General features: G+C 40.0%; 1 protein-coding gene across 2 annotated transcripts; it reads left to right on the plus strand.

The window, feature by feature from the left end:
* The first annotated feature begins 22,677 nt into the window (after positions 1-22,677).
* On the plus strand, positions 22,678-73,376 carry PPM1A (protein phosphatase, Mg2+/Mn2+ dependent 1A). Of its 2 annotated transcripts, none has more exons than XM_061429048.1 (6): positions 22,678-23,205; positions 56,205-57,058; positions 59,434-59,551; positions 63,703-63,811; positions 65,238-65,295; positions 66,517-73,376. In XM_061429048.1, exons 1-6 carry the CDS (start codon positions 23,010-23,012, stop codon positions 66,544-66,546), a joined length of 1,365 nt encoding a protein of 454 aa, XP_061285032.1. In that variant the 5' UTR covers positions 22,678-23,009; the 3' UTR covers positions 66,547-73,376. The 2 variants fall into 2 exon arrangements, with proteins under 2 accessions (XP_061285032.1, XP_061285033.1); XM_061429049.1 differs by lacking the exon at positions 22,678-23,205 and adding an exon at positions 27,019-27,378.
* Positions 73,377-144,179: the final 70,803 nt, after the last annotated feature.

The raw sequence follows: 144,179 nt of genomic DNA on the forward strand, positions 1-144,179 counted from the left end.
TAAAGAGACCTAAACTCTATTCTCTGTACACTATAGACAGAATGTTTGCGTCCCCTTAAAATTCATCTGTGAAAATTCTAAGCCTGAAAGTAGTGGTATTTGGAAGTGGGGTCCTTAGGAGGTGACTCGGTCATGAGAGTGAAACTTTTATGAATGGGATTAGTGCCTTTATTTAAAAACAAAAACAAAAACACACGGAGCTCTCTTAATCTTTCTGCCATGTAGAACACAGTGGAAAGACTGTCAACCAGGAAGTAGGCCTTCACCGGACACCTAATCTGCTGATGCCTTGATCTTAGACTTCCCAGGCGACAGAGTGTTGAGAAATAAATGTTTGTTGTTTATAAGCCACCTTTCTTGGTGGCTCATATGGTAAAGAATCCGCCTGCAATTCAGGAGACCTGGGTTCGATCCCTGGGTTGGGAAGATCCCCTGGAGAAGGGAACTACTACCCACTCCAGTATTCTGGCCTGGAGAATTCCATGGACTGTATAGTTCAAGGGGTCACAAAGAGTTGGACATGACTGAATGACATTCACTTAAGGTACTTATAGCAGCTTGAACTAAGATACTATATTTTTTTCACAATTGCCAAAAGAACTATCTCAATAAAACACTAGTTTTAACTTAGGAAACTTTTTTGTTTTAAGTATTCAGTTAAATACTGAATGAATTCAGTTGCCTACTCAAGGCAGAAGTTCGATTCCTGGGTCATGAAAATCCCCTGGAGAAGGGAATGGCAACCCACTCCAGTATTCTTGCCCAAGAATTCCATGGACAGAGGAGACTGGTGGGTTATAGTCCACAGGGTCACAAAGAGTCGGACATGAGTGAGCAACTAACCATCATCATCATCATCACTAAAGGCAGGAGGTCTGAACTGGTGGGGAGATCAGAAGATAGATGTACATGGACTGTTGGAGGGCCCATGTAGGGAGGGAGGGTGGATGGTCATAAAATAAACATAAACACTAAAAACCTAGGGAACATAAATATATCATCATTCTCCACTGAGAACATGTTAATTGTCTTTCTCTTATGCTGATGCTGCTGTTGATAACATTTATTACCATGGCAGAATGCTTTACAGTTTATGAAGTACTTGTACTTGCCCAGATATTATTATTAGGCTCATTTTACTGGAGAGAAAACTAAGCCCTAGGGAAATTAAGTGATTTATTGCCTGTCTCATGCTTATTATACGGCAGTGAATAAAGTGAAAGTCGCTCAGTTGTGTCCGACTCTTTGTGACCTCATGGACTGTAATCTATGGAGTTCTCCAGGCCAGAATACTGGAGTAGGTAACATTTTCCCTTCTCCAGGGGATCTGGAACCCAGGTCTCCCACATTGCAGGCGGATTCTTTACCAGCTGAGCCACAAGGGAAGACCAAGAATACTGGAGTGGGTACCCTATCCCTTCACCGGGGGATCTTCCTGACCTAGGAATTGAACTGGGGTCTCCTGGATAACAGGAGAATTCCTTACCAGCTGAGCTAACAGGGAAGCCACTGAGCCTAGAAACCGGGTCTTCTGCTCTTTCAACTATTCTTGGAGATGGCAGAGCAAAGTGATGAAAAGCTTGGGTTTTGGAGCCCGACAAACCTGGGTACACACCCAGCTCTGGCCCTATCAACTGTGTGAACTCAGAGAAACTGCCTAGCCCCTCTCGGCCTGTTTCCTCATCTCTGAAGCTGAACCAAAGACACCGACCTCGGGGAGTACCTGTGAGAATGGAAAGTGTTAGTAACTTGGTTGTGTTCAACTCTTCGTGACCCCATGGACTGTAGCCTGTCAGGCTCCTCTGTCCATGTGGATTCTCCAGGCAGGAATATGGAGTGGGTGGCCTCTGCTTCTCCAGGGGATCTTCCTAACCCAGGGATCAAACCCGGGTCTCCTGCATTGCAGGTAGTTTCTTAACCATCTGAGCCACCTGAGAAGCTAGCTGTTATCACTGCTCTGCACACCTTCTTGATAAACCTTGTTTCTAGTCTCCCGGGACTAACATCCCTATTGTGGGTTGAATTTCGTCCTCCAGAAATTCGAAATCATATGCTGAAGTCCTAACCTCCAACAGCTCAGTGTGTGTGTCAAGCTCAGTCACTTCACTCATGTCCAGCCCTGTGCAACCCTATGGACTGCAGCCTGCCAGGCTCCATGTCCATGGGATTCTCCAGGCAAAAATGCCAGGGTGCGTTGCGGTGCCCCCCTTCAGGGGATCTTCCCGTCCCAGGGATCAAACCAGAGTCTCTTACGTCTAACTTGCGCTGGCAGGCAGATTCTTTACCACTAGCGCTACCTGGGAAGCCCTCCAGTAGCTCGGAATGAAGCCTTATTAGGAAATATGCCAAATGTCATGAGTTAAGGTGAGGTCACGCTGAAGTAGAAAGGGCCCCTCAGCCAAAATGACTGGTATCTTCCTAAAGAGAGGAAATTTGGAGACAGACACACACAGGGAGAACACCCTGTAAAGACTGGAGTGATGCTGCCATAACAAGGAATTAGCAGATGCTAGAAGAGAGGCCTGGAAGAGATCCTTCCCTCCAGACTTCAGAGGGAGCATGGTCCTTGATTTTGGACTTGAGGCCCCCAAGCTGTGAAACAATACATTTTGGTTGTTTCAGCTAGCCAGTTTGCAGTACTTTGTCATGGTAGCCCTGGGATCCCCTCTCCACTGTGGCTCTGGTACCACTGTATCTATTCACTGTCCCCCTGAAGTATGTTTTACCATCACTGGGTTGTAATCAGCTTCCCCTTGTGATGCTTTCTTGCATCTAAGTTCACTCACCAGAGAAAGATGATGATAAGGAAAGTGTGTGAATGTTGGAGAAGTTCAGATCCTAGGTTTAAAAAATGTCTCACTAATTATAAAAGTCTCATGATTGTAAAAGTTGCATTAGAAATATACCCTGACCACTAATGAGCTTAAAGTTGCCATTCACACTTTTACTATGTAAAGTTCCTTTTACTATTTGCAATTTCCAAGGATTAGATATGACCATTTTGGCAGGGCCATGACCCTGTTTACCTGAGTTTAAGAATGTTTTCTCCCCCCCCCAAAATTTGCATATTTATAAATATGTATTTTCTGAATTAAAGAATTATCCTGGTAAAATACTAAGGACCTACATTCTCCTTACTTACAATTCTGAACTCTTTAGGTCTATGGTAACTTGTAGGAATGTCCTTACTACATTTTGATTTTCAATTAAGAACTAGCAATTTGTAAGTGTCAATTTTGGACTCAACATTCTAGTTAGTTAGACATCTTTGGAAAAGAAGAGACAGTCTATTTAGTCCATTTTAGTTTTCAAAATTATAGACCCTGGGTTTAGGACACTACAGAATTTCTCTAACTACTTCAAAAGACGTGGTTAAATTTTCAACACTGCATCAAGATGAATTTATTTTTATTTACCTTAACTTAAAAAAAAAATATGTATGTTGTATACATTTGGGAAGGTAGAAAGATCTTTGTTGCAAAAAAAAAAAGGTTTCAAGCATCAATACATTATAATACTGCTAGGAGAAGGGGTAGAAATTATGGGCTTAGATGCTATATGAGTTATCTATTGCTGTTTTAAATTTAGCCACAAATTTTGGGGACTTAAGCCAATATTTGGGTCTTATCTCACAGTTTCTGGTCAGTTATCTGGTGAGGTTTAGCTGGGTGCTCTGGCTCTAGCGTTCTCAGTCTTCAGTCAAGGTGCTAGCTTATCTCAAGGCTCGTCTGGGGATAGATCTTGTAAACTCATTCATGTGGTTGTTGGCTGGATTTAGTTTCTCGCAGCTGTTAGACAGGCTTCGTTCCTTGCTTGCTATTGGCTGAAGGCTGTCCTTAGTTCCCTGCCAAATGGACCTCTTTATTTGGAGGATGGCTCACACCATGATGATTTCCTTCTTCAGTGCTAACACACTAGAGGGCAAGAGAGAAGTCCAGCAAGACAGAAACCACAGTCTTTTGTAACTTAATCTTAGAAGGGATATCTCATCACTTTTGTCACATGCTGTTTGTTAGAAAGCAGTCATTAGGTCCAGCCCACTCTCAAGGGGAGGAGATTACACAACGATGTGAATACCAGGATATGAGGATTGCTGTGGCATTTTAGAAGGCTGACTGCTGCAGATGTTAAGCATAAAGATAGTGGTCTACTTCCAATGGCTTCTTGAGCTCCTCCTGTTCATTTCTTTATGACTTTTTCCTTAATTGTGGTTGACAGTCACTGGGTTTGTCATTATCGCTACAGGAATGAATGCAACTTGCTTTTTGGCTCTGTCATTTCCAGTATGTATTTAGATGTTTATAGACTCCTCAGTGACTTCCAACTATGTGCATAATGTTAAACCTCCAGGATTGCTGCCTTAAAGTGAAAATTCCATATTTCCATCAGTGTAATCTTTCCAAAATGCTTACTAAACACTTGCATGGCTCATCAATGCCCTTCAGAAAAACCTGAACATAGAATGCAAGGACCCCAGTTAGCACCAAGCCCCACCTTTCCCCCACAATTTTTTACTGCTGTGACCACCCTCCCACACAAAATTACCAGGCACTACTGAATTACTTAAAGTTGCTTGAGAACACAATTTCTTACCCAAGACTTAGAACAAATGCTATTTCTGCTCAAAATCATTTCCTGCTCCCTGCCAGCCTCACACCACCACTAACTTCTTTCTCCCTGTTAACATGATTCAGTCCACAGTTTATGTGAATATTTCTGTCAAGGGACTTCATATACTAATTGTATGCTTAAGTGTCTGACTTATTCTGATCTCAGAAGAGTCTGCATATTCATTTTACAATGTTCCTGTGGTACTCAGTTTTTCCCCATTTTATCACAGTGCACGTATTTTAGTTGCTCATTTATTCATCAGTTACTCCTCTACAGCAAGGTTTTTCAACCCATTAGTGGGTTGTGAAACCAAATTAGTAAATTATACCAAAAGTGTTTAAAATAATTTCTTATTGTTGTTAAGTCACTAAGAGATGTCTGACTCTTTTGCAACCCCATGGGCTGTAGCCTGCCCAGCTCCTCTGTTCGTGGGATTTCCCAGGTGAGAACACTGGAGGGAGTTGCCATTTCCTTCCCCAGGGGAATCTTCCTGACCCAAGGATTGAACTCACATCTCTTGCATTATAGTCGGATTCTTTACCACTGAGCAGCAGGGAAGCCCTGCTTAAAAGAAAAAGATACTACCAAAAAAAAAAAAAAAAATCAGAGTTCTACTGTGTATCAAATATACTTCAATTAAAAAAAAGAAAAAAAATGAAGTTCATTTCCTATAGGAAGGGTTTCTGTATGTTTCATTTTTCTTCAGTTTATTTATATAATATACAAATTGATAAACTTAAAATGTCATATATTATGTGTAAAGTGAAGCAATTGTCTCTCTCTCTTTCTGTCTCTCTTGCTCTTTCCATACTTATATACACATATACACACGTATTTGTGCTGCTGCTAAGTCACTTCAGTTGTGTCCGACTCTGTGCGACCCCATAGACAGCAGCCCACCAGGCTCCCCCGTCCCTGGGATTCTCAAGGCAAGAATACTGGAGTGGGTTGCCATTTCCTTCTCCAATGCATGAGAGTGAAAAATGAAAGTGAAGTCAGTCAGTCGTGCCCGACTCCTAGTGACCCCATGGACTGCAGCCCACCAGGCTCCTCCATCCATGGGATTTTCCAGCAAGAGTACTGGAGTGGGGTGCCATTGCCTTCTCCGATATTTGTGCTAGGTCACTGTCAAAAATGGTTTGAAAAACATTGCTTTTAAGTAAAAGCTCCATTAGACTGGGAACATGTCTTATTATTTATAACATGTCATTATTTATAACATGTCTTATTACTTATAACATGTCTTGATTATTTCCTGGCCCTAATAAAAATTTATGACCAACTCTATGGACAAACAAATGAATCAAAATTATATACATAAAAGTTAGCCATGGAATTCTGCATTTCCGTGTGATTCTTAAAATTACGTCTATGTCTAATATCCTGGACCAGCTACATAATTTGCTGGGCCCAAGACAAAATGAAAATGTGGGGCCCTTGTTAAAAAGTTATTAAGAATTCCAAGATGATGATAGCAGAGCATTAACTCAAGCACAGGGCCTTTTAAAAAACTTTTTATTTGTTTTTAATTGAGGGATAATTGTTTTACAGTATGGTACTGGTTTCTTCCATACATCAACATGAATCAGCCATATGTATGCATATGTCCCCTCCCTCTTGAACCTCCCTCCCACCTCCCATTCCATCCCACCCCTCTAAGTTGTCACCAAGCACCAGTTTGAGCTCCCTGAGTCATACAGCAAATCCCCCCAGGCTATCTAGTTTACATATGGTGCTGTGTGTGTTTCAATGCTGCTCTCTCCATTGGTCCCATCCTCTTCTTCCTTGCTCTGTGTCCCCAAGTCTAGTCTCTATTTCATCTCCATTGCTGCTGAAAATAGGTTCATCAGTAATATCTTTGCAGACTCTGTGTATATGATATTTGTTTTTCTCTTTCTGACTTACTTCACTCTGTATAGTGAAGATTCACTATAGATTCATCCATCTCTTTAGAACTGACTCAAATGCATTCCTTTTTTGGGCTGAGTAATATTGCATTGTATAAATGCACCACAGCTTCTTTATCCATTCATCTGTTGATGGGCATCTAGGTTGCTTCCATGTCCTAGCTATTGTAAATAGTGCTGCAATGAACACTGGGGTACATGTGTCTTTTTCAATTATGGATTTCTCAGGGTATATGCCCAGTAGTGGGATTATTGGGTTATATGGTAGTTTTATTCCTAGTTTTTTACTGTCCTCCATAGTGGATGTATCAATTTACATTCCCACCAACAGTGCAAGACAGTTCCCTTTTCTCCACACCCTCTCCAGCATTTATTGTTTGTAGGTCTTTTGATGGTGGCTATTCTGACCAGTGTGAGGTGATATCTCATTGTAGTTTTGATTTGTATTTCTCTAATAATGAGTGAGGATCATAGAAAAAGCAAGGGAGTTCCAGAAAAACATCTATTTCTGCTTCATTGAATACGTTAAAGCCTTTGACTGTGTGAATCACAACAAACTGTGGAAAATTCTTAAAGAGATGGGAATACCAGACCACCTTACCTGCCTTCTGAGAAATCTGTATGCAGGTCAAGAAGCAACAGAAGCAGACATGAAACAACAGACTGGTTCCAAATTGGGAAAGGAGTACGTCAAGGCTTGTATATTGTCACCCTGCTTGTTGAACTTATATGCAGAGTACATTATGTGAAACGCTGGGCTGGATGAAGCTCAAGCTGGAATCAGCATTGCTGGGAGAAATATCAACAACCTCAGATATGCAGATGACACCACCCTTATGGCAGAGAGCAAAGAGGAACTAAAGAACCTGATGATGAAGGTGAAAGAGGAGAGGGAAAAAGCTGGCTTAAAACTCCACATTCAGAAAACTAAAATCATGGCATCTGGTCCCATCACTTCATGACAAATAGAATGGGGATAAAATGGAAACACTGACAGACTTTGTTTTCTTGGGTTCCAGAATCACTGGATGGTGACTGCAGCCACAAAATTGAAAGCCACTTGTCCTTTAGAAGAAAAGCTAAGACAAATTTAGACAGCATATTAAAAAGCAAAAACAGCACTTTGCTGACAAAGGTCCATATAGTCAAAGCTATGGTTTTTCCAGTAGTCATGTACAGGTGTGAGAATTGGACCAAAGAGAAGGCTGAATGCGGAAGAATTGATACTTTGGAACTGTGGTGCTGGAAAAGACTTTTGAGAGTCCCTTGGACAGCAAGAAGATCAAACTAGTCAGTCCTTCCAATGAATATTCAGGAAATCAACCCTGAATATTCACTGGGAGGACTGATGCTGAAGCTGAAGCTCCAATACTTTGGCCACTTGAGAAGAGCCGACTCATTGAAAAAGAGCCTGATGCTGGGAAAGAGTAAAGAAGAGCCGACTCATTGAAAAAGAGCCTGATGCTGGGAAAGAGAAGGGGATGACAGAGGATGAGATAGCTGGATGGCATCACTGACTCAATGGTCATGAGTTTGTGCACCCTCTGGGAGATAGTGAAGGACAGGGAAGCCTGGCATGCTGTAGTCTATGGGGCTGCAAAGAGTCGGACATGACTGAGCCACTGGAGAACAAAAGCAATATGGCAACTAGAAATCAGATTTGTCCCTCTTCCCAGGTTGTTTTTACAGCTGATTGTTGTTTGCTTGTTTAACAACTTTCTGAACTAGTTCTGTAAAGTCTAAATATATTATTTGTCATGTGTACTGAAGTCTCTGCTCAGCTAGCTTAGTAGTCAACTAATCATTGGACAGAAATTTCCTTAAATGCCCGGGACTGCTAAGTCTTCCAGTGTTTGCTAAGGGTCTGTACGCATACTGGGGCCCACTCAGTCAGGCAGTAAACAGCCCTGCCATTGGTTTCCTGCCTGCTTTTGAGGAGATTCAAAGTTAGCATGAGGTGACAGTTTAGGGCTTTCTTGGATCTTTCCTGAGCATGCAGTTACCCCTGAGAAGATGCATAATATGCAGTTATATACCTGGTTGGACGTCTAGAGTCTCAGGAGTATGCTGGCAATTTTCGAAGCCCCCTTATGCACATTTCACTCCCAAACTGTTCCTTTTAATCTTTTTTGATTGGCCTAATGTTCGTTCCAGCTCTTACCAACTGTTTCAGATTACCATGGTGTTAAAAATGTTGTTGAGGGGAGGGTGGTGGGAGAGGGGGTTCAGGATGGTGGGACACATGTACACCCATGACTGATGCATGTTGCTGTATGGCAAAAACCATCACAATATTGTAAGGTAATTAGCCTCCAATTAAAAGATATATATTAATTTTAAAAATTGTTGATTATTTTTTACAAAATTCCCCAGAGAAAAAGCTGTTTGTGCTGAGCAAACTTTGAGTCAGGTCAAATAAAGGCAACGGTGAGAATGAGGTCTTCTAGGGAAGCAACATGCAGGTCATTGATGACAATTCTCTGGGAATTGGGCTTTGAAGGAAGTCAAATTCTGACCAGTCTGCTCCATTCTGACCCCCGTCAGTGGTTGTGAGGCTGCTAATTTTTACCATAATTGCATGGTTGTTGGTATTCAAGCCACCATGGAGCTAGAGAGGAGAATATGGAAATACAGTGAGTTGAAACACCAGAAAGCTCATGATTCTTACCAAGATTCAATAATTTTTCTTGAGTAAATATTCCTAAGATCATTGGCAAGCCTTTAGTTTACTTTCAAAGTCGTGAGAAAATCAGAGTCCTGATTCTGACAATTTTCCCTAGTGTTCTCATTGCTTTTATAGAGGAGATTTTCAGAGGTCCTTACTCCATTTTCAGTGGCATCTTGTAGCACTTTCTAAAACCTAAGGTCATCATTTTAATCAATAGACTTAGTATCACTACTGCTGTATTCTCTTGTTAAGACTGTTACAAAATCATTACCTATTTCAAGGAAAAACTCTTTATGGGGGGATGGTGGGGTTTAAGGGAACATGGGACTGGAAATACTGTTTTGGTCATTTCAGGAAAATGCAATTTGCCACAGTCCATCCTCTAACCACAATAGTTCACAGCTCTTCCCACATGCAAAATTCCCTAACCCCTTCCCCAAGAATCCCTAAAATATTATACCATTAAGGCAGCAGCACCAGGTTCAAAGTTCAGAATTTCATGATCTAAATCAGCTCTGGGAATGAATGATGTTTCTTGTGTATTGTTCCTTGGGCATAGGTTCATGAGTAGCTTTGATCCTTTGATCTAAAGACCTGCAAACAGTCAAATTATCTACCCTGAACATATCTCAAATACAATGTTAAGATAATTGCCATAGATACTCCATTCAAAAAAGGAGAAATAAGAACAAAGTTGTCACTGGCCCATATCAATACTAAAATCCATTTGGGCACATGTTGCCAGTTCTTTAATTATGGCTTAGTCATTGTACCTAGAAATGATGCTCCACAGCTCTTTGCTTTATTCCTTAAGCTCTCAATTCCACTCTCTGTATTACTCTTGCTTTTTCATAACTAACTTGAATTTGCAGATAAGTAATTTTCTCAGCTTGCTTCTGGCCCATAGTAGTTTGGGCATGCAGAGTTCTCTCTTAATTTTTTGCTTCCTTTTTTAACAAGCTCATAAAATTCCATTAAAACTTTGTGGATTTCTATGTATCAGTTTGTACTGGAATCCATTCCACTGAGCTAAGTCTCCCTACATTGGGCTCCATGTATGCCTGCTGTGGAAAACACCCTTAAGCTTCTTGGACACTATTTTTTAATGGAGAGGATCTATGGGGCAGGCCATTAAGATTCTTAGAAGGACTCGTGATTATTGTAAATGGTCTATGAGGCACCACATTAGATCTTTCTGAATTCTTAAAAAAAGGCTTAAAGATACACTTTTGACTTCTTTTGTAGACAATCTCTTCCTAAAAGAACGCTTGATTAGATTTCTTCCAAGACACTATTTCTTACTTTGGCATCATTTGCTGTCTGGAGAGACTAGGAATGAAAAATAGTTTTGTCTTTTTTTAATCCAGCAATCCTGGCTCTTCCTTTATGTTACAGATCTTTCTTTAGTTTATCTCTCTCCTCTCACATTTTACTAAGGCACCTAGAAAAAGCCATGGGTCATATCTATCATTCTGCCTGGAAATTTTCTTAGCTAGATAATCCAGTCAGTTAGCTAAATTCCCTCTGTTCTACTTTACTCCAATCAACAGTGTTGCTAAATTTTTTGGCTTCACATGAAAAGAGTCTGTTTTCCTCTAACTTCCAATAACATTTTCATCACTTTCTTTTAATCTTTATCAATAAGCTCCTTGAGGATCGCAAACTTCCATTAACAGTGTCTTCAAGACTAGACTTCAGTGCTCTTCATTGTCCTTTCACCTTCTGCCTGCCACGTGGTCTGAAAGCTGTCACCTTGTGTTCTGAGTTTTGTTACAATCACACTCCACTCACAGGTACAAAAATATGTTCCAGTTATCTTTTGCTCTGTAAGAAATTTCCCTAATATGTAGTGACATAAAACAATAATTTGTTATGCTGATGGGTTCTATGGGGCAGGAATCTGGGCAGGATACAGTTGAGATGTATCTGGTCTCTGTTGTCTAGGACATCAGCTGGAAGGCCTGAGGTCCTACTTTACCTGGAAGGCCTGATGTCCTACATCTGGACTATGTTTTCTGGTCTATATTGTCTAAAACATCAGCTGGAAGGCCCAAAGGTTAGCAGTAACTTGATGACTAGGAAATTAACTGAAGGCTTATTGACTCACACATCTGATGACTGATTCTCTTGATGTCAGCCTGCACTTAAGCCACAACTTATAATGACTTCAGATACCAACCACTCAAAGTTGAACAAACCTTAGAGGTTAAGGGCATAGTTTTCCATAAGACTATACTCACTTCAGATACCAGTCATAAGCTTGGGGATCTCCAGATCATCTTCACTTCTGACCAGCTGGCTACAAATTCATAAGTTCCCATTAACACCCCCAGAATGGATAATTCATTTGTATGACTCACAGAGCTCAGGAAAGTGCTATACTTATGATTAAATTAAAGGATACAAATCAGAACCAGCCAAAGTGAGAGACACATAGGTGAGGCTTAGGAGAGTTCCAGATGTGAACTTTCCCTACGAAGTTAGGACATGTCACTCTGCCAGCACGTCCATATGTGAAAATATGCAGAGTATTGCCAACTGTAGAAGTTTACCCAAACTTCAGTGTCCAGAATTTTTATTAAGATACCATTACAGAGGCATAAGTAATTAAATCATTGGCCATGTGACTCAAGCTCCAGCTCCCATCCACTCCCCTTAGGTCGACGTTGCGTGTGTGTGTGTGCTTAATTGTTCAGTCGTGTCTGACTCTTTGTGACCCCATGGACTGTAGCCCACCAGGCTCCTCTAACAGGCAAGAATCTTGGAGTTAGGCTGCCATGCCCTCATCCAGGGGATCTTCCCAACCCAGGGATAGAACCGAGGTCTCCCACATTGCAGGCAGATTCTTTACCATCTGAGCCACCAGGGAAGCCCATAGGTTGGTGTAATATCATCCAATTCAAAACTCCAACCCCCTTATCACATGGTTGGTTTTTCTGAATGGGCAGCTTCCATCCTGAGTCATCTAATTTATTTAAACTATCTAAGAGCCGACCATTAGTCACTTCATTAGCATAAGATATCAAGGAACATGATGAATAATAAAAACTGTCCTATCACTTGGGAAATTCCAAGGTTTTAGAGACTGCTTCCTAGGAATGGGGAACAAAGGCCAAATTCTTTTTTACATAGGCCGTCAACTAGAACACCTACACATGGCCTCTCCAGGTTACCTGGGCTCCTTTACAACGTGGCCGTGTGGTTCTAAGGGTAAACACGCTGAAAAAGAGAGAACTAAGTAGAAACTGTATTGCCTTTTATGACCTAGCCTTGGAAGCAATGCAGTGTCACTTCGGTCACATCCTATTTGTTGGGGCAGGTGTAAAGACTCACCCAAGATCTCGATGGGAGAACAGCAAGACTTGGAAGAGGAGAAATAGAACTTTTTTCAAACAAATAAATATAAGGGCCTTTTATGAAAAACAAGTCTGACATAACCATCAAGTCTAGAGTCCCCCTGAAAAGCAAAAGTGTTAGTTGTTCAGTTGTGTCTGACTCTTTGCAACCCCATGGACTGTAGCCCACCAGGCTCCTCTGTCCATGGAATTCTCTAGGCAAGAACCCTGGAGGGAGCAGCCATTCCCTTTTCCAGGGTATCTTCCTGACCCAAGGACTGAACCTGGATCTCCTGCATTGCAGGCAAATTCTTTGCTGTCTGAGCCACCAGGGAAGCCCATTAAATCCTCCTAGAGGTTTTCAAAATCTTTGACAAATTGGCCTCCTACTACTTTTCCTTTGAGAAATCTAATTGCTTTTTCACCCTTTGCTTCCAGTTCAGGTAAGAGAGTCATTCCCATCTCAAGGATTCTGGACATAGCTTTCTCCTCACTGAAAAGTATCCTCCCAATGAAAATCTAACCCATCCTTCAAGGATTACCTTTATCATGACATTTGTGAACCAACTAACAGAAACCTCCATTTAAACTAGCTTAACAGAACAGAGAATTTATTGCCTCAAGAAACTGAATGCTCCAAGAAAAGGAGCTGGCTTTGGGCATGCCCCAAGTCACTCCAAACTCTCCTCATCATTACTTCTAGCAATCACAGAGAAATAGTGTCTTTCCTCTGTCTCCCAAACAATTCCTGAGATTTGCTCTAACTGTTCCACCTCGGTCATATACACAAACTGGCACTAGATTCTGAGGTCAGAGGAAGGAGTTATACTGAGAAAGGAGGAGATTTTGTTGTTGTTGTTCAGTGGCTAAGCAGTTTCTGACTCTTTGTGACCCCATGGACTGCAGCACACCAGGCTTCCTTGTCCTTCATTATCTCCGGGAGTTTGCCCAAATTCACATCCATTGAGTCAGTAATGCCATCCAACCATCTCATCCTCTGCCACTCTGAGATTCTGAGGTCAGAGGAAGGAATTATACTGAGAGGGGAGGAGATGGTCTTTCCTAAAGAAATGTGGATTACTGTTATCAGTCTGCGGAAATGGATGTCCATTTGTAGAGTCACGGTTGTTTTCTTGCCGGAGTGGTGGAATGCTGAAGCTGGAAGGGACTGCAAAGATTATTTTGTTCCCCACCTTTATTTTACACATGTGGAAACTTGAAATTCAAAAAGATGGGATGACTTTCTTGAGTTGTACACAGTGAAATAGCATCAAAGTCAAGACTAAAACCTGTGTTCTGTCTTCCCAAGCCAGAGGTTCTTTGTATAACTTGATGTCTGAATAGACACCAACATTATATGCTAACTTTCAGTTTTGTATTATTAAAAAAAAATAGCAAAAAAAAAAAAAAAAAAGCAGTCACATAGGGTTCAAATTGGAGAAGGCAATGGCATCCCACTCCAGTACTCTTGCCTGGAAAATCCCATGGACGGAGGAGCCTGGTAGGCCGCAGTCCATGCGATCACGAAGAGTCGGACACAACTGAGCGACTTCACTTTCACTTTTCACTTTCATGCTTTGGAGAAGGAAATGGCAAGCCACTCCAGTGTTCTTGCCTGGAGAATCCCAGGGACGGTGGAGCCTGGTGGGCTGCCGTCTATGGGGTCCCACAGAGTCGGACAAGTCGGAAGCTAAGTCAGAAGCTAAGTCTGAAGCGACTTAGCAGCAGCAGCAGGGTTCAAATTTGAGAATTTGGACAAGTGACTTAATTCCTCTAAAGCCTCCATTTCTCATTTGTAAAATATAGTAAAAACAGCTATCTTGAGGAGATATTGTCAGGATTATAGACATAAAGATTCTAGAAAACAAAGTGCTCAATAAATGGTAAATATTATTTGTATCTCTTGCCATATGTAATAGTGTTTATCACATACTATGTTTTTATTCTGTACTTGGTGTTTGACTAATTTAATTCTTTTCATAGGTGGTGGGTTATGATTTACACAATAAATTTATTTTATTGAGAAGGTCAGTGAAAGTTCTAGCCCTTAATGGGCTTCAAGCAAATATTAAATAACCAAGATGGATCTAACTAATCCAAATTAGATAGAATTACAACCTTGGGCTTTTAAATACCCTTTTGCAACATTGCCTTTGGGAATCTAAGTGTAGACAGAAGAAAATTTATACGTTGTCAATTCCATGCGTTTCTGTATTTTAGCTTTTGCTTTTGAATTCAGGCAGGACTGACATGTGATGAGTTTAGTGATGACAGTCTAAATAGTTTGACTGCCTTTAAGCCAATGTTTATGGGTACATAACCCAGATATGATACACATGACTCACCAGGCCATATAAGTCACTGGTATTTTATATCAAGCCAAGATTTTTCTCTAGGCATCCCATGTTTCAAGTACTCACATTGTTCCCTTTAACCTTTCCATCATTTTGTTGTGATTAACAACACAAAAGAGTTTTGTATGTCTTGCCTACTTGGATAAAGGTCAGTAATTTTACTGACCCCCAAGAGATGTATACCCAGTGCTTTAAAAGTACAGGGTCATGTATCTTATTAATTATTTCTTTCAAGAGCTTATAATTGTCATAAAATGTAACTTGAACAACAAATTATTTCTAACAGATATTTTTAATGGAACTGATACATTGTATTTAAAAGGCTGGTGAATAGGAGGTTTGTAATATATTACAACAGTGATTGTCTGCATCCCTTTCCATGTTCAATGGAGTTTGATACATAGTAGGTTTTTAACCAGCACTTGGTTTGGAATGATGGATTATTCTTTCCAGTGGTGGGTGCTTATACCATTCAGTATCTAGGCTCAATTTGGCACTGTAGGCAGAAATTATCTGGCACATCAATGTGGCAACTACAGATTCTACAAATGCAATATATAATATATGTAATGTACAATATGTAATAACTATATATAATATGTAATAACAATAATAATTTTTATTATGAAGTTAGTTTTGGATATCTATTTGTTGTTGTTCTTGTTTAGTTGCTACATTGTACGACCCCATGGACGGTATGTAGCCTGCCAGGCCTCTGTTCATGGGATTTCCCAGGCAAGCATACTGGAGCGGGTTGGCATTTCCTTCTCCAGGGAATCTTGACCAAGGGATTGAACACGTGTCTCCTGCATTGGCAGGTGGATTCTTTACTGCTAAGCCACGAGGGAAGCCCTGGATAAATATAATGCACTAGTCATAATATTAACCATAAAATTAGTCATGGTCCTTTCCCAAAGGCCTATTCTAGGTTTACTTGGAAAACTACTAAATACATGGCCATTAAGTTAAATGAAGAAAACCTGGTAGCCAATAAGAAGACTAAACGTGTATTTCTTTCACAGCTCCCTGAGCAAGAAGATCAAACCTGGGTATGGTTGTAGAAGGAGAATTCATCTTTGGTGTTATTGAGGAAAATCCCTTCTTAAATTTCTTTTACATTATCTCACCAATATGTGTCAAGGCAACTTTCCTCTAGAGTATTAAGACTTTACTTTTACGAAAGATGTAAAAACTTTCACATTAAGATGTAAATATCTGCCTTAAGTTACGGGACACCTAAACTATCATCCCCACTGGATAGCACAAGGTATAAATTAACTAGCAGAATTTTATTCTTCAGCTTTCAGGTGTGTGTTGGGAGAATGGTGAGTGGAGAGGGGGAGAGTACTGAGGTTCTTAGAGAATATTTTTGAGGACAGTAATTATTCACCTGAAGCTGAATCACTTAAAAGAGGGTCTATTTTACCTACTCTTAATGTGGCTTTTCCTACAAGGTACTCTTTGCTACATTTCACTGAACTTACCAAGTAAGGTTACTTGATGAGTCATTTGCAAAAATATCTAAGTATAGTTCCCAGGGAACGAAAACATGAGCCCCAGTGACAAGAACTCTCTAAAAGACATTCCTACCACCAAAATGTAATCACTCTGAGCCACTTAAAGCTGAAAGCTAATTTCACTTCCTCTTTAAGGATTTATGAAACTGAGATGAAAGGATTTTTCTACTTCCACTTTTGCTTTTCTGAATCTCTTTTCCATACTGTGGCAAGAGCAAAACAAATTAGATCACATCACTCCCCTGCATAAAAACCACCAGTGGTTTTTCCATCACACTTAAAATCAAAATCCTTACTGTGGCCTAAAGGCACCCTCTTACATAGCATTCCCTCCATGACCATGCCCCAGCCATCCCAGAGTTTTGTCTGGTCCTTGACATGCCTTCCACCCCCAGAGCCTTTGCTTTTGTCTAGGACACTCTTCCCTTAGATTTTCACATGGTGGCTTCCTCCTGTCATTCAGGCCTGGCCAACTGCCACTTCCACTAAGAGGCTCTCTCTGATCGACTAGTCTACCATACTGCTTGCCCACATCATACTCTTCTTTCCCTCCTTCATAGTATTTATCCCTCTGCAATGACCTTGTTTGTTTTTTATTGACCCCATGTAAGCTCCATGAAAATTGCCTTTCTTTTTCACCCCAATGTCCCTAGGATGGAGAGTAGTGTCTAGCATGTTCCAAGTGTTTTATTGATCAAATAAAATATATGACCTAAGTATATAATATAAAAATTAGAAATACTATAACACATAAAATACATAGGGCTTGGAGTCCTTTTGAAGCACTATAAGAAGAACAATCTAGGGCTTCTCTGGTGATCCAGTGTTAAGAATCCACCTTGCAATGCAGGAGAGATGAGTTAGATCCCTGTTTCGGAAAGAGCTCACATGCTGCAGACCAACTAAGCCCATGCACCACAACTACTGAGCCCATGCAAAACTTTAGGGTAAGTGATCATTTTTCATGGAACTTGGAAATATTTTGCCATGTAACACGCAATATAACTCCTCTCCCATCTCACCAAGACATCTTCAATTAGAACATCATTGTTGAAATTGTTCTGTTTTCCTGGATAAGAAAATGCAATGGAAAGGACCTCAAGGAGAAGGCCCAGTCTGCTTCTGTAACAAAAAAAAGCAGCCCTGTGGAATTAGAGGGTCCTAGGTCTGTAAACAATCACTTTTCTTAGCCATAGTTTCCTCTTTTATAAAATGGACAAAAGGTATCTCCTTTGCAAAGTTATTCTGAGAATTAAATAACACTCATAAGGAGGCCTTGTATGGAGTTTGGCACATTCTAGGCCAAGATCTGTATGCAGGTCAAGAAGCAACAGTTAGAACTGGAAAACTGACTGGTTTGAATTTGGGAAAGGAGCACATCAAGGCTATATATTGTCACTCTGTTTACTTAACTTATATGCAGAATACATCACGTAAAATGCCAGGCTGGATGAATCACAAGCTGGAATCAAGATTGACAGGAGAAATATCAACAACCTTATATATGCAGATGATACCACTCTAATGGCAGAAAGTGAAGAGGAATTAAAGATCCTCTTGATGAGGGCAAAAGAGAGTGAAAAAGCTGGCTTGAAACTCAACATTCAAAAAACTAAGATCATGGCATCCAGTCCCTTCATGGCAAATAGAAGCCACTTTTTTTCCCCAAAAAAGTAGAAGCAGTGCAGAGTTTATTTTCTTGGGTTCCAAAATCACTGATGAAGGTGACTGAAGCCATGAAATTAAAAGACACTTGCTCCTTGGAAGGAAAGCTATGGAAAACCTAGACAGTGTATTAAAAATCAGAGACATCACTTTGCCAACAAAGGTTGGCAAAGCTATGGTTTTTCCAGTAGTCATGTACAGATGTGAGAGTTGTAGCATAATGAAGGTTGAGCACCGAAGAATTAACGCTTTTGAACTGTGGTGTTGGAGAACACTCTTCCTGAGAGTCCCATGGACTGCAAGGAGATCAAATCAGTCAATCCTAAAGGAAATCAATCCTGAATATTCATTGAAAGGACTGATGCTGAAGCTGAAGCTCCAATACTTTGGCTACCTGATGTGAAAAGCTGACTCTTTGGAAAAGACCCTGATGCTGGTAAAAATTGAAGGCAGAAGGAGAAGGGGATGACAGAGGATAAGATGGTTGGATGGCATCACCGACTCAATGTACATGAATTTGAGCAAATTCTGAGAGATAATAGAGGACTGAGGAGCCTGGGCACTGCAGTCCATGGGGTCCCAAAGAGTCGGACACGACTGAGTGACTGAACTGTTCAACAAAGCCAAATTTATTCCCCTGATACTGAGCTAAAATTGTCTTCTCTGTAATTCCCAAGCACTGGTTCTAGGACTGCTCTGCAGAACATGAAAGGATTATGTCATCTTTCAGGCAACTGAGCTCTAGTTTCCAAGATCCTTCAAGAAAAGAAAATTCATATCAACATCTCTGTGTCCAGTTGCCCTCAAGCTTTAAATGACTTCATTTTTCTATTACTGCTTTTAGTACCCAATTTAATGCATGTTTAAGCAAGAATCAAGATAAACTTTAAAGGTGAACCGTAAGTAGTGAACAAATCCCTCAAATGTTTAGAGAATAAGTTTACAGCTGACCATGCTTTTTCTATAGGCTAAGGATTCAGTCTGGTTATTAGACAACCTTACTGAACACTCACTGTGTGTTGGGGATGTACCACCTCTTCTAGAGTATTTGGGTGCTTGTGCTTTTAGCTCTGATGCATGCATGCTAAGTTGCCTCAGTCTTGTCTGACTCTTTGCAACCCCATGGACTGTAGCCTGCCAGGTTCCTCTGTCCATGGGATTCTCCAGGCAAGAATACTGGAGTGGGTTGCCATGCCCTCCTCCAAGGGATCTTCCCAACCCAGTGATCGAACCCGCGTCTCTTGCATCTCCTGTATTGACAGGCAGGTTCTTTACCACTAGCACCATGTGGGAAGCCCTTTAGCTACAAGCTGCCGAAGAAACCCCAAATACAAAAGAAAAGTGGCTTAAACAAGGAGGAAAATTAATATTCCCCTTAAGTGTAAGTTTATAGTATGCAACTGCTGTGATGGCTCAACGGCTCAACAGGGTGTAGCATTCAGACTTTTGCCATCATTCCCCTTCTCATCAGTTGGTCCTTTACAAGACAGCCCAGAGGTTCCAGGCTCACCTATAGAGATAACAACACACCTAAGGGTACTTTCTCTTGTGTGACTCTTTTTATTAGGGAGGAAAATCAGTCTGAGATCCATCCCCCCAAGACTTTTCCTCAGGTTCCATTGGTCAGAATCCCTGCCTTAAGGCAGCGCTACCCAACTCTTTTTACAGTGACAGAAATAAATAAAGCAATGTTTTTATGACATAGAGAGTGCCTGAGTAGAATTGCTTTTAGCCAGATGGGACCATCTCAGGTTTCAGCAGCTGAGCCTCACTCAAATGTTCTGAAGGCTTAAGGGATCAATACCTTGTCATATCTGTAACCTATTTGAAATATAGCAGTGTGCGCTGACATACAGGCTGGGGTGCTGCCCTAGGCTGCAAGGGAGACTGAGAACGAATGTATCTATATACAAACTCTAGTGAGAGAAGGATCTGCCAAGGAGGAGGAAGAAGGGTGTGGTGGTCAAGAGCACCTCATCTGTTTTAAATATCACAATACATCCTGAGAGGAAGTATTCTGTGAAGAATGAAACCAAGGCTAATAGTGTAAGTGACAAGCTTAAGGTCACCAAATCTGTAAGTGGCCCAGCTGGCATAGTGCAGCAGACCCAGTGGTATGCTGGTAAATGTTTAACAACCAGCTCTCCCTTGTATCCTATAGACCACCCAAATGTAGTTCTGACATCAGTCAGTTCAGTTCAGTTGCTCAGTTGTGTCTGACTCTGCAACTCCATGGACTGCAGCATGCCAGGCTTCCCTGTCCATTACCAACTCCTGGAGCTTGCTCAGACACAAGTCCATCAAGTAGGTGATGCCATCCAACCATCTCATCCTCTGTCGTCCCCTTAATATTTTCATCTAAGATAAAAGTGACACAATAAAGATGTATATGGGAACTTATTCACCAACAATATGACTTCTTTGCTGAGTTGAATGTTCTTGTGCCATTCACCACCTAACAGCTTTAGCAACATGCTTTTTACATTTAATTTGCATTATTAACAGTTCCTCTGTCACTTTCTTCTATCTAGACCATCAACAAAGCAATGTCAGTTCTTGATTTGTGGCATTTGCCGATTGCCATCATGTAAATGCTCCCTCCACGGCCAGTTTCAAGCTCCCAAAGTGAAGTCACTGAATGTGGCATTGGGAAGAGATGTGCAGTAACACATCATAGAGTATTTCTACCATTCAGGCACAATACACGTAAGTACCTCAAGAGCAGAGATAATAGCAGCATGTATTTAGATATTTTAAAATATATGTTTCTAATATATATTATCTTTTTCTTATTTTAGATAAGAAGTATAGTTGATTTACAATGTGTTCGTTTCATGTGTACAGCAAAGTAATTCAGTTATAGATATGTATAAACACATACATATGCATATTTTTTCAGATATTTTTCCCTTATAGATTATAAGATACTGAATATAGTTTCCTGTTCTGTACAATAGGTCCTTGTTGGTTATCTATTTTTATACATAGTAGTGTGTGTATGTTTATCCCAAACTCCTAATTTATCCCTCTATCCCCTTCCCCCCTTGGTAACCATAAGTTTGTTTTTTATACCTGTGAGTTTGTTTCAATACCATATATCATCTTTGTTTAAAATATAATTGGAGGTTTATATAATTTAATTTTTAACAGTGGCTGTGTTTAACAAACTGGCAAAATTCCTAGAAATTTAACACTCTGCTCTCAGGAGATAGTATAAACCAGTTTTGAACACCATCGTTGACTCTAAGTCCATGCTCTTTCTACCCCTGACTCTCCTGACTACTTTTATTACTACATATAAAAGCTAGGGTTGGTCTATAGGATACAAGGGAAAACCTGGGTACCAGTCACTACTTTTGATGACCTTGGGCAATTGCTAGCTAGCTCTCTGATCCTCAGTTTTCTCTTCTGTAAAGGATGAGAGCAGTTCTTGCCTTGCCCAAGGGTTATTTTGATGATAAAATTGGCTGGTCTAAGTGACAGGGCTTTGTAAACTGTAGAGTCAGATACAGAAAAAAAAATCTTTATTATGACGGTCATTCCATCACTAGTTTTCAACTAGGCATTCATTGTTCAGTTCAGTTCAGTTGCTCAGTCGTGTCCAGCTCTTTGCGACCTCATGGACTGCAGCATGCCAGGCTTCCCTTTCCATCACCAACTCCTGGAGCTTGCTCAAACTCATTTCCATCGAGTCAGTGATGCCATCCAACTATCTCATCCTCTGTCATCCCCTTCTCTTCCAAAATATGTGCAGCTTTCAAAAGTATGCTTTAGTGTGAGATCTTCTGCAATGCCCACAACAGACAGTAAACTCCTGGAAAAATTGTTCTCAAGAAGTCCAAATTTTTGTTAAGTCTTATTAAGAATAGCTATCTAAACTGGGAGAAAAACATTTTTTTCTAAACTTTAGTTTACTCATTTCTAGCTCCCGTTGGACAGTTTGAAGGGACCTCTTTATGGTATTGCAGAATGCTTCTTAATTTCAATAGCTGAATAAAAGTCCTTTGATTTTTAATTTTGATTTCTCAAAGCTGCTTTGCCTTTTGGGACTAGATCAATTCAGCAAGTTATTTTGTATGAATTGTGCCCCTCTACTCAATGTGGTTTCCTAGCTGTAAACTGGATTAAGTATCTCAAATATTTTAAGTTATAATTCTAAACTTGAGCAACTTTATAAAATATTTGCCTGAGCATTCTGAACTTCTCTTTGGTCTGCAGACAACTATTCTCTCAAGCCCTTTCCCACATCAGGCCCTTGGTTTCTGGCGATCTTTCAGCCTGGAAAGCTCTTCCCTGGTTGATTACAAAGCTGACTCCTCATCCTTCAGCTTGAATCCTGCCTTCTTAGAAAGGTCTTCCCTGTATACTTGTTTCAAGTCCTCTCGCCAGTCTATTTCCTTACTTATTTCCTTCACAGCACTGATCACAACCTGTAATTTCCTTGTTCATTTGTTTACTTCTTTGTCTATATCTTTCATTATAACATCAGCTGCTTGGGGCTGAGAGTTTTGCTCACTGATGTCATAAACTACCCCTAGTATCCAGCACAGTGCCTAGCACATAATAGGCAGCTACTGAACAGATGAACTTGTCTAATAAGGTCCACATCGATGGTGTGGGGCTGGGGCCACCTACAGTCTCTTAAGGCAACATCCTACCCTAAAGACTAGCCAGGGCTTGACCTGTGACACTCCCAGTGGCCACATTTCTCTAGGGTCCAGGAGTAGCCACAATGGCAGCTCCAACCTGAAGCTCCTGTCTGCCCCACCCCAGTGGGGCCACCTCAGTGATGTCATACAGGACAAGATTCTCTAATCCTGTTCATTCTGTGACTGTCCTTTAAACAGCTGATTTTCATGACCTGCTATGGTCAGAGAGGATGGAGCAAGGAGGGTCAGGTAAGGGGGGTTCATCCCTCCCAACAAAATTAGTATAGGGGCCTAGCAGCTCATATGTATTTCTTCAGCAGAAAGTGGGTAGCAGAAACTGTAATTTCTACTAGGCTCAGGAAAAGTGAGAAAAGAAAAATGAAAAAAAGAAGAGCAAAGGAGACAAGAAGAGAACAGAAGAAAGAGAGAATAAGAAGGAGAAAAGAGAGAAGAGGAGGACATAAGAAGAGGATATCTGTGAGAAAAATACGTGCAACAGGTAGTGAAGGAGGAGGAGGAAGCATGTTGAGTGTATGTTCTGCTTGGCTTTGCGGCTCTTGGGTAGTGACTGGCCTCAGTGTGAACGGATGGATGATTCGGCTGAGGGGTTCACAGGTCCTCACCTGAGGGACTACTTACATCACTGAGATCATTTCGAGAAGCCCAAGCCAGGCTGTCTTAGGTGACTATCTTGGATGGATTCACAATAGTAATTTGGCTTTACAAAAAATGTAGACCTTAAGAAAAAATCCTGATTATGGAGGAAAAGACAGGAGTACTGCTGACCAGAGTAAGCTTCCAATTCATCACTGCCTGTCCTCATCCCCAAGCCTCTCAGTTACTAGTCTAATGGCAGACAGTTAAATCCAGGACTTGAAAACTAACCTTTCAGAAAATCACCTTCCTCTTTGGTAACTGAAATACAAACAGATTTCTGAAGCAGAGTAGAACAGTTTTACAATATACCTGTAAAAATTACCAAAGTACGATTAGGGCAATATATTCTTACTGATGTTTTGCCAAAACTGACTATGAACATCCCAAATGTGTGTAGGAGGCCCAAGCAAAGCCTTATAGTTGAAAAGAGAAGAAAATTTTAACCTTCTTTTTTCAATGTCACTTTCCCCTCTTCTAATAGTTTAATTTTGTTTACCCTTAGCATAATATTTAGGGAATATTTAGTACAATATTTAGGGAATATAAAATGTAGTATAACATTAATAATAAGGAAGAGGCTATTATATCAAGCACATTTAACATTTAACATCAAGCACATCTAAACATTTATTTAGATCATATTAAGATATCTTTCTTCCAAATTCTAAACTGTTAATCTTACAACCTATGAGTTTCCTCATGAATACCTTCAATACCTGAATGTTCCTGCAAACTGTATTCAGAAATAAGAAATAGTGGGAAGGTGCAGCTTGACTGGCAGTCTATGGTACACTACAGACTCCTTAAAAAATTATTTATGCTCATATTTCCTATTTTTCTACCTCTTCCGTTATAATTGACTCAGATTCTTCTATAAGTGTAGAACAGAGAGAAGAAAGATGTGGAAGCCTAAAGGAAGGAAGCAGAATGACAGGCAAGACCTTCGAGCTCTTTATAGTTCAACAGTGCCGCTGGTGACCCAGGTTCTGTCTTGTGAATAAGAAAATGTGTTTTATAAGGGTGCTCCAAATAGGGGTAGGCACATGGGCTTTCCATTTTAGAATGGTAATGAGTCCACTAGCATGCTACTCATGCTGTGAGCATGTGGATGTTAGCATGGATGTTAGCAATCCATGCCTGAAGCATTATGGATTCCAATTAGGTACAATTTCAAAGATATTTGATCTAATTTCCTTCTATTTTCTTTTAGCAAATGTGGGGAGAATTAATTAGGAAATATATCCTCAGATAATACTGGGACCAAATATATAAGTGAACTTTATTTTTACTTTGTATACCTGGAAATGATCCTATCTTCATCTTACTCTGAGAAATCCTAACCCCAAAGATACTTGGTAGAATAACACTGAAGTTCCTTGAAGAAGTGGCCTGCCAGTGATCTTTGGGTGATATTGTTTGATACTGTTATTAGGTCCCACACCTGAAAGTGAAAGGAACAGAATCTTCCCAAAAATGTTGAAAAAACTCCAGACAGCTTTTACAGCAGCTATGTGAAAGTCACTCAGTCATGTCTGACTCTTTGCAACCCCATGGACTATACAGCCCATGGAATTCTCCAGGGCAGGTACTGGAGTGGGTAGCCTTTCCCTTCTCCAGGGGATCTTCCCAACCCAGGTCTCCCATATTGCAGGCGGATTCTTTACCAGCTGAGCCACAACGGCAACCCAGTCCAGTACTCTTGCCTAGAAAATCCCTTGGACAGAGGAGCTTGGTGCAGGCTACTGTCCATGGGGTCGCTAAGAGTCAGGCACGACTGAGCGACTTCACTTTACTTCATGTTAAAGTCTCTCAGTCGTGTCTGACTCTTTGCGACTGTTAAGTCCATGGAATTCTTCAGGCCAGAATACTGGAGTGGGTATCGGTTCCTTTCTCCAGGGGATCTTCCCAACTCAGGGATAGAACCCAAGTCTCTGGCATTGTAGGAGGATTCTTTACCAGCTGAGCCACCAGGGAAGCCTAAGCTAAATGACAGGGACAGAATAAATGGGTTGCTTTTGATCTAAGAATTGGAGCAACAAAGTGGTTTTAGGAGATACAAACTAAACACTTGTATTTTAGGAGATACAAAGTAGGGTACAAGCTCCTGGGATAAAATAGAGAGGCCCCATCACAAATTTACCTTATCCGCCAGAACACTATTTGGATAATATTTTCAGTTGTTCTTTTTAAAGTACCTGCCTCTAATAATGAAGTGTTTAGTTTTTCTTTGTATTTACCAGAGCATCTTTTTAAATCTCAGATCTCAAATCTATCTTTTTTAAAATCTCAAATCTTTAAAAAATTTTAAATCTCATATCTTTAAACTTCTGTTCCTGCAAATGTGGTGTAGGTCGAATCTCCGAACAGGTTAAGTCTCTGACAAGAGAAAGGAAGGACACCCCAGCCAATAGGAGACCCTGCTGGTGATGTACTGCTCCTCAGTTCTGATTCATTGGCCGCCTAGGGTTTGTCATTCTATCCCCAGCGTCTGCAAACAGCGTGGGTCCGGTTTTCCGTGGTCTAGCTAGCTGAGCTGGATTTTGGTCACCTGAACTTTCAGTTTCAACTAGGTTTAGCAGATCTCCAACTCTTAATATAAGCAGCTGTTACTTTTTTATTGTCTTCCGGAATTTGAAATATCTTTCCTTTCTTTAACCTCACTGGAGGTCGTTGGAAGTCCTCAGTGACAGAATCACGTGACTGTCTAACAAGTGCAAATAAATACAATGTGGAACCTCACGAGCTACAGACTGGAAACCGGGCAGAAACTCAGAGCATGTGCCTCGTGTGTGTATCAGTTGCACTCGCATGTGGGTGGATGGCAGTACGGTGTAGGGGTAGTTGCCCTTCGAGATGTGAGGTGTGCCTGGGGTACCTGCGAGTGTCTCCAAGGGTCCCTTGGGGGTAGGGTGGCTCTGGAGGCGTGGAGCCTTGGAGGAGGGGGTCTGGCGGCGGCCTGACACCGAGTTAACTTTTGAGCCGCAGCAGCCAGGCCTCGACCAGGCCGCGATCGTGCCCGAGAGAAGTCGAAAGCACGGGGTTGTCCTCCGGCTTCTGTGGACTGCGCCTAAGCAGGGAGCGGTTTGTGTATTTGCAGACAGATGGTAGCGCCGCGCCGGGAGGCCGGGATGCCCCTGGGGAGCGTCTGAGTTCCCGTCGGCAGGCTGCCAGGCTTGGAGGGCATCTCGATTCCTGGGGCTCCTAACAATCGCACACTCCGTCCAACCCAGCGCCGGGGGATTAAGGCCCCGGTTCCGGTTCCGATCCGGGATTCGCGATGCTCCCTTAAGCCTCGGTCTGAGGCCGGGGTAGCAAGCCGACTGCGGCGAAAGATACCGGGTAGGGCAGTGACGTCATCTGCGCCCGCCCCCTCCCCCCGCCCCCCGCCCCCCTCCCCCCTCCCCCCCGCCCGCTTGCCGCCCGGCGCTGCGGTTCCTGCCCAACGACATCCGGGTCTCTCCAGCTGCTCCACCGCGCCGCATCTGTAGCGAGGGCTGAGCCGACGGGGAGGGGTGGGGCGGGGCGGGGCAGTCGGAGGCGTGGGGGAAGGGCAGCACGGCGCCGTCGAGAGCGCGCCTGCGCGGGGACGCGCTCGAGGCGGCGGCGGTGGCGGCGCTAGGGGCGGGAGCGCGCGCGGGAGGGAGGGAGCTGTGGTCTCGGCGCCCGCCCGGCTTGCAGCTTCGGGTGCTCCGGCGGCTGCAGCTCGGGAACCGGTGGTTGGGGAGGGGGGGGTGGGGGGCGCCAGGCAGGTGGGGCGCGAAAGCTATGACTCTTCGGCTCTTCCTCCTCCCGGACCCGCTCTCCGCCTCCCGCTCCAACGCCCGGATGATCTGAGCCGCGAGGGCGCCGAGAGCCGGGGGCCCGGACGCAGCCCGGCTCCTCCCCTCCTCCGCCCCCTCCCCGGCCTGATCTGGCCGGCCGCCGCCGCGGTGACCCCCCTCCCGCCCCCTCCCCGGCCGCCGTCGCCGCCGCCGCCTCGGCGGACCAGGGACTTGCCCGTCCGCGGCTGCTCCGGGTAAGCGCGACGCTCGGGCCGACGGCGGGCGGGAGGGAGGGCGGCGTGGGCCTGCGCGGCGGTGGCCAGGCCTGGGGCCTGGGGCCTGTAAACAAGCCGGGCGTCTGCCCGGGCGCTCCCGGGAGGAGACGCGACAACTCCACCCCCTGGCCCGGCCTCCTCCCCGGAGCCCGGCGGCGGGCGGCGAGGGGTTAACGCTCCGCGAGGGCGGTGGCGGGGAGGCGGGGGCGGGGCGTTTGTGGCGGCGGCCGGGGGAGGGGTCGCGACCCTCCGGCCGCACAGGCCCGGCTCGATGTTAGTAGCGGCGACGCGGACGAGGCCCGCGGCCCGGCCTGTCCCGAGAGCAGCCGGCGGAACTTTTCCCGAGCGGGGAGGGGGCGTCCGGCCCCTCCACCCGCCTGGGCTCCAACCCTTGGAGCGAGGCCGAGAGATAGAAGCGGGGAGAGGCTTCCTTCGGACCGGACTTGGCTTCGAAACACTAAATTTGGGGGAATTTGCTTCAGGTTTTTATGGAGACCGTGCTGAGAGTGAGGTTCTTTCAGAACTCAAGTCAGTGATGCCTCCAGTTCATTCATTATTTAGGCATCGAACAAATCCATTGAAGTAAATCGAACTGATTTATCTTTTTAACCGTATAAAAGTTCCTAATGCTAGAGTTTAGTTGAGGTGTGGTTCTGCTCTGCTTGTACATGTTAAGTATTTTCTTGAAGGACAGCTGGCTGTGGAGAGCCTTTGCCAACCGCAGTTTTAGATATGTTTTGAAAATCTCATCACCTGAGGTTTGTTTCCCGCACCCCCCCCCCCCCCACCCCACCCCCGTACCGCGGTGCTTAAAAATCCACAAAGGTCATACTTAAGTTGTGCAAGCCAGGAAGTCTATTCGCCCACCACCCCACTCCCAACTCTAAATTTTCTTCTGATTGGAGTAATAAGCCGAATGCATCTTAAGAAGTGACTGGAAGAGTATGGGAGATGTAAAAACCCATGGGAGGTGGTTTTTGTTTTCCCGGAGTAGATGATTTTGACATTACTAAAGGAAATTAGAAATTTTAAAAAAGTTTTTCCGAGGAAAAGGTTTAATCTTTTCAAGCTTGCACGTTGGGGTTTTAAACGCAACCACTTTTTAGGTGCAAAGAACTCTGAACAGAATCAGATTTTTAACAGTGCTCTTCTGAGCCTTAGGAGTTCCAGAACTCTCAAGAGTTCAGCAGGGAGTGCTCCCCACCTGCTCTTTAACTCGGACAATTTCACTTTAATGTTTTTATCTTTTTACATATTGGGCCTTTTCCAAAGTCTGTGGTTCTGTAACTCTTTAGAGATTAGGGAACTGACTAGGGCAATAGTGACCCACCCCACTCCGTGTTTTGTTAAGTGTATTTTGTTTCTTTTGATTTTATTGATTGATTTTGTTTCTTTTGACAATTTGAAGCACAAAGTAACATTTCTTGTTTGATGTTTTAGGTCTGTTCTTACGTGTAACTCAAAAGTATCTGTTAAACATTCAATCATAAAGTGATGATTACTTTTAACCTGCAAGGTACAGCTATACTACATTTTGGAAACTATAATGAACTGCACATAGAAGTTAAGACATTTTTGATTAGATATCACTAGATATTTTTCACATCAGTGAAGTAATTATTTTATGGGAGAGGTATATTAAGACTGGTAAACTTCAGTATATATTTGAGAAATAGGATGGTCGAATACTTGAGTCATCAGAATTTCTATTTATGTGATGTGTGTGTGTTAACATATAAAAGTGGTTTATATTTTAGTTTGAAGAACAAAATTGATGTCTATAAGTACAGTATAAACTGTTGAAAGAAACACTGCTCTAGGAGACAAGAATTGTTTGGTCGTGGTTGTGTTCCAAACATCAGCAAAGCCAAAGGGGTAGATTATCGAATGTTTCTTATTCTCAACATTGTGTATTTAATAGGCTTTGACCCAATGCCTGTTATGTGCCAGGCACTTAGATGTTTCAGCATTCTGACACTGATTTTCTTTCAGGGTTGTGTCTTTCTTGAAAGAATTTTAAGTCAGTGATTATTATTTAGGAAAGATATTCCTATGGGTGGCCTTTGCTGATTTTTCTGTTGGGAGTGAGAAGTCTAGAAAAGCTCTTGGGAGGAAGGCGGATGGAGATTCCACAAGAGACAAAGGATGGTTGAGCCTACAGGTTTGAACAAGCACAGGACCCTTGGTAATTTGATGTGAAGGGCATTTTAAGAACACATTGTGCAGGTTTTCCTGTCAGTTCAAGCTGGGTCTTGCTTATCTTGACTCGTTAATAAACCTTCATTTGAAAATTTGTTCTCTAATATGCAGTTTTTTCAAAGAAATCTATAGTACAGTGTATTTTCACATGGTAAATATTGCTAAGCAGTTAGTAAAAAACCTATACAGTCTTTGAATTTGTTCACATAGCACTTAGACTTTATTAGAATGGCTAATAGCATGTGTAGCTGATTCTGGTTTAACTGCAAATGCTTATTTGTTTGAAAATTTAAAACTAAAGACTGACATATGTCCATAGGGAGCTTGTTATCCCTGAAATGTTCATGCCTGAGTGCTGGATTAATCTCTTAAGATGTGAGTTGGTGATCATGTAGATACAATTAAATAACTAATTGTAAGGTGATATTTTGATGATCCCCTGAATGACACTTGGGCACCTGACTCTGAGTGGTCCTCTTGACTACTTTCCATCCTTACCCAATCAGAGGAAGGAGGCATCCCTTTCAGAATATTTGTGCAAGTGGAGTCCTGTAAGAGTCAAATAGAAGATAAAACAAGGTGTGGCCCTGTGAAATATATGGACCTTAGGGGAAGGAAAAGGTATTGTGAAGCAACTAGGTAAAAGTTTGTGCCTTCCTGTACCTTGGTTAGTAACTTTATTCCAGAATATGTTCTGTCTTCCATCTCATATGTTGGTGACAAACTTTTAAAGATTGAATTGCTTCATTTTCTATTTCACTGTTAGCCAGGAAATTTTCTGACTTGGGATTATTAACTAGTGTTATATGAAAGTAATTTGGGTTAAACTGTATCAGAAGGAGAAGGGGATGACAGAGGATTAGATGGTTGGATGGCATCACTGACTCAATGGACGTGAGTTTGAGCAAGCTCCAGGAGTTGGTGATAGACAGGGAAGCCAGGTATGCTGCAGTCCATGGGGTTGCGAACAGATGGACAAGACTTAGCAACTGAACTGAACTGAATATCAAAATCACAAGTTTGATTACCTATATTCTTTCTTTTGTTCTTTCCAATGCCTAATTTGCTCTTATGCACAAGTAATAATTTTATATTTTATTATGAATCTCTAGAATATATTTCTTGATGATTTTGACTTTTGGATGTCCTAGCTATCTGTGTATCTTTACCTAACTTTTCTTTTGCTGAGGTAGGTAGAAGGAGCTAGAGAAAGTAATTAAGAGCTTCTGTATACCTTTATCTAAAATGTGATAAGAGTTTTTAGAATTTTTGTAGAAAACTGAGGGAAAGATAATGAATGTTAATGTGTGTTCACGGATTGTTGATACTGTGTTTATAAATTAAGAGATGTTTTAAACATTTGTTGAGTAAATGATAAAGAAGGGAGTTTCAGTTTTTATATTTCTTAATATGTTTATCTGGACTCCATTTTCTTAGTTTATGTAGTATTCATATTTAGGCTATGGATTGAAAGTCACTAGGCTTTTTTCATGTCTGATATGATTTGAATTAAAATCCTATGAAACCAAACTACGTCTAGATACATAGGAAAGTGAATAATAAAATCTGTAATTTATTGACCATTTATTTGCATGAGGCTTTAATTTTCACCACAACCATCTAAAGCATATGATGTTATCTCTGTGTTGCAGATGAAGAAATGTAGGATTAGAGAGTGTAAGTAATGTGCCAGAATCAGATCTGTAAATACAAAACTCCTGAGCAGACTTTTCCCAGTTAGATTATCCTTGTTGTTCCTAGGAATCAAAATTTGAAAAGCTGAATGTTATGCTTCTGATACACATTCCTAGAATTAAAAGGAACCTTACAAATTTATGTAGTATAAGTCTTCCAGTGCAAGAGTCCCTTTTAAAACATTCCATAGAAATTTAAGAAGTTAAGATCATTTTCTCATTCCCAAAGTTTCAAAGTCAACAGAGATAAACAGTTTTATGTGTTCAACTATCATTGTTCAGACTAAGAAATGGAATCAATATTAATTGTCAAATAGTTGATCACCTGTAATGAAGGACTTCGGGAAATGTTTCTGAGTGCATACAGTCAGTGGAGCTATATTGAAGGCTCTAGAGAACATGGTGAAACTTACTAGTGGGGTGATCTTCAGCAAGCTACTTGATTTTTCTAAGCCTCAGTTTTCTTCATCTGTCAAAGTCAAATGGAAAAACCTTTTTCATTAGGTAATCTTTGTTTCACTGCGCTGAGTCTTCACTGTTGTCCACTGGCATTCTGTAGTTGCGGTGAGCGGGGGCTACTCTCGTTTCTGTGCTCCAGCTTCTCTTTGTGGTGGCTTCGGTGTTGCTGAGCATGGGCTTTAGGCACATGGGCTTCAGTAATTGCAGTACATGGTGACTCAGTAGTTGTGGCGCACGACTTAGTAGTGTGTCTGCAGCATGTGTGATCTTCCCAGACCAGGAACTGAATCCATGTCGCCTGCATTGTCAGGAAGATTCTTAACCACTGGACTACCAGGGAAGCTCTGTCATTAGGTAATCTCGAAGATTAAATGAGATGATCGTGTAAAGCACATGACATGTTTTCTACTGTGAAGAAATAAGTGGTAGCTGCTATTATTGAGTATATGAAATCTAGAGATTCTTAGGGGAATAGAAACTTAGTATGAGTGGGTGTATGTATGAGGGAATGGGAGTATGAGAGGGTGGTCTTTGAGCATAGCTTTAGCAGTGAGCCTGAAAGACAAACTAGGAGATTGAGTGGAGGCTTTAGAAGAGGTTGTAAATGTTCTGGGCATATAGACTTCGTATATGAGTACACTAAAAATTAAGAGATAATAGAAAAGAAAGTTGCGTATGAGTAGATTTATTTGACTATATGAAGCTGGAGATAAATTAGGTTAATGATTAGGTGGGAGTTGATGGTTAAATAGAGAATAAAGAGTAAGTAATAAAGCAAAGGTGAATGTTCAGACAAGAATGATCAGTAAATGACGGAGGACATGGGTTAGAGTTTTAAAAAGGAAACGGTTCATGATTAGAAATGGGCAAGAGGAGTATTACTACAGAAAAGATGCAAAAGAGAGTGAGAGACATAAGTAACTCAGTTCTTATGAAACAAAAAAAATAGTCTTCAAAAAAGGCATTTAGGCTTTGTATGTGGGTCCTGGGTTATTTAAGATTGAAAAATTGTATTGGAACAGTTCAGGTCTTATTAATTCATACCCAAACCATGTTTAATACTTCAAAACTTGTCTTTCCTGTTAACATCTTGTACTGCATCTCTCTCCTCCATTCATTAAAGCATCACGAAATTTTTCCTAAAATACTATTTTCATCACATTATTTCTCTGCTCTATATTTAGTAACTTCCTTTTGCCTCTAGAATTAAGTTTAGAATTCTTGGTTTGGCTTTGACACTCTCCATAGTTGGACCTCAGGACTGATCTATTTCAACCAAACTGGCACCCCTGCCATCTCTGGGCCACACCCTGTACTTTCTCCCTCTCAGCGGAGCTTTGCTCATGCTAATTGATAGTTCAGAATTCTTATCCCTCCTTCACCAGCTTTTGTTTTCGTCTTTATCAAAGCTCATTTCTAGTATTTTCTCCCCCACAAAACCTTTCCTGGTCTCCAGAATGTTTCATTTCTCTTCTCTTTGTACTTCCATAGTATCATCTATTATTTGTACAGCTTTAATCATATACTTTACTGTGAAGTATTTGTGTTTTAATTACAATTGTGTGCTCAATTTACTTATAAAATTCAGAAGGGAAAAATACAATATCTTTACTGTATCCAAAGCCTGGCACAGGGCCTGTGGATAGTGGACATTCAGGTATTTTTTATTAGGCAAAATCTACCTGGAGGTAGGTGTGATTGCTGTAGCAGAGGTAGAAGAAGTTACAGGCTTTCTGGTGGCAGATATTTCTGACTCTGTTCTCACTCTCTTTTTAAATATTATTTTGGTTGAGCTTATATATATATATTTTTCCTGCCACATTACTTGGCTTGCAGGATCTTAGTTCCCCAGCCAGGGATTAAACCTGGGCCCTGGCAGTGAAAAAGACAAGTCCTAACCACTGGACCACCAGGGAACTCCCGAAACCTACATTTTTAACTGCATGAAGATTGTGCAGATCTGAACGGTGTCAGAGTTGTTATGTTAGTGTAGAAAATTATGTTGACTTTGAATCTAAGGATTTCATCTTACCTTCCTGTGTTTTGGCTTTGAGGTTTAAATAGGACTCATAGCCATCCCATTCATCCCTTTCCAGAGTTATATTTGCAATTATTATAATCAGGCATTCTTTTAAACAGAAAGGAATTGTGGAATCACAGCAACTAGACAATGTTATCAGTTTAAAAAGGGAGATAGGAACTTCCCTGGTGGTCCAGTAGTTAAGAATCCTCCTACCAATGCAGGAGACATGGGTTCAGGAAGATCCCACATGCTGCTGGGCAACTAAGCCCATGTGCCACGGTTACTGAGCCCAAGCTGTAGAGCCCATGGGCTGCAGCTGCTGAGTTCACATGCCACAGCTACCGAGCCTGAATGCCCAGAGCTCGTGCTCCGTGACAAGAGAAGCCCCTGCAGTGAATGAAGCCTGCACAGTGCAAAAAGTAACTAGAAAAAGCCCGAAGCAATGAAGACCCAGTGCAGCAAAAAAAATTTTTAATTAAATAAAATATTTTTTAAATAAGTAAAAATGGAAATAACTATCAACTTTTGACTTTTAAACAAATGGCTAATATATGAATAGTCTGTATTCATATAAATCTCTAAGCTAAACTTAAGCTTTATCAAATTGTTAACTGTTTCTAGAATTTAGAAAATAGACAGTACAGTTTTCTTTATTGAATTTTTTGAGTGGATAATTGTATATAAGGAGTCTGTGATTGCTTAGATCCATTAATTGGAGCATGATACTAACGAGACCAGAATCACGAATTTGATTCTTTGTGTGCCTCTTTTTCTGGCTTTGACATTAGCTTGTAACAATGAGAGCTAATGTTACTGACCACTTATATGCCAGTTATTATCATAGACATTTTGAAGTACTAGCTCATTAAATCTTTTATAACTGTCTATATGAGATAGATATTGTACTATTACTACTTGTATCAACAGGTGAGGAAGTTAAGACAAAGGTTAATTTTCACAGCTAATAACAGAAGCCAAATACATGTCCTTGGACTTTTCAAGTAATTATATATGTGTGTCACTGCAGTTTCATTGCTTCCTGGTGAAAATAACTTTAGACAATTGTGAATTCACAAGAGTGAATCTTGTGAGTTACAGTCTGAGGTGTAAGTGTAAACTAGAGTTGAAAACGACAGTATCACATGTCATGTCAGCTTCCTTTAGAACTTTTCATCAAAAACAACTATTTAATTTTTTATATAAAAAGCACTTGTAAGTTAAAGCTATAATACAACTAGTACTACACGTCATACATAATTTTGTCTTATGGCTTATTTAATTCATGCTCACTTCTGTGACACCCACTGACATAAATGATTTCATCAGCCCTTTATTCAAATTAAATTCTTAGTTTAAGAAGATAGTCTTAAACACAAGGGCTCATAATAGATATTATACTATAAATAGAATATTTTGTAATAAGGTTTATTAAAGGTAAATTCCTTGAAAACAGGGATCAGGTTTCATTTGTTTTAAATATGCGCTCAATATATGGTTATTTATTCTTTGTAGTCTCCCTGCTCATTTTCTGATGAACATGTGTGTGTGTGCTCAGTCGCTGCAGTCGTGTCTTTGCGACCCTGTGAACTATAGCCTGCCAGGCTGCTCTGTCCATGGGATTCTCCAGGCAAGAATACTGGAGTAGGTTGCCATGCCTACCCACAGGACAAAGAAAATTGAATATGAGCCAGAAATATAGCAGACTATGAGACAGTATAGGTCACAGATAATCCAGTTTAAATTTAGCCTGGTGCTTTGTGTTCATCTGTGATAATACTCTTGTCAGGCAGGGATGTAGATAAATAGGTTTTTTATTTGTTTTGTTTTGAGTCATGCTGTATGTGGCTTAATTATTTTATATTAAAATATGCTATATAGGAACTGTTGTACTCCCTCAGAGAATAAGACCATAGTTCATTACCAACTTTGAATGTCTTGGCTTTTTAGCATTGCTCCTTGTCTTTGATTATGAGTGGTAGAAAATTGTGTCATATTTGGCATGTCTATTTGAGATGCAGGTTTCCCGGGTTGCTCAGTGGTGATGAATCCACCTGCCAAGCAGGAGATGTGGGTTCAATCCCTGGGTCAGGAAGATCCCCTAGAGAAGGAAATGGCAACCCACTCCAGTATTATTGCCAGGGAAGTTGCAGGGACAGAGGAGCCTGGCAGGTTACAGTCCATGGGGTCACAAAAGAGTCAGACATGACTTAGCGACTCAACAACAACAGCTGTTTGAGATGCAGCTTGCTTATTTTGTTAACAAAATTTAGTAATGAAAATATTAACAATGAGGCTAAGCATGGAGTGGCAATGTATATATGTTTTTGTGTGTTTAGTTTTACAAACAGAATTGCAAAACTTAACCAGACTGTTGGAAAACATTTTTGCAGTATTCTGTCATGCTTCAGAATATAAATAGATAGTAACAGAATTTTCACTTTTCATAAAGCTACTGCTTTGCTACTGCTTTTTACTTTTTACTTTTCTACTGCTTTTCATAAAGCAGTAGAGTATTATCTTTGCCAGGAGTCTTTAAGGCTGTTTTGGACATCAAGAGGCAGATCTTAGAAGTGGCAGCTTGTGTTTTGTGGTCAACCCATAATTTAATTCTGTTACTCCATATATGTCATCTTCATTTTCTCTGTCTGTATAAATACTTCCTGATACTGTTAGCAAGTACTTTAACAGCCAGTCAGCCATCTAGAGTGATCTTGTACTGGTGTACTACAGTCAGTAGAATAAGGATCTCTTTAAATGCAAATGGGATTATTCATTTTATACTGTAAAACTCCCAGACTAAGTTCAAGATATTTTTGTCTGAAATCACACTTGGCTCCCGGAAATTAATCCTTTGAGTTTAAATTTCCTTACACTTTGCTTCTCACATAGAAAAATCTTTTTTAAAAAGTCTTTTAAAAAAAAAAAAAAAAACCCATACATGAATGTTGAATGAGCAAATGAATAACAACCCAGGGAAAGAGAATGTATAGGCTGTAGCTTCTAGTCAAAACTACATCTTTTCTCTTATCTCCTTCAGCATATCTCATGTGGCATTTTAGTAATGAATGTGTATCTAATGATGTTGAGAAACTTTTAAAAGTCATTAGTGAACAGTAATCTGAAAATCAAGTTTTTGACTGGTAAATTAGAACTATGCATTCTGTGGAATAACAACGGAAATGGTAGGATACAATTTGTTTATAGGTCAACTTCTATGAGAATACCTTTTCCTTGACAGAAAACAGTTTCTAGTGCTGTTGACAAGGGAGAAGTCATGATAATGATGTCATATATTAATCAGATGTCACTATGTAATGCTAAATATTGATACCTATGAACAAAAGAGACATGTTTCCTTTGAAAAAGTACTGAACTGGCTGAGGAAGTCAGCTATTGTTTTCTGGGCCAGTGTGTGAATCTTCAAACATGCAAGGATTAAAAAACAGCAAACTGGGAATTGAATCCACTTCTGAATATCTAGACAAGTTAACCAAAACTGAGAAATTTAAAATGGTTAACAGATGAGGCAAATTGAGATTGTGAATACCAGAACAGTCTTAGGAAACTTTAAAAACTAAATAGCTCTATGCCATCTAAATCATTTAATATTTTGCTTATACTATAATGTTTAGTAGAAATAGCTCAGTATCTAATTTTATAGTCACTAAATCCTCTAAGTCACTGATTAATTAAGCTTAGGTATTCTTCAGGCAATTGTGTACTTCCAAAGTTTACTTTAAAAAATTGTATAGTAATTTCTACATAGCTTTGTAGAAGTGTAAGAAGAGTATCTTATGGAGAGTGTGATTCACATCATAGCATGTCTGGAAGGTGGTGATAAATTAAAAAATCATGAAACATGAAGGAAACATCAGAAGTGGCAAGCTCTGTCTCACACTTTGTGAAATTGAAACTGCTGCTAATATCTGTGTAAACTGACTGTAATTTGGGTACTAAATGACTTGTGTCATGAGCTTTATGGAAATACTATTTAGCATAAGAGCTTTATCTGACTTGTTTTCATTGGTTTGATTAGTCAACTTTGATTTGCTTTTTGAAATTTAATTTTTAAGATTTTAATTTGGACTTTTAAATTAGTGTATATTTAACTCAGTTAACAATATTTTGTATTAGAATTCATTTGGGTGAAATTTAGTTTATTGACAGGTTAAGTAATTATTTAGTTGAAAGAGTGAAGTAAATATTGAAGCTGTAAGATGAAGAGATACTGAACAGCTGAGAAACTTTCAGATAACTTTTTTAATCTGAAAAAAATTTAATATAGTCTTTTTCATGTTGCTGCAAATAATGTCATCTTTTTAAACCTTTTTATACAAAATAAAATAAATAGAAAGCCATATAAAATCATAGTAATTCTTTTAAATTTTTTTTATAATTATATTTTTCTCTTTAATTTTTTAAAATTTATTTATTTTAATTGGAGGCTAATTACTTTACAATAGTATAAGTTGCTTTACAATGCTATGTTTAGCTTCTGCTGTACAGCAAAGTGAAGCAGCTATATGTATGCATATATCCCCTCTTTTTTGGATTTCCTTTCCATTTAGGTCACCACAGCGCACTGTGCTATACAGTAGGTTCTCATGAGTTATCTGTCTTATACATAGCAGTGTGTGTATGTCAGGTCCAGTCTCCCACCCGCCTATGTCTTTATCCATTCCTCTGTTGAGAGATTTTTAGGTTGCTTCTATGTCCTGGCTATTGTAAATAGTGCTGCAGTGAACATCGGTGTGCACGTAACTTTCTGAATTGTGGTTTTCTTTAGGTATATGCCCAGGAGTGGGATTGTGAGGTCATATGGTAGTTCTGTTTTTAGTTTTTAGAGAAACCTCCATACTGTTCTCCATAGTAGTTGTACCAATTTACATTCCTACCAGCTGTGTAGGAGTTTCCCTTCTCTCCACACCCTCTCCAGTGTTTGTTTGTAGACTCTTTAATGATGGCCATTCTGACCAATGTGAAGTGGTACCTCATTTGTTGTTTTGATTTGTTTTGCTCTGATACTTAGTGAAGAGGAGGAGGAGAAGGGGGCATCAGAGGATGAGATGACCGGATGGCATCACTGATGAAAATGGACATGAACTTGGGAAGACTTCAGGAGATGGTGAGGGACAGGGAGGCCTGATGCGCTGCAGTCCTTGGGGTCACAAAGAGTTGGACATGACGCGGCAACTAAACAACAACAATAGTTAGTGATATTGAGCATCTTTTCATGTGTTTGTTGGCCATCTGTATGTCATCTTTGGAGAAATGTCTATATAGATCTTCCACCCAGCTTTTTGGACTGAGTTTGTTTTTCGGTATTGAGCTACATGAGCTGTTTGTATATTTTGGAGATTAATCTTTTGTCCATTGCTTCATTTGCAAATATTTTCTCCCATTCTGAGGGTTGTCTTTTCATCTTGCTTATGATCCTTTTTGCTGTGCAAAAGCATTTGTTTAATTAGGTCCCATTTATTTTTGTATTTTCATTACTCTAGGAGGTGAGTCCAAAAAGATCTTGCTTTGATTTATGTCAAAGTGTTCTATGTTTTCCTCTAAGAGTTTTATAGTTTATAGCCTTACATTTGGTCTTTCATTCATTTTGAATTTATTTTTGTTTATGGTGATAAGGGGGAGAAGGCAGTGGCACCCCACTCCAGTACTCTTGCCTGGAAAATCCCGTGGATGGAGGAGCCTAGTAGGCTGCCTGGTGGGCTGCCGTCCATTGGGTCGCACAGAGTCGGACACGACTGAAGCGACTTAACAGCAGCAGCAGCAGCAGCACTGAATCTGTAGTTTGCTTTGGGTAGTATAGTCATTTTCACAGTATTGAGTCTTTTAGTCCAAGAACATGGTATATTTCTTCATCTGTTTGTGTTTTTTATTTCATTCATCCGTATCTTATAGTTTCCTAGGACTTTTGCCTCCTTGTAGGTTTATTCCTTGGTATTTTATTCTTTTTGTTATAGTGATAAATGGGATTGTTTCCTTAATTTTTCTTTTTTAAAATCTTTTCTTTAAATTTATTTATTCTGTTTTTGGTTGAGCTGGGTCTTTGTTGCTGCTCACAGCCTTTCTCTAGTTGCAGTGTGCGGGTTTCTCATTGTGAAGGCTTTTGTTGTGGGACAAGGGCTCTAGGCACACGGGCTTCAGTAGTTGCGGCACACAGGCTCAGTAGTTATGGTTTGCGGTTCAGGAGTGGCGACTTACGGGTTCTAGAGTGCAAGCTCAGTACTTGTGGCACACAGGCTTAGTTGATCCACGTCATGTGGAATCTTCCTGGACCAGGGTCGAACCCATGTCCTCTGCTTTGGCAGGCAGATTCTTACCCAGTATACCACCAGGGAAGTCACGAGATTTCTCTTCCTAATCTTTCATTGTTAGTATATATAGGAATGTAGAAGATTTCTGTGGGTTAATTTTGTGTGCTACAACTTTACCAAATTCACTAATGAGCTCTAGTGGTTTTCTGGTGGCATCTTTAGGATTTTCTGTGTATTGTATCATACCATGTGCAAACAGTGACAGTTTTACTACTACTTTTGCGATTTGGATTCCTTTCATTTCTTTTCTCTGATTGCCATGGCTAGGACTTCCAAAACTATGTTGAATACTAATGGCGAGAGTGGATATCCTTGTGTTGTTCCTGATCTTAGAGGAAATGCTTTCAGTTTTTCACAATTTAGAATGGTGTTTATTGTGGGTTTGTCATATATGGCCTTTATTATGTTGAAGTATGTCCCCTCTATGCCTACTTTCTGGAGAGTTTTTATCATAAATGGGTGTTGAATTTTGTCAAAAGTTTTTTTCTGCATCTCTTGATGATCATATGGTAAAAAATCATAGTAGTCTTTTTAAATGGCTTTATTAAGATGTAACTAAAATAACATAAAACTCACCCATATGAAGTTTACCACTCTGTAGTTTTCAGTGTATTGACAGAATTGTGCAACCATTACCACAGTTTAATTTTAGAACATTTTCATCACACCCAAAAGAAACCTTGGTTTTCGTTAAGAGTCACTCCCCATCCTCTTCTCCCCCAGCCTTTATCAACCACTCATCCCCTTTCTGTCCCTGTAGGTTTAGATATTTCATATAAATGGGATCCAGATAACTTTTTGATCAGTGATTTCTAGCCTTGATAAACATCTTGTATATCTCATGAGATAGCCAGCTAGAAATAATTTAACCTCCTTTTATAGCTTAAATAATGACTGTTTCCTCCTTCTATGACCAGGACAAATTATTCAATAATTGTAAACACTATCCAAATGTAAACCAAAAATCAGACTCTTCACTAGTAACTTCAGGGAATACATGGTCCTCACCTCCAGAAGTGCTTTTCACTGTGGGTTGCTCAGTAGCCCCTTAGCTTCCCTAATATGTTGATCTAATAGCCATTTCTCTCTTACCTCATAAACTCAGACTTGCATGAATTCATTGAAATATTTTCCTTTGCAGCTGGCTTGCCTGTACCCTGCCTTCTTACTCTGTCATAAACACAAGAATGAGGAAGAATTAAAAGCAAGAAAGGGAAAACAGATAGATGCTCAGGCTTGGGAGGGACAAAGAGCAAGAATAGAAATGGTATAAAATTTTCAAGGAGATTGAATTTGTGGGCAGAAGAATAAAAAAATTGGAGGTTGCTTAGAAGAGAGTAAGATCTAGAGGGAAGAAACAGAAGGTAAAAATGTTATATTAAAAGATAAGAAAAGTGAAAAGTATAGGAAATTTTCAGTTCTAAATTTTGAATTTTAGTCATATGTCTGTGAAACACAAATGATGAATCCATTTTTTGATGAAGTATGATGCCCTTATTTTCTTTCCACAACTTTGTAGAAATGTTGAACTTGAACCATAGTCATAGGTTTTTTTTGGATTGTTCAAAGATCCTCAAGTTTGAACCTGTGCAGACTGGGAAATTCCTATCACCTTGGAATTATTCTTTAGAGAAATCCCACAGAGAATAAAAATCTCACTGTGCCCCTGGGCTTTCTGGATTGAAGGAGCAGAATTCTATTGTGAGTGCTCCCTTATTGGGCTGCTTCAGAGTTCTAGAATTAGCCAGAGAATGGCACTAATTGAGAAATTGCTGCTGCCAAGGAAAATCTTACTTGATTTGATAGAGCAGACCTTCTGGTTGAATTAGAATTGTTAATGAGATTTTAGGGGTACTCAGTCCTCCCAAAGATCTGGACTCCCACATAATAGCTTTAAAGTCAGTAAAATCCTGTAATGAAGCAGGAAATTTTGGGGGGAAGGGAACACAAACTAATAGGAACTGTTAGTACCTGTGTTTGACCACTTGGCTGATATGTTTAAAATCCTATATCAGAAACATGCTTATAATAAAGCATAAAATCCTTATCAGAAATATGCTTATAATGTTTTATATGTACATTTTTTTAAGAAACAGCTGATGAAGATAAGTTCAGTAAGTTCAGTTCAGTTCAGTCGCTCAGTCGTGTCCGACTCTTTGCGACCCATGAATCGCAGCACACCAGGCCTCCCTGGCCATCACCAATTCCCAGAGTTTACCCAAACTCATGTCCATCAAGTCAGTGATGCCATCCAACCATCTCATCCTCTGTCATTCACTTCTCCTCCTACCCTCAATCTTTCCCAGCATCAGGGTCTTTTCAAGTGAGTCCGCTCTTCGCATCATGTGGCCAAAGTATTGGAGTTTCAGCTTCAACATCAGTCCTTCCAATGAACACACCCAGGACTGATCTCCTTTAGAATGGACTGGTTGGATCTCCTTGCAGTCCAAGGGACTCGCAAGAGTCTTCTCCAACACCACAGTTCAAAAGCATCATCTTCGGCGCTCAGCTTTCTTCACAGTCCAACTCTCACATCCATATATGATCACTGGAAAAACCATAGCCTTGACTAGACGGACCTTTGTTGGCAAAGTAATGTCTCTGCTTTTCAATATGCTGTTTAGGTTGGTTATAACTTTCCTTCCAAGGAGTAAGCGTCTTTTGATTTCATGGCTGCAATCACCATCTGCAATGATTTTGGAACCCCAAAAAATAAAGTCTGACACTGTTTACACTGTTTCCCCATCTATTTGCCATGAAGTGGTGGGACCAGATGCCATGATCTTAGTTTTCTGAATGTTGAGTTTTAAGCCAACTTTTTCATTCTCCTCTTTCACTTTCATCAAGAGGCTTTTTAAAGTTCCTCTTCACTTTCCGCCATAACAGTGGTGTCATCTGCATATCTGAGGTCATTGATATTTCTCCTGTCAATCTTGATTCCAGCTTGTACTTCTTCCAGCCCAGCATTTCTCATGATGTACTCTGCATATAAGTTAAATATGTTTTCTTTATAACAGTTGAGATTTCTTATTTAACAGATAAAATGTGTTATCTGATTTATGTGAATGATTTTAATATTGGAAACCAAGTTTACAAAATGACTGCATATAATTTGCTTTAATAGCAAGTATTCTTTTATTTACAAAGAATTACTGTATATGTAATATATGACTGTTTTATAGATTATTTATACTGTAGAAGGAGAAACTTAAGAGTACTTGTTGATTTAACTACTAGTCTATAAATTGAGCTTTATTACAAGAATATTTAACCAGAGATACCTGTGAAAATATTTTTAGTCTTGAGCAAGATTGGAGTAATATTCTAAAGACCTTGACCTGTGAACTGCAAACTGATGTACCATGTACGAAACTTCTATCTTTAAAGGAAGATGTGAAAATTTAGATTGCTATTGTTTAAGTATATTTAGAAAATATGAGATACCAGAAGAGCATTTGTTGAATGAGATTAAGCCTTACTGTATAGTATAAGGTACCATTATTTTACTGATGTCTTCTGATCCTCTCAGTGGAATAAATGTTGATAATAGGGTCTAGGGAACTCTACAACTCCTATGTTACAGGTAGTTGACATGAACAGAGAGATTAGTTAATAGTTCCAGAGTTTCCAGGAGCACTGCAATGTCCAAGTCTTAAATTTCTTAGAGGACTATTTATATTTATACTACTGATTATCGTTGGAGAGTTTAGTTTTCTTTTTCACTTTTCTCTCATCCATTGGTTGTAGGTTTTTTGAAGTGAATGTAATTTTCACATTTCCTCAACTTAATGAGCTAATTTACTGCATTTCTTTATAATCGGTTTTTTAAATCATTCTTTGAGTTTTTAATGTCAACAGTTCTTTTACTTTGATTTATTTTTAATTCTATTGAAGTTGATTTATAATCTCCCAGTCCTTCCCTCCCCTACCCTGTCTCCCCCTTGGCGCCACAACTCTGTTCTGTGTCTGTGAGTCAGCTTCTGTTTTGTAGATGCGCTTGTGTCATTTTTTAGATTCCATATATAAGTGAGATCATATGGTATTTGTGTTTCTTGAGTTATTTCACTTAGTGTGATAATCTCTGGGTCAATCCATGTTGCTGCAAATGACATTATTTCACTCTTTTTAATGGCTGAGTAATATACCATTTCATATATTCATGTATGTATATTCCACATCTTCTTTATCCATTCATCTGTTGATGGGCTCTTAGGTTGTTTCCCTGACTTTGCTATTGTAAATAGTGCTCCCTGGTGGCTCAGATGGTAAAGAGTCTGCCTGCAATGCAGGAGACCCAGGTTCGTTGCCTGTATCGGGAAGAACCTCCCCCACCCCCAACCTTCCCCAGAGAAGGAAATGGCAACCCACTCCAATATCCTTGCCTGGAGAGTTCCATGGACAGAGGAGCTTGGCAGGCTATAGTCCATGGGGTTGCAAAGAGCTGGACACGACTGAGCGGCTAACACTTCCACTGTCGTGAACATAGGGGTGCATGTATCTTTTCAGATTATAGTTTTGTCTGAGTATATGCCCAAGACTGAGATTGCTGGATCATATGGCAACTCTTATTTTTCGTTTTTTGAGGAACCATCATACTGTTTTCCATAGTGGTTGCACCAAATTTACATACCCAACCAATTAAAAAACAATCTTTATAACTTCTAAAAGTAGCATTTAATTCTTTACCAATTTGGTAATTTTTAAATTTCTTATTTTTCATTTTCTGTTTTTTTTAATCTTATTAAACACTTCATATATAGTTATTTTGTATCTTAAATTCACTAATTCTATTATTAATATGTGAAGTCCTTATGAGACAGGAAGGAAACGGGCAGGGCACAACCATTAAAAGAATGACAGAACCCTGAAGAGCAGGATACCACAAACACTGGTTGGAACCTAGAAGGCCCAAGAGGGTAGGCAGAAGACTCAGCTCCGAGAGACCTAGTGCCTCCTTACACACTCATTGAAATACATTAGCATGTGCTAAGTGGCATACCTACAGGCACGGTGATAGTTCTGAGGGTGCCCTTAAAGGCCAAACAGTGGATGGTACCCCAGTTCCTAGAAATATCTGCCACTTCTCAAAGATAGTTAGAATATTCCTTCCACTTCTTAGCCTATGAAATTACTCAGCCCATAAAAACTGGCCACCCCCATACCCCGAGGCAGGAAGTTCTCACCTTTTCAAACCGACCACCTTCTGTCTGTGGAATGTGTATCTCCCAGAGCCGCTCTCACTTTCCTAGAGGACCCCATGCCTTGGGGCTGCCTCTCTGACCCTCAGGGACAGCCTGTACTCTGTGTGTGGAGTGTGTGTCTTTCTAAATAAACCCTAATTTCAGGCTCATTCTTGAATTCTTTACAGTGAGAAGCCAAGAACCCTTCACTTGGTGGCCTGTCCCACAGACTCACTCGAGACCTGGAATATGACCATCCTCTCACACCCCATTTTTCCTACAACACTAAGGGAGTTATATATGCTATGTTAATTCCTACTCATGACAACTTGTTTCATTGTATGTTTGACTTTTTTATGAGCTTATATTTGATTAAACACCAAACATTCACTCCATCATGTGTATAATTCCCTACAATTCTATTTCCCTTTTTGTAGCATAAATTTCATTTCCTTATTTATAGGGCTTCCTTGGTGGCTCAGACTGTAAAGAATTCACCTGCAATGCGGGAGACCTGGATTCGATCCCTGAGTTAGGAAGATCCCCTGGAGAAGGGAACATCTACCCACTCCAGAATTCTGGCCTGGAGAATTCCAGGAACAGAGAAGCCTGGCAAGCTACAATCTATGGGGTGTATTTTACTAGATTTTGTACTTACTGTTCCTTGTATTTAAAGGATTTACCTTTCTTCTTGAAGTGTATCCTCTGGTAATTTTTTTAGCAACAGAGTATGGCTTGTAAATGTCCTTAGGTTTTGTCTGAGAGTATATTTTACACATTTTTTTTTTCAAATAAAAATTCTTGATTAATAGTTTCCCCCCTTCCTATCAGCACCCTCAAGATATTATTTCATTGTATTACGAAATTTGGCAAACTTGGAACTCTGAAAGTCTGGTCTCTACCTAATTGTTACGCCTTTGTATGTAATGTTTTCCTCTGGTAATTTAAAAAAATATTCCTTTTCCATATCCTGTCACCATTATTTACTCGGTGACCTTGGGCAAGTTCTCAACAGAGGTAATGAAGTAGTATCTATCACAGGGACTGTCATGATGATTATGTTCATAGAAAGCATTTGGAGCCCTGCATATTTCAAGTATGATGTAGATGTTAGTATTTGTTGTTTGTTTTACCATACTTGATATTCTGAACACATTCCCATGATATTCCTAGGTGTGTGTATGTTGTGTTATCTGTAGGTATTCTTTTAAATAAATTATTGATCTGAAGACTCATCTTTCTTCAGTTCTAGAAAATTTATTAGCTTTTATATCTTTACATACTGCTTTTTCCTAATTCTCCTTAATTTCTGTGTTATTTTCTAGGTAATTCCTAGGTACATTTTCCAATTTACTAATTACGCTTTGACTTTGCTCAGCTGATTTATGTGACCTTGGTTGTTTTTATTTCTCAGTGAACACTTTCTCATGTTCAGGTTCTTGCTTGCTCTCACTCACTGCCACCTATTCTGGTTTGGTTTCTGGCTGTTTTTTATCTTTTTTCCCCCTTCATGTCTATTGTTTTTGTTTGTATTTTAGCTTTGGAAGGATACTAAATGTGCACATTTTATTTTCTGATTGCTACTTTTTCTTCTAGGCTGAACTCCTACAATTGTTGGTGTTTGTGGGCTGTCTGTCTTAGTTTAGTTGTCCTGGTGTGTTTTGGTTTCATATTAAGTGGGATTTGTTTGTTTGTTTGTTTTCTTTCTTTTCACCCTTACCTAGTGTGTTTTGCATGTTCCAACCTGAAACCATGTCTTATATTAGAGGGTTGGTTCCCTTGATTCTTGATAACATCAGAATCAGGCTTATGTCTCCAAGAAACACAAAGCAAAAGAAGGTCTATTCTTCTGTTGAAGGAACATGTAACTACATGTAAACTAAATTTCCATGCAATGGTTAGTAAGTAGCTTTCCCCTGCTCCTTTTACAGGCAAGGAGCCCCTCCACCTGGGGCCTTTGTTTCCGTGAGCCTGGTTTCTGCCCCAGCCTTGCACGGGGGCATTTATAGTTTCTGTTATTGTCCTTATGGGATGTAGCCTTCTATGCATCTCTGTTACTTGAGCCTGGGAGACTCACAGTTTCAGCTTCCTCGGGTGCTTTGTATTGCAAAAATTTATCTTTAGCAGGTGGCTTGGTCCTCTTAATTTTCTGTTTTATAGTAATGTATTTAAAAACACAACTGGAACAGAGGAGCACTTCAAAGGATGAATATACAAGATGATTTTAATGGAAGTCATCGTTTAAAATTAATGTATATGGTGCATATCTTTCAAAAAAGTACCACTTTGCTCTCCTACCTATGAGAAGTATATATTTTTACTCCTTTGCCAATAGTTATGAATTTTTGATCTTAAAGTAATGTGTGAAAAGCAAATTTATTTTTAATGGCTAGTTAGATTTATCATTGCTCCATATATTTATTGGCCACTTGGATTATTTCATGAATTTCATTGTCCATGTTCTTTGTTCCTTTTCCCTTTAAAAAAATTTGTGTCTATTTTTATTGAAGTACTTACATTTGGTTGTGCTGGGCTTTCGTTGCTGCATGCCGCCTTTTCTCTAGTTGCAGAGAGCAGAAGCGTGGGCTTCTCATTGCAGTGGCTTTTCGCTGCAGGGCATAGGCTCTAGGCACTTAAGTAGATTCAGTGCACACACGCTGCTATATGTAAGATAGATAACCAACAAGGGCCTATTATATAACCTAGGGATCGCTACTCAATATTCTGTGATAACCCATAAGACAAAAGAGTCTGAAAAAGAATGAATATGTGTATGTATATTATGTTTAACTGAATCACTTTGCTGTACACCTGAAGCTAATACAACATTGTAAAATCAATTCTGTGTGTGTGTGTGTGTGTTAGTCACTCAGTCATGTCTGACTGTTTATGACCCCGTGAACTATAGCCCACCAGGCTACTCTCTCCATGGAATTCTCCAGGCAAGAGTATTGGAGTGGGTGGCTATTCCCTTCTCCAGTGATCTTCCTGACCCAGGAATCAAATGCAGGCCTTTCACATTGCAGGTGGATTCTTTACTGTCTGAGCCACCAGGGAAGCCGTAAATCAACTATACTCCAGTAAAGTTAAAATATTTTTTAAAACGAAAATGAAAATTTAGACAAAACATGCCAAAAATAAAAAATAAATGCGGCTGGCCTCAAACTTCTTTTCAATGTCAGATGATAGGCAATAATGAAGTAATACCTGTAAATGCTGAGAATAAAGAAATCTAGATCCTGCAAAGTTGGCATTTATTATGAAGATAATTGAAAGATATTATCAAATATACCAGCACTGAAAAGGGGTATTATACATGTACTATTCCTATAAAATCTGTTTAAAGGCAGGTTAATGCTCTCAGGAGATTAATCAAAACAAGAAACTCATTGGATAATATGTCCCAGTATATAGAACTTTGTGGTAAGCAAAATATACTAAGTAAATAAAAAAGTCAAAGGTTGAAATTTTAATATCAGACAAAGGCAAGCATAAGGAATAAAATAAGATGAGCATCTTATTTTAATTCGTGAAGGTGTTGTCTAAAATGATAATTTACACATATTTATGTGCTGTAAATATTTTTATGCCAGATAATGACAGAAAACTTATCAAAAATACTATATGCTTAAACCAAAACTATATATTATATTCAACCACACTTGAAACATTAAAACTCAAGCATTTATTGGATTATATATTGAAAAACAAAATTTTACTAACACCCTCCTACACACCTCACCCTGGGGACTAAAAACAAAAAGAAACAAATGATACCATATTATTTGACTTTAATACAGCAAAACAGTAGGTAGCCTATTTTTTCCATCAGAAAGCCTTACTTTTTATGTTTATATTTATTCCCTGGGTGTACTCTTTCTATTAGCAAACTTATTATTTGCATCTGCTTTTTTCTTTGGAGTTCTTTTATTGTGTTTGTTGAAGGTCTGCTGTGTGCTCCATGCTGAAGGAGCTGATCCAGGGTATTTGAAGGAGTCTCTCCTGAAGACCTAATACTTGAGTTAAGATCTAAGAATGAGTAAGAGGGAAGGATTGGCTTTTTAAGTAGAGGGGGTGGCATTTATTTGTTATTTTGGAGGAAGGAACCGGTGAAAAGTGCCAGATACTTTAAGAAAGCCATATGGTTGGAGTAGAGAATGTTGTTGGGGTGGAGTGGTTATGGAGTGGGGAGGATTATGAAGCAAGGTAAGTCTGGAAAAGGTTGATGAGCTCCTGACCACTCAGGGATTTCATGCGAGCCATAGTAAGCAGTTCATTATCGCCCCTAAAGAGAGGATAGTCATTGAATAACTTTTAATACAGAATGATATGGTGAAACTTGTATTATCTTTTTCTTCCACTCTTATTCATATATAATTGACATACAGTACTATGTAAGTTTAAGGTGTGCACCATAATTTGACCTACATACATCATGAAATGATAATCACAGTGGTAATGTTTAGTTCAACATCTGTCATCTCAGTTCAGTTCAGTTTCTCAGTCATAGCTGACTCTCTGCGACCCCATGAACTGTAGCACACCAGGCCTCCCTGTCCATCACCAACTCCCAGAGTTTACTCAAACTCATGTCCATTGAGTCAGTGATGCCATCCAACCATCTCACCCTCTGTCGTCCCCCTTCTTCTCCTGCCTTCAATCTTTCCCAGCATTAGGGTCTTTTCAAATGAGTCAGTTCTTTGCATCAGGTGGCCAAAGTATTGGAGTTGCAGCTTCAGCATCAGTCCTTCCAATGAAGATTCAGGACTAATTTCCTTTAGGATGGACTGGTTGGATCTCCTTGCTAGATTTAAAAAAAGAAAAAATTTTTTGTGATAAGGACTTTTAGGATTTACTATCTTAACAACATATATATATATATGCATAAAACACAGCAGCATTCATTATATTAATCATATTGTACCTTACATCCCTAGTACTTATTTATCTTGTAACTGTTAAACAGATTGTATCGTTCAACTGCCTTCATCCAATTCCCTTTCTTACCACTCCTAGTGACCACAAATATGATATTTTTTTATGAGCTTGTTTTTTTGTTTTGGGGTATTTTGTCTTATTTTGCGTTGTTTTGTTTAAAATACAATTGACCTAAAACACTATGTTGGACTTTTGTGGTGGCTCAGATGGTAAAGAACCTGCCTGCAGGGGAGGAGACCCAGGTTCAATCCCTGGATTGGGAAGATCCCTCGGAGAAGGAAATGGCAACCCACTACAGTATTCTTGCCTGGAAAATTCCATGGACAGTGGAGCCTGGTGGGTTACAATCCATGGGGGTCACAAAGAGTCAGACACAACGGAGCACACACTACCTCGAAGAATAACGCATTGAGAGAGAATGATAGCTTGAAGACTAGTGTTAGAGAAGAAACTGGGCAGATTTGAAAATCTATGTAAATAATATATCTAAAATATATTTTAAATAATATAAGTAGTACAATCCATGGACCTTGATGATGGACTGATGGGAGATGAAGTAGAAAGAGATATCAAAGATATGTCCTTGGTTTCTATTCATTTTGATGAATGATGGTAACATGCATTGGCAAAAGCTGTGAAAGAAAAAAAAAAGATGCATAAAGGTACCTCAGGAGCCAGCATTGAGTGAGAAGAGAACCTAGATCTAAGCCTTGAATGCTTATATTTAATGGCTTGAGAGGTACAGGAGACATGGATGGAAGAGCTAGGAGTAGGAGGAAAGCTTGGAGTGTGTAGCATCTTGAAAAGCCAGTGGGAACAGTGTTTAAAGAGAGTATTGTGTTGATCACTGCTGTGAGCAGCCAGCCAGATGTCCATTGGATTAAGTTTGGAGGAACTTCTTTTGATGGAATGGCCAGACAACAGTTTGGAGCGTCAACACTTTTAAAATGAGTCTCAACTGTAGAGAAAGAAGCAGGAGGTAGCTAAAGGGAGTGAGTCATCTAAATACTTACTTTTAATGGGTAACGTTTGAATATCTTTAAAAGTTGTACTGCAGTAGGAAGGGAGAGGAATAAAAGGAGTCAAAGAGAATAGTAGTGTTGGGTTCCTGGGAAGACATATAAGTCATATAAGATTCCTTTGAAGCCTAGTCTCCAAAACTATAATGGAAGGATTTAACTTAAGTGAGAGGATGGAGTACTCTAATGTAAGAAAGGTCTGAGGGTAGGATGGGTACATACGGGGGTGGGTTTGTATGTTTGGAATCAAGATGAGGAAAGAACTTCTGAGTTCTAAAAGAATTCCTTGAAGTGATCTCATTTATTGGTTTTCTGTTTATTGTTTTAACTGTGGTATCTAGCTATTCATTGTCTCTATTGAAAATTTTAGTTCACTAATTGTTTTTCATTTCCATGAACCTACTTTCAGAGTGGTTTGTTTCTTTTTGCTTTGGTTGACAGCCTGCAATTGTTTTACTCATTCAGTGTCATCTCATAAATTGATGGGTGTTTTCTAGTTTGGAGCTAATGGATACTGAGTTCACCACCCTCCTCTCCTGCCCATTCCCACCTTTAACTTCTGAATCTTTAAAAATATATCTTCTTATTGTTCTTTGCTTATTAATATATTTTATTTAGCTTGAGTATTTGAGATTGGCATTGCCAGAAACTGCGATTAGTGCCCTATTGTTTGCTGTTAGTCCCAAAAATAAAAGTTAAAAGTTGAGATTTCTTTTCTCCCTTTATTTTCTCTTCTTCTTTACCTCTTCTTTCCTCTTTTTTTGGTCATTTACCCTTGGTAGTTTAGAAATTTAGAAAACAAATTAAATAGAGTAGGCACAGGAAAAAATGACACTAAAAGAAGTTTCTGCTTTCCTTGGTGACTGTCTTCCATGCCTGTCTGCCTTTTATGTTGTTTTTTTAAAGCCTGCATTTTGGCCTACTTTTATTTAGTCAACTCTGAGCACATGCTAGGTTGCATCACAACACTAGCATTATTAGCCGATCTGAACATTTCAATACAAAGTACTATGACAGTTATGAAGATACTTACTTATATATAATTTCTGATAAGTATTATTTTTATATAACTGCTTCACCAGGCTTCTGCAAATTATTCAGAATTCAAGGAGGTAAGATTTCTAAATGGCTTTTTTTCAGTATGTGAGACTCCAGACACAAAATTATTAATTTGTATTTTTGCATTTGCAGCAGAGCTGGACCTAAAATTTTATCATACGATTGACTTGGTTTGTTATATTTTTACATTCCTAATATATATTTTTTCAAAAGTTTCAATGAATCATTTGGTAGTTTCATGTGTATATTTAGAAAATAACTACTGGCCTTTTCTATAAAAGTGTAAGGTCCCTATTAGGTAATAACAGAATCTAGATTGGCTGTGTGTGTGAGAATGTAGTAATAATTAAATAGTTTCCATTTGCAGAGTTCCTCATTTTTGCTATACTCAATGTAACTACTTTGCACCCATTACCTCATTTAAACTTTTGCAGCAACATTCAGAGGTAAGTGTTAATATGCCCACTGTACAGATGAAGAAAGAATGCTAGATTAGTGATATCGAGTGTCTTAAGTATACCGTTGTCCAACATTATTCACAGGGAGTGATTCCAGGAGCCCCTGTGGATACCAAATGTGTGGATGCTCAAGTCCCTTCCATAAGGGTAGTACAGTGAATATAGTGAGCCCTCCATATTCACGGATGTGAAACCCGAAGATATGGAGGGCTGGCTGTAACCCCTCCCACCTCCCCTTTAGCCTCGCTAAAGGAATTGAGGTACAGAGATGAGGCAACTTGCTGTTGACCTTCAGCAGATGACTTAACCTCACCACAGCTCTATCATCTTCTATCTTCCTAATCTAGGCTTTCCATCTCTCTAATCTTTACCACTGGTACACAGTTGCCTAGGTTGCAATCCTACTTTGGAAATTCTATTTTTTTTTTAATTTTGATTTTTTTCTAAAGGTCCACAGATAAGTTCTTTTGTACAACCATGTCTGAGACCATTGCCTTAGTAGTAAACGGTGCTTTAGAGTGAGGCAGACTTGAATTTGAGTCCTAATTCCCCTAAATTTTTCTGATGAGTGACATTGGCCAAGTTTTTTAGTCTCAATAAAATTCATCTATTAGGTTGGTGCAAAAGTAACTTGCAATTTTGCATTGTTGAACTTTGCCATTGGATATTGGAATACATTCTTAAATAAATGTAATTATAATGCACATTTCTTACTTTGTTTTTTTGCTAATGACTTATTACTGTTTATTTTGGACTATAGAAATGATGTTAGACAAAAAGCAAATTTTAGCAATTTTTTAATTTGAGTTCAAATGGGTCATAAACCAGTGGTGACAGCCCATAACAACTCGTTTGGTTCAGGAGCTGCTGGCAAAATGTACAATGGTGGTTCAAGAAGTTTTGCAAAGGAGACGAGAACCTTAAAGACAAGGATGCCAGCCACGGGAAGTTGACAGTGACCATTTGAGAGCCATTGTCAAAGCTGATCCTCTTAAAACACATGATAAGTTGCTCAAGAACCCAGCATTGACCATTCTATAGTCATTCAGCATTTGAAGCAAATTGGAACAGTGAAAGAGCTCAATAAGTGGGTACCTCATGAGCTGACTGAAAACCAAAAAAAAAATCATCATTTTGAAGTGTTGTCTTCTCTTATTCTATGCAACAACAATGAACCATTTCTCCACTGGATTGTGACATACAACGAAAAGTGGATTTTCTATGACAACCATTGACGACCAGCTCAGTGGTTGGACCAAGAAGATGCTCCAAAGCACTTCCCAAAGCCAAACTTGCACCCAAAAAAGGTCATGGTCACTGTTTGGTGGTCTGCTGCCCATCTGATCCACTACAGCTTTCTGAATCCCGGTAAAACCAGTACATCTGAAAAGTATGCTCAGCAGATTTATGAGATGCACCAAAAACTGCAGTGCCTGCAGCTGGCTGGCAGTGGTCAACAGAAAGGGCCCAAAGTTTCTGAAAAACTTACTTCAGAAGTTGAATAAATTGGGCCTCATCTGCCACATTCAGTTGACTTCTCACCAACCATCACTTCTTCAAGCATCTTGACAACTTTTTGCAGGGAAAATAGTTTCCACAGTCAGCAGGAGGCAGAAAATGCTTTCCAAGAGTTGATTGAATCCCCAAGCATGGATTTTTCATTATTATTATTATTATTTTTTTTTGACTATGCTGGGTCTTCATTGATGTGTGGGCTTTTCTCTAGTTGCGGAGAGCAGGGGTTACTTTCTAGTTGCAATGCGGGGGCTTCTCATTGTGGTGGCTTCTCGTTTTGGAGCACGGGCTCTAGGATGCGCAGACTTCAGTAGTTGGGTCACTTGGGCTCAGTGGCTGCAGTTCCTGGGCTCTAGAGCACAAGCTCAGTAGTTGTGGTACATGGGCTTAGTTGCTCTGAGGTGTGTGTGATCTTACCGGATCAGGGATCGAACTCATGTCTCCTGCATTGGCAGGCAGATTCTTTACCACTGAGCCACCAGGGAACCCCCCAAGCATGGATTTTTGCACTACAAGAATACACAAACATTTCTTGTTGGCAAAAATGTTTGATTGTAATGGTTTCTATTTTGATTAATAAAGATGTGTTTGAGCCTGGTTACAATGATTTAAAATTCAAGGTTCGAAACCACAATTACTTTTTCATCAACCTAATATAAACTGAACATAATATTATAACTTACCTCAGAGTTTTGTTGAGAATAAATTGAAGTAACGCTTGCAAAACTTAGAATGATTTAGAGTTCATCTTACACATTGTCTGCTATTAAGATGTCATTACTATTGTGTCTTTTGTCCCATCAAAACACTCACCCTTGCCATATTGTGTATCAATTTGATGAAAACCACCTTAAGAAAGGACTAATGGCTAGTTTTCGTTATTTAACTGCCATTAGTGGAACCGTAATGAAAGTGGACAAGTAGGCAGGAGATCATTGTATCATACCAATCAGCCAGACTTCTCTGCTGTGTATTAGTTTGGCTTTAGTAGGATGAAGGAGGAGGGAGACGTTGCCAGGAAATGTTCCTGAGTTGTTTTTCTTCTTCCTCTTTCTCTTCCAGCTTCTTTTCAGACCTTAGCATCGTAGTATCACAGATTCCCAGTTTCCTAAGTTCATCCTAATTTACCTAGGTACTTTCCCCACTCCTACCCATCTCTCTTCACCTTCATTAAACCTCATCCTATCCTCCTTTCAGATTGCATTCAGTTGTGACTCATTTGATAACTTGGACCCCAAGTCTCTACATTCCGAGGCTATTACTCAAGTAAAGACCAACCTGAATCCTGAACACTGTCTTCCTGCCTTGTAAGCCCATTCCAAGCCAGAGGTTTTCGCTTTTGATTATTGGGAAAGGTTAGCCAAACTTTCAGACTTGTCCACAGTGCTGTCCTAGACCTTTTGATCTCCTTTACTATTTATACCGAGTGATTATAAAGTGCTATAATAATGATACGTGTTATTACCACTAGGTTAGGTTACAATAGATAAAGTGTGTATAATGGCTTTGCAGCTTGAAAATTGAGGATGAACCACTTACAGTAATTTAATAACTTATTGGCTTATCAAAGACTGAAAAACCTATGGAAAACAGAATTTGAGCTAGAATATAAAGGACGGGTATACTTACTTATATAAGGAAGGAGGAAAGGCAGGAAATCCCAGTTAAGGGCACTGACAGGAGGAAAGGTTTAAGGGAAGGAGCATGCAAATTTGGATCCTTGTAAGTAGATTTTTTTTTTTTTTTTTACTTTTTCAGAGGTTTGTGTAATAGGAATAAAACTAGATATTTGGAACCAAACTTTGGAAAATCCTGAATACTCAACTAATATTTAAACTTTCTTTGTATTTCCTTCATTCTTAAAGGTTGTTGGATATGTATTGATAGTTTGTTTATAAGACAGTTATTAACTTTTTTGTTTCTCTTCCTTTGCAGACCTAGAGAATCAAGACATAATGGGAGCATTTTTAGACAAACCAAAGATGGAAAAACATAATGCCCAGGGGCAGGGTAATGGGTTGCGATATGGGCTAAGCAGCATGCAAGGCTGGCGAGTTGAAATGGAGGATGCACATACTGCTGTGATCGGTCTGCCAAGTGGACTTGAAACATGGTCATTCTTTGCTGTGTATGATGGGCATGCTGGTTCTCAGGTTGCCAAATACTGCTGTGAGCATTTGTTAGATCACATCACCAATAACCAGGATTTTAAAGGGTCTGCAGGAGCACCTTCTGTGGAAAATGTAAAGAATGGAATCAGAACAGGCTTCCTGGAGATTGATGAACATATGAGAGTTATGTCAGAGAAGAAACATGGTGCTGATAGGAGTGGGTCAACAGCTGTGGGTGTCTTAATTTCTCCTCAACACACGTATTTCATTAACTGTGGAGACTCAAGAGGTTTACTTTGTAGGAACAGGAAAGTTTACTTCTTCACACAAGATCACAAACCAAGTAATCCGCTGGAAAAAGAACGAATTCAGAATGCAGGTGGTTCTGTAATGATTCAGCGTGTGAATGGCTCTCTGGCTGTGTCGAGGGCCCTTGGGGACTTTGATTACAAATGTGTCCATGGAAAAGGTCCTACAGAGCAGCTTGTTTCACCAGAGCCTGAAGTCCATGATATTGAAAGATCTGAAGAAGATGATCAATTCATTATTCTTGCATGTGATGGTATTTGGGATGTCATGGGAAATGAAGAGCTCTGTGATTTTGTAAGATCCAGACTTGAAGTCACTGATGACCTTGAGAAAGTTTGCAATGAAGTAGTCGACACCTGTTTGTATAAGGTAGCTAGACTTTTTTTTTTTTTTTAAGACAAAATGATTTTATGGCATCTTAATTACTACTATAGTATAAAATCATCTTAGAGCCTATAGCTCAGAAATAAGTTTTTGGTACAGTTGCAGGATACTTTTCATCAATTACAAAAATAATATAGGAATACTTCTTAGAAATAAATTATCCAGTTACCATAAATGCAAGAGTTATCTGGATGTTTAATCTTTTTTAGTAACCATAATTACTTGAGTTTTTTGATATGGAATATTATCAAAGGTAAAAAGACTGTATCAAAGTGAATGTTTTCAAAAGAGGAATGGGGAGAGTTAAGCCTCATTGTCTATAAATGAAAGGCATTTTAGAATTTTAATATTTTACCATGTGATATCTCAGTATATTTATGGAAATACTTTGAGACTGCTCTAATGAATCCGTAGCACCAACAGAGAGGATTTAGTGATGATTTGGTGTTATGTAATAGAAATAGCCTTGGACATGGAGTCAGAAGAACTTGGTATGAGACTGTGTATGACTTCAGGTAAGCTCTTTAAACTATCTGGAAAATCAGTTTCTTTAATTGTTCAAGAGAGAGATATTATTACCCTGTCTTATGGGGTTGTCTGGATAATCAAATGGGATTGTGTAGATGAGCAACAGAAGGTTCTGCAGACTTAAGAGTCAGAAAGTGAAAGTGAAGTTGCTCAGTCGTGTCCGACTCATGTGTGACCCCGTGGACTGTAGCCCACCAGGCTTCTCTGTCCATGGGATTCTCCAGGCAAGAATACTGCAGTGGGTTGCCATTTCCTTCTCCAGGGGATCTTCCCAACCCAGGAATCGAACCCAGGTCTCCTGCATTGCAGGCAGACACTTTACCCTCTGAGCCACCAGGGAAGCCCCTTGAGTCAGACGTGGAATCAAATCTTACCTCTGTTACTTTTGTACTGTACAGTCTTGAACAAATTGTTCAGCCCCTCTCAGCTATTTGAATGGAGAAAAATAGTATCTAACTCATAAGACTGGGGAATGAAATTAATGAGCTAATGTATACATATAAACATGCTGCTGCCTTTTTAAGAAGGTTAAAATGTTACACAACTTACTCCTTTAGCTGCAGCACTAGCACTAGAATGCAAGCCCTTGACTTGGCTGCAGTGTTCTTTCTGCCACACTGTTGTATTTTGTCAATAATGCGTACTAATTCTTTGTGGGTTTTCTTTTGTTTGTTTAAAAAATGCTGATTTTATAAAACTTTGGAGGCTATATATTTGATTTTCTTTTAAAACTCAGAAATAGTAAGTCAACATAATACTGTTTGTAGTTTTATATGCACAACTGCCAGCTATACTTAAAATCTTAATTAAAAATCAGGTTTATGTAACATCCAACACAAATCAAGTTTATGTAACATCTAACAAATATGTTTTAAAAAAATCAATAGAACGACAACTTGATAGTGCACACTGTTAATTTCTGAATTTAGGAGGAACAATACAATGCCACTTATGTTCTTTGTCCCTTTTACTATAAAAAAGGGACAAAGTAGCATTCATTTGTTAGGTTTATCCTTTAGCACTTGAGAATTCAATACTTTGTTAACTAAATTAAAAGCTGTTTTCTTAAGAGACTTATCAGATTCAGATATTAGTAAATTATGACTCAGATTCCACTTTATCTGTTCTGCATTATGCTCTATAGAAGGTAACTCCCAGTTATTATTAATAATAGGAAAAGTCTGATTTGTGGGGAGGCCAAAATTGATTCAAGTATTGTAATTATAGTATTTTGAATATGTAGGTGTCTAAATGAATGTACTTCCTAAAAGTTAAGCCTTTTTTTTTTAATTATGAAAATTAAAAGTTGGTTTATAAACTTTATATATGTAGTTTTATTTCTAATTCTATATTTCTACTTATGAAGCAAATCAATTAGTCTCACAATTTATTTTAAATGTAAATTTGTCAGGTATATGTGTAACTACAGATGAAATCATGTTGTAAAGAATATCACTAGTATTTTCTACCTTGTTGAATTCAATGTACGTGTGTATGTGTATTTGTGTTAGGTATCACTTCATGTTAAGTAGGCCACCAGTAAATGTTCAGAAATATTTATTTTATAGAACTTTAAAAAATTATTGTTGCAGTAGAGTTTAACCTGTAGTGTTTCTTTCCTGTCTTTTGGAGTGTTGGTTATTCTATATACCATAGGTACTACATATGTATTTGGGGGGGTGCCCTTCCACATGTGCATATATATTTTTCTCTCCTTATAAACAATATATGTTTTCACTAGAACAAGCATAATTGACATGGCTGTAAAGGTTCTCAAGGCTTTGAAGAGCAAAAAGGAAACAAAATGTTTTCTCAAACTTTTTTCTTCCCAGGGAAGTCGAGACAACATGAGTGTGATATTGATCTGTTTTCCAAATGCACCCAAAGTATCGCCAGAAGCAGTGAAGAAGGAGGAAGAGTTGGACAAATACCTGGAAAGCAGAGTAGAAGGTGGATCATTTAACAAAAAATAAGTAGCTTTATTAAAGAAAAACCTCAGCATAATCAAACTTTTATAACGTGTTAACTTTTAGGTCTTTACGTACGTGACTTCGACATTTGGTGTTTAGTGTACAGAAGTGGGAAAGGGTGTTTCTGTAGTAGCTGTTGAGGTATTTGTTACTGTCCTATTACAGTTATATTAGAAATAACAAGTATGGCCCAGTACATTCTGTTCAGGATACTTGGTAAAGTGTTTGTATGCTTTCAAATTCTTGATTAATTCACTGGCATGAATAATTTTATGCCAGGAAAGTCTGATTTATGGTTTATTATAAATAGATTATTTATGATGGTGATAATTTGAATGCCATCTTTTGTGTAAAGCTGTGTTTATGAATTTAACATCTTTGGGACTTTTAAAATAAGAACTTGAAGATCATAGCCTGGTTATTAATACCTTTCATGTGCCACAGCTTTTAAAAATTTATTTTAAACTATTTCAAAGCTTCTTGCCTAAGCCATAAACTGCCTCACCTAGACAACATAAACCTGAATAGAAGACATACTAGGTCTCTACCTGGCAGAAATGTAAATACTGAATAAAATCAAGAAATTAAGTTGGAAATTACAGAAGTGTATTTATCATAATTCTGCAGATTACTTTGAGACAATTAGAAAGGCTGCCTTCAAATATTTGAAAAGTGTTAAAATAATTATTGATGCAGCTGCTATTTGGTATAAATATTAAGTATCCCCAGAGAATTACAGTTTATTGCATATATGCAATAAGTATGTAGATTATACAGTTTCTTTAAGCAGGAAAAACTTGACATGCCTATGATAGTGTTAAAATGCATTTTTGGGGGGGCTCCTAATGTTATTACTTTGCACGTTAAAGACCTTTAATAGCATGTAAACATTGATACACTATTAAAGACCTTTAATACCATGTAAACATTGATATACTATATACTTAAATCCTGTTGTGCCTGCATTATTAAAATTAATATGCACTTTAATTTTGTTTTCTCTCTTTTTACTGTTTGATACCAGTTATAATTAGTCTGGTGTTAGAATGGTGATTGGTTTTGATTTCCAGTACTGTCTTAGAGTTGCTATTTTGTTTTTTACTTCTCTCCCCTACTTGATAGTGATATATCTATTAATAGTATATACGTAGTATTTAGTATTTCACTTACTGAGCATACTATTCAATGAGTTTGTCTCCTCACTATTACCAAGGGTCTTGGAAATTCTTGGTTTTAAATAATTCATATCAGTTTGAGTTATTTATACATAATACAGTAAGAAAATATTTAGAATGCTACCAAGTTACAGCACATTGGTTCACACTGCTTGTTCTTAGAAAAATACAAAATCCGAAGAGGAATATATATTGGGATATGTTGATATTTAATTTATTGGCACTTTAACTTGAGTGTACATGTTTTCTTATTGATTTAAAGAAATACCGACTTTAGTTTTATTTACTAAGAAATCGAGTCAAATTTTAGAAATGAATTGCTGCTTTTTCTCTTTAGTGTGCACTCTTAAGTTTGATGCAATTATAAATAATTGCTTTAGATAGGTAATTTTATGTTATAATGTGAAGTTTTATATTGCCTATTATCAAGCAAGAATTGCCATCTGAACAAAATTTACATTAATACTCAGTATTTTGGGTATGCTGAAGTTTTGTTATATTTGTACTGTTCAATTGGAGATTATTATGTCAGAAATACAGTATTCTTTACCAAGGTAGATTTGATGAGACTGCATCTAAATATTATATTAATTAAAATCACTACTATATTTAAAAACATAGAAAGAATGTAGCTATTTGCATTGTAAAAATTGTTTTGTGTCTTAAAAAGTGATAAATACTGCAGTCAGCTTTTAAAACAGGCACTGAATATCTTTTTCTATTTTTCTTTCTTTAAATACATGCCTTCACTAAATTGCTGTGACCTACTAAACCTCATTTTATTTGCATTGAATACTTTTGGCTTCTCTGTCCACACCACAGAAAAGGACAAAGGCTTAAAAGCTCTCCTCCTATGATCTACGAAATATATTTGATTCTCTAGGGTTGTGAAAAGATGTAGCTCATAATTTAAACCATACCACTTAAGGCTGTGGTCCTTCTAAGCCAATTTAAGAGGATATCAGTGTTGTTTATATATTTTTATTTGCTACTGACTACACAAGCTTTAAAGTTTCTAATTTGGAGATAACTGATAAAATTTCTCAGACTTGGCAGAGGGAAGTGAGGAGGAGCAGCATATATGAGCATGTGAAACGTAGATCTTCTGTACACATATATTCTTTAATAAAAGCATTCTGTCTTTTTACAATTCTAATTGAAATGTATGGTCCAAGAACAGTTAAAGGACTATTTCTTAAAAATTCCTTTTTCTTTATTTTTTAAAGCAGAAAGAAGTAAGGCTAGTGTAGTGTTAAATGCTCAGATAGTTTAAATATATTGTCCCATGTGAAATAGGAGATATGACTGTTTTTAAAGTCTTATTTTTTTAAAGAATTTGTCTTCCTGTAATTTTCTTCACAGTTAAAATATTCCTAACTTTTATATTTTAACAAAGAAGGTATATAATACATCAAATATAGATGATTCAAGGTAATGTTTTTAGATTTGAAAACATCAATTGAATTTATCATCAGTGTTCATTTATATTGTATCTAGTTATCTGTCCAATAATTGTACTGGCTTAGCAGAGACTGTATGTTAAGTGTATTACAGCTTTAGATTGTGAAATTGTGCAGTTTAGGTAAACATCAAATTCCTTTATTTTTGTACAGCAAATTTCCAGCATTAGAATCTTGTAGAATAAATATACTAGATGTTAAAGATTATACAATAAAGGAACTTGGCAAACCAAATCTGAGATCCTTGCTTTTTGTTCAGATTTAAGACTGGTTTAAAAAAAGAGATGGTAAAATTTGGCCTTAATCCTAAAAAGGACAATTTGAGCCATTTAAAGAAGTATGGGTAGCAGCGTCTGTCTTTTAATATGTGCCTTTAATGATGAATTAATATTTTGAAACTTGATAGAAGAATGAAAGATCTTTACATGCATTGTTATTTTCAACGGTATTTACAGATTGAGAACTAGAACGATATCCAATGATAACAAAGAAAATTTCTTAGTGTAAATAATGGAAAACAAAAAATCGAACATATAACCACAAATACTCTTGGCATGATCTTATGTTTAGAATAAATATGCTAAAACTCCAGGTAAAGACTTCTTGGACTTAAAGTGAATAATTTGAGCACTCTTTAAGTTGTGCACAATGGGTTGGTATTCTGTGGTATGAATGACAATATGCATCTGCGTGGCAATACTGTAGATCATATCACTCTCCCATTTAATAACAATGTTTTAAAATTAACAATTTTAAATACAGTTGTATGGTTTGTCAAATTTTTTGTTTTTAAAAAAACTTACCATGAAATTTAGACTTTTTTCCATTCTGTAGGCTTTGTTCAGATAATCAACAGGAAATGGTATTTATCTGTTTATTGCTTAAAGATACTTTAGACAGAAGTTAAGCTGCGAGTAGTGTTCAAGTGTATGACCTATTCTGCCCATGCTACTTAAGTATCATTTTGTAAATATAAACATGTAAATATGATTTGTGTTAGTGTATCATCAGTAAATCCCACATACTTATAGGGTTTCTTTTTTCTTTTTTAAGATCTTGAAATTGTTTATTTTTTTTTAATCTGTGTATTGTATTTTCAGAGCAAAATTCAGGAAACATGTTTCCAGTCTAATTAGAGGAGTTAATCTCCTCAGAAGTAACTAGCTGGCATCTTAAGAGGAATATCCTCATGTGTACACACGTATCCCCGATTATGTACTTTATTGATTTTAATACGAAATTTTTTCACATTTTTAATCTTGTTTATATTTGGTCTTTGAAGTTAATCTGGAAAGTATTGTATCTCTTGTATCATTTTATACATCCTTTTGTCATCAATTTTCAAAGTTCAATTTGATTTTTCTTTCCTTGTACTAGTTTAGAAAATCTCAGATGTGGTATATGCCATCTTTAAAAACCTAAGTTATCTTTGTTTCATTTTATTATTATTATTAAGTTTGAATAACACTTACAAAAAAAGTACTTCTGATTCCCAGAAATCATAAAGAAGCAGGGGGAAGGCGTCCCTGACTTAGTCCATGTGATGCGCACATTAGCGAGTGAGAACATACCCAGCCTCCCACCAGGGGGTGAACTGGCAAGCAAGTAAGTTACATTTTGAATACTCATAGCATTTGTCTCAGTACATGAAAATGTTTGGCGTCCGTAGGTCAGATTCGTATTTACATAATTTCTAAAGTGACTTTAGAATGTTTAACTTGTGGTTCATTGCTTTTCAGTGTTAATGATATATGGTGCTTATCTAGAATAGATATCAGAATATCATTGTAACTAATTATACTGAAGACTGTCTTCAGTGGAGGCTTAGATTACACTGATTATTTCATAATAGTGTAAATGAGATAATACAGTAAAATAAAATTTTAAACTAAATTACATAGTACTATAAAATTCCAGGTGTCAGTATTATTCCTACTATAATTTGATTTTGTTAATCCCTGGATAACTGAATACCCCATGGATGAGCATCTGTCTCTTCCTGCACCTGGACCATTTCTCTGTATCTGATTTTCCTGATGTTTTTGGATGTCGATGCTGGTTGCTTGGGTTTTGGTGTGAAGGAAGATAGGTAGATGCATTTCTTGTTTTTTTCTCTCTGCACTTTAGTTCATAGAACTGGACTTAATCTGTGTTAAATATTAACCTTACATCTTTGTAAACTGCAGTGGAGACTTTACACAGTTTTACAATTCAAGGCTTAAGACATTTTTACCTCAGATATCCATGTAATTGATCTACAAAGATATATTGACAAATTTCCTTGTTTCTCTACTTGTTCTGTGAGTGTAGCCATGTTTTTAAAAATATCATGTAATTGTTCAGAACTTCCTGTTTGAAGCATTTATATCTTGGAAATTGTTTCTTCCAATAAGATATTCTGTGAAATGATTGAATATAAAATTGCTTCAAGTCAGTTTTGTAAGTGGGGAGGCTATAATTCAGAAGTACCACTACCGATTCTTATTTCTAATAAAATATTATTCAAAAAGTAATTACTAGACTTGCCAGGGAAATGTCATATTTGACATTTCAGTTTTAATAGAGCTTTTTTAAAGGGGCATTATGAAAAGCAGAAACCTATATGTAAAATATTAAATTATTTTACTATAACAGACGTTGAAGTTATATCTACTTCAAAACATTCAACTCTTAACCAGAATATATTATTTTTTAAGAAATGTATCATCATTTTTGACTTATAAAAACTAAATGCCAGTTCAAATAGACATAGACCATATAGACTGATTTTTTTCCCCCAAGCCATGACTTTTTTCTTCTATTAATTGTATTAGTAGAATGGTACATTTTAGAATAAATTCACCTGTATTTTAACAATGGGGCCCAAATATCTTAAGATAAGGTTCAGTTATTGGCAGTAAGAAATATAAGTAAAATAATTTGTGAATGATTATCCTTGACATTTTAATAAACACCTGGCTATGAGTTATTAAGCAGTCTTGTGCTCTGAAGAATTAACTTTCTGTATTTTTTTTTTTTTTTCTAAATTTAGGCGGAATGTAATTGAAGCCGTTTACAATAGACTGAATCCATACAAAAATGATGACACCGTAAGTAACATTTTAGCTCCTCTGCTTTCCCTTCCCTTCCACTCTAAATGCATATCCTTGCTACCTATTTTTGCAGAGCTGTTTATTGCACCCATTCTCTTACACACACCCCTGATTGATTGCTCTACACTCTGCCTGTATCACAGTCCTAGTGCTTGAGGACATTAATCATGGTGAGTGGCCATTTAACTCAAACAGGAGGAAAGTCCCTTTTAATTATTTTTTTAAGCCTCTTCAAGCAATCAACTTCAGAAGTTTTTTCCCACTAAATATTTTTTTGAAGTTGGGAGTATCTCTGCTCAGTTTCTTGAATTGATTCTGAGTTTTGTAAGCAGCTGCAACAGAACCTCAGAATGCCCATCTCCATTAATACCCATTCTTTGCCAGGAACCCTACACATTTCATTTAAATACTAAAGTAGAGAATTCTGTTTATATAAAGATGTTTAGAATGCTGTATTCTCCAATTAGGGCTTCCCTGGTGGCTCAGCAGTAAAGAATCTGCCTGCCAATGCAGGAGATGCAGGTTTGATCCCTGGGTTGGGAAGATCTATTGGAGAAGGAAATGGCAACCCACTCCAGCATTCTTGCCTGGGAAATCCCATGGACAGAGGAGCCTGATGGGCTGTAGTCCATGGGGTTGCAAAAGAGTCAGACATGACTGAGTGACTAAACAACAGCAACATTCTTCAATTAAGTTTTCTATTACAATTCGATTGTACTGTTGTGATTACAAAAAACTGGTAACTTAAAATCATTTCAGCCTGGCTCTGAAATATTTTATATACTGCATTATGAAGCATCCTCAAATCTCTTGTTACTTGAGGTTTTCATGCAATAAAAATTTATAAAGATAATATTCTAAAAATAAATTGGGTTTATTGAAGAGAAAAATAAAATTCTTTCTGGTAATTTATTGGTTTAGAAATACATTTGGTCAACCTCATCGTAAAATCTTATATTAAATATTTTACTCCAAAACCAAACCAAAAGGTTCTTGTTGTTTAGTCTCTAAGTTGTGTCCGATTCTTTTGCCTTGTAACAATTCTTGGAACAGATTATATATTGATATTTCATAAACACATGTACATATATACTATAGAAAACATTTATATTCTAAAGATCAATCTTATAAAACCTTATCTTTCTGCATTACCCAGAAAATAATGCTTTTTTAAGTTTTAATTTAGTTCATTGTTTTGCTTTGTTTCCTTCAATAAAGGACTCTACATCAACTGATGATATGTGGTAAAACTGCTCATCTAGCCATGGAGTTTACCTTCACCTCCAAAGGAGAGTACAGCTCAACTTCATTGAACCTTTTAAACATCCATCCTCAACTTTAAAGAAGGGCATATATGACATGGGTGAGAATGATTACACCAGAGAACTTCAGCAGTACAACAGCTAGCCCAGAACTGATTTTTTTTGTTGTTGTAAATTTGAGACTTATGTAAACGTGATTTCAAACCATAATTCATATGTTGTAAATCAGACTCCAGCAATTTTTGTTGTATGATTTTGTTTTTTGTAAAGTGTAATTGTCCTTGTACAAAATGCTCATATTTAATTATGAACTGCTTTAAATCACTATCGAAGTTATAAGAAATATTTGGCTTATTGTGTGATGCAACAGATATATAGCCCTTTCAAGTCATGTTGTGTTTGGACTTGGGGTTGGGACAGGAAGAGCAGCAGCCGTGTCAGCTAGACACTCACATGTGCACCTGATTATGGAGAATTATTCCAGAATATTATTACAAAGCTGAATATCCAGGGAGTTAATTGCAAACTATTTTAATGTTCTTGGCAGTGGGATTGGAATTGTTGATAAAGTTGATCCCTTCATTTAACTGTCTTTTAGGTTCTCTCCTTGTTGCCATGAGTATTGCAGGTAATAGAATATATTCATAAGAATATCAATCTTGGGGCTAAAATGCCTTGATTCTTTGCACCTCTTTTACAAGTCCTTACATTTAATTACTAATTGATAAGCAGCAGCTTCCTACAAATAGTAGGAGACTGCCACATTTTTGCTATCATGATTGGCTGGGCCTGCTGCTGTTCCTAGTAAGATATTCTGAATTCCATTTTATCAATAAAGCTTGATTTAACAAACAAGAAATTTAATCATGTATGTGTAATTCCTCCTTTACTCCGCCCTTATTTTAAAACACCATACCATTGTAAATGAGAAGTTTCTTATGGGGAAAGATGTTAGTCTCTTAATTGGAAAATACTGTTACATAGATGGAACTGGTTCCCTTCTATTAGAAAGACTATAAAAGATTTAAGTCTATGTTGTTCCTTGATCTATTTTTAAGTGGGTTTCTTTCTGGCTACTTATTTTTTCATTAAGATGTGTATCAGCTTGAATTTGCCTACTGTATAATTAAAATAATTGTCAAAGCTTGACAATCTAACAGTGGTAGGGGCGTGTGCGTGTGTGTGTGTGTGTGTGTGTGTGTGTGTGTGTGTGCACGCGTGCCTGTGACTTTAAGTGGCCCATGTCTTTAGAATCCAGGTAGTTAAGATGTATTTAGTGATTTGAAATACTGCATGTTGATGATAATTAGCAGTTGGCCTTTAAAAATAAGTTCCAACAGCTTAAAGAGTTGTAGATATAAAAATAACCTAATTTAGGTTTCAATTCCTCTGATTAAGCATGTGAAAGTACGTTTTAAAATCTGTCACATTGAAAAGACTACTGCTCTGTGCTCTTCTGTATTTTTGTCTCTTTGGGTTGAATATTGTATGTACTCACCATTTAATTTAATCATCCAGTAAGCAGACTCCCCACTCAGTTCAGTTCAGTCGCTCAGTCGTGTCTGACTCTTTGCGACCCCATGAACCGCAGCACGCCAGGCCTCCCTATCCATCACCAACTGCCGGAGTCTATCCAAACCCGTGTCCATTGAGTCAGTGATGCCATCCAACCATCTCATCCTCTGCCGTCCCCTTCTCCTCCTTCCCTCAATCTTTCCCAGATTCCCCACTACAAACCTCTTAAAATGTAAGATTTAAATACAACACCAAATATAAAATCAAAACTGTATATAAAAAGTAGTATAATTTTGTTTTATTTGTTTTTTTTCCCAACTTGGAAATATACATATTTGTATATATAACCTTCAAAACTAATGTAAGGTTAGAGAAGTGTTGGAAACAATAATGTGATATGTCTCAGACTTAAGTAGTTACATACCAGCAAAATCTTTCCATTATCCATCTTATTTGTGAGGTGATTAAATGTAACTTAATTGTATTTAATTTATGTCTTAAGCCAGCATGAAGAAAAACAAGTATTATTTATATTTAGAAATCCGTAACAGTTGAAATTACAGATGCAATTCTGTACTTTACTTACACATAAATGCTTAATGTCTAAATCTGTGGTAGGGTACAAAGTATGATAATGTTCTAAGTTACAACTTTGTAAGCATCCTAATGTACATTTAATGAACACCAGTGCTTCTAGTATAGATTACGAGTACTGAAAATTAAATTCCTGTTATAATTCCTTAATTTTTTAAGTAGACTCAAGTTTTTAGTTATGGAAATTTCAAAAACTTGAACAGGATTTTGAGATGCAAAATCTTAAATCATAACTGAAATATGTGATGGAAAGCTATATTTCAAACCATTGTAGTATATTTAGTGACTTTTTAATTTGAGAGTCTTTTAAAAAGAGGAGGTTAAAAATTCCTCTCTTAGAATTATTAGTACTGAAATTAGGCCTGGAAGTGAGAGAAAACTGTGTTAAGCATGTCTAAGAAGACTAAATCTTTTCCATGTGAGTCAACATTGCCATACTAGATAGAATTTTTCATTATAAAAGTACAGGAAGGAAGTAAGCATTATAACGGCAGAGTGTGTGTTTTCTTGATTCCTGGGGCTCATGGTGTGTGGGGAACCAGCACACTTTTTAAAGGCACTTTTGCACCTCTGTCGTGCATTTCCCTTTTGTACCACTTAAATTTTTGACCTCCTATCCCCTTTTGTGTGCTAATTAGCGACTCAGGGCAATGCCTCTATTTTTTTATATGTTTGATATTTTCTTTGGAGGGAAAAAGTTCTTGTGTGATGATAACATACTATTCAAATGTACTTTCATTTAAATGTTTTAACTTTGCTGCTTTTAATAGGACATTCATTTTGTATAGCAGATTCTTGCTACCCTAATAACATTAATAATTTCACTGATCTCTTGCTATATTTTAGCAAGGTAGGCTCTCTTAATTTCCACTTTCTTAGGGAGTATACTTTTACAGATAACAGAAGCAGTTCTTAATATTAGCATTAATTTTAAAAATCTAAGTGGTATTTTTCTTACTCAGCTTTAGAACTGTTTGAAACTCATTTTTAATTATGATGCATTAATTTGTTATTAGAGTTCTGTGCAATTAGTGTACTGCTCACTTAATTTTTTTTTTTACTAACTTCATGAAATTAAGAAATTTGGGTTAAAGAACAAATCAACTATGTAATTCAAATAATGTGAATTATAGCAGTACTTTCAGTGATCATCCATCCATTCACCTTTTCTACAAAATTAAGTATTAATTGCAACATGCTCTTCTAGGGTAAGCACCTTGGAACTATCAAGAAATGAACAGGTCCTTGCTCTCAAGGAGTTTACATTTGAATAGAATTTATAATCTAATGTATGTTAGTATCATAACTGGATCACTCATCCAAGAAATAGCTACTGCCCACCTGCTCTCTGCCAGATACTTTCCTGAACAAGGTGGGTCTGCCCGAAGAGCTTATCTGCAGTTCCTTAGTCACTTGAAAACCCTTTTGTTTTATTCTCCTCAGAGTTAAAAATCTTATTCAAAAGAAAATTTTACTTTGCATAGAAATAAAATTGGATTGATGAGGCTCATGTCTCTTCAGTGTGCTTGACTGCCTTTAACGAATGGCTTAGACTTCCTGCTGACAGCAGCAAATCATAGAAATAAGGTTAATGTATTTCTTAGAAGTATCCAACCCTGGGAATAGGAGTTTAAGGCATTTGAAAACATATATCTAGGACTTCCCTGGTGGTCCAGTAGTTAAGATTCCAGGCTTCCAATGCAGGGTGCGTGGGTTCAGTCCCTGGTCAGGGAACTACGATTCCACATGCTACATGGTGCAGACAAAAAAGTTAAAAAAATAAAAAGTAAAAACACATCTATCTAACCTTATTTTACCAAAAATCTGTATTTTCTTGAAAAAACACTGCCAGTGTTAATATCTAATTTTAGCTAAGTGATTACTGTTTTAATTTTTTCAAAATAATTTTACTGACCATCTTTACAGAACAAATTCATATAGAAATTCTATTTGTAGTTTCTGAAGGAACTGATGAAACTGGTTACAGGGTTTTTTTGTTTTAATTTTGAATTTCATGGTGTTGTATACTTCTAATTCATAAAGTTTGAATGAGAGGTTTAAACCTTTAATGTTTTGATTGCCATTTGTACAGTATTACGTTAGGATTTGGAATTAGAAAATATTATGTAAATATTTCCATATATAAATGTTTCTCATTAGATTTTTCTTCAAAGCAAACTCTCAGAGTTGCATATACTTTTGCTTTCAAATACTGCTGGTGAGATGACCATTTTTAAATTAAGTGATCTAGTCTTCTAATTAAGTTTTTCTTTTAGGCATTAGAAAGACTTTATAGTTTAAAACTTAAGCTTAATTTTACTTCTTTCTATAATGTGGTATGAGTTTAGAGTTGTATTTAATTTTTATATACAATACTTCAGAATATGCTTGAAAGATTTAAGAATACATTTTCTAAATATTATGAGAATAATACTGTATTTTTTCATTGGGTCAGAACAGTAAGTCTCAGTTATGTGTTATTACCAATAGAATGCTACACAAAGATGATGGAAGGCATTTGGCTCCACTTTTGTTCCCTTTGACACAGATTCTTTCCCTTTTCCCTGTTTTATGTATTTAGTGTCCTCTGCTCTCATATTTTCCTAATTATATTACCAGCAGGTAGGAGTTTGCCAGTTAGAAACACTCTTATTAAAACTGAAATTGTAGCTGACAGCTTACACTTTTATAAAAGTGGGGGAAAAGGTTAACTTGATATAACAACAGAGTGACATTTTTATGTCACTCCCCTATGGAAACGTTGCTTCATTTCCTCTACTACCCTCTTGGTGGCTTCTTTTTTTTTTTTTTGTTCAAACCAAAACAGGCCAATTCCATTTTCTTGAGCAAGAAAGCTTAGTGCATTACCTCACCAAGCCAATTAATAACTGTGTAAACGTGGGCTGAAAATGGGAAAATGTGGGAAAAAGAGTGGGAAGATGCCAGTGAGGAGGACAGAGGAAGATTACTCTTAATTATTTAAAAAGCCATAGAAAAGTCTTCCTTGGACCTAGCTTATATTAATAAGAACTGTTGCATCACATAAACCAGCAAGAACCAATCTTTGCTTTTGCAGATTGTTTGATTTTTCTAGCAAGTCAGATGATAAAAAAAAATACTGCTTCTCCAGCATAGAAACAACTGAGAAAAAGAAGTCTTTCAGTTCTTTTCATTGTTCCAAAAGCCAGTGTTCTATAATAGCTTTCTCACTGAACTGAATGTTTAGGAAAATTGTTAAAAAACATTTTTTTTTAACATAGTCCTCCTCATCCAGTAAAGAACTTTTAGTAACATTCGTATTTGTAAGGTACTATCTGAAGTTAGATTTGTGTAAGAAATTGGGTAGCTGCAGAACAAAGTTAGTACTATTTTAATTAGGTATAATGAATGGCACAAATTATCGCAATGCTTCTAAACCTTTTAGGGTCAGAGGCCCTTTGAGAATGAATAATCCTAGGAATTTGTCACCCAGGAAAATGCATAGAATGCAAATAACTCCTCAAAGTTTCCAGTATTGTAGTGGTTCATGGGCTCCTGGTTGAGACCCTACACTACAATACAACAGGGCACATCAGCCTTTCTCCTTCAAAGCCCATAAAAAATACATCAAGGATGTCAAAATAATTTGAGTCTATTTTAAAGAATAGTTTCCATATTTAAAAGGTAGAAGAGGTAGACAGGAGTCTAGGCTAGGATTAATTGATATTAATTATGTTAATATCAGTATTAACATTCTTTAAAAAATTTGTATCTTGAGGGCTGGAAAGAGAATGATTAGTATCCGGGCTAGTTTTGGAGGATAACATCATTTCTAAATTTGCCACTTTTGAATCTCAACAGACAAGAGGTAAAACAAATGTTTATGGAACATTTCTGACCTGTGTAGTATAGATTTAATATATTCACAAACAGCACATTTGACTGTCAGATCTCACTCAGGTTTTAAGATTTCAAGCTTCCTTGTGTCAGAGTTTATTAAGTATTTAATTCACTTCAAATTCTGAGGAATTAGGTATTTACTGATACAGAATTTTAAAACAGGATCTAACGTACAGCCACCAATGTACAGGATTATGAGATTTCTTTTAAACATAACTGCCATGAAAAAATGGATTAGCTTGTTGCATTTGTTGCCAAAATTGATGTTTGGTTACAGTATATGTAATTCCCATTTGTGGGAATTTTGAAACAGAGAGACTGTTGTCTTACCTGATTAGCCCTTACCTAAGTCAACAGCGTATCTGCAGCAGAATAGCTTATTTATAGTAATATGCCCGAATACTGGTTGGTTTCACTCTTGAAATTATTTCAATTAATTTGTATAAATGTTATGAGTGGAGAGACCATGTTAAAAGCATGTTGCATTATATATTTTTCAAAATCCATACATGTAAAACTAATACAGAAGTATTTCCTAAACACAGTGTATAACAAAATTCTCCACAGTAATTCACCTACTGTTTGTAGTTTATGTGATCCAGACTCTTAAAGAAATTCCATTAATGTATATGTTGTATTTTGTACATTTCCTGGTCCAAAGAAAGTATGTAAATTCAGTTCTAACTTTTAAGAATGTACTTTTTGTTTTCAAGTCCATTGAAGAAATCACATTCAACTTGTGAGTGGTTATAGATTGTATGAAATGGAAAATAGAAATAATTCTAGCTTGCAAAACTGGTGCCACCAAATAAACAGGCAATTGCATAATGTGTGTGTATCTTTGATTGTTTGATACTGCAAGCAGCATTTTGTTTTGCCAAGAAACCTGGAAATTTTGAATTTATTCATTAGGAGACCTTAAGAAAATTTTTGTTCAATTGAACTTGGTTAATTTGCTTAAAAGAAGATAGATCTGATAGTTAATGATTTGAACTAGAATTGTCCCTCCCTGATTTTAGGAAGATAACTGAAAGCCTGGAAGTTCAGATTGATGGTTATTTTCATGAAAACATACCAGAAATAAAAAAAAGCCATAAGTTGTTCCTCTTGGCAAGAACATCTCATTTGTCATGTTGTGAATGTATATTTCTTACTCCCTTAAAGAGTTGAGACTGCGTGGGGAGTGGCCTGGAAAAGGACTTCTCCACCTAGCTAGTATCCCTGGTGTAGTGCCCTTCTCAGTAGACACTTGGGTGTTTAGGGTGCTTGCTTCCTCTGCTCATTCTGAAAATTGGTTGTACTACCTCTGCCCTGTGTTCATTCATGTCTGAAAGTGTGACTTATTTTATAAGCTTGTATAATTAGAGGGATTTTAGAGTACATTGAATTGATGATGTAAGTGAAGTTCTATGAACTGCAAGGGCTTATTTTGTTCATTTGCAATTTGTAATGAAAACACAATAATGAGACATCATAACCAAAGGCAGCAAGTCTTATAGCTAAGTAAAATTGAAGTAAATAAGGATTAGTTTGCTTTATGCGTAACTAGTATCCGTTCACTTGTCAAAGTGTGTTCTGCAGTTTTGTTTTTGATTTTTTGTAGTTATTCTTTTGAATGTTGAACCTAGGTTTTTCTGGGGTCTTTTGTGTTTTTTTTAGTAAAAAATGTTGATTTCAGTTGTCTCTCTCAATTAGTCACATACTGAGAAACTGATACTGGGGTACCTTCTTTTTTTCTTTGTTATCACTTAATACTTCAGACTTGAAATTCCCATCAAATCACAGACATTTTAATTCTAGTTAAAAAGTCTATTATTAGATGTGAAAGTGAAGTCACTCAGTCGTGTCCACCTCTTTGTGACTCCATAGACTGTAGCCTACCAGGCTCCTCTGTCCATGGGATTTTCCAGGCAGTAGTACTGGAGTGGATTGCCATTTCCTTCTCCAGGAGATCTTCCCAACCCAGGGCTCGAACCAGGGTCCTCCCACATTGCAGACAGACGCTTTACCGTCTGAGCCACCAGGGAAGTTCATTATCAGATTAACTACCCTGAAAACCTTGGCATGAATGCCCTCTGTAGAATTTGGTTTTCTTGCCTCACAACCACACAGTTAACCATAAACTGGTAAAAGATTTGTGTTCTGCTGCCTGTTGTCTACATGAGACCCATATTTATCCTCATACCTAATATAACGCTATTCAGAGTATCGACAAAGCTTTTTATAAGATTGTGTTTCATGTTACTGTTACCTAAATGGTGCATTAGCTAAACACACCAAATGTGTGTCATTCTCTGCTGTAGTTGGGGTACCAGGTTGGGTCTTTCAGATACATCATTTTCTCTATGGCCTTCCTTATAGCTACACAGATGTTTTTCTAGACACTTGATTCAGTGAAATTGCCAATATTTGATCATTTTTGATCTACCAAAATGGCCGTTTTTATCTGGCTCAATTTAATAGTTTCTGAAATTACTTCCTAAATGATCACATTGTGCGTCAGTATAGTTGACCCTTGAACAATGTGGCAGTTAGTAATCGTGACCCTCTATACAGTTGAAAATCCAAGTATAACCTTACAGTTGGCCTTCCAAACCCTCGTTTCTGCGTCAGCAGACTCAACCAACCAGATTGGGTAGTACTGTAGCACATAGTTAGTGGGAAAAATCCGCCTGCAAGTGACCTGTGCGGTTAAGCCTGGTGGTGGTCAAGGATCACCTGCACTTGTCATTTATATGTCAGTTAAATCATATCTCCTTAGAATTGATCCTTAGGACTGGATGACAAGTTTAAAGAAAAGCTATAGCATTGAAAACATTTGCAAATACGAAGTTTGTTGAATATAGACAATACCAAATTTATAACTTCTACCTTGAAATTAACTGACAGCTCTTAAGATACCGTTCATATTACTAACTTATTCTTTGTCACTCCCACTTTTCATAAAGCCCCTATAGTTGTTCTAGGATAGATCCAACTTGCTGCATAGACATTGGTATGAGAAATGTTATTCTAGCAGTGACCCAGAAAGGGAATAAAATTGAATTTAAAAGTTCAGGCAGAATTGTAATAAAGCATAAAAGATAAGGTGGGGAAATTATATTACATAACTGAGATAAGTGAAGAGTTCCTTTCAAACATTTTATTAAGGCTGTTGAAATGTATGGCTCCAACTCAGTCTTTGACTGTTGGATCCATACAATCAATTAAGTTTCCGAGAATCATACTCTTTAAGTTCAGTCCTTGTTAAAGGTGGATGAAGGCTCTAATTTAGTTCTAGGTGATGACCAGACTCTGACTTAGGTTGTAGTCAAGCTGTGCCCTTCCTAAGGATCTTTTTGCTATTTGTGTTTGTTTTGTTAAAAAAGTGGCTAAAATTGCCTAGTATTTAAAAATCAAAAGGTTTGCTAGAAAAGTTTTTGTTCTAAGTCAAAGGGATTATGTATTTCCCTCATATTAGCATCCTGAAACCATTCTGGGATTGTCTTTTAAATCCTCAGTGTTAACATTTTGAATGTATAGTTGGTTTATTTAATGAAGAAAACAATGTTTACCTCTATGTCATTGTCTTCCTTGGTGGCCCAAAGTGTAAAGAATCTGCCTGCAATGCAGAAGACCCTGGTTCGATCTCTGGGTTGGGAAGATTCCCCAGGAGAAGGGAATGGGCTACCCACTCCAGTATTCTTGCCTGGAGAATTCCATGGACAGAGGAGCCTGGTGGGCTACAATCTATGGGATCACAGAGAATCAGACACGATTGAGCAATTAATACATTTCATTTTTCCTTTCATTATGAGAGCAGAGTTATTCTCAATTATTTTAGCCATTGGTCTTTTAACTGCCTACTAACAAAACTGTATGGTTTTTTAAGACTAAAAGTCTCCAGAACATTCCTAACAAAAACTTTAAAAAATTTTCTAGTGATTGAAGTAGAAGCACATGGGAAGTAATTTTTTAAACTTTGCATTAGACAAATAAAAGTACCCCTAATGGACATTCAGTTTTTATAGCTGTCTGCCTTTTTTGATGTATTTTGCCAAACTCTGCAGCAATGATCCTTAATGGAAAGAGGTCTTTTTAAGGGTAAAGAAACTGTTTCTGTGCCTAGGTCACAGAAAGGAAGCTTGCTTGATGTCCTTCCTCAATATTTCCTTTTCTATCTGAAACCAGAATGATTGCCTTGTTTTTTCCCTTTGGTTTTGTCTTAAATATCCTAAGTTCCTAGCATGCATTCTACTTTAGGACTTCTGTAAATATTTTTTAGAAATATCTGAAAGCTTTGAATTCTGTGTTCTTGGATATCATGAAGGTTTATCATGTGTTCTGACTTTTAAAACATACAGACGACTATTTAATGATAGTGAGATTATAAGTGTGTTATATATGCATGTATAAATATCCTGGTTCAAGGCCCACCACACCGTACCCATCAGTACTGTTACTGGTTCAAGCTGACCTTCAGAGAGGTTTGCCTGCTTCACCACCAGATGGATTTGACATCTGACAGGACCACAGTGTAAATAAATGCTTCATCTCAGAAGGATCAGGGCTCCAAGGAAACTTCCTAGAGGGCGAGTCTCCGTAATTGGAGATAAGGAAGAAAGAAGTAGCGGTTTTTGAGGATCACATATTTGGTGCTCTAAATCTGTTGGAACTGTCTTGACACTTTAGTTTCTTGGACTGAAAGTTAACACTTTTGTTCAGAAATCATTCGTTCAGGTATAAAAGTTGGAATACTTCATGTAAAAAGAATTATAATTTTTAATCTTAGAATCTGATTTTTCTTAAACATTAACTTGCAGTCATTTAATGGAGTTGGCATTTTTCTTTTTGGCTTGGGAGGAGGAAGGGAATGTGGAGGAGGGGCAGAAAAGTAGATACAAAAGGCAACAATAGGTTATTTAAAGTAAAGTATCTTTTTTAAGTTAAAATTTTGTTTTGAAATTCCAAATAGAATTAATCAATTTAGTCCCTATAAATCATCTTTGTTTTATAGTAGTCAGTGATGCATTACAGTTGATGAATTAGTCAAGTCTCTTTTTGCTCTCCATTAAGTCCCTCCAAAGGCCCTGTGTTAGGAGAAGGAAATGAACCAACTTCAGGTGTTAACTGTCACTTGTAGGTCCCATTGGGAAAGCAATCAAAAGGAGGTTTATGATAAGGATTTCCCTTGTACAGTATTATCTGTTCCTGGCCTTTCTGAAGCAGTGGGTCGCAATCTGCCAGCAAGATAGAATTACTTAGGAAGCTTAAAAAAGTCCTTCAGCAGTGCGGGTCAGGTTGAAAGGTTCACACTTAAAATTACCCACCCACCCCCCGCCCCCCATCCCTAGTCAGTGGCTCCCATTTCACTCAGTAAGAATCAAAGGCCTTACATGATCTCCCTACAAAGCCCCCTAAATAACCTGGTCCCTGTGACTTCTCACACACCTCTCCCTCCCTCCATTTCCATACTGGTCTCCTGGCTGGTCCAGATCATGTCTGTCTCATCCAAACACTAGGGTCTTACAGACACTTAGTTTTTTTACCTGTTCCCTCTACCTGGTTTGTTTCATTGACTAAAATGAGTCACATCTAACTTCAAGCGGACCTAAAAGGACTGAACCAGAATATTATGAACAACCCTACTTACTAACATGGGGGCACAATATAATATGGATGAATAAGCCTGTGCGTGTGTGTACGCCTGCAGAAGATGAGGTTGGTGTGACATACACTCTAGGAGATGTGGTCTCTTCTGAACTGTGCCCTTTGAGAGGAGTACTGGTAGCAGAATGGCTGGGGCCACATTAGCATAGGGTGTCATATTGTAAGAGTTCAAAATTATTAAGAGTCAATGCGATTGCACCTTTGGGGATGAAGTTGGAATACATAATGTTAAGGATGGGATTAGATATCTGTGCATGCTAAGTCGCTTCAGTTGGGTCTGACCCTTTGCAATCCCATGGACAGAAGTGCGCCCGACTCGTCTGTCCATAGGATTCTCCAGGCAAGAATATTAAGAGTGGGTTGCCATTTCCTTCTCCAGGGGATCTTCCCAACCCAGGGATTGAACTCAGGTCTTTTAAGTCTCCTCCTTTGGCAGGCAAGTTCTTTACCACTAGCACCACCTGCGAAGCCCAAGATACCTGTACACAAAGCTAAGTAGGAAGAATCTTCCAAGCAAAGGAAACAGCAAAGGAAAAGAAGTATCAGGAAAGGCAGCTGAAGCCAGTGAGAATGTTGGTCTTAGTGGGAACTTTCCATGCATATCCTAAGGGGGATACGAGTGAAAGTGAGAGTTGCTCAGTCGTGTCCGACTCTCTGTGACTCCATAGACTACACAGTCCATGGAATTCTCCAGGCCAGAATACTGGAGTGGGTAGCCTTTCCCTTCTCCAGGGGATCTTCGCAACCCAGGAATCGAACCCAGATCACCCACATTGCAGGCAGATTCTTTACCTGGTGAGCCCAAAAATACTGGAGTGGGTAGGGATCTTCCCAACCCAGGAATTGAACCGGGGCCTCCTGCATTGCAGACGGATTCTTTACCAACTGAGCTATCAGGGAAGCCCAAAACAGCCAGACATCCTGGAAGGTGAACAAAGCTAGTAGTTCAGTTCAGTCGCTCAGTCGTGTCCGACTCTTTGCGACCCCATGAATTGCAGCATGCCAGGCCTCCCTGTCCATCACCAACTCTCGGAGTTCACTCAAACTCAAGTCCATTGAGTCCGTGATGCCATCCAGCCATCTCATCCTCTGTCGTCCCCTTCTCCTCCTGCCCCCAATCCCTCCCAGGATCAGTCTTTTCCAATGAGTCAACTCTTCGCATGAGGTGGACAAAGTACTGGAGTTCAGCATTAGCATCATTCCTTCCAAAGAAATCCCAGGGCTGATCTCCTTTAGAATGGACTGGTTGGATCTCCTTGCAGTCCAAGGGCTAGAAGAGGTGATGGAATTCCAGTTGAGCTATTTCAATTTCAGTTGAGCTATTTGAAAGATGCAATCACACCTCAAAGATGATGCTGTGAAAGTCCTGTACTCAATGTCAGCAAATTTGGAAAACTCAGCAATGGCCATAGGACTGGAAAAGGTCAGTTTTCATTCCAATCCCAAAGAAAGGCAATGCTAAAGAATGCTCAAACGGGAGAAGGCAATGGCAACCCACTCCAGTACTCTCTCCTGGAAAATCCCATGGACAGAGGAGCCTGGAATGCTGCAATCCATGGGGTCGCTAAGAGTCGGACACGACTAAGTGACTTCACTTTCACTTTTCCTTTCATTCATTGGAGAAGGAAATGGCAACCCACTCCAGTGTTCTTGCCTGGAGAATCCCAGGGACGGGGGAGCCTGGTGGGCTGCCGTCTATGGGGTCCCACAGAGTCGGACATGACTGAAGCGACTTAGCAGCAGCAGCATAGTATTCAAACTCAGGTCTGTCTTTCTCCAAAGCCCATGTAAGGATAAAAGGTAATGATGGTAAACATCTGACTAAAAGTACATCACAGAAATCACTAAAAGCCTTAAGATCTTAGTAACAACTTTGAAACCAGTGACAGCACAATTGTTAGTTCCTCATTAAGTTGGAAAAAATTTCTAACATCCAGAAGTCGAAGTTCAGGCCCTCATCAGTGTTTAAAAAAAAAAAAATTTTTTTTCAAATAAACAAAGACATAACTGTCAAAAAAAAAAAAAAAAAGAATGCTCAAACGACCACACAATTGCACTCATCTCACATGCTAGCAAAGTAATGCTCAAAATTCTCCAAGCCAGGCTTCAACACTACATGAACCATGAAATTCCAAATGTTCAAGCTGGATTTAGAAAAGGAAGAGGAACCAGAGATCAAATTGCCAACATTCATTGGATCATGGAAAAAGTAAGAGAGTTCCAGAAAAACATCTATTTCTGCTTTGTTGACTATGCCAAAGCCTTTGACTATGTGGATCACAATAAATTGTGGAAAATTCTGAAAGAGATGGGAATACCAGACCACCTGACCTGCCTCTTGAGAAACCTATATGCAGGTCAGGAAGCGACAATTAGAACTGGACATGGAACAACAGACTGGTTCCAGATAGGAAAAGGAGTACGTCAAGGCTGTATATTGTCACCCTGCTTATTTAACCTAATAAGCATGATGTACTGCAGAGTACATCATGAGAAATGCTGGGCTGGAAGAAGCACAAGCTGGAATCAAGATTGCTGAGAGAAATATCAATAACCTCAGATATGCAGATGACACCACCCTTATGGCAGAAAGTGAAGAACTAAAGGGCCTCTTGATGAAAGTGAAAGAGGAGAGTGAAAAAGTTGGCTTAAAACTCAACATTCAGGAAACTAAGATCGTGGCATCTGGTCCCATCACTTCATGGCAGATAGATAGGGAAACAGTGGAAACAATGGCTGACTTCTTTTGGGGCCTCCAAAATCACTGCAGATGGTGATTGCAGCCATGAAATTAAAAGACGCTTAGTCCTTGGAAGGAAAGTTATGACCAACCTAGATAGCATATTCAAAAGCAGAGACATTACTTGGCCAACAAAGGTCCATCTAGTCAAGGCTATGATTTTTCCAGTGGTCATGTATGGATGTGAGAGTTGGACTGTGAAGAAAGCTGAGTGCCGAAGAATTGATGCTTTTGAACTGTGGTGCTGGAGAAGACTCTTGAGAGTCCCTTGGACTGCAAGGAGATCCAACCAGTCCATTCTAAAGGAGATCAGTCCTGGGTGTTCTTTGGAAGGAATGATGCTAAAGCTGAACTCCAGTACTTTGTCCACCTCATGTGAAGAGTTGACTCATGGGAAAAGACTGATTCTGGGAGGGATTGGGGGCAGGAGGAGAAGGGGACGATAGAGGATGACATGGCTAGATGGCATCACGGACTCGATGGACTTGAGTTTGAGTGAACTCCAAGAGTTGGTAATGGACAGGGAGGCCTGGCGTGCTGCAATTCATGGGGTTGCAAAGAGTCGGATACGACTGAGAGACTGAACTGAACTGAACTCCTTGGAAGGAAAGTTATGACCAACCTAGACAGCATATTAAAAAGCAGAGATATTACTTTGTCAACAAAGGTCCATCTAGTCAAGGCTATGGTTTTTCCAGTAGTCATGTATGGATGTGAGAGTTGGACTATAAAGAAAGCTGAACGCCGAAGAATTGATGCTTTTGAACTGTGTTGGAGAAGACTCTTGAGAGTCCCCTGGACTGCAAGGAGATCCAACCAGTCCATCCTAAAGGAGATCAGTCCTGGGTGTTCACTGGAAGGACTGATGTTGAAGCTGAAACTCCAATACTTCAGCCAACTGATGCGAACAGCTGACTCATTTTAAAAGACCCTGATGCTGGGAAAGATTGAGGGCAGGAGGAGAATGGGACGACAGAGGATGAGACGGCTGGATGGCATCACCGACTCAATGGACATAGGTTTGGGTGAACTCCAGGAGTTGGTGATGGACAGGGAGGCCTGGCATGCTGCAGTTCATGGGGTTGCAAAGAGTCGGACACAACTGAGTGAACTGAACTGAACTGAACTGGAGGAGGTGACCAAAGAAGACAAAGGGGGATAAGAGAAGTTTAGAGAAAGATAGATGTCTAAGAAAGCCAAATTCTTGGGTCCTTTGCTTCTTGAAAAGAGCTTCCATGAAATTTATCTTATGAGTACGACATCGCTTATCTCAAATCAGCTTTACTCAGTGGCATTTCAGTAACACATGGAATTGTCCTTCCCTCATACACCAGTCAGGGCAATGTTGCCCTGAACCTCAGTCTTTAATTTTGGCTGATTGTCCCGTCAGAAAAATCTTGTTATGTCTTTCACCCAAATGGAATATTCTGGAGTGTCCGGAAGAGAGATGGGCTGCGGAGAGCCTTGGCAGTAGCTCTGGCAGCCCTTCGGATTCATGTAGAAGGCGTTTTTCACAACCGTAGCTAGCTGGGCTACTACCCGCCCAGCATGAGCCTAGTTTGAACCGTGCACTCTGAGGCGAGTTACTGGGAGCAGGGAGGCGGGACCACATGAAATGCTGTTTGAGGTTTCCTGTTTGCTCTTGCTTTGCTGCTGCTGCCCTTTGCCACCACCTCCCTCCAAGCCAAAACAAAGTAACATTAACATTGAGAATGTGGAGTCAGTTAAAAGCAGTCAACCACCTGATAGTTTATCATTCTCCAAGTTTTTAAGATGGACAACATATAAAATTTAAAAAACATTATAAAACAATCTCCAGTTTGTCAGCAACTCATCTCTGAAGTGACTATCTTCAGATGTATAATTATGTGCATATTTTTGAGCTGCTTTTAAAGCTATTACCCAAGTCAATTCATGATGAATGTGCTAATTTGTATGTAAATACTGCTTTATTCTCTCAGAAAGCTTCCCTTCACCCATGGTGCTCTGCTTGATTCCATTCTAAAGCAGTTGTTACTCTACCATTTGTGGCTCGGACATAAGCGATATATTTTTCTTCCTAGTAAATGTGATGTGTTTAGTAGAAATTCTCTGAAGGTAAGTAATAAGCAAGAAAAACAAAAGCAAAACCTAACAGGATGGGCTCTGCTCACCTACCGGATGCTTCATCTTCCTGCTGCTCAGCTGTCCCGCCCAGTGTTGCTGGGGAGAATTGTTCCCCAACATTAAATGAACCCCTGCCTACAAAACCCTGAAATACCCTAAAACCGCTCCTGTCAAACGCCCCTCCGCTGAGGTCCACACCTGTGACTCGGGAGGCAGTGTGCGTGGAAACCATCTGCCATCTCTACTGCGTGTTCCTGGGCACAAGCAGATACTTAGGGGATCATTACCCAGAGGCGAGACGGAGGCCCATCTCTCTGAGGTGTTTCCAGGACCACCAGAGTGTGTTTCACGTTTGCCACAGGCCTGTATTTTGAGTTCGACTGCACTAAACCTCCAGACTTGCTGACAGTCTTTCCAGTCATTTTCTTGTGGTGCAGGGAAAAGACAAATCAAATAAAGGTTCTCAGGTAAATGGATTATTGTATAAGTTAAAGAATATTAATTAAAATATAGTAGGTTTACCTCCTACCATAATTTAAAATAACCTATTTTTTAAAAGTCCTTAAGCTGGAAAAGAAACCAGTATTTTTTCAAACTTTAGTTGATCTGAGCCACCTGGATTAACCTATCAAAGAAGACTGCACTACCTTTATTATCTTTTGACAAATTTGTTACTGTAAAATACACATAACAAAAGTTAGCATTTAACATATTCAGTGGCATTAAGGACATCCACAGTGTTGTTTAGCTGTCCCCAATATTTATTTCCAGAGCATTTTCACCATCCCAAACAGGAACTCTGTACCCGTTAAGCAATAACTCCCCATTCTCCCCTCCCTTTGGCCTTTGGCAACCTCTGTTCTACCTTCTATCTCTAGGAATTCACCGATTCTATATATTTTATGTAAGTGAAATGATACACTATTTGTCCTTTTGTGTCTGGCTTATTTCACTTGGAGTACTGTTTTCAAGTTTCATCCATATTGTAGTGTTTATAGGAATTTTCTTCATTTTGTGGTTATTCCAGTGATGTATATACCACAATTTGTTTAGCCACTGATGAACACTTGGGTTTTTTCCATCTTCTGGATCTTGTGGATAGTGCTAGGAATGGGCATACAACTTTGAGTCCCTGTTTTCAATTCTTTTGGGTATTTAGGAGTGGAATTGCTAGATCTTATTGTAATTATTTCTTCAGCTTACTGAGGAACCATCAGACTGTTTTTCCACAGTGGCTGCACCATTTTTCATTCCCACCAGCAATGCATGAAGGTTCCAATTTCTCCACATCCTCACCAACACTTATTTTCTGTTTGTTTGAATGATAGCCATTCTAATGGGTGTGCAGTGGTATCTCATGGTGGTTTTGATTTGTATTTTCCTTATGACTAAATTCAGAAAACTAAGATCATGGCTTCTGGTCCCATCACTTCATGGCAGACAGATGGGGAAACAGTGGAAACAGTGGCTGACTTTATTTTTCTGGGCTCCAAAATCACTGCAGATGGCAATTGCCACAATGAAATTAAAAGACACTTACTCCTTGGAAGGAAAGTTATGACCAACCTAGACAGCATATTAAAAAGCAGAGACATTACTTTGCCAACAAAGTTCCATCTAGTCAAGGCTATGGTTTTTCCAGTAGTCATGTATGGATGTGAGAGTTGGACTATAAAGAAAGCTAAGCACTGAAGAATTGATGCTTTTGAACTGTGGTGTTGGAGAAGACTCTTGAGAGTCCCTTGGACCGCAAGGAAATCCAACCAGTCCATTCTAAAGGAGATCAGTCCTGGGTGTTCATTGGAAGGACTGATGCTGAGGCTGAAACTCCAAAACTTTGGCCACCTGATGCGAAGAGCTGACTCATTGGAAAAGACTCTGATGCTGGGAAAGATTGAGGGCAGGAGGAGAAGGGGATGACAGTCATCTCCAACTCATTACGACCCCATGGACTGCAGCATGCCAGGCTTCCCTGTCCATCACCAACTCCTGGAGCTTGCTCAAACTCATGTCCATCACATCAGTGATGCCAAACAAGCATCTTATCCTCTGTCATCCCCTTCTCCTTCCACCTTCAATCTTTCCCAGCATCAGGGTCTTTTCCAATGAGTTGGTTCTTCGCGTCAGGTGGCCAAAGTATTGGAGTTTCAGTGTCAGTCCTCCAATGAATATTTAGGACTGATTTCCTTTAGGATGGACTGGTTTGATCTCCTTGCAGTCCAAGGGACTCTCAAGAGTCTTCTCCAACACCGCAGTTCAAAAGCACCAATTCTTCGGCCCTCAGCTTTCCTTATAGTTCAACTCTCACATCCATACATGACTACTGAAAAAACCATAGCTTTGACTAGATGGACCTTTGTCAGTAATGTCTCTGCTTTTTAATATGCTGTCTAGGTTGGTCATAGCTTTTCTTCCAAGGAGCAAGCATCTTTTAATTTCATGGCTGCAATCACCATCTGCAGTGATTTTGGAGCCCAAGAAAATAAAACCTGTCACTGTTTCCATTGTTTCCCCATCTGTTTGCCATGAAGTGATGGGACCAGATGCCATGATCTTAGTTTTCTGAATGTTGAATTTAAGCCAACTTTTTCACTCTCCTCTTTCACTTTCATCAAGAGGCTCTTTAGTTCTTCTTTGCTTTCTGCCGTAAGGGTGGTGTCATCTGCATATCTGAGGTTATTGATATTTCTCTCAGCAATCTTGATTCCAGCTTGTGCTTCATCAAGTATGGCATTTCACATGATGTACTCTGCATCTAAGTTAAATAAGCAGGGTGACAATATACACCCTTGACGTACTCCATTCCCAATTTGGATGGAACCAGTCCATTGTTCCATCTTTGATTCTAACTGTTGCTTCTTGACCTGCATACAAATTTCTCAGGAGTCAGGTAAGGTGGTCTGGTATTCCCATCTCTTTCAGAATTTTCCACAGTTTGTTGTGATCCACACGGTCAAAGGCTTTGGCATAGTCAATAAAGCAGAAGTAGATGTTTTTCGGAACTCTCTTGTTTTTTCAATGATCCAGCGGATGTTGGCAATTTGATCTCTGGTTCCTCTGCCTTTTCTAAATCCAGCTTGAACATCTGAAAGTTCATGGCTCATGTACTGTTGAAGCCTTGCTTGGAGAGTTTTGAGCATTACTTTGCTAGCATGTGAGATGAGTGCAATTGTGTGGTAGTTTGAATATTCTTTGGCATTGCCTTTCTTTGGGATTGAAATGAAGACTGACCTTTTCCAGTCCGGTGGCCACTGCTGAGTTTTCCAAATTTGCTGGCTTATTGAATGCAGCACTCTCACAGTATCATCTTTGAGGATTTGAAATAGCTCAACTGGAATTCCATCACCTCCACTAGCTTTGTTCATAGGGATGCTTCCTAAGGACCACCTGACTTCAAACTCCAGGATGTCTGGCTCTAGGTGAGTGATCACACCATTGTGGTTATCTGGGTCATGAAGATCTTTTTTTGTATAGTTCTGTGTTCTCTTGCCACCTCTTCTTAATATCTTCTGCTTCTCCATTAGGTCCACACTGTTTCTGTCCTTTATTGTGCCCATCTTTGCATGAAATGTTGGTAACTCTAATTTTCTTGAAGAGATCTCTAGTCTTTCCCATTCTATTGTTTTCCTCTATTTCTTTGCATTGATCACTGAGGAAGGTTTTCTTATCTCTCCTTGCTATTCTTTGGAACTCTGCATTCAGATCGATATATCTTTCCTTTTCTCCTTTGCCTTTAGCTTCTCTTCTTTTCTTAGCTATTTGTAAGGCCTCCTCAGACAACCATTTTGCCTTTTTGCATTTCTTTTTTGGGGGGACAGTCTTGATCACTGCCTCCTGTACAATGTCATGACCTCCATAGTTCTTCAGGTACTCTGTCAAATCTAATCCCTTGAATCTGTTTGTCGTTTCCACTGTATAATTTTAAGAGATTTGATTTAGGTCATACCTGAATGGTCTAGTGGTTATCCATACTTTCTTCAATTTAAGTCTGAATTTTGCAAGAAGGAGTTCATTATCTGAGCCACAGTCAGCTCCTGGTCTTATTTTTACTGACTGTATATAGCTGTCCATCTTTGGCTGCAAAAAATATAATCAATCTGACTTCAGTATTGACTATGTCATGTCCATGTGTACAGTCTTCTCTTGTGTTGTTGGAAGAGGGTGTTTGTTATGACCAGTGTGTTCTCTTGGCAAAACTCTATTACCCTTTGCCCTGCTTCATTTTGTTCTCCAAGGCCAGATTTGCCTTTTACTCCAGGTATCTCTTGACTTCCTACTTTTGCATTCTAGTCCCCTATAAATAAAAGGACATCTTTTTTGGGTGTTAGTTCTAGAAGGTCTTGTAGGTCTTCATAGAACTGTTCAGCTTCTTCAGCATTACTGGTTGGGGCATACAGTTGGATTACTGTGATATTGAATGGTTTGCCTTGGAAATGAACAGATCATTGTCATTCTTGAGATAGGAATGTGTTTAAATTATCTGAAACCTTTAGATATGTACATACTACTATTTGTTGTATCAACAACACTCTTTCCTCTTAATGGTCTGTGTGAATCGTTCCCATGATTGTATTTTGTTCAAAATACTCTGTGGCTCTCTCTAAAGAGGACTTCATGTGGACCCTCCATTGGGAAGATTACACACTCCCATCCCATTAGGCTGGCCACGTGGTTTTCTTTCACCAGTTGAATGTGAGGTTAAGAGCTTTCCATGAAGAAGCTTTTATCATGTAGTTCTGCCCTTTTCCCTCTGTCATGAGCTTGGCACTGCCCCATACACTGGCCTATACCATCATCCTTGGTCCCAGAGTGAAGAGGACATGAGCAGAGCTGAAACTACTGACCCATAATTGACACATAATGCAAATGAAAAATAAACCTTTGCTGTCATAAGCCACTGAGAGTTGGGAGTCACTTGGCAAGTGTTACTTAAAAAAAAAAAAATGAGTCAACAATGAAGTCAAAAAAATAAAAAATACCTCAAGACACATGACCAATGCAAACATGACCTTACAAAATCTATGGGATGAAGCAAAAGCAGTTCTAAGAGGGAAGTTCACAGCAGTACAGGCCTTCCTCAAGAAATAAGTAAAATCTCAAACAACCCAATCTACTACCTAAAAGAATTAGAAAAATATGAACAAATAAAACCCCAAAGTGGTATAAATGAACCTTTTTCCAAACAGAAATAGAGTAAGAGATGTAGAAAACAAACTTATGGTTACCAAGAGGGAGATAGGCAGGGAGGGGAAGGAGGGATGAATTGGGAGATTGGCACTGATATATAGATACTACCAAATAAAACAGACAATAAGAACCTAGTGTTCAGCACAGGGAACTCTGCTCAGTACTTTGCAATGACTTACACGGAAACAGAATCTTAAAAAGAGTGATATATGTATACGCATAACTGATCTGTAACCTGAAACTGATACCACATTGTAAATCAACTGTACTCCAAGGAAAATTAATTTTAAAAAATTTCCTCCAAAATTTTCTCCAAAAAGTTCAGAACCTAACAAATTTACTGGAATTCTACCAAGAAGAACTTACATCTATCCTTCTCAAAATATTTACAAAAATTGAAGAGGAGGGAACCCTCCCAAATCTACTCCACAAGGCTACTATCACCCTGATAGCAATACCAGATGAAGATATTATAAAAAAGATAATTATAGGTCAATATCTTTGATGAATATATAGGCAAAAGTCCTCAACAGAATATTAACAAACCAAACCTAACAATACCTTAAAGGGATCACATACCATGGTCAAGTGGGATTTATTCCAGGGATGCAAGATTTTTTCAATATCTACAAAATGAGATACACCCCATTAACAAATTGAATAAAACCCATGATCGTTTCAATATATATACGTGAGTCGCTCAGTCATGTCCAACTCTTTGTGACCTCATGGACTGTAGCCCCCTAGGCTCCTCTGTCCATGGGATTTTCCAGGCAGAATATTGGAGTGGGGAGCCATTTCCTTCTGCAGATCATTTCAATAGATGCATAAAAAGCTTTTTACAAAATTCAACATCCATTTATGATTTAAAAAAAAATAAACTCTTCAGAAAGTGGACACGGAGGGAACCTAACCCAATATAATAATGGCCACATCCCCCATGGATTTGCACTTCCAAAACCATGCTGAATAAAAGTGATGAGAATGTACATCCTTGTCTTGTTCTTGATCTCAGAGGAAATGCTTTCAGCTTTTCACCACTGAGTATGATACTAGCTGTGAGTTTGTCATGCACACGTGCTAAATTGCTTCAGTTGTGTCCAACTCTTTGTGACCCTATGGACTATACTTCGCCAGGCTCCTCTGTCTGTGGAATTCTCTAGGCAAGAATACTGGAGTGGGTTGCCATGCCCTCCTCCAGGGAATCTTCCCGACCCGGGGATGGTCTCCTGCTTGGCAGACGGATTCTTTACCGCTGAGCCACTGGGGAAGCCCGTGGGTTTGTCATACATGGCCTTTATTATGGTGAAGCAGGTCTCTATGCCCACTTTTTGGAGAGTTTTTATCATAAATGGGCAGGCTGTTGGGTGGGGCCAGGTCTCAGTGCCAAAAAGGTGACCTCTGGGAGAGTTCACGCTGGTGAACATTCCATGGGGCCTCTGGCACCAGTGTCGCTGCCCCTACTGTGAGCCACAGTTGCCTCCCAACCTTCCTAGGAGACCCTCCAAGACGCACAGGTAGGTCAGCCCAGACTCCTATGAAGTTACTGCTTTGCCCTGGGTCCCAGTGGACATGAACCTCGTGCACCCTCCAAGAGCAGAGTCCCTGTCTCCCTCAGTCCTGGGGAGCTTCTGCACTCAAACCCTGCTGGTCTTCAAAGCCAAATGCTCTTGGGGCTCCTTCTCCCAAATACCAGATCCCCAGACTGGGGAGCCTGATGTGTGGCTCAGAACTCTCACTCCTATGAGAAAATTCCTGTAATATAATTATTTTCTGGTTTGTGGGTCGCCCACCTGGTGGGTATGGGATTTGGTTACATCACAAAAGTGCCCCTCCTAGAATCTCATTGTGGCTTCTTCTTTGTATTTGCATGTAGAGTATCTTTTTTGGTAGATTCTGTGGTTTTTGTTTTTTGTCAATGGCTGTTCACCAGTTGTGATGTTGGTGTTTTCACAAGAGGAGTTGCATGTTTGTAAAAAAATTAAATACCTAGGAAGCAACAAAGCACCTTTACACATTAGAAGGCGTCACTGTTTGGCATGACGGGGAGCCAGTAGACCCCATGCTGGACCTGCTGCAACCTGGGACTGCTCCTCACAGCCAGTCACAACTTATCCAAAGAGCTTGATTTCTTGACCCGCAGTCCCTCTGGAGGGCAAAGCAGTGCCTATGGTTGAGGAATAGTGCCCTGCGCCATTCCAGTCAGCGATGTGAGGCCATGGAATTGGGTAAGGAAGGGAAGGGAGACAGAAAGGTGCAGGCAGCAGAGTGTTTGGCCGTGTCCTGAATTTCAAAACAATGTGCTCAGCTAAGAGACTATCTATTCAGCTGGTTTTCATTTTAGTTCGTGTTCCAGAACTCTTAAGAGTATTTATACATTTGGATGATGGTCACAGAAGAGTAAACGCGTTCCTATATGTAGCACGTGATTTTTTTTTTAACTTTACAATATTGTATTGGTTTTGCCATATTTCAACATGAATCTGCCACAGGTATACACGTGTTCCCCATCCTGAACCCTCCTCCCACTTCCCTCCTCATACCATCCCTCTGGGTCGTCCCAGTGCACCAGCCCCAAGCATCCAGTATCATGCATTGAACCTGGACTGGCGACTCGTTTCATATATGATATTATACATGTTTCAATGCCATTCTCCCAAATCATCCCACCCTCTCCCTCTCCCACAGAGTCCAAAAGACTGTTCTATACATCAGTGTCTCTTTTGCTGCTTCGTATACAGGGTTATTGTTACCATCTTTCTAAATTCCATATATATGCATTAGTATACTGTATTGGTGTTTTTCTTTCTGGCTTACTTCACTCTGTATAATAGGCTCCAGTTTCATCCACCTCATTAGAACTGATTCAAATGTATTCTTTTTAATGGCTGAGTAATACTCCATTGTGTATATGTACCACAGCTTTCTTATCCATTCATCTGCTGATGGACATCTAGGTTGCTTCCATGTCCTGGCTATTATAAACAGTGCTGCGATGAACATTGGGGTAACGTGTCTCTTTCCCTTCTGGTTTCCTCAGTGTGTATGCCCAGCAGTGGGATTACTGGGTCATAAGGTAGTTCTATTTCCAGTTTTTTAAGGAATCTCCACACTGTTCTCCATAGTGGCTGTACTAGTTTGCATTCCCACCAACAGTGTAAGAGGGTTCCCTTTTCTCCACACCCTCTACAGCATTTATTGCTTGTAGACTTTTGGATCGCAGCCATTCTGACTGGCGTGAAATGGTACCTCATGGTGGTTTTGATTTGCATTTCTCTAATAATGAGTGATGTTGAGCATCTTTTCATGTGTTTGTTAGCCATCTGTATGTCTTCTTTGGAGAAATGTCTATTTAGTTCTTTGGCCCATTTTTTGATTGGGTCACTTATTCTTCTGGAATTGAGCTGTAGGAGTTGCTTGTATATTTTTGAGATTAGTTGTTTGTCAGTTGCTTCATTTGCTATTATTTTCTCCCATTCTGAAGGCTGCCTTTTCACCTTGCTAATAGTTTCCTTTGTTGTGCAGAAGCTTTTAAGTTTAATTAGGTCCCATTTGTTTATTTTTGCTTTTATTTCCAATATTCTGGGAAGTGGGTCATAGAGGATCCTGCTGTGATATATGTCAGAGAGTGTTTTGCCTACGTTCTCCTCTAGGAGTTTTATAGTTTCTGGTCTTATGTTTAGATCTTTAATCCATTTTGAGTTTGTTTTTGTGTATGGTGTTAGAAACTGTTCTAGTTTTATTCTTTTACAAGTGGTTGACCAGTTTTCCCAGCACCACTTGTTAAAGAGATTGTCTTTAATCCATTGTGTATTCTTGCCTCCTTTGTCAAAGATAAGGTGTCCATAGGTGCGTGGATTTATCTCTGGGCTTTCTATTTTGTTCCACTGATCTATATTTCTGTCTTTGTGTAGCACGTGATTTTAGGTAGACAAATAAAGCCTGAGGGTGACATCATTCGAGGGGAGAAGAGCTCCAGCTTCTTGCTCACGGGCAGCTGTTGCTATTTGCTTTCAAGGCCCCACCACACTGGTGATGCTACTTGTTTCTACACCTTTGCTGCTACCAAATGATGGACTCCCTCCACAGACTAGTAATCCAAAGAGAGAGACTCTGACTGGCTGGCCAGTCAACATCTATTTTCAAAAGTCTTGTTGGGCTGCGGGATAGCTGAGTTAGATTCAGGTGCCAACCTCTGACCTAGGGTGGCGAGGTCACATGGGTGAGTCAAGGTCATCTTCAAGTGTAGCAGGGACTCAGATCACAGCCAGCACGTTAGTGGAGGGTTTTACTTAACATTTTCAACAGTATCGGCAAGCCCTTGAGCTAATTTGTGTAGGAGACAAAGGTGTGGAAAAGACTTGATTCCTGACATTCACAAGTAGGAATCAATCTTAAATATTCATTGGAAGGACTGTTGCTGAAACTAAAGCTCCAATACTTTGGCCACCTGATGCGAAGAGCCGACTCATTAGAAAAGACCCTGATGCTGGGAAAGATTGAAGGCAGGAGGAGAAGGGGGACAGGATGAGATGGTTGGATGACATCACCGATGCGATGGACATGAGTTTGAATAAACTCCAGGAGTTGGTGATGAACAGGGAACCCTGGCATGCTGCAGTCCATGGGGTCGCAAAGAGTTGGACTGAACAACAATAATTCATGCCTCACACAGTTATGAAGAGGAGGGGAGTGAAGAGTGACAGAGTCCACCAGATGGTGAGTGTTGGTTCTGCCCTTAGTAAAGCATGCAGATCATAACTCAGGGCCTCCTCCCTAATGAGCTCAGTAGGTGATAGCTGTTACTATGGAAGCAGCAGATAAAGCTCTCTACCGGAGCCTCCCAGGCATGGTCTTATGGCCCACCCAGTTTTGCTGGACAAGAAGGTTGGGGAGTGGGCACAGCCAGTCTGTGGATGTGCAGCTGCTTTAGCAAATGGGAGTGAGCAGGGCAGGGGCAGCGCCACAGAGGCAGCACCCAGAGGGACTGCCACTGTGTTCAAACAGCTGCTAATCCTTCCCTGAGGGCTGCCCTGGGCCCAGGTGAGTGCTGTGACTGGGCTAGTTGGAGTCTCACCTGGGACTTGGGAAAGCATTGGCTGCTCTCAGCTCTCCAATCCCCTCACCCTCCCTGGCTTGTCAGCAGGTCAACTTGATGCCGCCCCTTCATGGGCGCAGCTTCAATGTATGTCTCAGAATGCGTGGATCCAGATGAACTTCTCCTGCTTGTGACACCTTCAACTTCTCCAAAGCCATAAGCCACAGTGGTTAGCTGGAGGATCCTCCTGAACAGCACGTGGCTGTTTCCCTGGGTGTCCCCAGCCCTGGCAGCCAGCCTCGTGGTCCCTGTGGCCAGAGGAAGGTTTCTGTGGGTGCTCACGCCTACCGCATGGTAGGCAGGGTGAGGCCTCGGCCTCAGACGTATGCTTCCCAGGTCAGGGTGAGTCAGTTGAATAGCAAGGATTAGTTTATGTCGTATAAACTCTATTTGAGTCTTTAGTCAAATTGGCCAAGTAATCTTTTCACCACAAAGACTCAAGATCACCACCTAAGCATGACTTTTGAAAAATCACCTTTGAGACACATTCTGGCAGGCTCTCAGCCTTTGGGAGCCCAAAAGCCATCACCATGGGCTCACTGGGGTGGAACCAAGAGCAAGGGGAAAGGAGAGGCGGTCCGTGTGACTGTTCTCCAGCTGGGACGCTTTTCAAGGGCCATGAACAAGTTGTATCTGTATGACTAAGGCTGGCCTAATTTCTAATGTGTCAACCATGATTGTTATTTTTTAAGTGTGGAGGGTAGGTGGTGTTTTCATCTGTTGCCAGGGGCTTAGGTGGATTCTCACAGGCCAGTTAGGGAAGGTGGATTGTGGTTCATCATTGCGCTTTGCATCTGAGGGCAGGCGTCTGATGCTTCCTCACGTCCTCTCCTTCCTAGAGACCCGCACCGCCACCCCCACTTCACTCCCTAGTCCTTGACCGAGGAACATGGTTAGGAAACTAGTATTCCTACAAACTCCTCAGAGGCAACGTAGGCCAGAGGGGCAGGTGGGGATGGGTGCAAGGGAAACCTGACTTCTCAAATAGAATTGTGAAGATACACACATACAGAAAACAAACTCTTGGTGACCAAAGCGGAGAGGGAAAGGGGAACGGCGAACTAGGGGCCCAGGAGTAAAAGATCCAGCTACTCTGCATGAAGAGGATAAGCAACAGGACATATTGTCTAGCACAGGGAATTAGAACTTTTATCTTGTAATAACTTTTAATTGAGTAAAAGCAGTAAAAATACTGAATCATTGTGCTGTACACCTGAAACTGATATTGTAAATCAACTATACTTCAAAAAATGAAAAAAAAATCAGATTGGTGAATCCTCCAGAATGGGCTCCTTAGCAAATGCACTAGTCTTGAAAAGACCAGAGACCCTGCCAGGGACCCTGGGGTTTGTACTCAACATCCCTGCCCTGTGACATGTGAAGGCATAGAAGGAGGGAGTAGTCTTTTTGTCAGCTCATCTTCCTAAGGAAAGAGACTTGTATGGAGGCCCCTAGAAGCAAGAGATGCATAAAACCAGCTTCAGATGCAACATTCCCTCTTCAAGAGGGAATGTGACGGGTGTAGAAGGCTATTCCCCAAAGAACACAGCTACTCTCTTCCACAACCACTTCACGCAGGGCCAGGCAAAGCCTATCAGAGCAGCACCACCCCGCGATCAACACTGTGTGCCTGCTCTGAGCCAGGACTTACCCTGAGGACCTCCCGTGCAGCACCTCACTTCAATCCTCAAAATAATACCATCACATAGGCTTCCCTAGTGGCTCAGATGGTAAAGAAACTGCCTGCAATGCAGGAGACTGGGGTTCGATCCCTAGGTTGGGAAGATCCCCTGGAGAAAAGCATGGTAACCCACTCCAGTATTCTTGCCTGGAGAATTCCATGGACAGAGGAGTCTGGTGGGCTACAGTCCATGGGGTCGCAAAGAGGTGGACATGACTGAGCGACTAACACTATGGAACTATAGGCGTAGTAATCATCCTACTGCTCAGACGAAAATCTGAGGCTTAGAGACGGAGCCTGACCTGTGCTTACTAACTCGTTGAGCCAGGGAATGAACCCAGAAAGTCTGCCTACAAATCCAGGTTCCTAACTACTCTGTGGTCCACACGGGCAATCTGCTGAGTGCACGAACCACAACCTTTTCTTTCCTTGCCTTAATCTCAGTTTGGCACTGGAGCAAATCCCCCACTTGGAGCTTCTGACCCCAGAAACTTCTCCTGCAACAAGACACTTCCCTGTTCTGGGCATAGCTTTGTACCCCAAAGCCCCACAGTCAATCCCACAGGGTTATCTAGGGCTAAAGAAAAGTGAGCTGCAGACTCCTTTGTTCCCTGGGTAAATTCCATTTCCTTTTCTATTGTCTAAGGATTCCTAGTGATGTAACGTTATACCCAGCATATCCTCCTTTTAAAAAGAAGCTTCCACGGAGGTTGGCAAATAACCCCTCACAGCTCCGTGAATGATGAAGTCACAGGAGATGAACGGAAGCCGCACACCTGGTGTCAGTAATTACAGGGAGGACAGAGGGATGAGGGCAGGCAAGCACAGCTGGCTGTGGGAGGCTGCCCAGGCCACGACTGCAAGTGCTGGGGAGTGAGAAGCCGGGCAGCTGGGGACATTACATCACCTCCCGCCCCAACCCTGCTCTCTTCGGGTTTTTTTATGATCTGTGTTTTTCCTCATCTCAGATCTTTGTCCATCTTCCCACATTAGCACCAGATGGCCTGTGAGGATCAAAATAAAAGCTCTTGGGGCATCCTCATGTCAAACAATCTGTGTTCTGCTTCTTCATTTGGGTTCTCTGATCTGTATTATGTGGGAGAATCTGCCAGGAACACTCTAGGAATGTACTCCAGAGATAAGATGGAAGGGACTAGAAAACAGAAGTCACCATGTCCATGACCCCTCAAACTGTTCCTCACGGCAACTTGTGATAACTGTCCTCCCTAGGGCAAATGTTTGCCTTTGATAGCCTAGGATGGTAGTTCTTTCTGGTCTAAGGATTAGAACAATCAGTAGCTGGGAGGAGGGCAAACACACAGGCAATTACTGATTAAGCTCTGTAATTAAGAGGAAAGGCCAGGGACTTCCCTGCTGGCACCTGCCAGTGCAGGGGACACGGGTTCGATCCCTGATCCGGGAAGATTCCACAAGCTGAGGAGCGGCTAAGCCCATGTGCCACAACTGTTGAGCCCGCGCTCTAGACCCCATGAAACACAGCTACCTGTGCTCCACAAGGAAGAGTAGCCCCCACTTGTCACAGGCAGACAAAGCCTGCATAAGGCAATGAAGACCCAGAGCAGCCATAAATAACAGTCCATACAGTCTCTGTTGCAAACATTCACCTCTGCTGTTCTAGTGCAAAAGTAGCTACAGATAATATAGCAACAAATGGGAGTGACTGGGTTCCAATAAAACTTTATTTACAAAAGCTTCACCCCTACAGGCTGTAACTTGCTGAGCCGAAGTTAATAGAATAAAGTCTAGACTCTAGGTCCTCTTGTCTTTGGCCTTTAGTATTGAGAATCAAGCTTTTAGAATTGAAACATGAAACACTACTCAAGTACCTGGCTCTTACATTTGCAAGTCAGATAAATTTGCAATAGATTAAAAAAAAATTTTATCTTTGAACTCAAATACCAAGAATTTCCTTATTTCTTCTAGGATATTGCTCCCACCTAGGGGAGGGCATTTAGAAAGTTCCCATGGATATTTGAATGGTGAGAGAAAAGATATGGCTAAAAGACTAGAAAATAGTTAAAATCATAATAGTTCTCAGCTATGTTACAAAATGGACTAGCAGTTCTTACCTGTGATTGTGAGGATTTGTGAAAAAGGGTATTTTGTAAAATACATCTCACACATTGTCAGGCACGTTCCATAAATGCCCATCCCTTTCCATGACTAAACCTCTAGGGTCAACACTGATGTCATGGGAGCAACCTCTGGAAGACTGGCTCTCTCCTAAAGTACCTGCACTCATCAGCTTATTGAGTCGGAAAACATTCCTTTTTCCACTCTTTAAAAAATACATATGGATTTTCCCTGAAGGAGAAATTTTGAAATTCTCCCTTTTCTTAAAGCCACATGGCAGAAAGCTGAGGGATACCTCCTCTGGGAAGCAGCTATCAGCCAGCTCGTTTCGGAATGGGAAGGAAACAAACAGTATCCCTTGCAGAAAGGTACTGCTTGTCCATTTTAGAGGAGAGGACATTGAAAACGAAGAGGAAGGCTAACATCACATTTCACACACTTCCCCTGCATGAGTCAGGGCTTTCTCGGTGGCAAGTGATAGAAACTTAACCAAACTAGATTGGGCAATTGTGGCTGGTCAGGAACGCAGACGGCCTGCGGAACACCCAAGCCCTGTTCCTACCTCTCTCTCCCTGGCCTTGCTGATCCTCTGTGCTGGGCAGACCGGGTTTCTCCTGGTGGGAGGCAAACGGGCTGCCGACAGCTCCTAAGCCTCACTCACTCCTCCATTGTCACTGGGAGGGCAGAGATTCCTTTCTTGCTTCTAGTTTTTAAAATTCCAGGGAAAGACTCTGACTGGCCCCACTGGGACCTCGAATCGACCCAGCTGATGATAGTCATCGTTGTTCCCGTCCCAGCCACACAGGGAGGTGGCAGGCCCCGGGAAGAGTCAGCAGACCCCCATCTTTATTCTAGACAGGTCCAGGACAGTAATACTCTGCTTTGCTGGTCACACATTAACATAAAGTTGTTTGCTACCATGTTGACTCAAAGCTGGCAGATTTTTGTTCTCAGGCAAAATCTGCATTTTCATATGACATCTTGAAACTCTAACTGTGCTTAGGAAAGTGTCCTCTGAACTGGGGGCCTTTCCTGCCTTGCGTCCTTGGTGCGGCTCTGCGGCGGAGGTGGCCAGTGAGCGTGTGACGAGCCCACCCTTTCTGGCGACAGAATCCAGCTCCTGTCACGCTCTGTTTCTCTCGTGGGCATTGAGTCGGCCTAACGCAGCCCCTCAGCGGCCAGCCTGGTGTTCCCCAGGGCTGCGGATCTAATGTCAGTAGGACACGATTCAATTCACATTGAAGATGGATATTAAGTCTTTTTACTCAGGGTCTTGTCAAAAAAAGCAAATCCGCCTGCTATCAAAGGCAAAGAAAATGCCCCTTCCCATAACAGCGGTTGTCTGTGTTCACTGAAATCGAAGAGCTTGTCTGTCCCCAGGCCTCTGAGGCGGTTTTTGTCAAGGTCAATTCGGCTGATCTTTTTCAGTGATAACCCAAAGAGGATTAAGTTAACATCTGACCTTTAAAGAGTTTTATCTTTGGGGAACCAGGCTAATTAAAAAATTAAAAGGCTGTTTTTAAAAAATATTTAGTCCACAGCCTAGGGAAAACACACTGCTTCTAGTGGCAGAAATATCTGCAGAAAGTTCCAAACATCAAGCTAGATCTGTTATCACCTGGATGAACTCAGGGTGGGGTTCTGGAGCCAAGCAGGAGTGGGTTCCAATATTGCCTCTGATGGCTTTGAGTCGTGTGACCTCAGGCAAGTGTCTCCTCTGCTCCAAGCTCTGTTGTCTTACTTGTAAATAGGGATGATAATAGTAAACAATCCATAATGTTATTGAGAAGACTAAATGAGATAGAACACGTAAAGCCCTGCCATTTAGGTTAGCTCTTAATATCCCTTAGACGTATTTACATCTTTAAAATTTTGCTTTACTTGCTTGCCCCATCATGTTGACACCTGGATAGGATCTCTTGACAAAGTGGCTGGGTCTCCTACACCCAGAGAAGCCTTTAGGTTCTGGGATGGCTCCACTTTGGACTAGAGCTTACCAGCACAGATAACAGCAAGGCCAGCCCCCTAGCTGCCCCTGTACTTGGCCGGATACCATTATGACAACTCTGCTACCACCAAAGGCATCTTGAGGAAATAGTAACATGAAAAGAGGGATGCTCATGCTGTTTAGGAAAACCAGGAACATTTCTGTCCTTTAAGTTTTGTTGCTACTTTTCCATTCAAGGAGATACTGATCATTGTTACAGATTTTCATCCAAAGCAGCGTCATTTTTTTTGGCTGTGCTGGGTCTTCGGTGCTGCACGGGCTTTTCTCTAGTTGTGGTGAGTGGGCACTACTCTAGCTGTAGTGCTCAGGCTTCTAATCGTTGCAGCTTCTCTTGTTGCAGAGCGCGGGCTCTAGGGAATTCGGCCTTCGGTAGTCGCAGCTCCTAAGCTCTAGAGCACAGACTCAATAGCTGTGGCGCATGGGCTTAGTTGCTCCTCAGCATGTAGGATCTTCTGGGACCAGTGATCGAACCCATGTCTCCTGCTTTGGGAGGCGGATTCTTAAGCCGAAAGCAGTGTTCTTGATACTGGTTTTCTTTTTATCAGTTTATTTGACACTTGAAGTTATTGCTTTTGCATGTTGACAAATACCATAAAACCACAGGGACCCTGAGATGGTCTAAAGATAAGATTATGGACTTTTCCTGGGAGAGAGTTTGGTCTAGCTTCAAAGGCCTCTAGCCTCTGGCTTCTCAAAGCCTGGCACAGGCACCAAGCTTGGACATTACCTGAGCATTTGATAGAATTGTAGAAGCCCTGGGCTCACCCCAGACCTAGGGGCTTCCCAGGTGGCATACGTGGCCAATGCAAGAGACACAGAAGACTCAGGTTCCATCCCTAGGTCGGGAAGATCCCCTGGAGGAGGACACGGTAATTCACTCCAGTATTCTTGCCTGGGGAATCCCATGGACTACAGTCCACAGTGTTGCAGAGTCTGACATGACTAAAGTGACTTAGCATGCACCCCAGATCTATTGAATCAGAATCTGCAGTTTAATGAAATCCCCAGGTGGTGCCAATGCACACTACAGTTGGAGAAGGAAGCATTGTTCTCATTCTCAGCTGCACATCAGAATCACCTGGGGAGCTTTAAAAAATACTGCTGCCTGGGTCCTGCCCACAACGATCTCAGCATAATTGGCACTGGGATTTTTAAAACCTCCCCAGGTGACTGTAATGTGTAACCAAGGTGGAGAACTGTGCACCAGAGACATTCTTTTCTCTAGCCATTCCTATAATATTTATTTCTCTGAAACCGAAAATCTCTCAGGATGCAGTGAAGACTCATTTCACGTTGTTTATGTCAATGAACAGATGACCTTTTTCTAATTAATGCTGCACAATTTGAAGATTCACGGTGAATTTTAAAAATAACCTTTAGGAATTTCTTCTGAACCCCTGCCAAGATCTCCACATCCCTCTTTTATTGTGAAGTTCAGAACTAAACCTAGTCCTCTAGCACCCCTTAAAGCGCTGAGCATCAGCATAAAGGACTTTTGTGTCCATCTGAATGAAAGGTAGTGTTATAAATAAAGTCAGACCATTTGAATGAGGGGTGGGGAAGGGAGCAGCTTTAATGGCCAAGCAAAAGATTTTTCTCATGCCTACACTCAGTCTGGGAGTGAATGTGCCAGTTATACTAGGAGAAAATCCACCTTCCTCGTTTTGAGCTTCCCTAATGGAGCAATACATGTGGTGTTATTTGACCAAATAATTCATAAACCTTTTTGTTTATGTCATTCACATTGACCAAACAGATGAACTCACTTGTACCAAACTTTTTTTTTTTAAAGACAGTTCTATTGATTTAAGTTTGGCTGATGTCACGAACATAAAAATCACCTGAACCTTAGACTTTAGAGACCAGTGATCTTCAAATCTAACTACTCAACTGATAGGAATCACCTTGGCTCCTTACTAAACACATGTGGATGTTTGAGCAAAGGCATCTGTAGTTTTAAAAAAGAACAGATCTTCTCAAACTTCTTGCTAAAAATTTAGTTTCCCTTTCCATAGGTCGTGCTAGGGCCTGAGAGTCTGCATTTCTAATGATCTTGCAAAGTGATGCTGTGCAGTTGCTTCTTGGACTACACTTTGAGTGGCAATGCCCTAGAAAATTCCAACAATCTGTCAGTTGGGGAACCAGAACTTTAGGCATCTCAAATGTTGCCTGAAAGATGAAAAAGCTCATCTCCACTTCAGTGTTTATCAGGCGCTCAAGCAGTGTGGAACACAGGCTGATGTAAAGTGTCAATGGGACAATTCAGTTTCAAATGGTAGAAGAAATCTGTATGAAACTGTTTAATTATATTCATGCTTTGCCAACACAAGAAGAGACTGGCATCTCAGTTCCTTTATTTCTCTAGTGATGTATTCTTTATAGAGTTCATCAGCAGGCACAAAGGCAGGAGGAACCCTTACTTTGAATCCATATTATTTTAGCTGATGTATCTGGAGCACAGTGATAAATTAATCATGACGTCTGGGCTGATTCACAATCATATTCTAGCCCAATTTACACTTCGCATTTGCAGAACTGAAATGTGATGCATTAAAATGGTGCACACATCCCAGATTTTTCTCTTCACTGAACCCATGGACAGAAGCGCCCTCTCAGCCTTTTCACTGAAGCACCTGCCGGTAGGCCCAGGCCCTCAGTGAATCTGGCCTCCTGCCGCTGAGCCGGAAGGTGGGGAGAAAGGAGGATTCGGCGCTGAAGACGCAGCGGCTGCGCACGGGCAAAGCCTGCTCTCGAGAGGGAGTGGGAGTCGTTAAAAAAACTTCCTGGCTTAAAGACCGAGGCAGGCTTATTCACCGGGAAGGGGGAGCGGCGCGGGCTTGTTACTAAACATAACAGATGGCAGCTGTCTGCAGCTATATAGGGCGCACTGACAAATCCCCCTGACGGCCTCTGGGCGCTCGGGGTGCGCGAGGGAGGCGGCGGGCGTGGGTGCAGATGCCCGCCCGGCTCGAGGACCAGGAGGAGGCCGCCCGCCCGCCAGGCCCCGGGAGTGCGGGATTCGCCGCCGGCCCGCGCCCGCCCCAGCCCCGCGCCGAGCCGGACGCCGCTCGTCTAACCCCCGGGCCGGCTGGCGGGGCTCTGGGCGTCTCCGCTGGCCCGCACCTGCCGCACCCGCCCTAGGGGGCGTTCCGGCGGGGCGTGGACCCCACCCCGCCCGCTCCGCTGGGCTTGTTAACCGCCCCGCTAGTATTTATCCCGCACGCACGCCCGGCGCCCAGTAGGTGTGCGCGGATGAGATAAGACTTGCTCTCCCGCCGTCAGTCTTCAAAAGCCCCGCGTGTGGCTAGTGAAGTGGCCGGCACGCACACACAAAGGATGACACTGACTCACGTCTGCAAGCTAATTTTGTGGGAAATGGGTCCTAGTCATGATTTCCATGTGGTACATCTGTTTTCGAAACCCTAAATCAACTAGCCATACACCATATTTTGATATCTGTCAAATGTCTTTTTTCTATGATTTGGACATTTTTTTCGGACGGGGAAAAATCTTAAAAAGCTAGAAAGGTTGTCGTTCTTAGAGATATGTTTAAAAAATTACTTTAACTGAAATAAAAAAAATAAAAATTGGACAGCGCTAGCCCTGGGTACAGAGAAGGCAATGGCACCCCACTCCAGTACTCTTGCCTGGAAATCCCATGGACAGAGGAGCCTGGTGGGCTACAGTCCATGGGGTCGCTGAGAGTCGGACACGACTGAGCGACTTCACTTTCACGTTTCACTTTCTTGCATTGGAGAAGGAAATGGCAACCCACTCCAGTGTTCTTGCCTGGAGAATCCCCGGGACGGGGAAGCCTGGTGGGCTGCTGTCTATGGGGTCGCACAGAGTCGGACACGACTGAAGCGACTTAGCAGCAGCAGCAGTCCTGGATAAGCTTCCTTAAAGACAAGGTAAGGGAGTTAGGTTTCCAACCTGTGGCTGGGCGTGGGCCAAAAGCGAGGGCATTTGGGAGTCTGAGGACTGAATAGCCAGTTATTACTATAATTTTCAAACTGCAAAGACCATTGAAAATTGAAGGCCAGACAAACCATATACATCAGACGTGTGTGCTAAGCCGCTTCAGTTGTGTCCGACTCTGTGCGACCCTATGGACTGTAGCCTGCCAGGCTCCTCTGTCCATGGGATTCTCCAGGCAGGAATACTGGAGTGGGTTGCCATACCCACCTCCAGGGAATTTTCCCCACTCAGGGATCGAACCCATGTCTCCTGTGTCTCCTGCATTGCAAGCGGATTCTTTACGGCTGAGCCAAAAGGGAAGCCCATACATCAGCCCATATCTCTAAATAAATGGGAACTGTGAGACCAAGAGCAAAGGCACTGTGTCTGCAGTCTGGGGCTAAAGTTCTAAGCTTCTGAAAGGGGCTGCAAGAATGGCCACAGGGGATGGTGGCGCATACAATGGAGTTCACTCTGGCCTGTGCCACAGAGTCCAAGGAAAAGTCTCCTAACCCCACCCCTCATGGATTTCTAGCCTCTCCATCAATAAATGTCTGGGACCCAGGCTTCCTTATTTTCTTCTCAGTTGCCTTGCAGTGCTTTTCACTGAAGTTGGGAAAGCCTACAGTTCATACATTCATTCAACAGATGCTTATTAAGAGACTTCTATGTGCTAATAAGCCCTGGTGTTTAGACTTTTCAGCAAAGCAGGTGAGAATCCCTGACCCCTTGGCCCTTGCAAGAAGCAAAATAAGTCCATAAAATCTATGGACAGTGTTAACCTGACAATCCTCTGGCACTAGTTTCCTGTAAATAGAATCCTTCCTTTTGAGTTAAGGAGAATTCTGACACATTGAGGGTCCTCCATACATGTGAGGCTTTTATTGTATTCAGTAATAAAGAAAAAGGCTTAGCTGATGAAGGAACCCATGTGTTTGAAAGACTAGAGGAAATGTCTAAGTTCTATTAACTTATCTGGTGGAGGGGTCTCTGGCCACATGCAAACCACTCCAGTGTGGGTCTGAGGATAGAATGCAAGTTTGACTGTGAGGCTTAAAAGAACTTGGACTTCATGTCTCCATTCCTGGGAACTCTTAGGTCAGCCAGGAAATGCAGGGCCTCTGGCACTCACCTTCACTGGCAATACAGCCTATTCAGTTCAGTTCAGTTCAGTTCAGTACTCAGTCGTGTCCGACTCTTTGCGACCCCATGAATCGCAGCACGCCAGGCCTCCCTGTCCATCACCAACTCCTGGAGTTCACTCAAACTCACGTCCATCGAGTCAGTGATGCCATCCAGCCATCTCATCCTCTGTCGTCCCCTTTTCCTCCTGCCCCCAATCCCTCCCAGCATCAGAGTCTTTTCCAATGAGTCAACTCTTCGCATGAGGTGGCCAAAGTACTGGAGTTTCAGCTTTAACATCATTCCTTCCAAAGAAATCCCAGGGCTGATCTCCTTCAGAATGGACTGGTTGGATCTCCTTGCAGTCCAAGGGACTCTCAAGTCTTCTCTAACACCACAGTTCAAAAGCATCAATTCTTCAGCCCTCAGCTTTCTTCACAGTCCAACTCTCACATCCATACATGACCACAGGAAAAACCATAGCCTTGACTAGACGGACCTTTGTTGGCAAAGTAATGTCTCTGCTTTTGAATATGCTATCTAGGTTGGTCATAACTTTCCTTCCAAGGAGTAAGCGTCTTTTAATTTCATGGCTGCAGTCACCATCTATTAACCCTGTTTAACTCTCCCTTGTCCCTCTCATGTTCTCACTTCCCTCCTTCCTCACCTTCAATTCCATGGCCAAGCATTAAAATTATTCCCTTCTCTCTGCCACAGGATCTGTTTCAAAGGTTTCCAAAAGCCTAAAAGAAACTGTATACCCACCCTAGATAAGCTGGAATACAGTAACCCATATGTCAACTGTCTTTGCTTTTGGCTATAGCAATAGTAATTCATTGTGGTGACGCTGGCTATTTCACCAATTATTTATTAAGATGTATTTGGGGGTCTCCCCTGTGGCCTGTGGTAAAGAATCTGCTTGGCATTGCAGGGGACTTGAGTTCGATCCCTGATTGGGGAAGAAGATCCCACATGCCACAGAGCAACTAAGCCAGTGAGCCACAACTACTGAGCCTGTGCCACAACCATGAAGTCCATGTGCCACGTGGAAAAGATCCTGCATTACACAACGAAGGTGTGGGCTACAACTAAAACCTGATGCAGCCAAATAAATAGTATTTGCAAGTGAACAGCAGAATGCCACATCAGACCACAATGACTATTAGATATAATTGACTGCACACCCACAGACACACACACACAAACTCACACATTCACATGCATGCTTAAGTCAACTCTATCATAAACTTACACATACAAATTTTACAAATATGGGTTTATTTATTCTCTTTTAATCCCTCTATTTTCTATATAGAGTCTGGATTTCTAGAAATCCTCTTTGTTTTTGTTATAGGTTATGGTTACACTTATTCAAGATGATTTAAGGTAATATATGGATGAACTTCCCTGGTGGCTCAGAGGGTAAAGCATCTGCCTGTGATGCGGGAGACCCAGGTTTGATCCCTGGGTCAGGAAGATCCCCTGGAGAAGGAAATGGCAACCCACTCCAGTGTTCTTGCCTGGAGAACCCCATGGACAGAGGAGCCTGGTGGGCCACAGTCCACAGGGTCACAAAAAGTCGGACACGACTGAGCGACTACATTTCTTTCTTTCCTTATGGATGAACTTAAAGATTTTTTAATAGTTATGCATATATTTTAAAGTATATTTGAAAAATACAAATCACTTATCAAAGCATCATTTCACAGAAATTACTTAGGCTGCAAACAAGGTTTTAAAAAGTGAGTTGATAAGAAGTATTAAGTTCATTATAATGCACATGGTACCCAGATATGACAAAAACAACATAGGCAATAAGGTATGTCTAAAAATTAAGTCATAAGAGAAGGCAATGGCACCCAACTCCAGTACTCTTGCCTGGAAAATCCCATGGACGGAGGAGCCTGGTAGGCTGCAGTCCATGGGGTCGTGAAGAGTCGGACACGACTGAGCGACTTCACTTTCACTTTTCACTTTTACACATTGGAGAAGGAAATGGCAACCCACTCCAGTGTTCTTGCCTGGAGAATCCCAGGGACGGGGGAGCCTGGTGGGCTGCCGTCTATGGGGTCGCACAGAGTCGGACATGACTGAAGCGACTTAGCAGCAGCAGCAGCAAAAATTAAGTCATAGGTTCTTAGATGATCCGGGGAACTGAAAAAGACAACTGTAGCTGGCTGTACAGAAAGGGCCCTAAAGAAGTCTGCTGCAGTCTGACTCTGCCAAACATTCCTTCCATCCTCACTAGCAGACAAATAAAATCAGGTACCCACGGCTTGAAAAAAAAAAATCTTTTTTTTCCTGAAACTCAAGAAAATTATGCCATACAATTTTATCAACAGAACTCTTTCTGGCTCACAGGACATCTGTGTTTAATGTGATCATGGTTTTAGATCTTTAGAGCCCGAAGGCATTAGAAACATGTCAGAAAGCCTCCAGTCACAGCAAAGCTGTTTCCTTTAGAAAATCACCCAGTATTTAAATGCCTGTTTGGAAAGCTCTGTATAAATCATGAACTATTTTTCACTTCCCTTGAATGTTTTAACGTTCAACTCTAAAGAAGCCAATTTAACCGAACTTCAAAACTTAAAGTGGATTTACCTACATTTTTATAAGAAGAAACAATCACATAGACTCCGAATCATTCAGGGTTCCGCAGCAGTGGTACTAATGGCCTTAGCAGGATGTTTAGCATGGCTGGCTCCTGGTGATAAATGCCAGGAGTGTGTGGGCATGCTCAGTCGCTTCACTTGTGTCCGACTCTTTGCAACCCTATGGACTGTAGCCCACCAGGCTCCTCTGTCCATGGGATTCTCCAGGCAAGAATATTTTAGTGGGTTGCCATGTCCTCCTCCAGGGAATCTTCCCAACCCAGGGAGTGAAATCGGGTCTCCCGCAATGCAGACGGATTCTTTACCTGGTGAGCCCCAGGGGAAGTCCCACATGCCAGTAGAAACCCTCTGTCTTTGTGACAATCAAACTGCCCACATTCCCTTCACATATTCACATTCCAACTGCCCTCTGTGGGGCAGTATTGGCCTGGCTTGAGAACACAACTGCTTAGTGAAGAAAAACCTGAGACCCAGAAAGAAGTGATTTGCCCAAGGACCTACACCAAACTAGTATTGTGTCAGATTTCCAGACTGAGAGGAAAGAAAGCCTCAGGGGACCTCGCCTGCTGGGGGCTGATGGAAAGATGAGGTGGGAGGTAAAACACAGGAAACATATCGGGGTGGCTGGCCAGGCCTATCAGAGAAGCAGATGATGTTGCTCACAGTTGCAGACTGAGCAAGTGTGAGCTTCACGGGACTCAGCCACCACGTCATCTCTCCTAAGGATCAGGGGGCACTGGGGACTCTTCTGACCACATCACCCCCACCTCTTTTTTTCCTGCTTTGCTTCCCATCAAACAGTTTCCTCATTGCCTCTGCCTCTTCTACCTGACTTCTGACTGCTTACATGAACACTTTCCTCGAGAAAACACTAATGGGATCATTGGACATCGCCAAGTTTTCTTGCCGGCTACTCCAATGGTGCCATCCAAAGTTGAATGCTTTGCTTTAGGACCAACAGCCTATTTCCCCAGCAGGGGGCAGCAGAGCTTGTCAGCATCTATTGCTCAATGAGGAGTTTGAAGCCAGACTTGCAGGGGTTGGAGTCTGCTCCATCCAATAGATCTTATGCAACATCATAAGGATGTTACATCAGTTTCCCACTGGTAAATTGATAAAATGACACACTGATAGTATATATCTCAAAAAATGTATGTGTATATGGAGAAGTGAAGTGAAGTCGCGTCCAACTCTTTGCAACCCCATGGACTGTAGTCTACTACGCTCCTCTGTCCATGGGATTTTCCAGGCAAGAGTACTGGAGTGGGGTGCCATTGCCTTCTCCAGAGTATCTTCCTGACCCAGGGATCGAACCCAGGTCTCCTGCACTGTAAGCAGACACTTTACCATCTGAGCCACTAGGGAAGTATATGGAGAACTGGAGCTTAAATAAGTCATTAGAAGTATTTAGCACATAGTAAGCATTTGATAAAACTAGCTGTTGTTTTGGTTAGTGCTATCGTTATTGTTAATGATTATTATTTTAAAAGTAGAAAGTTAGACATATCTCCTGACCCCTCTTCCCCCCTCCACCAGTGCTTTTTCATATTTTTCTGCTCAAGTATCTCTATCAACCAAAGGCAGTGCAGATGCAGACCCTGACTTGTCCTATTGCAAGTCTGATATTTCTTTGAAATCACTTGTTTCTTCTTTGTTTTACATTTAGTTTCACCTACCACCTATACAGCCTGAATAGCTTCAATGTGCTTTTTTCATATACTATTTCTTAATATAGCCACGCCTGTTCTAATATAAAATGTTTTACTTACCAGACCAGTTTAAATGTTTAGTTTTTGTGGAAAAAAAAATCCTTTAAGAGAAATTAATGCCCCAGGGAGTTATCTCCAAGCGCATGCCCAGCAGTATGCATACCTCATTCTGTGTCTAATTCTCATGCCTTCAAGGTTGGAGGTGTTCCTTCAAGAAAGCTCAAACAGAAAGATATGCAGTCAGTCACTAAACTGTCAAATATTCACAAAAGTTAATTCTTTACATTACATGTGGACAACATGTGGTAAGTATTGCAGAGGATTCAACCACACACCACCTCTAATCTCCATGAGTTTATGTGTAGCCATGCTGGTGCTGGCTTCGGGATATAACCCATCTCAGTCTTCCCCAGCTAGTGAGAATGGATGAAAACCCATTTGTACCCACCCTGCAGTGGCTCCAAGTCCCTTTCTCCCTACTTGGCCATAGAAAAACCCTCCTTTACATGATACCCTCCTTTACATAATTCCCTCTAGGAGTCTCCAAGGTCTTTACAGGGATCCCATAGTAGTCCCATTAGTCCCTGCTACTGCCAGTGATCAAATCACAGCTCAGTCTGAGTTCAGTTCAGTTCAGTTCAGTCGCTCAGTCGTGTCCGACTCTTTGCGACCCCATGAATCGCAGCACGCCAGGCCTCCCTGTCCATCACCATCTCCCGGAGTTCACTCAAACTCACGTCCATCGAGTTGGTGATGCCATCCAGCCATCTCATTCTCTGTCATCCCCTTTTCCTCCTGCCCCCAATCCCTCCCAGCATCAGAGTCTTTTCCAATGAGTCAACTCTTCGAGTGAGGTGGTCAAAGTACTGGAGTTTAAGCTTTAGCATCATTCCTTCCAAGGAACACCCAGGGCTGATCTCCTTTAGAATGGACTGGTTGGATCTCCTTGCAATCCAAGGGACTGTCAAGAGTCTTCTCCAACACCACAGTTCAAAAGCATCAATTCTTCGGTGCTCAGCTTTCTTCACAGTCCAGCTCTCACATCCATACATGATTACTGGAAAAACCATAGCCTTAGACTAGACGGACTTTTGTTGGCAAAGCAATGTCTCTGCTTTTCAATATGCTATCTAGGTTGGTCATAACTTTTCTTCCAAGGAGTAAGTGTCTTTTAATTTCATGGCTGCAGTCACCATCTGCAGTGATTTTGGCCCAAGAAAATAAAGTCTGACACTGTTTCTACTCTTTCCCCATCTATTTCCTATGAAGTGATGGAACCAGATGCCATGATCTTCATTTTCTGAATGTTGAGCTTTAAGCCAACTTTTTCACTCTCCACTTTCACTTTCATCAAGAGGCTTTTTAGTTCCTCTTCACTTTCTGCCATAAGGATGGTGGCATCTGCATATCTGAGGTTATTGATATTTCTCCCAGCAATCTTGATTCCAGCTTGTGCTTCTTCCAGCCCAGCGTTTCTCATGATGTACTCTGCATATGAGTTAAATAAGCAGGGTGACAATATACAGCCTTGACGTACTCCTTTTCCTATTTGGAACCAGTCTGTTGTTCCATGTCCAGTTCTAACTGTTGCTTCCTGACCTGCATATAGGTTTCTCAAGAGGCAGGTAAGGTGGTCTGGTATTCCCATCTCTTTCAGAATTTTCCACAGTTTATTGTGATCCACATAGTCAAAGGCTTTGGCATAGTCAATAAAGCAGAAATAGATGTTTTTCTGGAACTCTCTTGCTTTTTCCATGATCCAGCGGATGTTGGCAGGTAGTTCCTCTGCCTTTTCTAAAACCAGCTTGAACATCTGGAAGTTCACAGTTCATGTATTGCGGAAGCCTGGCTTGGAGAATTTTAAGCATCACTTTACTACCGTGTGAGATGAGCGCAATTGTGCGGTAGTTTGAGCATTCTTTGGCATTGCCTTTCTTTGGGACTGGAATGAAAACTGACCTTTTCCAGTCCTGCGGCCACTGCTGAGTTTTCCAAATTTGCTGGCATATTGAGTGCAGCACTTTCACAGCATCATCTTTCAGGATTTGAAATAGCTCCACTGGAATTCCATCACCTCCACTAGCTTTGTTCGTAGTGATGCTTTCTAAGGACCACTTGACTTCACATTCCGGGATGTCTGGCTCTAGGTCAGTGATCACACCATCATGATTATCTTGGTGATGAAGATCTTTGTTGTACAGTTCTTCTGTGTATTCTTGCCACCTCGTCTTAATATCTTCTGCTTCTGTTAGGTCCATACCATGTCTGTCCTTTATCAAGCCCATCACAGCTCAGTCTTAGGAGCCAGCAAATCCAGGGAGACTTCCCTTTAGGCTGGCATCACCCATGGTGCCACTGCCAGCAGCCGGTGCCAGCAGGACTGAAGATGTGCTATGCCCCTATTCCATTGTTCTCGTAAAGAGAGGAGAATCTACTTTTACTTTTGACCATGTGGGGCTGTCTGACAGCCAGCTGGCCTGAGCTCCTGGATACCATGAAGCGAGGGGTACCCTCTTTCTTTTGCCACCTAGCCAGGACTCTGCTGCCCCCAGCTTCTAGATTTCCACAGAGGTGCTGCCGGAGGGTCACCTTATTCTCACTCCAGTCACTGCTGTCAGTACTGTTTCAGATATGGGCAAAGCAGGAAACCCTCCTTGGCAGGCAGAAGGGGCCGTGGCCATCCTGAGACTGACAGAACCTTAAGGTGGGGTCTGCTCCCTAAGGCCAGAGATCCAAGTCATCACTCAAGGAAAGTGAGAAGAATGTGTCTAAGTTGTGCTCAGCTTGAGGGGGGAGGGGAAGGCATTCATTCCACAGGCTGCTTGAGCCTTAAAGTGCCTTCCTGTGTGCAGAGCCACACGTCTCTTAGCACGAGCTGCAAACAGAGTTGACTCCTACCACATTTCCTGCGAGCATTTCCTGTGACTTGGTTTTGATTACAGCTGTGTATTTCCAAACGCAGTTGGACAAAGATACAATCTTTTTCACGTAAATCTAAATACAAATAGCTGATCTGTGGGGACTCCTGGTTCCATGGATGTTTTGTGCTCTCTTGCACCTCCCTCCGTTCCCTCCAGCTGTCTTGCCCTTTTCTCTTTCCTTCCTCAGGCCATTGCCTAAGTAATTCTTGTGTGTGTGTGTGTGTGTGTGTGTGTGTGTGTGTGTTAGTTGCTCAGTCGTGTCCGACTCTTTGTGACCCCATGGACTGCAGCCCGCCAGGCTTCTCTGTCCATGGAATTCTCCAGGCAATACTGGAGTGGGTAGCCATTCCCTTCTCTTATTCTTCTTTTTATTCTGAATTGGGTGCCCTTCTTCTGTTCTCACATAAACCCTTCAACTTTCCTTTCTTATGATTATGCTTAATAGTATTGCTGCTTTGCTTGTCTCTCTCCCCTGGAAGATTTCATTCTGTGAAAGTGGACATTATAACTATAAAAGCCCAGTACCTGCCCGATGCTCAACAGAGAGGTCATCAGCACTTGCTGACTGAATGTAGGAATGAGGGTAGCGTAGCTCCATGGTCCAGAAACTAACTGTGCCATGAAATAAAGAGGAGAGAAATAGCTATTGGGTGGGATGTTTTCTTTTGGTCAAAGCCATGTTCAGATAAACAAAATGACTAAATTGTGGTCCAGCCAATCAGATGTTTTAGACCATTTTAGGCAATGATTTGACTCACTTCAGTGCAATAATATCAAGGACAGAGAAACTGATGATGTAATCTTATTCCCCAGAATAGAAGATCTATCAGTCATTCAGACATGGCAATGATCCTGCTGTGATATCCAACGCCTGACACAGGGGACTTGAACTTGGGAAACTCCCAGTTTGCAACTTTGAATTAATAGTAAAGCTCCCCTTCCACTGGGTTTCCCTGGGAGCTCCGTTGGTAAGGAATCCGCCTGCAATGTGGGAGACTTGGGTTTGATCCCTGGATTGGGAAGATCCCCTGGAGAAGAGCATGGCAACCCACTCCAGTATTCTGGCCTGAATAATCTCATGGACCATATAGTCCATGGAGTCGAAAAGAGTTGGACACTACTGAGTGACTTTCACTTCACTTTCCCTTCCAATAACTTTGCCAATAGCCAAGCTGTTTGAGCAGAGGCCAATAAAACCGGTACATTTGTAAAAAAGCAGGGTAGAGCAAAGGGTGGCAGAGAGAAGAGCAGGAGGTGGAGCCACAGCTCCTTCATTCCACCTACCTGAGTCTCAAGTCTCTAGAAAGGTCTCTAGAAAGAGGAACAGATGGAGTGAGCTCTTCCTGCTCTGCCAGCACTGACATCCATCACCACTCTGAGCAAAGTCCACTCCAGGCCAGCATTTGGCAGCACTGGTCATTGTACCTGAGCTTTCTGGGACATGGGGCTGCACAGTGGTGAACAGTCTGTATCTCAGAGAACTGTGATCTGGGACCATTCTCTGGCATACATCTCAGTTTCCTCAGTTGTAAAATGGACATGATGACAATAGTATCAACTTTATCAGGTTGCTATGATTAAATGAGAGAAGTGTTTACACATGAAGTACCCAGGCACACGGCACGCTCTCAATAAATGTTCCTCATTGTTGCTTAGTGACTGGACATGGTTAAACACTTATGTATTCTTGCACTGTGAGTACTTGTGTGTTTAAGTTAAAGCAACAAATAGGGCTTCTATCATTAACAGATCATTGGGAATTCTTCTTCAGTAGGAAGTGTGATCAACTCCCATTATTTCTGTTTCAAGGGAGCATTTGTGGAGGTCATATAATTGCACTGCATTCTGAACTATCTCATAAGCTGTGGTGTTTGATGGTGGAAACTCAAATACCTATACATTATTTCTTTTAAAGAAAGGAAACCGTGGTGATTATTTATTTGTAGCATTACAATGCCTTATAAAAGTAAGAAATCTTTTTGAAACTCATTTTTAAGAAGGAATGTTTTTCTTTGTCAATATACCTAGACATTTTATATGAGTACAAACTTCCTGGCATATTTTCTAGCATTTACTGCTACTGCTGCTAAGTCACTTCAGTCGTGTCCGACTCTGTGCGACCCCATAGATGGCAGCCCACTAGGCTCCCCTGTCCCTGGGATTCTCCAGGCAAGAACACTGGAGTGGGTTGCCATTTCCTTCTCCAATGCATGAAAGTGAAAAGTGAAAGTGAAGTCGCTCAGTTGTGTCCGACTCTTAGCGACCCCATGGACTGCAGGCTACCAGGCTCCTCCATCCATAGAATTCTTCAGGCACTGGAGTGGGGTGCCACTGCCTTCTCCAAGCATTTACTAGTAGGTTAAAAATATTTCTTTGCACATTCTCTGGGTAACACCCAGGAAATGGAAATGAGCAACATCTGTACTTAGCAAAATTCAGTCTTTCAGATTTTTAAAACAAATTTATTAGCAAAATTCAGTCTTCCAGATTTTCAAAACAAATCTATAGTTGAGTCAAATAAGCAGATTTACTTTTAGTAGTTCACAGAAGTAGAATGCAAGAAAAACACTGGCTTTCTTATAGGAAGATTTATTCTTTTACAATTAATTTATAAGTGGGTTATATCATAGTGAACAATTCAATCATTTTCTAGGTTTATTGACTTGTGAATTCAGTGAGTGAGACTTAATCATGATCTTGAGAAATCTTCGGAGGAAAAGTCAGGTATTTAGAAAAGGGGAGAAAAGGTTTTTCATTTCTTAGTTATGAAAGAGAGAAATCTTCGTTCTTTGTTGTCTACATTCTTGCTTTGTTGTCTGTTATCTGTTAGTCACAGAAGCTGCCACCCATCTCATCTAAACTCTAGAGGGCTCCATGTTAACTGCCAGGAAAATCACAAACAGAACAAACTTCATAATATTTATTCCTAATTATGTTTATTTTTGGCAGGGTCACAAAGAGACTCAAAGGCCCAGAATAAACTATATGTAACAGGAAAAGATCCTTTTTCTACTTCTTCAGTTGATAAAGCTAAGAGGCTCTTTCAGAGGTTTTCTAGCCCAGCATAGGCACCAAAGTGGATTGGGCAAACATTACAGTTTTTAAAGATGTTGCAAAGACTATGAAGCAAGTCAATTTGCCTGTTTTTTGTTGTTGTTAGATTAAAACTGTAATTTTTTTATACTTTAGGTTTGACAAACCTATTTGCCATATAATTTTAAAATAAAACCAAGAAAGCATCTTCTAAGTCAAAACAGCATGGCAAGTCCCGGTTTTAAGCATTCCCCAGCCCCCTGCCTTCCTCCCAGGATACAGAAGCAGGTCAGGGAAATACTAACCAGCTCTGTCACTGATAGCACTGGGTCACTCTCACAGATTCCTACCTGATGAGATTTTCTAATATTAGTATTTGCTATTCAGTTTTAGCAATAAAAATGATTATCAACAACATTATTGGAAATTTTGACTACTAATGAAATTGTAGTTAAAGCTATAGAGTAGAAGTCTATGTCAATTTTTATTTATTTATTTTTGTTTCCATAAAAGCAAAATATAAACATACTATTATTACAATTTCCAACGATTAATGGCATTATTATTTTTGTATTACAGCCAAAACAGTACAATTTTCAGTGGTTTTAATCAGTTACTCTGCTTCTACTCTCTTTCCATAGGGACATAGGGACTCCTTCTTAGAGACAAGCAGGTCCAGTTGGCCACCGGAGGAAGCACACAGTTAATTCAGATGTAGCCTTTGTCTCCAAGGCAGCCAGCCACTCACCTTACCCTTCTCGTGCCTCAACTCTGAGCTCCAGCACACTTGACTATTCAAGAGAGGCAACTTTTCCTGCCCACACCATCTCCGCGTGTTGAAATCCTAGCCATCTGCACTGTTAATAGGCACACAGTAAGCATTGGTACCCCCCTGTGCCTGCTATGTGCCAGGCAGTGCCCTCAGCACACCATCCGGCATCATCTGATGTACTCCGCACCACGACCCAGGAAGTGGGTGGGACCACTGTGCCTTTACAGATGGAAATCTAAAGCACAGAAAAGTAAAATGACTTGGCCCAGGTCACACCGCTGGTGTGTGGGATGGCACCAGGACCACGTCCAAACCGCTTGACCACCTGGCGCTTTACGCCTTTTTGGAGAGCAGCTTCAGCCACAAAGCTTTGCCTAATTTCCCAGGCATTTTGATAGCTTACTCTTTAGAACTGGCGACTGGGGACTATTTTATGTGCATCTCTGCACTCTTGCAGCACCTCCCACAGGCTCGCTCACTTAAGGGGAGCTCACTCATTTAAGGGGAGCTCACTATGTATTGATACTTGCTGGAGGAAATTTACATGGAGAAGGATGCATCACAAAACGTCAGGTCCTGACAGTAAATTCAATGGAAGTTCAGAGAAGAAACGTGGAGCAGCTGCCCACGGCTTCCGGTAGGGGGCGGGGCTCCGGCGGGGCTTGGGAGAGGAGGGCTGGTTTGCATTCATCTGTGACGCAATGGCAACCCACTCCAGTACTCTTGCCTGGAAAAATCCCATGGATTGAGGAGCCTGGTGGGCTGCAGTCCATGGGATCGCGAAGAGTCGGACACGACTGAGCGACTTCACTTTCACTTTTCACTTTCATGCACTGGAGAAGGAAATGGCAACCCACTCCAGTGTTCTTGCCTGGAGAATCCCAGGGACGGCGGAGCCTGGTGGGCTGCTGTCTATGGGGTTGCATAGAGTCGGACACGACTGAAGCGACTTAGTAGTAGTAGTAGTGATGTTGTGTTCCTGCCATTCATCTATATTGTTGTGTGTTGCTTCAGTCCATTCATTTTCAGTATTGTATAATATTCTGTGGTATGATTAGTATCGGGCTTCCCTGATAGCTCAGTTGGTAAAGAATCCACCTGCAATGCCGGAGACCTGGGTTCGATCTCTGGGTTGGGAACATCCCCTGCAGAAGGGAAGGGCTACCCACTCCAGTATTCCGGCCTGGAGAATCCCATGGACTGTATAATCCATGGGCTTGCAAAGAGTCGACATGACTGGGCAGCTTTCACTTTCATGACTAGTATCACAGTTTGTTTTTCTATGGATGAACATTTAGTTGTTTCCAGGGTTTGTTGGTTTTTTTTTAACCATTATGGATTTTGCTGCTATGAATTTTCTCCTACATGTTTCCTGGTGCATATATATCATTTTCTTTTGTGCATAAATCTAATGGCCAGGTGATATAGCATGAATATCTTAAATTTTTAAAGATAAGGCCAAATTATTTTCCCAAGTGGTTATGAAAATCTACACTCCCACCAGCAGTGTATTGAAGTTCCGTTTCTCCACATATTTGCAAACACTTGGCTTTGATAGTACTTTTAAATTTTTTGCCAACTCGGGGAGTATAAAATATTACCTCCAGGTTTTTCCTTGTGGTGTTCTGACTTTTCCGCCCATCTTTGCCTTCATGGTTTGTGCAGTTAGTGAGTTGTTTAAAAAATCGTTCCTCATGCCATCTTCATTTTCTAAGAGCTTTCTACATTGGCCTTTCACCCTGAAGTCTCTAATCCAGCTGGAATTTCCATTTAGATATGTGTTTGGGAGTTCTCCCTCTCTCTTTTTTTCTATGCGCCTTTCATGTCTGCTAAACTGTTAGGAATTGTGTTCAAACTCTGAGGAATTTTTTATTCAATTTCATTTATGCTGGTAGAACCATTCAGGTTTTCCATTTTTTCTTGAGTCAGTTTTATGATTTATACTCCTTTTAAAGAATTCTTCCATTTCTCCTGTTTTCAAATGTATTTGCGACAGTTCCTATAGCCTCATAACTAAAAAAAATTTCTGCAGCATCAGTAGCTGTGCTTCCTTTTCAGTTCTGGTTTCGCTTCTGTGTGCCCACTGTCTTTCACTTGATCAGTCCTTACTGAAGTTCATAATTTACGTCTTTTCAAATAGCCGATTTAAGACTTTGTTGATTCTCCTTGTTTTCTATTTCATAATTTATACTCTTTATTATTATTTCCTTTCTCTTCTTTCTCAATTTATCCTGTTATTCTTTTTCTAACTTCTAACTTCATCCTTCCCTCATTTCTAATGTTGAGTACTAGAAACTATGCATATTTCTATAACTATCAATTTAGCTTTATCCCACAAGTTTTTATATGTAATATTTTGTTGTCATTCCATTCTCAATATTTTCCCATTTTCATTATAATTTGTGTTTGATTTACAAACTACTTAAGTGTTTCTTTGTCATATTCTTTGATTAATATTTAATTAATTTAAATTTTAAAAATCAGATTCCTTTGGGACATACTAGGTCTTAAGGCAGAAGGTTATAATACAGATTAAATGAGAAATTTCAGAGGAAGCCCTATGTTACAAAGGGAAGCTTATGTGATTGGTTGTATCTTAGGTGAAGGGCAGGTATGTAAAAAGCTGGTGCATAACAAAATTTGAGCATAGAAAGATCATAAGAAAAAAGAGAACACTCCCAAATACATTACCTAAACATCAAATTCCCCTAAAGTTTTATGCCACTGTATGCAGTTATTCAAATTCCCTTTGCTTTTTCAAACTACAGTTATAACTTCAGCATATCTGATTCTCTTAAACCCTTCAAACATCTAAAATGCAGACTTATACATCACAGTCAACAAGAACTTTATAAACTTGTGAGTTAGACTTAGCAATTTTTTGGTTCACATTCCTTCAACTAATTCAAATATCTGAAAAATGTAAGCCACGCCACACAATGTTAGCTGAATACTTGCAAAAGTGCAATGAATATTTTTAAAAATCCTCCCCTAAGACTTTACGTTTTTTCGTTCACTATTATTCAGTAGTACAGAACTGTCTTCTTAAATTTACGGCATCTCTTTGCTACTCAGAGTAGGATCAACAGACCAGAAGCATCAACATCACCTAAGAATTGGTTAGAAATGCAGACTCTCAGGCCCACCTGGAACATCCTACATCAGAATCTTTAACAAGATCCCCACATGACTGATGTGTATGTCTGAAGTTTAAGAAGCACTGCTGTTCAATACTTAGTACTATATATAATACAAGTGTGGGCAAAGGTAATTAGTGATCACTCTGTATTGTGGTAAGGACTATTGATCTGAGAAACTCAAAATACCTGGATGGACCTTCTAAGACTAACCAGGAGCTGCTAGAATGAGCTCTCTCTATGCTCAAATTTTGTTATGCACCAACCTTCTCTGTACCTGCCCTTCACCTGAGATACAACCAATCACATAAGCTTCCTTTCCTTGCAACAATTGGGCTTCTTCTGAAATTCGTCATTTAATCTGTATCGTAACCTCCTGCCTTAAGACCTAGTGTGTCCCAAAGGAATCCTGGACACGTTACTCAGGCTGCAATTGTGCAGCCGTCCCTTTTCATGATTTTAAAATATCTTAACTGACCTCCATTCCAAGGCAACTTATTGTCATGAAGGAGACAGGGAACAGGCTGTAAGGAGGAAATGGTGGTGGAGCCAGGCCTAATGGAGAGCTGGGGTCTGCCAGGAGACAGAGGGAAGTTCCAGGTGGCCTCCAGTGGGGAATCCCCCCTTTCCTGTTTCCATACCTCCACAGCCTGAAAACACAGGTGAAAATGGGCAGGCAGAAAGGAAAGCAGAAGCAAGAACTAAGGCTCCTTTGTTTGAGGTCAGAATGTTTTCTTGCCAGAGTCAGCCGGTGTTGACACCTGATTTTCTGTGTCAGGCGAGCACATTTAGCTGCTGCCTGATGAGAACCATTAAGTCAGTAACAGATTGTATTTCCATTCCAGTGCCCTTTTCACCAGTACACAAGAAGTCAGTCACATGGCAAGGTCATTAAACTGTTGGTCCAATTGATTGGTCTAATTATCCTCACCTAAGGAAGAAAAATCGGTCACTGGGAATGAAAAGGCACTGGCTGTGAAACAGTATTTCTGGATTATAATCTTGCACTGGACTCTGACCGCACTGTGAAGGTTGGACCAAACTTCTCGTAATTTCTCTGGACCACAGATTACTTATTCATTGAGCAGGGGGATTCGTTCCAAAATGATTAGTTTTCCAAGTCAGAATTGCAATCAAGATTTCTTGGCTCCAAGGCCTGGTACATCCTGGAGTGCTGTGCTTCTTCTAGAATCTTCCCATATTATTTGTTAGAGTACTTATGTGTGACCCAGGGCTGTTCTCACAACTCTGGACTAGAAAACAGGACTCTTGGATCTTTTGGCTCAGCACTGAAGTTCTAATCCCTGTCTTACCACTACCACCCTTAGAAATCAACAGGAAGTGTTCCTGGAGAACCCACCATTCAATGTAGGGAGACTGACTTAGTGAATGAATGATACGAATGGGAGCCATAGACCTTGCTGCTTGTGTAGGAATCTCTATTAACCACTGGCCTTGGAGAAATTAATTAGTCTCCTTATGCCTCAGCTTCTGCATCTGTAGAATGAGGCTCGCAATAGAAAATATCTCACAGGGTTGGTGGTGAGGATTAAATGAGACAATATATATAAGGAGTGCCTGGCACAAAGTAAGCACTCAGTTATTATAAACTATAGGTGGCACTAGTGATAAAAACCTCGCCTGCCAATGCAGGAGACGTGAGTCGCAGGTTGGATCCCTGGGTCAGAAGGATCCCCAGGAGGAGGGCATGGCAACCCCCTCCAGGATTCTTGACCGGAGAATTCCATGGACAGAGGAGCCTTGTGGGCTACAGTCCATAGGGTCGCAGAGTCAGACGACTGAAGGGACATGCACACGTGCATGTTTAAGGAAACACTTGAGCTGAAAATAAAATTTCATGTTAAATATTCATTTTGGTACATAGGTTATCTTAACATCTTTTCAAAGCATATTTTCTATGCATTCAGTTGAAGAAAAAAATTACTTTTTGGAATTGTGGTATATATGTCACACAACATGAAGACTTGCAAAATCATTGATCTGGGTTTTCTTTACCTGAACTCATTGGCGTGAGAAGAAAACAACTAGAACATGGTTGACAACTGACTCTGCCTTTTTCTTTTAACAACAGTAGGACTTTTAATCCTGGCATTCAGGGTAATACCTGCCAATCACCTTTTTCCTAATTAAATTTACCTGGACTTTACTTTAAAGAAAATAATTTGTTCAGCCAAAAGTGGTTGCATATTTATGCTACAATTAGTCAAGAACTCCACAGATGAATCCCTCCCCTGAGCCTCTGTAAAGAAAGGAGAATGCAGTTGAGACCCTACAAGATTTCAGAGCAATTAAGCCTGGAAATGCAGGTGTTTGAAACACCTGTTCCCCCTTCCGCCCACGTCGACTGCCCCGGCCAGCCCTCATCAGTAGGTTAAAATAATTAACTTACCCTATTGGGAGAAAAGCCCAAGAACTGCTAAGGGCAAGAAGTCTCCTTTTCTCCCCTTTCTCAGTTTAAAAGAGAAAAACAAAAAAGTTCTTGGGTGGTCTGCAAGTAGGAGGGGAAAAAAACTTTCCTCTTCTAAAAAAGAAAAGGCAAAATCAAGTGACAAGGAAGACATTGTCTCCCTGAAGCTGACTTAGTGGCTTGCTTACATTCAGAATTCTGTGTTTGTTTTGTGAGAGTGACTGCAGAGCCACTCAGAAGCACAAAAAAGCCAATTTTAAGGGATATTTATGTGAAGAAATAAAGCAACTGGCGAGAATGTGATTTTGCCTGACCTGCCTTTTGTGAATACCTACAAATTTATATTAAATTTCAACAAGAGTCCCTCACAAGGATAAATTGTGGAAATTTTACTGGGGTTTTTAAAACCAGAATAATAGTCCATAGCTAGGAAATCAAGAAATTGGTAGGAAAAAAAAAAAGAGTTCAATGTGGCAATTTTAATCATTTCCATTTTATGCTCTGTATATTTCCATTTTTTCCCCTTGAGGGCCATGAAGACTAATTTTGAATAACTATAATTCAGCATAACTAGAAGAGATCACGAAGGTAATTTTGTTGTTATGATTACTGGTACTTTCTCTGTTCAAAGCACAAATTTTGGAACTTTTCAGGATTTTATTGGAATAGGTTTTTTTGAAAGAGGGAAGGATGATACAGGTTGGGGGGTCTTCTGAAGTTGGAAACTGGATCAGTATACCTGCAAATATATTAAGGCATTTATATATTTACATTTTTCTTGAGATGACTTAAGGTGACTGCAGTTAGATTTTGGACTTTAAAAGCTTTGTGACGATGCCCACATGAAATACAGATTGCAGGCAGTATGATGTTATTTCAACCCCTAATTCTGACCAATATATTTCTTTATATAATTCCTTACAGTTTTAAAGGCATATTCCCATTTGAGATACGTAAAGCAGGTCTCATAACACCTGTCAGAGAGGAGGAGATTAAGGGGTTGGATATAACCAACTGTCACATTGAAAGGAAAGGAGAGCTGCTCTGGTTATGGAGGGAACCTTAGGCAGCTGGCCAAGAAGAAACGACAAAACTGTGACGGCTGCCTCAGGCTTTCTAATGGCAAATCCAACGCTGTTTCCACCACCACCCAGGCCTGGTGATTTCTTCTCCCTTATAGCAAGGTGCTTTCACCAACCAGGGCTGAGGCTGTTTTTTGTGGCGAGCTCCGGAGAGCAGCAGTATGTTCAAATGACCAGCAGGTGGCGGAGTAAACCCTGTTCCCAACTATTCCAGTGATGTTTACGTTATTTGAAAATTAAGGACTGAAAAAAATGATCAGTATCAGTTCAAATAAATTCAGTATTCAAGGTTTCATTCAAATAGCAGCAACAATTGTATTTAATATAAAGATTTGAGTCCACTGTCAAGCTAAACTCGGCTATGATGCGTGTTGAGTTTTTTTGTTTGTTTGTTTGTTTAAGAAAGCTGGATTCCAAACCTTTTTTATTTATTTGGTGGCACCGTGCAGCATGTGGGATCTTAGTGCCCCGACCAGGGATAGAACCCGAGCTCCTCGCAGTGGAAGCTCGGAGTCCTAACCACAGGATGGCCTTCTTTTTTTTCCACTTAGCAGTGTAACACAATTAATTGCAAAGCCACTTTTTAAAATTCCAATTCCCTCTTTTTCTCTCACTGTGCTACTGAATTGCAGAGAAGTGCAAGAAATCTTTGTAAAACCGCACAGCTCTGCCCAGGTCCACGAGTGTCTTCCTTTAGCGCTCCCTGTGGAGCCCTGGCTCCCCAACTTCTAGCCTGGAGCCCTGGGAGGCTAGCCCAGGGCAGCCACTGACAGGGTTTACCTGACACTCCTGGCTGTACCCTGAGCTGTTCCACAGGCAGGTGACTGACGAAGCCTCTCCTCTCCTAGAGCCCTTTTCTCCTTCACAGTGTCTTACTTCATAATGCTATGATTTAAAGGATTTGTAAACCTCAAGTCCCCAGACTCCTTTGTTAAATACTCTTCAGATGTTTTCACACATGCTTGTGTGTGTGAAATAATGCACCAATAATAACTAAAAGGCATTTCTACCCAAACATTCTCATCCATTTTTACCTAAACAAAATCATGTGTAAGTATGGTACCCATACACATTTTCCTTTTCATACATACATGCATCTGTCTTTGCATCTGTGTGTACATTTTTGCTAGAGAAGGAAATGGCAACCCACTCCAGTATTCTTACCTGGGAAATCCCACGGACAGAGAAGCCTGGTGGGCTACAATCCATAGGGAGGCAAAAGAGTCAGGCAAGAAGACTTAGCAACTAAACAACAATAACAACATACATTTTTGCATACCTTTGTATAAGCATCAAATCTCATTATAGTGAATTTCACTGGATTATCTAACTCCCCATATTGTCTCGGATTTTGATACTTCAAATATGTTTTAGACAAATGAGAGAAATGCAGTTATAAATAATAGGAACTAAGTGATACCATCTAGTTCCTATCACTTATAACTTAGAAATGTGATGATATTTTATCTTCAGTTTAATTTTTGATATGAGATTTGCCATATGTACATAGGTATCAATTAGTGAATTGATTAAAGGAAAACACTGAGGATATATATGTTAATATCTATTTATATGTGCTTTGTCTTTTTTCCAGAAAAAGATTTCAAAAGACAAGAGAGTTCATATAGAATCACTAGGGGTTTTCAATATTTTATTTTAAGGATGAAAAGACATGAGGCCAAGAATGGTTAAGGGCTTTGCTCAAAGGCATAAAGCTAACTAGAGATTGAATTGGGACTGAAACAGGAGGTGTCCACCAAATGTTTGTGAATTAAATAAGATGGAGAATAATTCAGTGAAACTTTTGTTGTTGTTCAGTCGCTCAGTCATGTCTGACTCTTTGAGACCCCCATAGACTACAGCACACCAGGCTTCTCAGTCCTTCACTATCTCCTGGAGTTTGCTCAAACTCATGACCATTGAGTCTATAATACTATCTAACCATCTTATCCTCTGCTGCCCTCTTTTCCTTTTGCCATTAATCATGCCTAGCATCAGGGGCTTTTCCATAGAGTAGGCTCTTTGCATCAGGTGGCCGAAGTATTGGAACTCCAGCTTCAGCGCCAGTCCTTCCAATGAATATTCAAGGTTGATTTCCTTTAGGACTGACTGGTTTGATCTCTTTGCAGTCCAAGGGACTCTCAAGAGTCTTCTCTAGCACCACAGTTCCAAAGCGTCTGTTATTTGGCATTCACCAAATAACAGTGGTGGTCCAGCTTCTTTGTGGTCCAGCTCTCATATCCATACATGACTCCTGGAAAAACCATAGTTTTGATTATAAGGATGCTTTTTTTTGTCATAGCTTTCCTTCCAAGGTGCAAGAGACTTTTAATTTCATGGCTGCAGTCACCAACTGCAGTGATTTTGGAACCCCCAAAAAGAAAATCTGTCACTGCTTCCATTTTTTTCCCCTTCTATTTGCCACGAAGTAATGGGACCAGACGCCAAGATCTTCGTTTTTTAAATGTTGAGTTTCAAGCCACTTTTTCATTCTCCTCTTTCACTTTCATCAAGAGGTTTTTTAGTTGCTTTTCATTTTCTGCCATTAGAGTAGTGTCATCTGCATAGCTGAGGTTGTTGATGTTTCTTCCAGCAATCTGGATTCCAGCTTGTGATTCATCCATCCCAGCATTTTGCATGATGTACTCTGCATAGAAGTTAAATAAGCAGAGTGACACTATACAGCCTTATTGTACTATTTTCTCAATTTTGATCCAGTCCGTTGTTCCATGTCTGATTCTAACTGTTGCCTCTTGACCTGCATACAGGTTTGTCAGGAGATGGTCTGTTATTCCCATCTCTTTAAGATTTTTCCACGATTTGTTGTGGTCCATACAATCAAAAGCTTTAGTGGAGTCAATGAAGCAGAAATAGATTTTTTTTCTGAAATTTCCTTGCTTTCTCCATAATCCAATGAGTGTCGGCAATTTGATCTCTGTTTCCTCTGCTTTTTCTAAACCGAGCTTGTATATCTGGAAGTTTTCAGTTCATGTACTTTAACAAGCCTAGCTTGAAGTATTTTGAGCATAATCTTGCTAGTATGTGAAGTGAGCACAATTGTATGGTAATTTGAACATTTTTTGGCATTGCCCTTCTTTAGGATTGGAATGCAAACTCACCTTTTCCTGTCCTGTGGCCACTGCTGAATTTTCCAAATTTGCTAACATATTGAGTGCAGCACTTTCACAGCCTCGTCTTTTAGGAGTTGAAATAGCTCATTGAATAATCTATTAAATGATAAAAATTAAACATATAATATAAATGTTAAATATAAAATAATAATCATTAAATAATATGGATAATAATTCAGTGAAACTTTTAAGTTGTGTTAATGAATAGGCAGACAGCTGTTAAAGGGGTCAAGAAAGTAGAATGGTTATGGAGAATGGTGGAAATGTGTATGTTTATGGGACATGGCATTCTACAGCTGGCATGCATAGTCACTGAGGGTGGCAGTGGTTTCTGGATGTTTTAAAGCATTCTCCTTGGGAACTTGAGAGCAATACCTTCTTCCCGAATCCAGGGCATTTAGAAGAGTGGAATAGGGAGGGTTCAATGAGAGCTGGGGAAAGAACCCCTGCATTTCATCTCCTTTGTGTACCAAAGAGACAATTCTAGAGGAGGACTAAAATCCAATAATTATTTCATTTCTAATACACATATTTTTAACACATTTAACTGCTAAGATTTAATAAAATGTATTAATAACTGACCCTTCTAGAATTAATACCTTTTGTGCATTGATATGTATTTCAGCTGACCAAAAAAGGAGTAAATGCCCGTAGTGTGTATTAGATGTCTATTTGCTCTCTAAGTCAACCTAGTCACTGAGTGAAGAATGGGACCAATTTAACATATCCCAAATCCTGTCATCACACTGTTTCTTTTTAAATGAATTCAAGGGAATCAGGCAGTACAAAAGAATCCACCAGGAATGGAAAAAGTGTGTTGATGGTGATTTCAGAAGTCATTTTACTGTACCCTGAAATTGAAAATTCCATTTCATAGCCATGTTAAACTCCTTCTGAGCCCAGTTCCCCATTGACAAGTATATACATAAACACACATACGCGTGCACACACACACACACTCATTTTACAAGGACCCTGAGCTGTCCTGTCCAGGATTTTTAAAATTTCATAACAACGTTAAACCTACATAAAATCTGCTTTAAGAAGTGCACTTTTTGTTTGCTTTTCCAACATGACGTGTTTATTTTATAGATTGGGTGGAGAGCTGGAAGATTTTTTCCCCCTGCCTCATCCTAAAAGCCTAAGGATCGATGCCAATTGCATACTTATGTATCAAGGCAACTTTTCCAGCTGTGCTCCCACTGTTTTCTATTGTGCTCACTACCATGTCCTTGGTGTCATTTTTCTGATTTGAGTGAAACCTATGCAAGACATTAATTGTGTCTCATGACTGGTCTTTGCTCTTCTTTTCAATCCTGCTATGTATGAATGCTCCAAGAGAAATACAACTGATAAACAAAACAGCGGTGTATTGCTCTGTACACTGTTCAGAAGGCAAAGTATATGAACAATTTCTATCTGCCAGTGTATTTCATGGCAGAAAGACACTCTTAAAAAGCCTATTGTGGGCTCTTTTTAAAAAGTCTATTGTTCTATTTCTACCACAATACACTTCAGGCCTGAATATTGGGATATTTTAGCCAGAAGGGTAATAATTATGATTTCTTTCCATTAAATTATTGCAGGATTTTGTGCAGCACTGTCCAATACTAACAATAAAAAGTACTGCTACTGCAGAACTGGGGAAATTGTAAAACAGAAACATACAAATGTTGCTAGGATTGTTTCTGAATAATTTACTAAACAATATTTTGGCCCATGTTACTTACAATCTGGATTCAAAATGATCAAAGGAGCAAGTAGTAGAATTTAAATTGCACTGAAAGTATTTTCTATATCATGGCATTAAAATGCTATTTTTGAAATTTGATAAGTGGCACTTTAATATGGAGATCATAAGAGAGAAACTACTAAATAATGTAAATATAATTTATTCAGAGAATCTTTATAATCTTCAGAGGCAAACCATGAATATCAGGACCAAACCCTTCAATCATTCATTATATAGAAATACTTTAAAAGTTACTTTTTTTCGGTTCAGCCAGAGGATATCAAAGATTATTAGAAATAAGTCCATTAGCTATTAATATCAGGTCTGACTAAATAAGAGTTTATCAGAGGGCTATTTCTGGGATAAAATACATATTATATAGCAGAGCAAAGTTTTAAGAATTACAGAAAACATTAAATCAAAGAGAAAATTTTGGGGTTTCAATATAATCTTTTAAAATGTACATGTTTCCATATGTCCACATGATTGCTAATCTCATGATGTTGACTATTGAAAGTATAATACTTATTTTTGTGCACCAACATGAATTTATTTTAACAGTATATTTCTTGAGGTTTAAGCGTGTTTTCTGCAGTTTTGCTCACTGGAAAAATAAAAAATTTGGAGTGGAAATAAAAATTCATCCTCAAAGATTATGTCGTTAAGGGGGAAAAAAATCTCTTGACAACTACTAATAATTAATTCTAGTAACACATTTATAGTACAAGAAAAAGTGAATATTTTGGGAGACCGATGGCCTGAAATTATACTTTCTTGTATTGAAAAAGGTTAATTAGGAATTGAGCTCAAAGTTAATTTTTTGAAGGTCAGCTGCTATGCCATTGGGTCCTGTGACCTTGTCTCAAGTAATCACAGCATTAACATACAAGTTATAGCTTTCCTTTCACTTGGTGACATAATCTCTTTAATTGGTGTCGGGAAGCCTACATGTGAAAGAACCGTGGAAAACACCTAGAGACTATAATTTTACTCTTTCCATTCACAGGGCAAAGAAACAAGCCTTAAGAATGTACTGGAGACTCATTACAATCCCTCGGCTGTCAACACAAAGCCCTCACATTTCAACCAAAAGTTTTAGGAATGATCAATTCTGTTTAGTTCTAACTTCAGCTGGTGAACTATTAACCTTTTCAGAAAAACTGGTGAATGCTAAATGTCAGATAATCTTCTATGAGAAAGCTAAGAGAGAGGATAATGTGGTTTAACTGATTAGACACAAATGTGAGAAGGTAATATTTGCAAAGTTATTAAGCATACTCTCTGAAAGAAACTATTGGAGTAAGACTTCTTAATTCTTACATTTTCACAGACCCTGATATGATTCTGTTTCATAAATTCTCTGTGGTTCATCATGTAGACTTGATATGGCCCATTTTCATTTGAGACTTTAAATTCACCTTTTATAGGGAACTGATGGGCATTGTTGTGATGCTATTTTCCCCAGTGGATTCTGCCTGGTAAAGAATAAGGCTACGGTGGAGTGGCCCTTGAAATGCCCACTAAGAAACTTTTGCAAGGATATGTTTTGGATAAAGGAAGAAGGGAATGCTGAAGTTTGCTAAGCCCATTAGCATTGGTTTGGCCACTGCTCACTGTAGCAAAGGGTAAAAATTAACTCTTTCCATTCAAGAAACTAGTCCTGGTTCGGATGAGTGAGGAGATATTCAAAACTACTTATTTCTACTGGAAAAATGGAACATAGTACCATGGGAAAGCTATTTAATCTTAGAAGCCTCTCTGCTGAAATGTAATGATGGAAGGGCTGATTCCGAAGTCTGAGCCAGTTCTACCACTGCTGCTGCTGCTGCTGCTAAGTCGCTTCAGTCGTGTCCGACTCTGTGCAACCCCACAGACGGCAGCCCACCAGGCTCCCCCGTCCCTGGGATTCTCCAGGCAAGAACACTGGAATGGGTTGCCATTTCCTTCTCCAAAGCATGAAAGTGAAAAGGGAAAGTGAAGTCGCTCAGTCGTGTCCGACTCTTAGCGACCCTATGGACTGCAGCCTAGCAGGCTCCTCTGTCCATGGGATTTTCCAGGCAAGAGTACTGGAGTGGGGTGCCATTGCCTTCTCCGAGTTCTACCACAGAATATACCAAGTACCCCATCAAGGAAGACTTACAACTTTGCTTATGGAGGGGTATGGGGTTTGCTGTTAATGTGACTCTTGTCCTTACAGCACTGTTTCAATTTTGTCACCCTTAATGATCTTTTTACCTCTCGAGTTCTGACATGCTTTTTAAAAATTTAGTTAACCATCCAAGCAAGAAATGCTGTGCCTGGACTGATCTGTGCTTGGCTTTGGGTGTCATCAGCAACGTGGCATGTACGGGGATGTGACATCCAGCAGAGATACGAAATCATTGTTTAGAACTGGTTCATATTTGGTTTTGATATGGACACTGGACTTGCCCTCTTGTGCCTTGCTTAGATAAAACTGAATCCTGACAGTGTGGGAAGAGAAAATGGGGGGGTGGCCGGGTAAAAAGTGCAGAGAGGTGCTCATGTCTACAGGCACCACAGTACTGCCTTCTGACAACTAACCTCTAGACAATCACTATACTGTGCAGTCACGTGTCTTTAATCGTGTCTCTGTGCAGTTAATAAACTGGTCTCTTTGGATTCGTTTTGTGTTGTACATTATCTTCCATTTTTCAGCCCAGATGCACAGTGTGCATACCCCATCAATTCAGTCCATTTACTGAGACAGTAAAAAAAATACCAGTGGGTTTTTTTTTTTTTTTTTTAATATATCATAGGGCACGGCAACTTTCACTGTCAAGGATGGAAAGTCAGAAAAGTAACCTATTTTGTTACTCTAATCTAGTCACTGATGCAGTTGTATTAATCAGTATAATAATGATGCCCAAATTTCAAGTATTTTCTGCTTTGTGTTACTCTGTGCCAACCTGTGCAGCCTCAGTAATATCAAGGACTCACAACCTCACTCTTCCCTGAAAACTGAACTATTATTTTTCTCCTCAACCATTCAATAAAACCAACAATCCTCTTTTCCCATCAGAGTTTTCAGCAAAATTTGGACTCTGTCATCTAACTTAAACAGTAACTTAAAATTCCTTTATTACCTGAGAGCTTGCCTTAGGAAGAGGAAATAAAAATCATCTGTATAAAAATAACCTATACTGGAAAAGAATATATATATTCATACACACATATCCAAATCACTTTGCGGTATACTGAAACTAACCTAATACTAACCGAAACTAATACAATATTGTAAATCAATTATACTTCAAAAAAAAGTTACCTGTGTCACTGAGAATCTAATTATCCCTGAGCAAGATCTAACAGTCTTTCCTCACTGCTCTCAAGAGAAGCCCTTAGCCTGGCACACAGGCTGCATGTGGTCTGGTCCTTGCATACCGCTCCACTTCCCGCCTCCTCCATAGTGAACTTCTCTCAGTCGCTCAGAGCACCATGCTCTTTCTCTTTTTAGACTCTCTTCAGAGGTTTCTCTCTGCCAAGAACTTCTCTTTCACTTGGGCCGCACATCTAACCATACATCCTCAGACATTTCACTTCCCTACGTTCTGGGCCGCGTAACGCTCTAAGTGTTCCCTCACACCCTGTGCCAGACTTCATCCTGTTGCCCTTCCCACCATGCTGTAGTTGTGTGATAGTCCTCCGTTTCTGTTGAGTGCTGGGATTCTGTAGGTTTCATATTTGGATTCCCAGCATCTAGAACAGCGCCTGGCACAGGTAGGTGCCTTATAAATGTTTGTTGAATGCATTTTGCCGTAACAGAATTTTGTTAATGTGTAGGGAAATCATTTAATTGTTGTGAAAGTCATTTATTTTGTATCGGGTTGTCACTTTTTCCATATATTGGCCAACATGATATAATAAAAAGTCTTTGAATCCAGACATATTATATTAATGCTTGCTAATAATTTGAAAATAATTTCAGTATCATTTCAAAATTAATAAATTTAATGCTCGAGTTTTAAAACAATTGTGACTATGCTGGATCAGTCTTCACAAAGATCCCAACATAATCTTTTTATAGGAAATCAACTTAAACCACACACAGGTCACTTTAATGGTGTCCTCTAGATTAAGGAAATGAGCTGTTCTCTCCTCTCCTTGTCTCTGAGCCAGGTTAAGATTTTAATAGGTGTTTCAACCCACATATTTGAAATGGTGACCGAGTTTTGACCAGCACTGTATGATCTTTTTCCAGAGGGCACAATCAAGATATCAGAATCCTGTCTACCATTTTTGTCTAGTCGCACAAACGAATGCACATGCAAAGCCTCTGTGCCTTCAGCAAAGGGAGCATTTGTGACAGCAACTCTGAATAGAAGTTTTCCTGTTTACCTTCTTATCACTTGTTTAAGTTCTAAGGAGAAGGACCTGGCCATTTTGTTATAGAATGGGGGTTTTCAATGCAAAGAAAAAGAAATCACAGTTTTGAGTTTTTACAATGTTTGCCCCTTTTCCCAGCAGGGATGTGTTTTGAGTGCCAGGAGACAAAAAGTGTGGCCTCAACAAGCAGAATTTTAAAAAGAACATCATTTTCATTATGTAGTCAATCTCAATTACAAGCAAATGTTTTCTCTGTGGAGACTCTTCTCCTTTCAGGGCATTATGTGAGCCTCTTTTGTGGATTGAGAGAAAGGATCAGTGGTCAATAGGGAGCAGAGTGCTGTGTACAGTGGATTTTTGTATCCCTCCGTCTCCTACATAATGCGTTTTGTCAGGAGAACAGCCTGCCATCCTGAGCAGATTTGCTGAATTAAAGAGCACAGCGGGGATAGGAAACTTGTTGCTAGGTGACTGACCGCCGCTGCTTGGCGGGTCTGGGCCGAAGGTGACTCTCTGCTTTTCTTCCACTACTTAATCTTGCCTTTTAATCTGCATCTATAATTAACTCTGTTAATGCCACACATTCATTTGTTTCTTTTTTACTGCACTTCAGGCAACCAATTTATCATTATTTAGTCTTTACACTCAAACAACAAACTATTTTTTCTCCATTAGCGTCATATGAAGGGAAGCATAGTGCAAAGAAGGTGTAGACTCAGTAGATATTGCCTGTGATTACTCACTTCCTCTGAGGATTTTCAGAGACATTTTTTGCTAATCTGAATGGAAAATATATCCTTGAAGAAACACTCCTGTTTTCCATTATCTCTACAGCTTGATTGTGCCTAATTAATGGAGATGTTCTTGGTGACTTTAAGTTCCTCTCAGTGGTGACACATAATCAACCATCAAAAATTGCTTTCTTTCTCAGAGATTTACATGATTATTTCACCTGAAGCAAATGTGCTGCCTGTAATGTCTTTGCAAGATGTGTTCTCTGTACTCATTATCAGCCACAAAGGCTAGACTTGGATGCAGACTAGGCGTGCAAAGAAGTAGGGAATTGGCAGACTCAATTCTGGTAAGGTGACGGCTATGTCCAGTGTCGGGGGGGGTGCCATAGTAGATTCTAGCAGCAGCATCCAGAACTCAGCTTGGCTGATGTCAGTAGTTCAAGAGTGATGTTCTGTCCAGAGGGAGAACAAGGTGGCTTTAAGGAACCAGGTCTGTGGCATGATATTCAATGTTGTTCCAGACCAGATGGCCCCAAACCTGGTTCTTTGACCCTCAAGAACGTTCTGTGGCCTAAGAAACAGTCTAAGAACACTTGCTCACACAATAGACCTTGACTGGCATTTCTACACCTGTAGAAACAGTTGGTATATTAGTTAAAACATCTGACCTAGAGACAGACTGCTTCGGTTCAAATCCCAGGTTTACCATTTACTTGTTATATGGCCTGAGACAACTTACTCAGTATGCTTTGGTTTCATCTCTAAAATAGTGATAATAATAGTACTTTCTGATTAGAGTTCTTATAGGATTAAACCAGTTAACTCAGGTAAAGCAATTAGTGCTTATTGCCTATTTTTATTATTATACTGATAATATACTGAAACAACTATCTAATTTTTTTCCATGTCTTAATAAGATAAAAATGCATGCCTATGGTGAATAAAAAATTAAGACATGAAATTAATAATATCTTTTACTTAGAGTTTTCATAGCAGTTTAATCACATTTTCTCATTAATTTTCAGACTCCTCTAGTTTCACAAATTCTGATCTGTATACAGAGATAGGTTACCATACTAAAGACAGTTTAAATGCACATTTTCCATAAAAATATATATTTGTGTGTACTATAAGGTTACACTATAGTTCAGATTTTTAAAAGTGTTCAATCTAACCCATGAAAATTAAAGAAATGCAGGTTATGCAGGCTTTTATGCCAGACATATTTGGAGAGCATTAGGCTGTAATTAGACTAACTGGGGCTAGTTGAAGGTCGTGATGGCTCTACTTCAGTGGTGCATAAAAGCATCGCGTGCACAGAGAATTAGGAAGCCAGAATGAGGACCATTAGGCTGTCATTTACTACATTTTCATTTGATCAATTTATGCTCTTTAATGTGATGGCCTGGTTTGCATCCTTTATGCAGGTGTTAATTCTCTGCCTTTGACTCTTTCTAAAACCTGTCTATGAAACACAGCTGCCTGCATGTGTGATAATAGATATGTGATTCTATGGTTGAGGGAAGTGGGCTCAGATCAGTGCTCCCTATCACCACCAAATACAATGGGGCAACGAGAAAACTTTTATTTCTGATATTCCGTTGTTAAGTTGCTCAGTCATGTCTGACTCTTTGCAGCTGCATGGACTTCTGGGACTTTGCAGCCCCAGAAGCATGCCAGGCTTCTGACAAAGGCCTGTATAGTCAAAGCTATGGTTTTTTAGTAATCAAGTACGGATGTGACACCTGGACCAGAAAGAAGGCTGAGCACCAAAGAATTGATGCTTTTGAACTGTGGTGTGCTGGGGAAGACTCTTGAGAGCCCCTTGGACAGCACAGAGATCAAACTAGTCAATCCTAATAGAAATCAACCATGAATATTCATTGGAAGGGCTGATGGTGAAGTTGAAGCTCCAATACTTTGGCCGCCTGATGCAAAGAGCCAACTCTATGGAAAAGACCCTGATGCTGGGAAAGACTGAGGGCAGGAGGAAGAAGCAGGTAACAGAGGATGAGATGGTTGGATAGCATCATCAACTCAATGGACATGAGTTTGAGTGGAGTGAGCTAAAAGTCTCAGTCTCTTATGAAGAACACCTGAACCTACATAACACATTGAACTTGACTTTATTTCAGGATATTGTTTCCTTATCTTTCCTATTGACCATCAATGATAAACTAATGTACAATAATAGTGTGAAGTAAGTGGCTCCTCTGAGCACTCCTATTATGATCTCACATATCTTAAAATTCTTCATAGATAATCCCATTTTATAAGTGAGAAAATGTAAGCCTGGTTGTTGACTTAGCTGTTTAAGATGATTCAGTGAGTCTATAGCAGGAATGAAATGAAGCACAGACATATTTTCCTGTAGGCCCTGCTCCATGCTACCTGTCTGCTGGTTATTACTGATTCAAGTTTGGTGCAGATAGAACAATAAGTTGGTTTTCTTTTTGTTTTCCAGAAAGGCTAAGTGATGATCTTAATTGAACTTATTTCACATTTTGACACTGTTTTAAGATTATTCCTCTAAAAACAAATAATAAAATGCTCTTTAAAATTGCTATCAATTTGTGAGGCTCCATTGAAAAGCCAACTCATTAGAAAAGACCCTGATGCTGGAAAAGACTGAGGGAAAGAGGAGAAGGGGACAACAGAGGATGAGATGGTTGGATGGCATCACCAACTCAATGGACAGGAGCTTGAGCAAACTCCGGGAGATAGTGAAGGACAGCGAAATCTGGCATGCTGCAGTCCATGGGATCACAGAGTCGGAAACGACTTACCAACTGAACCAAAAATTGCATTTCTTAGTTTGCCAGATAAAGCATCCTTGGAGGCTGAAGCTCCATGAGGGCAGGGGTCATATCTTCTTGGTTCACCACTGTATTCCCAGAATTTAGCACAGAGCTCGGTACACAGTATGTCTTCATATTGTATGTGTTGAACAATAGGTTGGTGAGCAAATGAATTAATAAAATAATATACTTAAAAGGAGAAGCTGATGTCTTCCATTAGTTCCCTAGAAGTCATTCTTTCCTAGTAGTTTTCTTAAAGTGATTAAAATCTAACTCTTTAAAGTGAATTTGAAAGATTAACTTTAAACTTGCCTTTTAATTTTCCCATTTTCATCCCTTTTCTTCTCCTTTTAATAAATCCTTGGCTTTTCAGTGAACTGTGTAAAGATTTGATTGGTCCTTGGTTTATAATCATGGAGTAAAGTGAATCCAGCAATGATAACCTGTCCATTTTTCTGTATCCATAATGAGATGGAATAAAATAAAAATATTTTAGAATCTTCATATCCACTGCTTTTTCCTTAAGAGAACTGGCTAAAAGTTTGAAATGTTTAAAACAGAAAAATTTAGTCTTGGACTTTCCTGCTGGTCCAGTAGTTAAGAATCCACCTGCCAAGGCGGTGGACTTGAGTTTGATTCCTGGTTGGGGAAGATCCCACGTGCTGCAGAGCGACTAAACCCGTGGAACACAACTACTGACCTAGTGCTCTGGAGCCCACAAGTCACACCTACTGAGCCTTCTTGCCACAACTATGGAAGCCCGGGCACCCCAGAACCTGTGCTCTGCAACGAGAGAAGCCGCCTCAAAAAAGAAGTTGGTGCAGCGCAATGAGGAGTAGCCCCCGCTCACTGCAATAGAGAAAGCCTGTGCAAAATGATGACAATCCAGCACGGCCACATATGGATAAATAAATCTTTAAAAAGTATTCACTCTTACTCTTTAATATTTAGGTGGCTGTGACAATTAAAAATGGGCAAAAAGCTCAAATTTAAAATTTTTAAATGTAACAAACATTAGTATTTATGTATGGGGAGCCATTATTAAATTAAGTTTTTTGTGCTTATATAATTAGAGAAAATTATCAACAAATGAAGTTCATTAATAAACTCTGATATTTGGTGGCTGATTATCTGATTTTGCAGCAGAGAGTCTGCTTTTCATTTGGTTCCAAAAATTTGCCTTTCAGTTAATAAGTTCTGCTAATTGACGTAAGTATGCATAATGAAAGCATGCACTAAAATAGGATCATATTAATATTCCCTTTGCATCTGTTAAAAACCCAACACTAAATATTAATCATTTTTATGCAATAATCCTCTGCAGTTTTTCCCCCAGAAATTTGTAGATATTTATTTAATAAAATATCCCTATTTTGATATTTTCTCCATATTTTGTGTCTGATCTGATTTAATAAAATATCCCTATTTTGATATTTTCTCCATATTTTGTGTCTGTTTTGTGTTAACTTTATTACATTCAGTATGAATCCATGTCTAACAGGTAAAGATTATTTAGATACAAAAACTAGAAACAACAGGGAAGATGTTTTATCATTGTTTTCACTTCAGAAAGGAATACATCTTACAATTTGATTCATCTCATCTTATAGTATGAACTTCAGTTATTAGGATCTTGGTAAAAATCAATATAATTATCAAATTACTTGGAAATTATGTTTATCACTGAACAAATTGGATTAAGCAAGTGGTATACCAACTCAAAAGAATATCTGCAGCATTAGGGGCCTCATGCAGCTTTATCACAAACAGAATGATATACCTATTTGTTCTACAGCCTTTAGGCATCTAATTAAATTAAAAGTTCAATTGCTCTTGCTAAATATGTCTCCTTGGGAAAGCATTTTTTGTCTTGTTTTGTTCGGGGTGGTAGGGGGCCCCACACCATGTGGCATGAGGAATCTTAGTTTCCCAACCAGAGTTTGAACCTGTGCCGTCTGCAGTGGAAACATGGAATCTTAACCACTGGACCACCAGGGGAGTCAGGGAAAGTTATTTTTAAGAGAGAGAATTCTACTTGCTTTCCTTATGTTTGTGTGATGCTGTATGATAGCTAAGAGACTATACTAACTTTTAAAAAATTACTTCTAAGTCTTACAAAACCCTGCATGTTGATCATTAGGTTCAAATAAAGTCGTACCTTTTAAATTTAACTTTCTATTTTTAAATTATTCCTCAGAGTGCTGTGTTAAATGTTTTAGAAAAAGTATAGTTATAATGAGACATCTATCATAATTTAGAGCAGATTGTGGTCCTGTGTAGACTCTGTACCATTCATTCATCCCTTCCCTGCCTCTCTCACAAATATTTACTGAGACTCTTCTATGTGCTAGGCATACTAAATGCTGAGATCTGCAATCTCACTATATATAGAAAAAGGGTCTCTTTAGTCATATTTTCCCCTGAGCATCTTATTTATCTTTTTTAATAACATATCTTCCAAAACATTTAAAACACTTAAAAAGTGATAATTCCATTTTTGAACATAATACATTGAATAATGAAATTTCTTGGGAGAGTGTCAAGTTTCAGGGTTTTTTTTTACGTAAGAAAATGAATATTTATTTAAAATGAGGAAATAAGTAACAGTAACATATAACATACCTTTCTAGACATCACTAAGTCTAGAAAATGTAAATTTTTGATTAATTGTCTGAAATATCTCTGGAATACATTTCCCCTGTATTTTTATAGGAAAATTGTAGGAAACTCCCATCAAATTTCTCCAATATCAGCTATAAAAGATGTTTTTGCTGTTTGTAAGTTTCTTATAGGTTGAGGGTTACAAATAGAAATCTGATTAATTCTATTTTAAGTGGTTACTCTTAATAAATGTTCCTTTCCACTTGTGCCTCTACACTATGCATCTCACAACATGGCAGCTGCCTTCGTGCAAGAGGAAGTGTGTGCAAGTAAGAATATGAGAGAGAAAGCAGCTAGAGAGAATGCGCTCACAAGAGGAAGCCACAGTCTCTTTTGCAACTTAATCACAGAAGTGACATCCCATCACTATTCAATTGGAAGGAGTCCCTGGGCTCTGCCTACACTCAGGGGAAAGCAATTACACAGGACATGAATACCAGGAGGCAGCATCCTTGCAAGCTGCCAGTTACAGTGCCCAGGATGCCTTCATTTGGTGCTGTAGACTCTGGACTTACACTTGTCTGTCACATTGCTGGCTGAGCAGGCACAGTGGGCCATGGGAGCATATTGAAAGCCTTTCTAACACCATTCTGACATCTAGCAACGCCTTGCTTGCTACTGCTGCTAAGTCGCTTCAGTCGTGTCCGACTCTGTGCGACCCCATAGACGGCAGCCCACCAGGCTCCCCTGTCCCTGGGATTCTCCAGGCAAGAACACTGGAGTGGGTTGCCATTGCCTTCTCAGAACAATGCCTTAGATAGACACATAAGTAACTGCAAGCTACCTAAATATATGCCATTAAACTCAAAGAAAATGTGCCCCCAACTCACTTTTCCCTTTTCTGGGTCTAAAATGTGCTGCCAGCTACTCCAAAGTACCTCACAAAAGTGGCCTTAGCTGATTACAGTTAAAATGCCTCAGTTTTACAAATTTTACAAAAGCGTAACTGTGTGACCACTATGTGAATACCAGAGGTACAGTCTTTAGCAGGCATCCTTTACTGAGCATGGAATGTCCTCAGAGTGTCTAGCAGAGGACTAACCTTGCAGAGTTAGTATAAATACTTTTAAATGAGTGAACTACATGAGTCAGTAAGAAACAAATTTTAATCTTCAAGTATTTCACCATGTCAGTCATTAAGAACTTGGAAACCTAAATATTTCTTTAGATGTATCTCAAAGAAGTTACAACTTTGCCTTCTAAATTTCAGAATTTCCCTATCTAGTTCAAATGTGAGACTTGAAAATTATATAGTGGCCTGTGGTCATCATCAAAAGTATGCACTACAAAGGCTGCACTATTGAACCCTTACATTTTGTCTTACAGCAAGCAGACTTTTTCAAAACATAAATCAGTTCACGTCACTCTGATAGTCTCCACTCCAGTCCCTCAGTTCAAAAGTCTAATGACATAGTATTGTATTCTCAGAAAAATCCAAACACCTTCCCTAGGCCCCTGAGGGTCTACATGATACAGTCTTTGCTTACTTTACTGACTTCATTGCCTACCTTTCTTTCTCACTCATCCTTCTTGCTGTTCCTTGAACACCCCACTTTTCTGATTCAGACCTTTGCCTTCTCTAGCTTCTTCCTCTAATTCCTCAGTTTTCTTCATACAACTTCTTACTTCCTGACATATTTTTACTGACTTTTTCTCGCCCACTGAATGTAAGATGTATAGCAGAGGGACACTGCTTTGTTATCTCCAATATTTCATGTCTAGAACTCAGGCATAGGGAACGCTCAAAAAGTTTTCTTGAAACAATAGAATATGACACTTTCCGATGTCAATACTAAATGAGTGAAATATAAGTAGCTTGTAGCTTTTTAAATTTATCCCTTACAACACTAATGGATATTCAATGATATATTTGTTTATTTTGTTGTGCTGTGTTGTGCTTAGTCACTCAGTCACTTCCGACTCTTTTCAACCTCATGGACTGTAGCTTGCCAGGCTTCTCTGTACATGGGGATTCTCCAGGCAAGAATACTGGAGTGGATTGCCATGCCCACCTCCAGGGAACTTCCTAACCCAGGGATCAAACTCAGGTGTCCTGCATTACAGGCAGATTCTTTTTTTTTTTTAATTAATTAATTAATTTTAATTGGAGGCTAATTACTTTACAGTATTGTAGTGGGTTTTGCCATACATTGACATGAATCAGCCATGGGTGTACAGGTGTTCCCCATCCTGAACCCCCCTTCCACCTCCCTCCCCATCCCATCCCCCAGGGTCATCCCAGTGCACCAACCCTGAGCATCCTGTCTCATGCATCAAACCTGGACTGGCGATCTATTTCACATATGGTAATATACATGTTTCAATGCTATTCTCTCAAATCATCCCACCCTTGCCTTCTCCCACAGAGTCCAAAAGACTGTTCTTTACATCTGTGTCTCTTTTGCTGTCTCACATATAGGGTCATTGTTACCATCTTTCTAAATTCCATATATATGTGTTAATATACTGTATTGGTGTTTTTCTTTCTGACTTACTTCACTCTGTATAATAGGCTCCAGTTTCAAACACCTCATTAGAACTGATTCAAATGCATTCTTTTTAATGGCTGAGTAATAGTCTATTGTGTATATGTACCAACAGCTTTCTTATCCATTCATCTGCCAGTGGGCGTCTAGGTTGCTTCCTTGTCCAAGCTATTGTAAACAGTGCTGCAGTGAACATTAGGGTACACATGTCTCTTTCGATTCTGGTTTCCTCCGTGTATATGCCCAGCAGTGGGATTGCTGGGCCGTGTGGCAGTTCTATTTCCAGTTTTTTAAGGAATCTCCACACTGTTCTCCAAAATGGCTGTACTAGTTTGCATTCCCACCAACAATGTAAGAGGGTTCCCTTTTCTCTGAACCCTCTCCAGCATTTATTGTTTGTAGACTCTTTGATAGCAGCCATTCTGACTGGCGTGAGATGGTACCTCATTGTGGTTTTGATTTGCATTTCTCTGATAATGAGTGATGTTTAGCATCTTTTCACGTGTTTGTTAGCCATCTGTATGTCTTCTTTGGAGAAATGTCTGTTTAGTTCTTTGGCCCATTTTTTGATTGGATCGTTTATTTTTCTGGAATTGAGCTGCATGAGCTGCTTGTATATTTTTGAGATTAATTCTTTGTCAGTTGCTTCGTCTGCTATTATTTTCTCCCATTCTGAAGGCTGCCTTTTCACCTTGCTTATAGTTACCTTTGTTGTGCAAAAGATTTTAAGTTTAATTAGGTCCCATTTGTTTATTTTTGCTTTTATTTCCATTACTCTGGGAGGTGGGTCATAGAGGATCCTGCAGGTGGATTCTTTACCATCTGAGTCACCAGGGAAGCTCAAGAATACTGGAGTGGGTAGCCTATCCTTTCTCCAGGGGATCTTCCCAACACAGGAATTGAACCAGGGTCTCCTACATTGCGGGTGGGTTCTTTACCAGCTGAGCTACCAGGGAAGTCCTTATTTTGTTGGGGGGGGGGTCTTATTTTTGTCACTAGTCAAAAGTCAGTCAACATGTAGAGAATGGACATGTGGACTCAGCAGGGGAAGGAGAGGGTAGGATGAATTGTGAGAGTAGCATTGGCATACATACATTATCATGTGTGAAATAGAAAACTAATGGGCGAGCAGCTGCAGAACACAGGGAGCCCAGCCTGGCACCCTGTGACAACCTAGAGGGGTGGGATGGTAGGATGGGGAGGTCTAAAGGGAGGGGAGATAGATACATATATAATTATGACTGATTCACATTGTTGTATGGCAGAAACCAACACAACATTGTAAAGCAATTATCCTCCAATTAAAAAATAAAGTCAGTCAACAAATATTTATTGAAAACCTACTGAGTCAGCCACTATTCCAGTAACCATGCTTAAGAAAAAATTATGGCTTAGGAAAAAAATCGGTGATTAACCTTAGAATCTGCATGCAATGCAGGATACTTGGGTTCAATCCCTGGGTTGGGAAGATCTCCTGGAGAAGGGAATGGCTACCCACTCCAGGATTCTTGCCTGGAGAATTCCAAGGACAGAGGAGCCTGCCAGCTACAGTTCATGGGGTCACAGAGTCGGACACGACTGTGTGACTAACACTTTCATTTTTAACCTAATGATATGTGTTATTAGATTGGATTAGGTTTTAGGTATAACTCTACTCTGACAGTTTAAAAAATATACAAAAGATGACTGACAGGAGAGAAGGATTAGTTTTCCATTCTTTTTTCATAATTCTTCAAAGTATAATAGGAATCTAACTAGCAAATAATGACCCAGAAACAATATTTAAGTGGTTATTGGTCCTGAAGTGAAAGTGAAAAGAAAGTGAAGGGTCACTCAGTAATGTCCAATTCTTTGTGACCCCATGGTATATAGCCTGCCAGGGATAAAATACCATCCATGGGATTTTTCTAGGCAAGAATACTGGAGTGAGTTGCCATTTCCTTCTCCAGGAGATCTTCCCGACCCAGGGATCAAACCAGGGTAAGGAAATATTAATTAGTTAATTATATTATGAAGAAATTTTAAAAAACACCTATTTCTCCAATTCTTTTATGTTGTTGGTCCTTCTGGATTAAAAATCATTTTTGTGGCTTTCCCTGGTGGCTCAGTGATGAAGAATCCGTCCACGAATGCAAAAGACATGAGTGCAATCTCTCATCTGGGAAGATCCCACATGCCAGGGAACAACTACGCCACGGACCACAACTATCGAGCTTGTGTTCTAGAGACCAGGAACTGCAACGACTGAGCCCACGTGCACTCTAAAGCCCGTGCTCCGAAACGAGAGAAGTCAAGCAGTGAGAAGCCCATGTGCCGAAACTGGACAGTAGGCCCTGCTCTCTTCAACTAGAGAAAAGCCCGCACAGCAATGAAGACCCAGCACGGCCAAAAATAAAGAAATAAAATTGTTTTTTATAAAAAGAAAAAAGATTGGGGTACAACAGTACATGAACCATGAACTTCCAGATGTTCAAGCTGGATTTAGAAAAGGAAGAGGAACCAGAGATCAAATTGCCAACATCTGTTGGATCATAGAAAAAGCAAGAGAGTTCCAGAAAAACATCTACTTCTGCTTTATTGACTATGCCAAAGCCTTTGACTGTGTGGATCACAACAAACTGGAAAATTCTTCAAGGTGGGAGAGATGGGAATACCAGACCACCTTACCTGCCTCTTGAGAAATTTGTATGCAGGTCAAGAAGCAATGGTTAGAACTGGACATGGAACAACAGACTGGTTCTAAATCAGGAAAGGGGTATGTCAAGGCTATATATTGTCACCCTGCTAATTTAACTTATATGCAGAGTACATCATGCGAAATGCTGGGCTGGATGAAGCACAGCTGGAATCAAGATTGCTGAGAGAAATATCAATAACTTCAGATATGCAAATGACACCACTCTTATGGCAGAAAGTGAAGAGGAACTAAAGAGCCTCTTGATGAAAGTGAAAGAGGAGAGTGAAAAAGCTGGCTTAAAGCTCAACATTCAAAAAACTAAGATCATGGCATCTGGTCCCATCACTTCATGGCAAATAGATGGGGAAACAATGAAAACAGTGACAGACTTTATTTTGAGGGGCTCCAAAATCACTGCAGATGGTGACTGCAGCCATGACATTAAAAGACACTTGCTCCTTGGAAGAAAAGCTATGACCAACCTAGACAGCATATTAAAAAGCAGAGACATTACTTTACCAACAAAGGTCTGTCTAGTCAAAGCTATGGTTTTTCCAGTAGTCATGTATGGATGTGAGAGTTGGACTATAAAGAAAGCTGAGTGCCGAAGAATTGATGCTTTTGAACTATGGTGTTGGAGAAGATTCTTGAGAGTCCCTTGGACTGCAAGGAGGTCAAACCAATTAATACTGATTCATTTGAAAAGACCCTGATGCTGGGAAAGATTGAAGGACGAGGAGGAGATGACAGAGAATTAGATGCTAGGATGGCATCACTGACTCAATGGACATGAGTTTGGGCAAGCTCCAGGAGTTGGTGATGGATAGGGAAGCCTGGCATGCTGCGGTCCATGGGGTTGCAAAGAGTCAGACATGACTAAGCAACTGAACTGAGCTGATATAGTGAAAGGGGCTTCCCTGGTGGCTCAGACAGTAAAAGAATTGCCTGCAGTGTGGGAGACTGGAGCTTGATCCCTGGGTTGGGAAGATCCCCTGGAGAAGTGAATAGCAACCCACTCCAGTATTCTTGCCTGGAGAATCCCCATAGACATACGAGCCAGGTGAGCTACAGTCCATAGCGTCACGACTGAGTGACTAACACACACATACAGTGAAAGGCACCAATCCTAAAGTTAATTTTATAAACTAGTAAATGTTTACATCCAGGTAACCACCACCCTAATCTAGATAAAGAACATTTTCATTACTCCACAGAGTTCCCTTATGTTCCTTTCCCAGTTAATTCCCACCCACCATATAAACACTAAGCTTTTATCCTCATAGATTGAATTTCTTTGTTCTTAAGCATTATATAAACAGAATTATACAGTATATACTCTTTTGTGTAAGGCTTCTTTCACCAAAAATAACGTTCTTGAGATTTGTCATGTTGTTCAGTTCATTCTTTTGCATTGCTGAGTAGTGGTCAACTATATGGCTACATTATAATTTGTTTATCCATTCACATTTGAGTTCCTTCTAGTTTGGGGCTTTTATGAATAACACTGCTATGAACATTAATGTTCAAATCTTTCTTTAGAGATGTTTTTGTCTCCCTTGGACAAATAGCTATGAGTGGAACTGAGTGGAACTGTTGAGTCATAGAGTAGACATATGCTTAATTAACCTTATGGGAAGCCGCTAAACTGTTTTCCAAAGTGACTCATCATTTTGCACTCCTACCATCAGTGTATGAGAGCTCTTGTTTCTCTACATTCTCACCAATATTTGGT

Source organism: Bos javanicus, chromosome 10, assembly GCF_032452875.1.
Source record: "Bos javanicus breed banteng chromosome 10, ARS-OSU_banteng_1.0, whole genome shotgun sequence".
Lineage (NCBI taxonomy): Eukaryota > Metazoa > Chordata > Mammalia > Artiodactyla > Bovidae > Bos > Bos javanicus.

Bases quoted from the DNA above. Each gene is read 5' to 3' on its own strand.
- PPM1A (XM_061429048.1), top strand. From the start codon at position 23,010: ATGTATTTCTTCAGCAGAAAGTGGGTAGCAGAAACTGTAATTTCTACT. The intron at 59,552-63,702 runs GTGGATCATTTA...TCTGATTCCCAG, and splicing joins CCTGGAAAGCAGAGTAGAAG to AAATCATAAAGAAGCAGGGG. The intron at 65,296-66,516 runs GTAAGTAACATT...CCTTCAATAAAG, and splicing joins CATACAAAAATGATGACACC to GACTCTACATCAACTGATGA.